The sequence below is a fragment of the Leptodactylus fuscus genome, unplaced genomic scaffold (assembly GCF_031893055.1).
Source record: "Leptodactylus fuscus isolate aLepFus1 unplaced genomic scaffold, aLepFus1.hap2 HAP2_SCAFFOLD_344, whole genome shotgun sequence".
NCBI classification, from domain to species: Eukaryota; Metazoa; Chordata; class Amphibia; order Anura; family Leptodactylidae; genus Leptodactylus; species Leptodactylus fuscus.
In genome coordinates, this window is record NW_027440367.1 from 1 (window position 1) to 121,309 (window position 121,309).

Below are 121,309 nucleotides of genomic sequence, written 5' to 3' on the forward strand. Positions count from 1 at the left end.
TGTGAGGAGCGGATTGTGGGCCAGGACAAGAGTCTGAAGAGAAAGCCGCCATCTTCACAGACACCAGCAGCGCTTATCCTTCACCCCCTGCTAAAACCAATGCACCCTACTCTACACCACCATGGAGGGCGCCCCATGTGGCGGAACACGTGATGTACAGACATAAAGGGAGTCTGTCAGTATGAAATCAATAGCAGGACCTTGTAGGGCGGCGTATACACTTCCCAAAGATGTCCTTCATGTAGTGACTGCGCCGCAGCCTAACCTGCCTGGTGTGGCCCCTGCTGTCATGGACAGTCCTGACCCCAATAATGCCCCAGTCACATAACAGCGGGGTCAATCATCGGGTAATGTGGTGCCCCCTGCTGGCGCTGCCCTGTCAGGCTGCAATATATAATAATGGCATACATTATAGGGAGTGAGACAGTAATGGCGGACTGTGAAGTGCGAATATAATCCCCCCCCCCCTCGCAGCATCGGCCACAAAGCGCTGGTCGTACAATAAAGGCGCCGCAAGTCACCTTCACCCGCTCACTCAGAACGGGAGGGAATTTATGAGGAATTACTAACCGAAAGCAAAAGAAACCTCCCTCTGGACTGGAGCAGAAGAGAAAAGAGCTTCATGAGCCAAGGTAGTAAAAGTCACCGCCAAATCATCGCCCCCGAGATTTATAACCGCACCGGCCGCCATTACAGGGAGCGCAGGAAGAAAGGACAACCACAGGGAGAGGGGGGAGTCCGCTCTGCTGCAGGGAGACCCCCACAAGGAACCTCCAGCACTTACACTGAATGACTTCACCCATAAGGAAGGGAAACTAATGTATGTACACAGTGGCAGAATAGTGAGCGCAGCTCTGGAGAATAATACAGGATCAGTAATGTAATGTATGTACACAGTGACTGTACCAGCAGAATAGTGAGTGTAGCTCTGGAGTATAATACAGGATAAGTAATGTAATGTATGTACACAGTGACTGCACCAGCAGAATAGTGAGCGCAGCTCTGGAGTATAATACAGGATAAGTAATGTAATGTATGTACACAGTGACTGTACCAGCAGAATAGTGAGCGCAGCTCTGGGGTATAATACAGGATAAGTAATGTAATGTATGTACACAGTAACTGTACCAGCAGAATAGTGAGTGCAGCTCTGGAGTATAATACAGGATAAGTAATGTAATGTGTGTACACAGTGACTGTACCAGCAGAATAGTGAGTGCAGCTCTGGAGTATAATACAGGATAAGTAATGTAATGTATGTACACAGTGACCAGCAGAATAGTGAGCGCAGCTCTGGAGTATAATACAGGATAAGTAATGTAATGTATGTACACAGTGACTGTACCAGCAGAATAGTGAGTGCAGCTCTGGAGTATAATACAGGATAAGTAATGTAATGTATGTACACAGTGACTGTACCAGCAGAATAGTGAGCGCAGCTCTGGAGTATAATACAGGATAAGTAATGTAATGTATGTACACAGTGACTGTACCAGCAGAATAGTGAGCGCAGCTCTGGGGTATAATACAGGATAAGTAATGTAATGTATGTACACAGTGACTGTACCAGCAGAATAGTGAGCGCAGCTCTGGAGTATAATACAGGATAAGTAATGTAATGTATGTACACAGTGACTGTACCAGCAGAATAGTGAGCGCAGCTCTAGAGTATAATACAGGATAAGTAATGTAATGTATGTACACAGTGACTGTACCAGCAGAATAGTGAGCGCAGCTCTGGAGTATAATACAGGATAAGTAATGTAATGTATGTACACAGTGACTGTACCAGCAGAATAGTGAGCGCAGCTCTGGAGTATAATACAGGATAAGTAATGTAATGTACACAGTGACTGCACCAGCAGAATAGTGAGCGCAGCTCTGGAGTATAATACAGGATAAGTAATGTAATGTATGTACACAGTGACTGCACCAGCAGAATAGTGAGCGCAGCTCTGGAGTATAATACAGGATAAGTAATGTAATGTATGTACACAGTGACTGTACCAGCAGAATAGTGAGCGCAGCTCTGGAGTATAATACAGTATAAGTAATGTAATGTATGTACACAGCGACTGTACCAGCAGAATAGTGAGCGCAGCTCTGGAGTATAATACAGTATAAGTAATGTAATGTATGTACACAGTGACTGCACCAGCAGAATAGTGAGCGCAGCTCTGGAGTATAATACAGGATAAGTAATGTAATGTATGTACACAGTGACTGTACCAGCAGAATAGTGAGCGCAGCTCTGGAGTATAATACAGGATAAGTAATGTAATGTATGTACACAGTGACTGTACCAGCAGAATAGTGAGCGCAGCTCTAGAGTATAATACAGGATAAGTAATGTAATGTATGTACACAGTGACCAGCAGAATAGTGAGCGCAGCTCTGGAGTATAATACAGGATAAGTAATGTAATGTATGTACACAGTGACTGTACCAGCAGTATAGTGAGCGCAGCTCTGGAGTATAATACAGGATAAGTAATGTAATGTATGTACACAGTGACTACACCAGCAGAATAGTGAGCGCAGCTCTGGAGTATAATACAGGATAAGTAATGTAATGTATGTACACAGTGACTGCACCAGCAGAATAGTGAGCGCAGCTCTGGAGTATAATACAGGATAAGTAATGTAATGTATATACACAGTGACTGTACCAGCAGAATAGTGAGCGGAGCTCTGGAGTATAATACAGGATAAGTAATGTAATGTATGTACACAGTGACCAGCAGAATAGTGAGCGCAGCTCTGGAGTATAATACAGGATAAGTAATGTAATGTATGTACACAGTGACTGTACCAGCAGAATAGTGAGCGCAGCTCTGGAGTATAATACAGGATCAGTAATGTAATGTATGTACACAGTGACTGTACCAGCAGAATAGTGAGCGCAGCTCTGGAGTATAATACAGGATAAGTAATGTAATGTATGTACACAGTGACTGTACCAGCAGAATAGTGAGCGCAGCTCTGGAGGATAATACAGGATAAGTAATGTAATGTATGTACACAGTGACTGTACCAGCAGAATAGTGAGCGCAGCTCTGGAGTATAATACAGGATCAGTAATGTAATGTATGTACACAGTGACTGTACCAGCAGAATAGTGAGCGCAGCTCTGGAGTATAATACAGGATAAGTAATGTAATGTATGTACACAGTGACTGTACCAGCAGAATAGTGAGCGCAGCTCTGGAGTATAATACAGGATAAGTAATGTAATGTATGTACACAGTGACTGTACCAGCAGAATAGTGAGCGCAGCTCTGGAGTATAATACAGGATAAGGAATGTAATGTATGTACACAGTGACCAGCAGAATAGTGAGCGCAGCTCTGGAGTATAATACAGGATAAGTAATGTAATGTATGTACACAGTGACTGCACCAGCAGAATAGTGAGTGCAGCTCTGGGGTATAATACAGGATAAGTAATGTAATGTATGTACACAGTGACTGTACCAGCAGAATAGTGAGCGCAGCTCTGGAGTATAATACAGGATAAGTAATGAATGTACACAGTGACTGTACCAGCAGAATAGTGAGCGCAGCTCTGGAGTATAATACAGGATAAGTAATGTAATGTATGTACACAGTGACTGCACCAGCAGAATAGTGAGCGCGGCTCTGGAGTATAATACAGGATAAGTAATGTAATGTATGTACACAGTGACCAGCAGAATAGTGAGCGCAGCTCTGGAGTATAATACAGGATAAGTAATGTAATGTATGTACACAGTGACTGCACCAGCAGAATAGTGAGCGCAGCTCTGGAGTATAATACAGGATAAGGAATGTAATGTATGTACACAGTGACCAGCAGAATAGTGAGCGCAGCTCTGGAGTATAATACAGGATAAGTAATGTAATGTATGTACACAGTGACTGCACCAGCAGAATAGTGAGCGCAGCTCTGGAGTATAATACAGGATAAGTAATGTAATGTATGTACACAGTGACTGCACCAGCAGAATAGTGAGCGCAGCTCTGGAGTATAATACAGGATAAGTAATGTAATGTATGTACACAGTGACTGCACCAGCAGAATAGTGAGTGCAGCTCTGGAGTATAATACAGGATAAGTAATGTAATGTATGTACACAGTGACTGTACCAGCAGAATAGTGAGCGCAGCTCTGGAGTATAATACAGGATAAGTAATGTAATGTATGTACACAGTGACTGCACCAGCAGAATAGTGAGCGCAGCTCTGGAGTATAATACAGGATAAGTAATGTAATGTATGCACACAGTGACTGTACCAGCAGAATAGTGAGCGCAGCTCTGGAGTATAATACAGGATAAGTGATGTAATGTATGTACACAGTGACTGCACCAGCAGAATAGTGAGCGCAGCTCTGGAGTATAATACAGGATAAGTAATGTAATGTATGCACACAGTGACTGTACCAGCAGAATAATGAGCGCAGCTCTGGAGTATAATACAGGATAAGTAATGTAATGTATGTACACAGTGACAGTACCAGCAGAATAGTGAGTGCAGCTCTGGAGTATAATACAGGATAAGTAATGTAATGTATGTACACAGTGACCAGCAGAATAGTGAGCGCAGCTCTGGAGTATAATACAGGATAAGTAATGTAATGTATGTACACAGTGACCAGCAGAATAGTGAGCGCAGCTCTGGAGTATAATACAGGATAAGTAATGTAATGTATGTACACAGTGACTGTACCAGCAGAATAGTGAGCGCAGCTCTGGGGTATAATACAGGATAAGTAATGTAATGTATGTACACAGAGACTGCACCAGCAGAATAGTGAGCGCAGCTCTGGAGTATAATACAGGATAAGTGATGTAATGTATGTACACAGTGACTGTACCAGCAGAATAGTGAGCGCAGCTCTGGAGTATAATACAGGATAAGTGATGTAATGTATGTACACAGTGACTGTACCAGCAGAATAGTGAGCGCAGCTCTGGAGTATAATACAGGATAAGTAATGTAATGTATGTACACAGTGACCAGCAGAATAGTGAGCGCAGCTCTGGAGTATAATACAGGATAAGTAATGTAATGTATGTACACAGTGACCAGCAGAATAGTGAGCGCAGCTCTGGAGTATAATACAGGATAAGTAATGTAATGTATGTACACAGTGACCAGCAGAATAGTGAGCGCAGCTCTGGAGTATAATACAGGATAAGTAATGTAATGTATGTACACAGTGACTGCACCAGCAGAATAGTGAGCGCAGCTCTGGAGTATAATACAGGATAAGTAATGTAATGTATGTACACAGTGACTGTACCAGCAGAATAGTGAGCGCAGCTCTGGAGTATAATACAGGATAAGTAATGTAATGTATGTACACAGTGACCAGCAGAATAGTGAGCGCAGCTCTGGAGTATAATACAGGATAAGTAATGTAATGTATGTACACAGTGACCAGCAGAATAGTGAGCGCAGCTCTGGAGTATAATACAGGATAAGTAATGTAATGTATGTACACAGTGACTGCACCAGCAGAATAGTGAGCGCAGCTCTGGAGTATAATACAGGATAAGTGATGTAATGTATGTACACAGTGACTGTACCAGCAGAATAGTGAGCGCAGCTCTGGAGTATAATACAGGATAAGTAATGTAATGTATGTACACAGTGACCAGCAGAATAGTGAGCGCAGCTCTGGAGTATAATACAGGATAAGTAATGTAATGTATGCACACAGTGACTGTACCAGCAGAATAGTGAGCGCAGCTCTGGAGTATAATACAGGATAAGTAATGTAATGTATATACACAGCGACTGTACCAGCAGAATAGTGAGCGCAGCTCTGGAGTATAATACAGGATAAGTAATGTAATGTATGTACACAGTGACTGCACCAGCAGAATAGTGAGCGCAGCTCTGGAGTATAATACAGGATAAGTAATGTAATGTATGTACACAGTGACTGCACCAGCAGAATAGTGAGCGCAGCTCTGGAGTATAATACAGGATAAGTAATGTAATGTATATACACAGTGACTGCACCAGCAGAATAGTGAGCGCAGCTCTGGAGTATAATACAGGATAAGTAATGTAATGTATGTACACAGTGACTGCACCAGCAGAATAGTGAGCACAGCTCTGGAGTATAATACAGGATAAGTAATGTAATGTATATACACAGTGACTGCACCAGCAGAATAGTGAGCGCAGCTCTGGAGTATAATACAGGATAAGTAATGTAATGTATGTACACAGTGACTGCACCAGCAGAATAGTGAGCGCAGCTCTGGAGTATAATACAGGATAAGTAATGTAATGTATATACACAGTGACTGCACCAGCAGAATAGTGAGCGCAGCTCTGGAGTATAATACAGGATAAGTAATGTAATGTATGTACACAGTGACTGCACCAGCAGAATAGTGAGCGCAGCTCTGGAGTATAATACAGGATAAGTAATGTAATGTATGTACACAGTGACCAGCAGAATAGTGAGCGCAGCTCTGGAGTATAATACAGGATAAGTAATGTAATGTATGCACACAGTGACTGCACCAGCAGAATAGTGAGCGCAGCTCTGGAGTATAATACAGGATAAGTAATGTATGTACACAGTGACTGTACCAGCAGAATAGTGAGTGCAGCTCTGGAGTATAATACAGGATAAGTAATGTAATGTATGTACACAGTGACTGTACCAGCAGAATAGTGAGCGCAGCTCTGGAGTATAATACAGGATAAGTAATGTAATGTATGTACACAGTGACTGCACCAGCAGAATAGTGAGCGCAGCTCTGGAGTATAATACAGGATAAATAATGTAATGTATGTACACAGTGACTGCACCAGCAGAATAGTGAGCGCAGCTCTGGAGTATAATACAGGATAAGTAATGTAATGTATGTACACAGTGACTGTACCAGCAGAATAGTGAGCGCAGCTCTGGAGTATAATACAGGATAAGTAATGTAATGTATGTACACAGTGACTGTACCAGCAGAATAGTGAGCGCAGCTCTGGAGTATAATACAGGATAAGTAATGTAATGTATGTACACAGTGACTGTACCAGCAGAATAGTGAGCGCAGCTCTGGAGTATAATACAGGATAAGTAATGTAATGTATGTACACAGTGACTGCACCAGCAGAATAGTGAGCGCAGCTCTGGAGTATAATACAGGATAAATAATGTAATGTATGTACACAGTGACTGCACCAGCAGAATAGTGAGCGCAGCTCTGGAGTATAATACAGGATAAGTAATGTAATGTATGTACACAGTGACCAGCAGAATAGTGAGCGCAGCTCTGGAGTATAATACAGGATAAGTAATGTAATGTATGCACACAGTGACTGCACCAGCAGAATAGTGAGCGCAGCTCTGGAGTATAATACAGGATAAGTAATGTATGTACACAGTGACTGTACCAGCAGAATAGTGAGTGCAGCTCTGGAGTATAATACAGGATAAGTAATGTAATGTATGTACACAGTGACTGCACCAGCAGAATAGTGAGCGCAGCTCTGGAGTATAATACAGGATAAGTAATGTAATGTATGTACACAGTGACTGCACCAGCAGAATAGTGAGCGCAGCTCTGGAGTATAATACAGGATAAGTAATGTAATGTATGTACACAGTGACTGTACCAGCAGAATAGTGAGCGCAGCTCTGGAGTATAATACAGGATAAGTAATGTAATGTATGTACACAGTGACTACACCAGCAGAATAGTGAGCGCAGCTCTGGAGTATAATACAGGATAAGTAATGTAATGTATGTACACAGTGACTGTACCAGCAGAATAGTGAGTGCAGCTCTGGGGTATAATACAGGATAAGTAATGTAATGTATGTACACAGTGACTGTACCAGCAGAATAGTGAGCGCAGCTCTGGAGTATAATACAGGATAAGTAATGTATGTACACAGTGACTGTACCAGCAGAATAGTGAGCGCAGCTCTGGAGTATAATACAGGATAAGTAATGTAATGTATGTGCACAGTGACTGCACCAGCAGAATAGTGAGTGCAGCTCTGGGGTATAATACAGGATAAGTAATGTAATGTATGTACACAGTGACTGTACCAGCAGAATAGTAAGCGCAGCTCTGGAGTATAATACAGGATAAGTAATGTAATGTATGTACACAGTGACTGTACCAGCAGAATAGTGAGCGCAGCTCTGGAGTATAATACAGGATAAGTAATGTAATGTATGTACACAGTGACTGCACCAGCAGAATAGTGAGCGCAGCTCTGGAGTATAATACAGGATAAGTAATGTATGTACACAGTGACTGTACCAGCAGAATAGTGAGCGCAGCTCTGGGGTATAATACAGGATAAGTAATGTAATGTATGTACACAGTGACTGTACCAGCAGAATAGTGAGCGCTGCTCTGGGGTATAATACAGGATAAGTAATGTAATGTATGTACACAGTGACTGTACCAGCAGAATAGTGAGCGCAGCTCTGGAGTATAATACAGGATAAGTAATGTAATGTATATACACAGTGACTGTACCAGCAGAATAGTGAGCGCAGCTCTGGAGTATAATACAGGATAAGTAATGTAATGTATGTACACAGTGACTGTACCAGCAGAATAGTGAGCGCAGCTCTGGAGTATAATACAGGATAAGTAATGTAATGTATGTACACAGTGACTGTACCAGCAGAATAGTGAGCACAGCTCTGGAGTATAATACAGGATAAGTAATGTAATGTATGTACACAGTGACTGCACCAGCAGAATAGTGAGCGCAGCTCTGGAGTATAATACAGGATAAGTAATGTAATGTATGTACACAGTGACTGCACCAGCAGAATAGTGAGCGCAGCTCTGGAGTATAATACAGGATATGTAATGTAATGTATGTACACAGTGACTGCACCAGCAGAATAGTGAGCGCAGCTCTGGAGTATAATACAGGATATGTAATGTAATGTATGTACACAGTGACTGCACCAGCAGAATAGTGAGCGCAGCTCTGGAGTATAATACAGGATAAGTAATGTATGTACGCAGTGACTGTACCAGCAGAATAGTGAGCGCAGCTCTGGAGTATAATACAGGATAAGTAATGTAATGTATGTACACAGTTACTGTACCAGCAGAATAGTGAGCGCAGCTCTGGAGTATAATACAGGATATGTAATGTAATGTATGTACACAGTGACTGCACCAGCAGAATAGTGAGCGCAGCTCTGGAGTATAATACAGGATAAGTAATGTATGTACGCAGTGACTGTACCAGCAGAATAGTGAGCGCAGCTCTGGAGTATAATACAGGATAAGTAATGTAATGTATGTACACAGTTACTGTACCAGCAGAATAGTGAGCGCAGCTCTGGAGTATAATACAGGATAAGTAATGTAATGTATGTACACAGTGACTGCACCAGCAGAATAGTGAGCGCAGCTCTGGAGTATAATACGGGATATATCTGTAGATGATGTGTATGATGGAGTTAGAGGTTGGGGTGTAGGGTATCTGGGTGGGATATACACTCCTTTCCAGTTTCTTCCTCATTCCCCACTTCTCTATTATAAGATTCGGTATTATTATACAGCTTCTTTTCTTGCATTGGGTTTCTCCTGCAGATTCGGACTTCACCTCTCTGTGGGTAATGATGTAAATCTGACAAGACTCGGCTTCTGATCATTTCTTCCCTTGATCTTTTCACAGATAATGGGAGGTGACAGGCTGCACATGTGAGCCTGGGGAGAATGTGACAGGAGCCGCTCGCCCCCCCACTATACGGAGGATCAGCCACCACTGCCAGGTAACATGGGCTTAGATAGACTGAAGATGACTCCGCCCCTGTACGGGGGACACAGGTAGCAGAGAGCAATCCTTCCATCCCCCACCCTCGGCCTACGCTGTATTACACCCTGTACTGCCCCCATCCTCAGTATTTTATTTCGCCATGGATTTATACGACACGCAGGACGTTGGGATATTTTCTGCAATATTTTGGGGTCACAACACAATTCCCATCTAATCCCAGATCGCGCTGCCAGTGTAACACTCACTCAGGTAATACTCCTGGACGTTGCTGATGTAGCCGTAGACTGAGGAATACCCGAAAATGACGAGCATCACCACCTCGCGGCTGTCCAGCTCCAGGATGTGCGCCGTGTGTCCCTCCACTGCGTAGTGCTGTCCGTGATTGAGGACGAGCGGCGTCCGCGTGCTCCACGACTTGCTGGAGATATCGAAGACCCAGAGCTCATTGGTGATGTTTCCCCCGCTGGTCTCAATCTTTCCCCCGTACATGTAGATTTCATCCTGGAGGAACAGAAATGGGGAGGGGGAGATTGTATTATATAAAGATGCAGGGGTCTGACAACCACCAACGTGCATATAGGAGTTGTCATCCAGGTGTCAGCTCTCTCCTGTACATGACACAAGAAGCAATGCATACACACAGCTGGAGAACCCCTAATTATACACGGGTTACAGAATTCCTATCCCCTTGTAAACCCCTCTGCCTGTTGTGTCAGTCTTCACTGCAGTTTTCTCATTCTACTCATTAACCAGGAGGCTGTGAATAAATACACATTCTCTTTAGCCATCTATACATTGTATTTGCTGTTGGGAAAGCTGGGTGCCCAGAACGTCTCCTCCTCACTGTGGTTGTCACCCAGCTTTCTAGTAATGCCGCAGTATGGGAGAGGTTTGCTATTCAGAAGCCTGGAAAAGCTGAGTGACACCCCTAGTGGGAGAGGTGATGGCGGCCATATTGATTTTCATCCAACTTTCCCAAAACTGGATATAACTAAACAGAGAACATGTAACATAGTGAGAGCGGAGAACTGAGGAGGATGTGAGGCGTAGAAGTGCGCGACGGCGCCGGGTCTGACCGCAGGGACCGCTGGCGTTTATAATCTTGTTGGTTGGGTTGAGAATAAGACGAGGTTCACATGACAGGTTATTACACATGACTTTGTATCGGACATTGTGCGGTCATTTTCGGCGCCGTCCGTGTTCCTCCGGCTCATTCTTCAGCCACCTCTTCATACTGACGTTTTCTACGTTTATTGTAACAATGTGTCGGCGGTGGCGTCTCGTCTGCGAGTGACAGCGCTGTAGTCTGAAGGCGTTGTAAGTCCGGCTAGAAGCCCCCCGCGGAGTGTAATTACAGACAGATGGCACCGCGCAGATTATCAGGTTTTCTTCCTCCATAATCTGATATTAAACATTATGTCACAGCGAGCGGCGGCTCAGGGTGAAGATTTCCCAGAGTGATGGAGGCGAGTACGAAATGAGGACGCAGAATGTTGCAGCCGTGTAATACCGCCACGCCGCAGTCCACCAAACAGAAGAATAAGGGGGCGGATGAGCGCAGCCTATAAGTTACACTGGCATAGTGAGTAATCCTAAGGAGCGTTTGGCTGCCGGCCCCTCCTACGTGGCTCTGCTTACTGTCAGTGAATGGAACAGATTACCTGTCCGGCTCAAACATTTCTTACAGCTGAGGCTTCGTTACAATTAGATTCAGACACATCAGTAACACAAAGCTTTTCATCATTTTGTTACAATGTATGAGTGCAGGTAAAATGTAACAGATTTGTCTAGACTTGATACATTGTAACAAACCATCAGCTGTGCATAAATTAGGAAATTCTCATTCACAGACAGCAAAAGGATCGTGAAATGCCAAGAAACTGAAAAAGCTGCAACACGTTCCATTAGCCAAAGCTTTGCTGGGACGGACTACAGGCCTCAGCAAGGCTAATAAGAGATGTTGCGCTCATGGCCATGTATAGTGCGGAGTTGCATCTAACCAGGAGCTTGCTGACTGTTTCCCATAGCAAGCAGCAGAATTGGGAATGCAGCTTTGGATGTGACTGGAGTATATATCAGCATGTCTCATAAAATGGGTAATGTATATATGAGGTGACTGGAGGACGCAGGCCAGAAATCAGCCGGGATTCGTATCTGTGACTGGGATAGATTCACACTTCAGCGGCAGTCAGTGACAGGGACCGTCTCGCGGGACGCCGCTCCTCCGCCAGGTAGATAACACTCGCAGGGATTGGAGACAACACAACCGTCACTTTATGGTACAATTCCTCTACAAGTACGACAAGTGCGCGCCATCGCCCACCGGTCCGCCATCGCCTGCCATAAACCACACAGATGTGAATTGTAGGGAACCCCCAGGAACCCAATAACACCTCCCTTAACCTTCCCCACCCTTCCCGTCCAGGAGCCCAAAAGATCACAGCGCCCCCACTCAGCAGCCCCATAAATCACAACCCCACCAAGGAGAACTATAGACCACAGTAACCCCTCACCCAGGCGCCCTCCATAGATGGCAGCCACAGGGTTATTATAGTCGCTGCATCTTCGCACAATCCCCTGCTCTAAGGGCTTCGCAGTATAGCCGGGACCTACAGACCTGTTCATCCTGAGCACCCTGGTTCATAAACAGACTCTTGCTATCTGCATCCTCTTCTCCTCTCAGCCCTGCACTAGTTCACTGACAACTGCCCATAGCCAGGAGTAGATCCTATACCTGGGGGTGTCAGACCCTAAAGACTCTGCTCAGATGTGGATTAATAAATGTAGACCGGGAGCAGCCGCCATAACTGCGGGGCGCCGGCGCGTTACTGCAGAGACGATCAGCGCCAGCGCCGCCGCTCTCCAGGGAAAACGCAGCTAAAGGTGACAGACATCAGCGGATTATTTATTAAACAGCAGCAGCTGCTCCGATAGATAAACCCCGAGGAAGCCGCAACATCCATAAATCATGAGCGCCAGGCGGAGGAGGCGGCGAGACGGGGACAAACCACACTCACTATCCCGGCCTGGGAAAGCTGGGTATCATCCAATACACGACACAGCTCTCCAAGTGACTACAATCTATTACTATCTGGTATCAGCCATGTCAGGAGGGGAGAGGCCGACTGTAGGACAGGAGAATACAATCTATTACTATCTGTTATCAGCCATGTCAGGAGAGGAGAGGCCGACTGTAGGACAGGAGAATACAATCTATTACTATCTGTTATCAGCCATGTCAGGAGGGGAGAGGCCGACTGTAGGACAGGGGAATACAATCTATTACTATCTGTTATCAGCCATGTCAGGAGAGGAGAGGCCGACTGTAGGACAGAGGAATACAATCTATTACTATCTGTTATCAGCCATGTCAGGAGAGGAGAGGCCGACTGTAGGACAGGGGAATACAATCTATTACTATCTGTTATCAGCCATGTCAGGAGAGGAGAGGCCGACTGTAGGACAGGAGAATACAATCTATTACTATCTGTTATCAGCCATGTCAGGAGAGGAGAGGCCGACTGTAGGACAGGGGAATACAATCTATTACTATCTGTTATCTGCCATGTCAGGAGGGGAGAGGCCGACTGTAGGACAGGGCAATACAATCTATTACTATCTGTTATCAGCCATGTCAGGAGAGGAGAGGCCGACTGTAGGACAGGGGAATACAATCTATTACTATCTGTTATCAGCCATGTCAGGAGGGGAGAGGCCGACTGTAGGACAGGGGAATACAATCTATTACTATCTGTTATCTGCCATGTCAGGAGAGGAGAGGCCGACTGTAGGACAGGGGAATACAATCTATTACTATCTGTTATCAGCCATGTCAGGAGAGGAGAGGCCGACTGTAGGACAGGGGAATACAATCTATTACTATCTGTTATCAGCCATGTCAGGAGAGGAGAGGCCGACTGTAGGACAGGAGAATACAATCTATTACTATCTGTTATCAGCCATGTCAGGAGAGGAGAGGCCGACTGTAGGACAGGAGAATACAATCTATTACTATCTGTTATCAGCCATGTCAGGAGAGGAGAGGCCGACTGTAGGACAGGGGAATACAATCTATTACTATCTGTTATCAGCCATGTCAGGAGAGGAGAGGCCGACTGTAGGACAGGAGAATACAATCTATTACTATCTGTTATCAGCCATGTCAGGAGAGGAGAGGCCGACTGTAGGACAGGAGAATACAATCTATTACTATCTGTTATCTGCCATGTCAGGAGGGGAGAGGCCGACTGTAGGACAGGGCAATACAATCTATTACTATCTGTTATCAGCCATGTCAGGAGAGGAGAGGCCGACTGTAGGACAGGAGAATACAATCTATTACTATCTGTTATCAGCCATGTCAGGAGGGGAGAGGCCGACTGTAGGACAGGGGAATACAATCTATTACTATCTGTTATCTGCCATGTCAGGAGGGGAGAGGCCGACTGTAGGACAGGAGAATACAATCTATTACTATCTGTTATCAGCCATGTCAGGAGAGGAGAGGCCGACTGTAGGACAGGGGAATACAATCTATTACTATCTGTTATCAGCCATGTCAGGAGGGGAGAGGCCGACTGTAGGACAAGGGAATACAATCTATTACTATCTGTTATCAGCCATGTCAGGAGAGGAGAGGCCGACTGTAGGACAGGGGAATACAATCTATTACTATCTGTTATCAGCCATGTCAGGAGAGGAGAGGCCGACTGTAGGACAGGAGAATACAATCTATTACTATCTGTTATCAGCCATGTCAGGAGGGGAGAGGCCGACTGTAGGACAGGGGAATACAATCTATTACTATCTGTTATCAGCCATGTCAGGAGGGGAGAGGCCGACTGTAGGACAGGGGAATACAATCTATTACTATCTGTTATCTGCCATGTCAGGAGGGGAGAGGCCGACTGTAGGACAGGAGAATACAATCTATTACTATCTGTTATCAGCCATGTCAGGAGAGGAGAGGCCGACTGTAGGACAGGGGAATACAATCTATTACTATCTGTTATCAGCCATGTCAGGAGGGGAGAGGCCGACTGTAGGACAAGGGAATACAATCTATTACTATCTGTTATCAGCCATGTCAGGAGAGGAGAGGCCGACTGTAGGACAGGGGAATACAATCTATTACTATCTGTTATCAGCCATGTCAGGAGAGGAGAGGCCGACTGTAGGACAGGGGAATACAATCTATTACTATCTGTTATCAGCCATGTCAGGAGAGGAGAGGCCGACTGTAGGACAGGGGAATACAATCTATTACTATCTGTTATCAGCCATGTCAGGAGAGGAGAGGCCGACTGTAGGACAGGGGAATACAATCTATTACTATCTGTTATCAGCCATGTCAGGAGAGGAGAGGCCGACTGTAGGACAGGAGAATACAATCTATTACTATCTGTTATCAGCCATGTCAGGAGAGGAGAGGCCGACTGTAGGACAGGAGAATACAATCTATTACTATCTGTTATCTGCCATGTCAGGAGGGGAGAGGTCGACTGTAGGACAGGGCAATACAATCTATTACTATCTGTTATCAGCCATGTCAGGAGAGGAGAGGCCGACTGTAGGACAGGAGAATACAATCTATTACTATCTGTTATCAGCCATGTCAGGAGGGGAGAGGCCGACTGTAGGACAGGGGAATACAATCTATTACTATCTGTTATCTGCCATGTCAGGAGGGGAGAGGCCGACTGTAGGACAGGAGAATACAATCTATTACTATCTGTTATCAGCCATGTCAGGAGAGGAGAGGCCGACTGTAGGACAGGGGAATACAATCTATTACTATCTGTTATCAGCCATGTCAGGAGGGGAGAGGCCGACTGTAGGACAAGGGAATACAATCTATTACTATCTGTTATCAGCCATGTCAGGAGAGGAGAGGCCGACTGTAGGACAGGGGAATACAATCTATTACTATCTGTTATCAGCCATGTCAGGAGAGGAGAGGCCGACTGTAGGACAGGGGAATACAATCTATTACTATCTGTTATCAGCCATGTCAGGAGAGGCCGACTGTAGGACAGGGGAATACAATCTATTACTATCTGTTATCAGCCATGTCAGGAGAGGAGAGGCCGACTGTAGGACAGGGGAATACAATCTATTACTATCTGTTATCAGCCATGTCAGGAGAGGCCGACTGTAGGACAGGAGAATACAATCTATTACTATCTTTTATCAGCCATGTCAGGAGAGGAGAGGCCGACTGTAGGACAGGAGAATACAATCTATTACTATCTGTTATCAGCCATGTCAGGAGAGGCCGACTGTAGGACAGGAGAATACAATCTATTACTATCTGTTATCAGCCATGTCAGGAGAGGCTGACAGTAGGACAGAGGAATACAATCTATTACTATCTGTTATCAGCCATGTCAGGAGAGGAGAGGCCGACTGTAGGACAGGAGAATACAATCTATTACTATCTGTTATCAGCCATGTCAGGAGAGGCCGACTGTAGGACAGGGGAATACAATCTATTACTATCTGTTATCAGCCATGTCAGGAGAGGAGAGGCCGACTGTAGGACAGGGGAATACAATCTATTACTATCTGTTATCTGCCATATCAGGAGAGGAGAGGCCGACTGTAGGACAGGGGAATACAATCTATTACTATCTGTTATCAGCCATGTCAGGAGGGGAGAGGCCGACTGTAGGACAGGGGAATACAATCTATTACTATCTGTTATCTGCCATGTCAGGAGAGGCCGACTGTAGGACAGGGGAATACAATCTATTACTATCTGTTATCAGCCATGTCAGGAGGGGAGAGGCCGACTGTAGGACAGGAGAATACAATCTATTACTATCTGTTATCAGCCATGTCAGGAGAGGAGAGGCCGACTGTAGGACAGGGGAATACAATCTATTACTATCTGTTATCAGCCATGTCAGGAGAGGAGAGGCCGACTGTAGGACAAGGGAATACAATCTATTACTATCTGTTATCAGCCATGTCAGGAGAGGAGAGGCCGACTGTAGGACAGGGGAATACAATCTATTACTATCTGTTATCAGCCATGTCAGGAGAGGAGAGGCCGACTGTAGGACAGGGGAATACAATCTATTACTATCTGTTATCAGCCATGTCAGGAGAGGCCGACTGTAGGACAGGGGAATACAATCTATTACTATCTGTTATCAGCCATGTCAGGAGGGGAGAGGCCGACTGTAGGACAGGGGAATACAATCTATTACTATCTGTTATCTGCCATGTCAGGAGAGGAGAGGCCGACTGTAGGACAGGGGAATACAATCTATTACTATCTGTTATCAGCCATGTCAGGAGAGGAGAGGCCGACTGTAGGACAGGGGAATACAATCTATTACTATCTGTTATCAGCCATATCAGGAGAGGAGAGGCCGACTGTAGGACAGGGGAATACAATCTATTACTATCTGTTATCAGCCATGTCAGGAGGGGAGAGGCCGACTGTAGGACAGGGGAATACAATCTATTACTATCTGTTATCAGCCATGTCAGGGGAGGAGAGGCCGACTGTAGGACAGGAGAATACAATCTATTACTATCTGTTATCAGCCATGTCAGGAGGGGAGAGGCCGACTGTAGCACAGGGGAATACAATCTATTACTTTCTGTTATCAGCCATGTCAGGAGAGGAGAGGCCGACTGTAGGACAGGGGAATACAATCTATTACTATCTGTTATCAGCCATGTCAGGAGGGGAGAGGCCGACTGTAGGACAGGGGAATACAATCTATTACTATCTGTTATCAGCCATGTCAGGAGGGGAGAGGCCGACTGTAGGACAGGGGAATACAATCTATTACTATCTGTTATCAGCCATGTCAGGAGAGGAGAGGCCGACTGTAGGACAGGGGAATACAATCTATTACTTTCTGTTATCAGCCATGTCAGGAGAGGAGAGGCCGACTGTAGGACAGGGGAATACAATCTATTACTATCTGTTATCAGCCATGTCAGGAGAGGAGAGGCCGACTGTAGGACAGGGGAATACAATCTATTACTATCTGTTATCAGCCATGTCAGGAGAGGAGAGGCCGACTGTAGGACAGGAGAATACAATCTATTACTATCTGTTATCAGCCATGTCAGGGGAGGAGAGGCCGACTGTAGGACAGGAGAATACAATCTATTACTATCTGTTATCAGCCATGTCAGGGGAGGAGAGGCCGACTGTAGGACAGGAGAATACAATCTATTACTATCTGTTATCAGCCATGTCAGGAGGGGAGAGGCCGACTGTAGCACAGGGGAATACAATCTATTACTTTCTGTTATCAGCCATGTCAGGAGAGGAGAGGCCGACTGTAGGACAGGGGAATACAATCTATTACTATCTGTTATCAGCCATGTCAGGAGAGGAGAGGCCGACTGTAGGACAGGAGAATACAATCTATTACTATCTGTTATCAGCCATGTCAGGAGAGGAGAGGCCGACTGTAGGACAGGGGAATACAATCTATTACTATCTGTTATCAGCCATGTCAGGAGAGGAGAGGCCGACTGTAGGACAGGGGAATACAATCTATTACTATCTGTTATCAGCCATGTCAGGAGGGGAGAGGCCGACTGTAGGACAGGGGAATACAATCTATTACTATCTGTTATCAGCCATGTCAGGAGAGGACAGGCCGACTGTAGGACAGGGGAATACAATCTATTACTATCTGTTATCAGCCATGTCAGGAGGGGAGAGGCCGACTGTAGGACAGGGGAATACAATCTATTACCATCTGTTATCAGCCATGTCAGGAGGGGAGAGGCCGACTGTAGGACAGGAGAATACAATCTATTACTATCTGTTATCAGCCATGTCAGGAGAGGAGAGGCCGACTGTAGGACAGGAGAATACAATCTATTACTATCTGTTATCAGCCATGTCAGGAGAGGAGAGGCCGACTGTAGGACAGGGGAATACAATCTATTACTATCTGTTATCAGCCATGTCAGGAGAGGAGAGGCCGACTGCAGGACAGGGGAATACAATCTATTACTATCTGTTATCAGCCATGTCAGGAGAGGAGACGCTGACTGTAGGACAGGAGAATACAATCTATTACTATCTGTTATCAGCCATGTCAGGAGAGGAGAGGCCGACTGTAGGACAGGAGAATACAATCTATTACTATCTGTTATCAGCCATGTCAGGAGAGGCCGACTGTAGGACAGGGGAATACAATCTATTACTATCTGTTATCAGCCATGTCAGGAGAGGAGAGGCCGACTGTAGGACAGGGGAATACAATCTATTACTATCTGTTATCAGCCATGTCAGGAGAGGACAGGCCAAGTGTAGGACAGGGGAATACAATCTATTACTATCTGTTATCAGTCATGTTAGGAGAGGAGAGGCCGACTGTAGGACAGGGGAATACAATCTATTACTATCTGTTATCAGCCATGTCAGGAGGGGAGAGGCCGACTGTAGGACAGGGGAATACAATCTATTACTATCTGTTATCAGCCACGTCAGGAGAGGCCGACTGTAGGACAGGAGAATACAATCTATTACTATCTGTTATCAGCCATGTCAGGAGAGGAGAGGCCGACTGTAGGACAGGGGAATACAATCTATTACTATCTGTTATCAGCCATGTCAGGAGAGGAGAGGCCGACTGCAGGACAGGAGAATACAATCTATTACTATCTGTTATCAGCCATGTCAGGAGAGGAGAGGCCGACTGTAGGACAGGAGAATACAATCTATTACTATCTGTTATCAGCCATGTCAGGAGAGGCCGACTGTAGGACAGGGGAATACAATCTATTACTATCTGTTATCAGCCATGTCAGGAGGGGAGAGGCCGACTGTAGGACAGGAGAATACAATCTATTACTATCTGTTATCAGCCATGTCAGGAGAGGAGAGGCCGACTGTAGGACAGGAGAATACAATCTATTACTATCTGTTATCAACCATGTCAGGAGAGGACAGGCCGACTGTAGGACAGGAGAATACAATCTATTACTATCTGTTATCAGCCATGTCAGGAGGGGAGAGGCCGACTGTAGGACAGGGGAATACAATCTATTACTATCTGTTATCAGCCATGTCAGGAGAGGAGAGGCCGACTGTAGGACAGGGGAATACAATCTATTACTATCTGTTATCAGCCATGTCAGGAGAGGAGAGGCCGACTGTAGGACAGGAGAATACAATCTATTACTATCTGTTATCAGCCATGTCAGGAGGGGAGAGGCCGACTGTAGGACAGGGGAATACAATCTATTACTATCTGTTATCAGTCATGTCAGGAGGGGAGAGGCCGACTGTAGGACAGGGGAATACAATCTATTACTTTCTGTTATCAGCCATGTCAGGAGAGGAGAGGCCGACTGTAGGACAGGGGAATACAATCTATTACTATCTGTTATCAGCCATGTCAGGAGAGGAGAGGCCGACTGTAGGACAGGAGAATACAATCTATTACTATCTGGTATCAGCCATGTCAGGAGAGGAGAGGCCGACTGTAGGACAGGGGAATACAATCTATTACTATCTGTTATCAGCCATGTCAGGAGAGGAGAGGCCGACTGTAGGACAGGGGAATACAATCTATTACTATCTGTTATCAGCCATGTCAGGAGAGGAGAGGCCGACTGTAGGACAGGAGAATACAATCTATTACTATCTGTTATCAGTCATGTCAGGAGGGGAGAGGCCGACTGTAGGACAGGGGAATACAATCTATTACTTTCTGTTATCAGCCATGTCAGGAGAGGAGAGGCCGACTGTAGGACAGGGGAATACAATCTATTACTATCTGTTATCAGCCATGTCAGGAGAGGAGAGGCCGACTGTAGGACAGGAGAATACAATCTATTACTATCTGGTATCAGTCATGTCAGGAGGGGAGAGGCCGACTGTAGGACAGGGGAATACAATCTATTACTATCTGTTATCAGCCATGTCAGGAGAGGAGAGGCCGACTGTAGGACAGGGGAATACAATCTATTACTATCTGTTATCAGTCATGTCAGGAGGGGAGAGGCCGACTGTAGGACAGGGGAATACAATCTATTACTTTCTGTTATCAGCCATGTCAGGAGAGGAGAGGCCGACTGTAGGACAGGGGAATACAATCTATTACTATCTGTTATCAGCCATGTCAGGAGAGGAGAGGCCGACTGTAGGACAGGAGAATACAATCTATTACTATCTGGTATCAGCCATGTCAGGAGAGGAGAGGCCGACTGTAGGACAGGGGAATACAATCTATTACTATCTGTTATCAGCCATGTCAGGAGAGGAGAGGCCGACTGTAGGACAGGGGAATACAATCTATTACTATCTGTTATCAGCCATGTCAGGAGAGGAGAGGCCGACTGTAGGACAGGGGAATACAATCTATTACTATCTGTTATCAGCCATGTCAGGAGAGGAGAGGCCGACTGTAGGACAGGGGAATACAATCTATTACTATCTGTTATCAGCCATGTCAGGAGAGGAGAGGCCGACTGTAGGACAGGAGAATACAATCTATTACTATCTGTTATCAGCCATGTCAGGAGAGGAGAGGCCGACTGTAGGACAGGGGAATACAATCTATTACTATCTGTTATCAGCCATGTCAGGAGAGGAGAGGCTGACTGTAGGACAGGGGAATACAATCTATTACTATCTGTTATCAGCCATTTCCTTCTTAATAGGATCTATTGCAGGACATATAGTAACCTTACTGCCCCCCATATCCACCATTTTCTGGTGTTGCAGTGACTTTGGCTGCTCCTGCTCTGATATAATCTCTGTGGTCGGAGGATATTCCGGTGCTGTGTCCTCCGCTATATGATGCACCCGCAGTCTCTTGTCCTCCTCTACCGCTGCCATTTAGCTATGAGGGTTGCTGTGTCCTGAAGGTCACTACTGCCATCTAGAGGCTGAGCTCAGGTATGACAGGTTGTACTTTGTCACTTCCCTCTTGCTACTCCATTCTCCAAGTCCAGCAATCTCTTATGACCCTAGAAATGTGTAGGGGGACGTCTGCCCTCGCAGTGATGCTCCATCGATCTGTGTCATATTTGGTAACCTGAGAAGGTCCTCACCTGGTAGAGCGCCAGTGAGTGTCCGTATCTCTGAGGGGGGGCGGTATGCACGGGGATCACAGGGACCACATTCCAGATGCTGCTCTCCACATTGTAGCTGTAAATAGAATATTCAGAGCTTATAAAGACCCAGCTTTCCCAGAATCAAAAAAAACAATGTATTACTTTTAGACAAACCTCCAATAAAATACCCCCAGATTCTCACCCAGTACTGAAGATGGGTCCTCCTCATCCATGATACACCTCTCCATCCCTACCCTGTGCCCATACAGATACAACCTGCACCCCTCACTCCAATCATTGGACCCACATCATCAGACTTAAGGGGTTCACTTACTTTAGGACCATTTGAAAGGAGCTGTAATTGAAAGCATAGCCTCCGATCACCCACATAACCTTTCCATGCATGACGGCTTTGTGGGAGGCGCGACCCACTGAGGGGCTGAACGGCTTCACATTGGGCAGGATCCAGTAAGATTCGGTGGAGGGGACACTGAGCGAACAGTCTGGACCTGGGAACAAAAAGATAATGAGACGGTCAGTGAGGTGACCTCTGCCCAAAAGATAGAGAAAGGAAGCGACCCAGACACCGGTCACTGCTGTAATGGACAGACTGGACTAGGCAACCGCCTGACACCTGACAGCAAAACACTACACAGCACCCCTACATGTCACTATAACACTATACATGACCCCTACATGTCACTATAACACTATACATGACCCCTACATGTCACTATAACACTATACATGACCAATACATGTCACTATAACACTATACATGACCACTACATGTCACTATAATACTATACATGACCAATACATGTCACTATAACACTATACATGACCACTACATGTCACTATAACACTATACATGACCAATACATGTCACTATAACACTATACATGACCACTACATGTCACTATAATACTATACATGACCAATACATGTCACTATAACACTACACACCACCCCTACATGTCACTATAACACTATACATGACCAATACATGTCACTATAACACTATACATGACCCCTACATGTCACTATAACACTATACATGACCACTACATGTCACTATAACACTATACATGACCACTACATGTCACTATAATACTATACATGACCAATACATGTCACTATAACACTATACATGACCACTACATGTCACTATAACACTATACATGACCAATACATGTCACTATAACACTATACATGACCACTACATGTCACTATAATACTATACATGACCAATACATGTCACTATAACACTATACATGACCACTACATGTCACTATAATACTATACATGACCAATACATGTCACTATAACACTATACATGACCCCTACATGTCACTATAACACTATACATGACCCCTACATGTCACTATAACACTATACATGACCACTACATGTCACTATAATACTATATATGACCCCTACATGTCACTATAACACTATACATGACCCCTACATGTCACTATAATACTATACATGACCAATACATGTCACTATAACACTATACATGACCACTACATATCACTATAACACTATACATGATCACTACATGTCACTATAACACTATACATGACCACTACATGTCACTATAACACTATACATGACCACTACATATCACTATAACACTATACATGATCACTACATGTCACTATAACACTATACATGACCACTACATGTCACTATAACACTATACATGACCACTACATGTCACTATAACACTATACATGACCACTACATGTCACTATAATACTATACATGACCACTACATGTCACTATAACACTATACATGACCCCTACATGTCACTATAACACTATACATGACCACTACATGTCACTATAACACTATACATGACCCCTAAATGTCACTATAACACTATACATGACCACTACATGTCACTATAACACTATACATGACCACTACATGTCACTATAATACTATACATGACCCCTACATGTCACTATAACACTATACATGACCCCTACATGTCACTATAACACTATACATGACCACTACATGTCACTATAACACTATACATGACCCCTAAATGTCACTATAATACTATACATGACCCCTACATGTCACTATAACACTACACACCACCCCTAGATGTCACTATAACACTATACATGACCACTACATGTCACTATAACACTATACATGACCACTACATGTCACTATAACACTATACATGACCACTACATGTCACTATAACACTATACATGACCACTACATGTCACTATAACACTATACATGACCACTACATGTCACTATAACACTATACATGACCACTACATGTCACTATAACACTATACATGACCACTACATGTCACTATAACACTATACATGACCACTACATGTCACTATAACACTATATACATGACCACTACATGTCACTATAACACTATACATGACCACTACATGTCACTATAACACTATACATGACCACTACATGTCACTATAACACTATACATGACCACTACATGTCACTATAACACTATACATGACCACTAGGTGTCACTATAACACTATACATGACCACTACGTGTCACTATAACACTATACATGACCACTAGGTGTCACTATACCACTATACATGACCAATACATGTCACTATAACACTATACATGACCAATACATGTCACTATACCACTATACATGACCAATACATGTCACTATAACATTATACATGACCACTACATGTCACTATAACACTACACATGACCAATACATGTCACTATAACACTATACATGACCACTAGGTGTCACTATAACACTATACATGACCACTACATGTCACTATAACACCATACATGACCGCTACATGTCACTATAACACCATACATGACCACTACATGTTACTATAACACTATACATGACCACTACATGTCACTATAACACTATACATGACCACTACACGTCACTATAACACTATACATGACCACTACATGTCACTATAACACTATACATGACCACTACACGTCACTATAACACTATACATGACCACTACATGTCACTATAACACTATACATGACCACTACATGTCACTATAACACTACACACCACCCCTACATGTCACTATAACACTATACATGACCACTACATGTCACTATAACACTACACAGCACCCCTACATGTCACTATAACACTATACATGACCACTACATGTCACTATAACACTATACATGACCACTACATGTCACTATAACACTATACATGACCACTACATGTCACTATAACACTATACATGACCACTACATGTCACTATACCACTATACATGACCACTACATGTCACTATAACACTACACAGCACCCCTACATGTCACTATAACACTATACATGTCACTATAACACTATACATGACCACTACATGTCACTATAACACTATACATGACCACTACATGTCACTATACCACTATACATGACCACTACATGTCACTATAACACTATACATGACCACTACATGTCACTATAACACTATACATGACCACTACATGTCACTATAACACTATACATGACCAATACATGTCACTATAACACTATACATGACCACTACATGTCACTATAACACTATACATGACCACTACATGTCACTATAACACTATACATGACCACTACACGTCACTATAACACTATACATGATCACTACATATCACTATAACACTATATACATGACCACTACATGTCACTATAACACTACACAGCACCCCTACATGTCACTATAACACTATACATGACCACTACATGTCACTATAACACTATACATGACCACTACATGTCACTATAACACTATACATGACCACTACATGTCACTATAACACTATACATGACCACTACATGTCACTATACCACTATACATGACCCCTACATGTCACTATAACACTATACATGACCACTACATGTCAATATAACACTATACATGACCACTACATGTCACTATAACACTATACATGACCACTACATGTCACTATAACACTACACACCACCCCTACATGTCACTATAACACTATACATGACCACTACATGTCACTATAACACTATACATGACCCCTACATGTCACTATAACACTATATACATGACCACTACATGTCACTATAACACTATACATGACCACTACATGTCACTATACCACTATACATGACCACTACATGTCACTATAACACTATACATGACCACTACATGTCACTATACCACTATACATGACCACTACATGTCACTATACCACTATACATGACCACTACATGTCACTATAACACTATACATGACCACTACATGTCACTATAACACTATACATGACCACTACATGTCACTATAACACTACACAGCACTCCTACATGTCACTATAACACTATACATGACCACTACATGTCACTATAACACTATATACATGACCACTACATGTCACTATAACACTATACATGACCACTACATGTCACTATAACACTATACATGACCACTACATGTCACTATAACACTACACACCACCCCTACATGTCACTATAACACTATACATGACCACTACATGTCACTATAACACTATACATGACCACTACATGTCACTATAACACTATACATGACCACTACATGTCACTATAACACTATACATGACCACTACATGTCACTATAACACTACACACCACCCCTACATGTCACTATAACACTATACATGACCACTACATGTCACTATAACACTACACATGACCACTACATGTCACTATAACACTATACATGACCAATACATGTCACTATAACACCATACATGACCACTACATGTCACTATAACACTATACATGACCACTACATGTCACTATAACACTATACATGACCACTAGGTGTCACTATAACACTATACATGACCACTACATGTCACTATAACACTATACATGACCACTACATGTCACTATAACACTATACATGACCAATACATGTCACTATAACACTATACATGACCACTACATGTCACTATAACACTACACACCACCCCTACATGTCACTATAACACTATACATGGCCACTACATGTCACTATAACACTATACATGACCACTACATGTCACTATAACACTATACATGACCACTACATGTCACTATACCACTATACATGACCACTACATGTCACTATAACACTACACACCACCCCTACATGTCACTATAACACTATACATGACCACTACATGTCACTATAACACTATACATGACCACTACATGTCACTATAACACTACACATGACCACTACATGTCACTATAACACTATACATGACCAATACATGTCACTATAACACTATACATGACCACTACATGTCACTATAACACTATATACATGACCACTACATGTCACTATAACACTATACATGACCACTACATGTCACTATAACACTATACATGACCACTACATGTCACTATAACACTACACACCACCCCTACATGTCACTATAACACTATACATGACCACTACATGTCACTATAACACTATACATGACCACTACATGTCACTATAACACTATACATGACCACTACATGTCACTATAACACTATACATGACCACTACATGTCACTATAACACTATACATGACCACTACATGTCACTATAACACTATACATGACCACTACATGTCACTATAACACTATATACATGACCACTACATGTCACTATAACACTATACATGACCACTACATGTCACTATAACACTATACATGACCACTACATGTCACTATAACACTATACATGACCACTACATGTCACTATAACACTATACATGACCACTAGGTGTCACTATAACACTATACATGACCACTACGTGTCACTATAACACTATACATGACCACTAGGTGTCACTATACCACTATACATGACCAATACATGTCACTATAACACTATACATGACCAATACATGTCACTATACCACTATACATGACCAATACATGTCACTATAACATTATACATGACCACTACATGTCACTATAACACTACACATGACCAATACATGTCACTATAACACTATACATGACCACTAGGTGTCACTATAACACTATACATGACCACTACATGTCACTATAACACCATACATGACCGCTACATGTCACTATAACACCATACATGACCACTACATGTTACTATAACACTATACATGACCACTACATGTCACTATAACACTATACATGACCACTACACGTCACTATAACACTATACATGACCACTACATGTCACTATAACACTATACATGACCACTACACGTCACTATAACACTATACATGACCACTACATGTCACTATAACACTATACATGACCACTACATGTCACTATAACACTACACACCACCCCTACATGTCACTATAACACTATACATGACCACTACATGTCACTATAACACTACACAGCACCCCTACATGTCACTATAACACTATACATGACCACTACATGTCACTATAACACTATACATGACCACTACATGTCACTATAACACTATACATGACCACTACATGTCACTATAACACTATACATGACCACTACATGTCACTATACCACTATACATGACCACTACATGTCACTATAACACTACACAGCACCCCTACATGTCACTATAACACTATACATGTCACTATAACACTATACATGACCACTACATGTCACTATAACACTATACATGACCACTACATGTCACTATACCACTATACATGACCACTACATGTCACTATAACACTATACATGACCACTACATGTCACTATAACACTATACATGACCACTACATGTCACTATAACACTATACATGACCAATACATGTCACTATAACACTATACATGACCACTACATGTCACTATAACACTATACATGACCACTACATGTCACTATAACACTATACATGACCACTACACGTCACTATAACACTATACATGATCACTACATATCACTATAACACTATATACATGACCACTACATGTCACTATAACACTACACAGCACCCCTACATGTCACTATAACACTATACATGACCACTACATGTCACTATAACACTATACATGACCACTACATGTCACTATAACACTATACATGACCACTACATGTCACTATAACACTATACATGACCACTACATGTCACTATACCACTATACATGACCCCTACATGTCACTATAACACTATACATGACCACTACATGTCAATATAACACTATACATGACCACTACATGTCACTATAACACTATACATGACCACTACATGTCACTATAACACTACACACCACCCCTACATGTCACTATAACACTATACATGACCACTACATGTCACTATAACACTATACATGACCCCTACATGTCACTATAACACTATATACATGACCACTACATGTCACTATAACACTATACATGACCACTACATGTCACTATACCACTATACATGACCACTACATGTCACTATAACACTATACATGACCACTACATGTCACTATACCACTATACATGACCACTACATGTCACTATACCACTATACATGACCACTACATGTCACTATAACACTATACATGACCACTACATGTCACTATAACACTATACATGACCACTACATGTCACTATAACACTACACAGCACTCCTACATGTCACTATAACACTATACATGACCACTACATGTCACTATAACACTATATACATGACCACTACATGTCACTATAACACTATACATGACCACTACATGTCACTATAACACTATACATGACCACTACATGTCACTATAACACTACACACCACCCCTACATGTCACTATAACACTATACATGACCACTACATGTCACTATAACACTATACATGACCACTACATGTCACTATAACACTATACATGACCACTACATGTCACTATAACACTATACATGACCACTACATGTCACTATAACACTACACACCACCCCTACATGTCACTATAACACTATACATGACCACTACATGTCACTATAACACTACACATGACCACTACATGTCACTATAACACTATACATGACCAATACATGTCACTATAACACCATACATGACCACTACATGTCACTATAACACTATACATGACCACTACATGTCACTATAACACTATACATGACCACTAGGTGTCACTATAACACTATACATGACCACTACATGTCACTATAACACTATACATGACCACTACATGTCACTATAACACTATACATGACCAATACATGTCACTATAACACTATACATGACCACTACATGTCACTATAACACTACACACCACCCCTACATGTCACTATAACACTATACATGGCCACTACATGTCACTATAACACTATACATGACCACTACATGTCACTATAACACTATACATGACCACTACATGTCACTATACCACTATACATGACCACTACATGTCACTATAACACTACACACCACCCCTACATGTCACTATAACACTATACATGACCACTACATGTCACTATAACACTATACATGACCACTACATGTCACTATAACACTACACATGACCACTACATGTCACTATAACACTATACATGACCAATACATGTCACTATAACACTATACATGACCACTACATGTCACTATAACACTATATACATGACCACTACATGTCACTATAACACTATACATGACCACTACATGTCACTATAACACTATACATGACCACTACATGTCACTATAACACTACACACCACCCCTACATGTCACTATAACACTATACATGACCACTACATGTCACTATAACACTATACATGACCACTACATGTCACTATAACACTATACATGACCACTACATGTCACTATAACACTATACATGACCACTACATGTCACTATAACACTACACACCACCCCTACATGTCACTATAACACTATACATGACCACTACATGTCACTATAACACTACACATGACCACTACATGTCACTATAACACTATACATGACCAATACATGTCACTATAACACCATACATGACCACTACATGTCACTATAACACTATACATGACCACTACATGTCACTATAACACTATACATGACCACTAGGTGTCACTATAACACTATACATGACCACTACATGTCACTATAACACTATACATGACCACTACATGTCACTATAACACTATACATGACCAATACATGTCACTATAACACTATACATGACCACTACATGTCACTATAACACTACACACCACCCCTACATGTCACTATAACACTATACATGGCCACTACATGTCACTATAACACTATACATGACCACTACATGTCACTATAACACTATACATGACCACTACATGTCACTATACCACTATACATGACCACTACATGTCACTATAACACTACACACCACCCCTACATGTCACTATAACACTATACATGACCACTACATGTCACTATAACACTATACATGACCACTACATGTCACTATAACACTACACATGACCACTACATGTCACTATAACACTATACATGACCACTACATGTCACTATAACACTATACATGACCACTACATGTCACTATAACACTATACATGACCACTACATGTCACTATAACACTATACATGACCACTACATGTCACTATAACACTATACATGACCACTAGGTGTCACTATAACACTATACATGACCACTACATGTCACTATAACACTATACATGACCACTACATGTCACTATAACACTATACATGACCACTACATGTCACTATAACACTATACATGACCACTACATGTCACTATAACACTATACATGACCACTACATGTCACTATAACACTACACAGCACCCCTACATGTCACTATAACACTATACATGACCACTACATGTCACTATAACACTATACATGACCACTACACGTCACTATAACACTATACATGACCACTACATGTCACTATAACACTATACATGACCACTACATGTCACTATAACACTATACATGATCACTACATATCACTATAATACTATATAAATTTATATGAAAAAAAAATCTACTGTAGAACAATGTAATATTTTGGTACCATTCCACCAATTCCACAGTCCGTGCAGTATCAGTTCTCATTACATCCATGATCTGGCATGCATAGACATTTCCAGGGTGCAGGACTACCCCTATGTAATAAATGCACAGTTTGCAGGATCCTGAGGTTGTCACCTTGCCAGCTGTCATTGCACACGCAGAGCTTCTCTCCGGTCAGGTCGCAGTAGCCGTGGTCAGGGCTGCCGCAGTTATTCTTGCAGTAGGGGATGTCGCAGGCTTCTCCCTTCCAGTACTTGTCACATTCACAGTAAACTCGGCCGGGGACAGAGCTGCTAGTCGTGCACTTGCCATGGCCGGAACAATTGTTTGGACAGGAATTTATTCTATGGGTGATAGAACGTAGAGTGTTATCTATCAGATGAAAACACAAACAAAACTGACACAATGTAACAAGAAGTGTAACCACAGTATCTACATATATACAGCCAAAGCACACAGAGCAAGTGGCACACTAAGGAAGACTCCAGTACAGAGAACAACCAATGACAGGCAACAGCCCCCCAATGACCACAAGGTGGCGCTATGTGATGTCATTTACATGCTGGAGCGTCACATTGTAGCGATCATCACTGATCTGATCATGTGACCTGCGTCACAATGTAACCCCCTATTATTTAGAATTGTAACCCTGCAACAATGATTCCATTACACAAAACTACAGAAGCGTGAGCAATATCCACAAGGACGCATAGAAGGATGTGAATGACCCCCGCGCCGTCTACGTACGAGTAGAAGATGTTAAAGCCGGTGAGATTATAAGCAGCATCGCTGAAAAAGTGCAAGAGGGCGTATCCTGACGTGGTGACCACCTCCGGGACCGTCTCATTGCCAGCCACTTCAGGAACGATGAGACCACTGCAAGCAGAGGAGAAGATGGCGATTACAGAGGGCGAGACCTATCACATACACAAGACTGAAACACTGTAACAAGTCATCTGCTGTGAGCAGGAACAGGTCAAGGTGGAAGGTCAGTCTCTGGATAAAGACAGCAGCAGAGATCCTGAAATACAAAGTCTGGAAGACGGGAGAAGATCCACAAAGCGAGTGTCCCTTCCCCCGCACAGTGCAGGCCGTAGCTGACCTACTTCCCAGACACCTGTGTATACTCCATTAATCAATAGTGACACCCCGCACCGAGCGCTGCTCATGTGACTCCAAAACTAGAGCATGGCAAGAGGGAAGAAAGCAGAGAGCGGATTCTGTCTAGGGGCCGCAGTGTAGCGGTGGGGGCCACAGCATAGCCATAGTCACCCAGCTTTCCCATAAACAGATCATCCCAGAAGCCAAACTCTACAGGAAACTCTAAGGCTGGGGTGAGACGTCCACCATTGTCCGCCCCCCAGGACACTGGACGGCTTGCCGGCGGTCAGCTTTAATATGAATGGGGTTTACGTCCAGTTCCCCAACTCCAAGGTGGACAGCGGCAGTAGTGTGAACGCAGCCTAAGGTGGAAAGTGCTGTAACCTCCTCCTAGACGCCGTGTCTCAGCCCCTCCATAAGAGTTCTGCTTGCTGTCAGTGACTGGGAATGTTTATAATCACAGTCTGCACAACTGACCTAATGCTTGTCACAGCAGAGGGTCTGTTCCACTTACATCCAGTCTAGACTGATACACTATAACAAGCAGGAGATACAGTTACTGCTGAGTATAAAGCAGACTTTAGGCTTCAGTCCCCATTACTAATATGCAGACAGAAAAGTAACTCTCCACAGGTAACCGCTTTAGAAGAGGGTAGTGATTTTGGTTTTTGCGTCCCCGAGCAGAACAAATAATGGAAACCTGAACACTAGTGTGAACCTGATTAAACCGATATAAACCAGCTGCCATACCCAAATGTGGCCACTAGAGGACGCCAGCTGACCACTCATCAGACCTCATCCTGGACTCACGGGGCGGCTCATGGACAATAGTGGGAAGGGGGGGGGGGGTCATTGTACCCTAATCCTGCTGACCAGATGTGGCCACTAGAGGACGCCAGCTGACCACTCATCAGACCTCATCCTGGACTCACGGGGCGGCTCATGGACAATAGTGGGAAGGGGGGGGATCATTGTACCCTAATCCTGCTGACCAGATGTGGCCACTAGAGGACGCCAGCTGACCACTCATCAGACCTCATCCTGGTCTCACGGGGCGGCTCATGGACAATAGTGGGAAGGGGGGGGATCATTGTACCCTAATCCTGCTGACCAGATGTGGCCACTAGAGGACGCCAGCTGACCACTCATCAGACCTCATCCTGGACTCACGGGGCGGCTCATGGACAATAGTGGGAAGGGGGGGGGATCATTGTACCCTAATCCTGCTGACCAGATGTGGCCACTAGAGGACGCCAGCTGACCTCTCATCAGACCTCATCCTGGACTCACGGGGCGGCTCATGGACAATAGTGGGAAGGGGGGGGGTCATTGTACCCTAATCCTGCTGACCAGATGTGGCCACTAGAGGACGCCAGCTGACCACTCATCAGACCTCATCCTGGACTCACGGGGCGGCTCATGGACAATAGTGGGAAGGGGGGGGGGGGGGGGTCATTGTACCCTAATCCTGCTGACCAGATGTGGCCACTAGAGGACGCCAGCTGACCACTCATCAGACCTCATCCTGGACTCACGGGGCGGCTCATGGACAATAGTGGGAAGGGGGGGGGGGGGGGGGGTCATTGTACCCTAATCCTGCTGACCAGATGTGGCCACTAGAGGACGCCAGCTGACCACTCATCAGACCTCATCCTGGACTCACGGGGCGGCTCATGGACAATAGTGGGAAGGGGGGGGGATCATTGTACCCTAATCCTGCTGACCAGATGTGGCCACTAGAGGACGCCAGCTGACCACTCATCAGACCTCATCCTGGTCTCACGGGGTGGCTCATGGACAATAGTGGGAAGGGGGGGGGGTCATTGTACCCTAATCCTGCTGACCAGATGTGGCCACTAGAGGACGCCAGCTGACCACTCATCAGACCTCATCCTGGACTCACGGGGCGGCTCATGGACAATAGTGGGAAGGGGGGGGGGTCATTGTACCCTAATCCTGCTGACCAGATGTGGCCACTAGAGGACGCCAGCTGACCACTCATCAGACCTCATTCTGGACTCACGGGGCGGCTCATGGACAATAGTGGGAAGGGGGGGGTCATTGTACCCTAATCCTGCTGACCAGATGTGGCCACTAGAGGACGCCAGCTGACCACTCATCAGACCTCATCCTGGTCTCACGGGGCGGCTCATGGACAATAGTGGGAAGGGGGGGGGGATCATTGTACCCTAATCCTGCTGACCAGATGTGGCCACTAGAGGACGCCAGCTGACCACTCATCAGACCTCATCCTGGTCTCACGGGGTGGCTCATGGACAATAGTGGGAAGGGGGGGGGTCATTGTACCCTAATCCTGCTGACCAGATGTGGCCACTAGAGGACGCCAGCTGACCACTCATCAGACCTCATCCTGGACTCACGGGGCGGCTCATGGACAATAGTGGGAAGGGGGGGGGGTCATTGTACCCTAATCCTGCTGACCAGATGTGGCCACTAGAGGACGCCAGCTGACCACTCATCAGACCTCATCCTGGACTCACGGGGCGGCTCATGGACAATAGTGGGAAGGGGGGGGGTCATTGTACCCTAATCCTGCTGACCAGATGTGGCCACTAGAGGACGCCAGCTGACCACTCATCAGACCTCATCCTGGTCTCACGGGGCGGCTCATGGACAATAGTGGGAAGGGGGGGGATCATTGTACCCTAATCCTGCTGACCAGATGTGGCCACTAGAGGACGCCAGCTGACCACTCATCAGACCTCATCCTGGTCTCACGGGGCGGCTCATGGACAATAGTGGGAAGGGGGGGGGATCATTGTACCCTAATCCTGCTGACCAGATGTGGCCACTAGAGGACGCCAGCTGACCACTAATCAGACCTCATCCTGGACTCACGGGCGGCTCATGGACAATAGTGGGAAGGGGGGGGGTCATTGTACCCTAATCCTGCTGACCAGATGTGGCCACTAGAGGACGCCAGCTGACCACTCATCAGACCTCATCCTGGTCTCACGGGGCGGCTCATGGACAATAGTGGGAAAGGGGGGGGGTCATTGTACCCTAATCCTGCTGACCAGATGTGGCCACTAGAGGACGCCAGCTGACCACTCATCAGACCTCATCCTGGTCTCACGGGGCGGCTCATGGACAATAGTGGGAAGGGGGGGGATCATTGTACCCTAATCCTGCTGACCAGATGTGGCCACTAGAGGACGCCAGCTGACCACTCATCAGACCTCATCCTGGACTCACGGGGCGGCTCATGGACAATAGTGGGAAGGGGGGGGGTCATTGTACCCTAATCCTGCTGACCAGATGTGGCCACTAGAGGACGCCAGCTGACCACTCATCAGACCTCATCCTGGACTCACGGGGCGGCTCATGGACAATAGTGGGAAGGGGGGGGGGTCATTGTACCCTAATCCTGCTGACCAGATGTGGCCACTAGAGGACGCCAGCTGACCACTCATCAGACCTCATCCTGGACTCACGGGGCGGCTCATGGACAATAGTGGGAAGGGGGGGGGATCATTGTACCCTAATCCTGCTGACCAGATGTGGCCACTAGAGGACGCCAGCTGACCACTCATCAGACCTCATCCTGGTCTCACGGGGCGGCTCATGGACAATAGTGGGAAGGGGGGGGGGGGGGTCATTGTACCCTAATCCTGCTGACCAGATGTGGCCACTAGAGGACGCCAGCTGACCACTCATCAGACCTCATCCTGGACTCACGGGGCGGCTCATGGACAATAGTGGGAAGGGGGGGGTCATTGTACCCTAATCCTGCTGACCAGATGTGGCCACTAGAGGACGCCAGCTGACCACTCATCAGACCTCATCCTGGTCTCACGGGGCGGCTCATGGACAATAGTGGGAAGGGGGGGGTCATTGTACCCTAATCCTGCTGACCAGATGTGGCCACTAGAGGACGCCAGCTGACCACTCATCAGACCTCATCCTGGACTCACGGGGCGGCTCATGGACAATAGTGGGAAGGGGGGGGGATCATTGTACCCTAATCCTGCTGACCAGATGTGGCCACTAGAGGACGCCAGCTGACCACTCATCAGACCTCATCCTGGTCTCACGGGGCGGCTCATGGACAATAGTGGGAAGGGGGGGGGGGTCATTGTACCCTAATCCTGCTGACCAGATGTGGCCACTAGAGGACGCCAGCTGACCACTCATCAGACCTCATCCTGGTCTCACGGGGCGGCTCATGGACAATAGTGGGAAGGGGGGGATCATTGTACCCTAATCCTGCTGACCAGATGTGGCCACTAGAGGACGCCAGCTGACCACTCATCAGACCTCATCCTGGACTCACGGGGCGGCTCATGGACAATAGTGGGAAGGGGGGGGGGATCATTGTACCCTAATCCTGCTGACCAGATGTGGCCACTAGAGGACGCCAGCTGACCACTCATCAGACCTCATCCTGGTCTCACGGGGCGGCTCATGGACAATAGTGGGAAGGGGGGGGGGTCATTGTACCCTAATCCTGCTGACCAGATGTGGCCACTAGAGGATGCCAGCTGACCACTCATCAGACCTCATCCTGGTCTCACGGGGTGGCTCATGGACAATAGTGGGAAGGGGGGGGATCATTGTACCCTAATCCTGCTGACCAGATGTGGCCACTAGAGGACGCCAGCTGACCACTCATCAGACCTCATCCTGGACTCACGGGGCGGCTCATGGACAATAGTGGGAAGGGGGGGGGGGGTCATTGTACCCTAATCCTGCTGACCAGATGTGGCCACTAGAGGACGCCAGCTGACCACTCATCAGACCTCATCCTGGACTCACGGGGCGGCTCATGGACAATAGTGGGAAGGGGGGGGATCATTGTACCCTAATCCTGCTGACCAGATGTGGCCACTAGAGGACGCCAGCTGACCACTCATCAGACCTCATCCTGGACTCACGGGGCGGCTCATGGACAATAGTGGGAAGGGGGGGGTCATTGTACCCTAATCCTGCTGACCAGATGTGGCCACTAGAGGACGCCAGCTGACCACTCATCAGACCTCATCCTGGTCTCACGGGGCGGCTCATGGACAATAGTGGGAAGGGGGGGGGGTCATTGTATCCTAATCCTGCTGACCAGATGTGGCCACTAGAGGGCGCCAGCTGACCACTCATCAGACCTCATCCTGGACTCACGGGGCGGCTCATGGACAATAGTGGGAAGGGGGGGGGTCATTGTACCCTAATCCTGCTGACCAGATGTGGCCACTAGAGGACGCCAGCTGACCACTCATCAGACCTCATCCTGGTCTCACGGGGCGGCTCATGGACAATAGTGGGAAGGGGGGGGGGGTCATTGTACCCTAATCCTGCTGACCAGATGTGGCCACTAGAGGACGCCAGCTGACCACTCATCAGACCTCATCCTGGACTCACGGGGCGGCTCATGGACAATAGTGGGAAGGGGGGGGGGGTCATTGTACCCTAATCCTGCTGACCAGATGTGGCCACTAGAGGACGCCAGCTGACCACTAATCAGACCTCATCCTGGACTCACGGGGCGGCTCATGGACAATAGTGGGAAGGGGGGGGGATCATTGTACCCTAATCCTGCTGACCAGATGTGGCCACTAGAGGACGCCAGCTGACCACTCATCAGACCTCATCCTGGACTCACGGGGCGGCTCATGGACAATAGTGGGAAGGGGGGGGGGTCATTGTACCCTAATCCTGCTGACCAGATGTGGCCACTAAGGACGCCAGCTGACCACTCATCAGACCTCATCCTGGACTCACGGGGCGGCTCATGGACAATAGTGGGAAGGGGGGGGGGGGGGGGGGGGGTCATTGTACCCTAATCCTGCTGACCAGATGTGGCCACTAGAGGACGCCAGCTGACCACTCATCAGACCTCATCCTGGACTCACGGGGCGGCTCATGGACAATAGTGGGAAGGGGGGGGGTCATTGTACCCTAATCCTGCTGACCAGATGTGGCCACTAGAGGACGCCAGCTGACCACTCATCAGACCTCATCCTGGTCTCACGGGGCGGCTCATGGACAATAGTGGGAAGGGGGGGGTCATTGTACCCTAATCCTGCTGACCAGATGTGGCCACTAGAGGACGCCAGCTGACCACTCATCAGACCTCATCCTGGTCTCACGGGGCGGCTCATGGACAATAGTGGGAAGGGGGGGGGTCATTGTACCCTAATCCTGCTGACCAGATGTGGCCACTAGAGGACGCCAGCTGACCACTCATCAAACCTCATCCTGGTCTCACGGGGCGGCTCATGGACAATAGTGGGAAGGGGGGGGGATCATTGTACCCTAATCCTGCTGACCAGATGTGGCCACTAGAGGACGCCAGCTGACCACTCATCAGACCTCATCCTGGACTCACGGGGCGGCTCATGGACAATAGTGGGAAGGGGGGGGGGGTCATTGTACCCTAATCCTGCTGACCAGATGTGGCCACTAGAGGACGCCAGCTGACCACTCATCAGACCTCATCCTGGTCTCACGGGGCGGCTCATGGACAATAGTGGGAAGGGGGGGGGGTCATTGTACCCTAATCCTGCTGACCAGATGTGGCCACTAGAGGACGCCAGCTGACCACTCATCAGACCTCATCCTGGTCTCACGGGGCGGCTCATGGACAATAGTGGGAAGGGGGGGGGGGGGATCATTGTACCCTAATCCTGCTGACCAGATGTGGCCACTAGAGGACGCCAGCTGACCACTCATCAGACCTCATCCTGGACTCACGGGGCGGCTCATGGACAATAGTGGGAAGGGGGGGGGGTCATTGTACCCTAATCCTGCTGACCAGATGTGGCCACTAGAGGACGCCAGCTGACCACTCATCAGACCTCATCCTGGTCTCACGGGGCGGCTCATGGACAATAGTGGGAAGGGGGGGGGTCATTGTACCCTAATCCTGCTGACCAGATGTGGCCACTAGAGGACGCCAGCTGACCACTCATCAGACCTCATCCTGGACTCACGGGGCGGCTCATGGACAATAGTGGGAAGGGGGGGGGGTCATTGTACCCTAATCCTGCTGACCAGATGTGGCGCTACTCACCTCAGCACGGCAATGAGTGGCGAGTATATGGAATCTCCGTCGTACACGTACATGTGGTCCCAGCTACATTCTGTGGCAAAGTGATTGAAGCGTAACCTCAGGACGGCGTTCGAGCTGCAAGAGGAAAACAACAGAGGGTTAACACTGCACAGACACCAGGGGCCACAATGACAGGGCCAGGGGCCACAATGACAGGGCCAGGGGCCACAATGACAGGGCCAGGGGCCAGGCTGAGAATAAAGCCCCATCAGTCGTCTTCCCATTCCTCACCATTTCTAAGATCTCTGCTGACTGTCAGTGACTGAGAATACACATTAGTTACCTCCCTGATCATCCATTCTAATCTAGGAAGTCTCACAGCTGAAGGTTTGCTACAATGTATTGAGTCTAGATGATCCTCTGTAAACAGGCTGGACTGGTACATTGTAACAAACTATCAGGGCAGGCAGAGATTGTCTACACTAACACACTAGCACAAACCCTCAGCTGTCAGACAAGGTCTGCGGTGTAAGAGGATCTCCATTCACTGGCAGCAAGCAGAGATCCGGAAAATGCCAAAGATTAGGCACAAAGGCTAATAACCATCGATGGCCACTTAGAGAGATGTGTCCGAGTGACTGATCACACAGCTTTCCTAGGATCAGATGTAACAGAATAATATCACTAGGCAGAGAGTAGGAAAGCTGGGTGATCAGCCCGCAGGGGGGCGGTGGAGCTTCTCTCCTGGGTGGAGGCAATGACTGCACTGGCACTAGATGGCGCCACTACTCACTAGCCCTCGATCAGCCAGGTGCACTTGGTCTTGTACTTGTAGTTGATGGGTCCGTCAGTCAGATATCCCGAGGGCTCCGTCAGCCTGAAAGACACAAAGCCATGAGTGTAATATAGGGAAAGACGGGGGGAGGGGCGTCACAGTGATATAGTCACATGTGCTATAAGGGTAGTCACCCAGCTTTACCAGAATCCTGCACTCATCTATGTGCTGGGATATGTACAAGGCTGGCTGATAACTTCTGTCACAGCCGGAATGGCGGCCATATTGGTTGTCACCGACCCCTTAACCTCTAATACACTGGAAAGTCTTCTCAGCAGAGTCCCCGGAGACCCCTATAGGGCGGCAGTCACACACTGTATATGGACCAGGCTTATAGTCACACACTGTATATGGACCAGGCTTATAGTCACACACTGTATACGGACCAGGCTTATAGTCACACACTGTATACGGATCAGGCTTATAGTCACACACTGTATACGGACCAGGCTTATAGTCACACACTGTATATGGACCAGGCTTATAGTCACACACTGTATACGGATCAGGCTTATAGTCACACACTGTATATGGACCAGGCTTATAGTCACACACTGTATACGGACCAGGCTTATAGTCACACACTGTATATGGATCAGGCTTATAGTCACACACTGTATATGGATCAGGCTTATAGTCACACACTGTATACGGATCAGGCTTATAGTCACACACTGTATATGGACCAGGCTTATAGTCACACACTGTATATGGACCAGGCTTATAGTCACACACTGTATATGGATCAGGCTTATAGTCACACACTGTATACGGACCAGGCTTATAGTCACACACTGTACATGGATCAGGCTTATAGTCACACACTGTATACGGACCAGGCTTATAGTCACACACTGTATACGGATCAGGCTTATAGTCACACACTGTATATGGATCAGGCTTATAGTCACACACTGTATACGGATCAGGCTTATAGTCACGCACTGTATATGGACCAGGCTTATAGTCACACACTGTATATGGACCAGGCTTATAGTCACACACTGTATACGGACCAGGCTTATAGTCACACACTGTATATGGATCAGGCTTATAGTCACACACTGTATACGGACCAGGCTTATAGTCACACACTGTATATGGACCAGGCTTATAGTCACACACTGTATATGGATCAGGCTTATAGTCACACACTGTATACGGACCAGGCTTATAGTCACACACTGTATATGGACCAGGCTTATAGTCACACACTGTATATGGACCAGGCTTATAGTCACACACTGTATACGGACCAGGCTTATAGTCACACACTGTATATGGATCAGGCTTATAGTCACACACTGTATATGGACCAGGCTTATAGTCACACACTGTATATGGATCAGGCTTATAGTCACACACTGTATACGGATCAGGCTTATAGTCACACACTGTATACGGATCAGGCTTATAGTCACACACTGTATATGGATCAGGCTTATAGTCACACACTGTATATGGACCAGGCTTATAGTCACACACTGTATACGGACCAGGCTTATAGTCACACACTGTATATGGATCAGGCTTATAGTCACACACTGTACATGGATCAGGCTTATAGTCACACACTGTATATGGACCAGGCTTATAGTCACACACTGTATACGGATCAGGCTTATAGTCACACACTGTATATGGACCAGGCTTATAGTCACACACTGTATATGGATCAGGCTTATAGTCACACACTGTATATGGACCAGGCTTATAGTCACACACTGTATACGGACCAGGCTTATAGTCACACACTGTATATGGATCAGGCTTATAGTCACACACTGTATATGGACCAGGCTTATAGTCACACACTGTATATGGATCAGGCTTATAGTCACACACTGTACATGGATCAGGCTTATAGTCACACACTGTATACGGATCAGGCTTATAGTCACACACTGTATACGGATCAGGCTTATAGTCACACACTGTATATGGACCAGGCTTATAGTCACACACTGTATACGGATCAGGCTTATAGTCACACACTGTATACGGACCAGGCTTATAGTCACACACTGTATACGGATCAGGCTTATAGTCACACACTGTATATGGACCAGGCTTATAGTCACACACTGTATATGGATCAGGCTTATAGTCACACACTGTATACGGACCAGGCTTATAGTCACACACTGTATACGGACCAGGCTTATAGTCACACACTGTATATGGATCAGGCTTATAGTCACACACTGTATACAGACCAGGCTTATAGTCACACACTGTATACGGATCAGGCTTATAGTCACACACTGTATACGGACCAGGCTTATAGTCACACACTGTATACGGATCAGGCTTATAGTCACACACTGTATACGGATCAGGCTTATAGTCACACACTGTATATGGATCAGGCTTATAGTCACACACTGTTTACGGACCAGGCTTATAGTCACACACTGTATACGGATCAGGCTTATAGTCACACACTGTATACGGATCAGGCTTATAGTCACACACTGTATACGGATCAGGCTTATAGTCACACACTGTATACGGATCAGGCTTATAGTCACACACTGTATACGGACCAGGCTTATAGTCACACACTGTATACGGATCAGGCTTATAGTCACACACTGTATACGGACCAGGCTTATAGTCACACACTGTATATGGATCAGGCTTATAGTCACACACTGTATATGGACCAGGCTTATAGTCACACACTGTATATGGATCAGGCTTATAGTCACACACTGTATACGGACCAGGCTTATAGTCACACACTGTATATGGATCAGGCTTATAGTCACACACTGTACATGGATCAGGCTTATAGTCACACACTGTATATGGACCAGGCTTATAGTCACACACTGTATATGACCAGGCTTATAGTCACACACTGTATACGGATCAGGCTTATAGTCACACACTGTATACGGACCAGGCTTATAGTCACACACTGTATATGGATCAGGCTTATAGTCACACACTGTATACGGATCAGGCTTATAGTCACACACTGTATATGGACCAGGCTTATAGTCACACACTGTATACGGATCAGGCTTATAGTCACACACTGTATACGGACCAGGCTTATAGTCACACACTGTATACGGATCAGGCTTATAGTCACACACTGTATACGGATCAGGCTTATAGTCACACACTGTATACGGATCAGGCTTATAGTCACACACTGTACATGGATCAGGCTTATAGTCACACACTGTATATGGACCAGGCTTATAGTCACACACTGTATATGACCAGGCTTATAGTCACACACTGTACATGGATCAGGCTTATAGTCACACACTGTATATGGACCAGGCTTATAGTCACACACTGTATATGGACCAGGCTTATAGTCACACACTGTATATGGACCAGGCTTATAGTCACACACTGTATACGGATCAGGCTTATAGTCACACACTGTATACGGACCAGGCTTATAGTCACACACTGTATACGGATCAGGCTTATAGTCACACACTGTATACGGACCAGGCTTATAGTCACACACTGTATACGGACCAGGCTTATAGTCACACACTGTATACGGATCAGGCTTATAGTCACACACTGTATACGGACCAGGCTTATAGTCACACACTGTATACGGATCAGGCTTATAGTCACACACTGTATACGGACCAGGCTTATAGTCACACACTGTATACGGATCAGGCTTATAGTCACACACTGTATACGGACCAGGCTTATAGTCACACACTGTACATGGACCAGGCTTATAGTCACACACTGTACATGGATCAGGCTTATAGTCACACACTGTATATGGACCAGGCTTATAGTCACACACTGTATATGGATCAGGCTTATAGTCACACACTGTATATGGACCAGGCTTATAGTCACACACTGTATATGGACCAGGCTTATAGTCACACACTGTATATGGACCAGGCTTATAGTCACACACTGTATATGGACCAGGCTTATAGTCACACACTGTATATGGACCAGGCTTATAGTCACACACTGTATATGGACCAGGCTTATAGTCACACACTGTATATGGATCAGGCTTATAGTCACACACTGTATACGGACCAGGCTTATAGTCACACACTGTATACGGACCAGGCTTATAGTCACACACTGTATACGGACCAGGCTTATAGTCACACACTGTATACGGACCAGGCTTATAGTCACACACTGTATACGGACCAGGCTTATAGTCACACACTGTATACGGACCAGGCTTATAGTCACACACTGTATACGGACCAGGCTTATAGTCACACACTGTATATGGATCAGGCTTATAGTCACACACTGTATATGGATCAGGCTTATAGTCACACACTGTATACGGATCAGGCTTATAGTCACACACTGTATACGGACCAGGCTTATAGTCACACACTGTATACGGACCAGGCTTATAGTCACACACTGTATACGGACCAGGCTTATAGTCACACACTGTATACGGACCAGGCTTATAGTCACACACTGTATATGGACCAGGCTTATAGTCACACACTGTATATGGATCAGGCTTATAGTCACACACTGTATATGGATCAGGCTTATAGTCACACACTGTATACGGACCAGGCTTATAGTCACACACTGTATACGGACCAGGCTTATAGTCACACACTGTATATGGACCAGACTTATAGTCACACACTGTATATGGACCAGGCTTATAGTCACACACTGTATATGGATCAGGCTTATAGTCACACACTGTATATGGATCAGGCTTATAGTCACACACTGTATACGGACCAGGCTTATAGTCACACACTGTATATGGATCAGGCTTATAGTCACACACTGTATACGGACCAGGCTTATAGTCACACACTGTACATGGATCAGGCTTATAGTCACACACTGTATATGGACCAGGCTTATAGTCACACACTGTATATGGACCAGGCTTATAGTCACACACTGTATACGGACCAGGCTTATAGTCACACACTGTACATGGATCAGGCTTATAGTCACACACTGTATACGGACCAGGCTTATAGTCACACACTGTATATGGACCAGGCTTATAGTCACACACTGTATATGGACCAGGCTTATAGTCACACACTGTATACGGACCAGGCTTATAGTCACACACTGTATATGGATCAGGCTTATAGTCACACACTGTATATGGACCAGGCTTATATTCACACATTTCTCCCAATGCCGCGGCTATCAGCCATTTCAGGTCGGGGGTGGGGCTGTGACTGGGGACACGTTTAGTAGCCATTGCGTCACAGAGATGGTCATTTTAGTGGATAATGCAGAAGCTGCGATCCTGCGGGGTCTGGGGGCATATTAATAATTCATCTCCTCACTAGCGCCCCCCTCCTCCGCACTGACAGCCTGGCTGCACTCTCTCCTGGCAGCATGTGCACATCTCCATGATAATACTGAGTGACAGGGCGGCAGCGCCCGGGGGTGGCAGCAGCAGGCGCCATCCACAGCCGACACGTCTTCGTCTTCTTCGCTGGGTCACGCAAGGAAACAAGTGAAAAGTGAAATCCAGCAGCTCGTGGTCAGAGGCGGAGCGGGCGCGGACCAGAGACAGAGCGGGCGCGGACCAGAGACAGAGCGGGCGCGGACCAGAGACAGAGCGGGCGCGGACCAGAGACAGAGCGGGCGCGGACCAGAGACAGAGCGGGCGCGGACCACCAAGACAGAGCGGGCGCGGACCACCAAGACAGAGCGGGCGCGGACCACCAAGACAGAGCGGGCGCGGACCACCAAGACAGAGCGGGGCGCGGACCACCAAGACAGAGCGGGCGCGGACCACCAAGACAGAGCGGGCGCGGACCACAGACAGAGCGGGCGCGGACCAGAGATAGAGCGGGGCGCGGACCAGAGATAGAGCGGGCGCGGACCAGAGATAGAGCGGGCGCGGACCAGAGATAGAGCGGGCGCGGACCAGAGACAGAGCGGGCGCGGACCAGAGACAGAGCGGGCGCGGACCAGAGACAGAGCGGGCGCGGACCAGAGACAGAGCGGGCGCGGACCACCAAGACAGAGCGGGCGCGGACCACCAAGACAGAGCGGGCGCGGACCACCAAGACAGAGCGGGCGCGGACCACCAAGACAGAGCGGGCGCGGACCACAGACAGAGCGGGCGCGGACCAGAGATAGAGCGGGCGCGGACCAGAGACAGAGCGGGCGCGGACCACCCAGACAGAGCGGGCGCGGACCAGAGATAGAGCGGGCGCGGACCAGAGATAGAGCGGGCGCGGACCAGAGATAGAGCGGGCGCGGACCAGAGACAGAGCGGGCGCGGACCACCCAGACAGAGCGGGCGCGGACCAGAGATAGAGCGGGCGCGGACCAGAGATAGAGCGGGCGCGGACCAGAGACAGAGCGGGCGCGGACCAGAGATAGAGCGGGCGGGGACCAGAGACAGAGCGGGCGCGGACCACCCAGACAGAGCGGGCGCGGACCAGAGATAGAGCGGGCGCGGACCAGAGATAGAGCGGGCGCGGACCAGAGATAGAGCGGGCGCGGACCAGAGACTGAGCGGGCGCGGACCAGAGACAGAGCGGGCGCGGACCAGAGATAGAGCGGGCGCGGACCAGAGATAGAGCGGGCGCGGACCAGAGATAGAGCGGGCGCGGACCAGAGACAGAGCGGGTGCGGACCACCCAGACAGAGCGGGCGCGGACCACCCAGACAGAGCGGGCGCGGACCAGAGATAGAGCGGGCGCGGACCAGAGATAGAGCGGGCGCGGACCAGAGATAGAGCGGGCGCGGACCAGAGACAGAGCGGGCGCGGACCACCCAGATAGAGCGGGCGCGGACCAGAGATAGAGCGGGCGCGGACCAGAGACAGAGCGGGCGCGGACCAGAGATAGAGCGGGCGCGGACCAGAGACAGAGCGGGCGCGGACCAGAGACAGAGCGGGCGCGGACCAGAGATAGAGCGGGCGCGGACCAGAGACAGAGCGGGCGCGGACCAGAGATAGAGCGGGCGCGGACCAGAGACAGAGCGGGCGCGGACCAGAGATAGAGAGGATGAGGAGGGTGAAGAACAACATGCAAAGCAAACTAAGGCAAGGACAGGGCGGCGGTCGCCCCTAGCAACCAGTCTATGAGGGATACACTGTAACTAATGGAGAAGCATCAGGAACCACACAGGGGCGGAGCTAGAACCTCTGGGGGCCCTCGAAGCATTATACAGGACCCCCCCCCAATATTCTGATATCTGCCACATATCATCAGCCCCTATATTATCAGTAGATGCAGAGGACCACTCCCACCCCCTGTGTACAGATATAAGATGGGGGTCTCCTGGAGGCGGCCCCTCTCCCCGTCCCCCTATATTATCAGTAGATGCAGAGGACCACTCCCACCCCCTGTGTACAGATATAAGATGGGGGTCTCCTGGAGGCGGCCCCTCTCCCCGTCCCCCTATATTATCAGTAGATGCAGAGGACCACTCCCACCCCCTGTGTACAGATATAAGATGGGGGTCTCCTGGAGGCGGCCCCTCTCCCCGTCCCCCTATATTATCAGTAGATGCAGAGGACCACTCCCACCCTCTATTTACAGATATAAGATGGGGGTCTCCTGGAGGCGGCCCCTCTCCCCGTCCCCCCCTATATTATCAGTAGATGCAGAGGACCACTCCCACCCCCTGTGTACAGATATAAGATGGGGGTCTCCTGGGGGCGGCCCCTCTCCCCGTCCCCCTATATTATCAGTAGATGCAGAGGACCACTCCCACCCTCTATTTACAGATATAAGATGGGGGTCTCCTGGAGGCGGCCCCTCTCCCCGTCCCCCCCTATATTATCAGTAGATGCAGAGGACCACTCCCACCCACTATGTACAGATATAAGATGGGGATCTCCTGGAGGCGGCCCCTCTCCCCGTCCCCCTATATTATCAGTAGATGCAGAGGACCACTCCCACCCTCTATGTACAAGTATAAGATGGGGGTCTCCTGGAGGCAGCCCCTCTCCCTGTCCCCCTAGATTATCAGTAGATGGAGAGGACCACTCCCACCCCCTGTGTACAGATATAAGATGGGGGTCTCCTGGAGGCGGCCCCTCTCCCCGTCCCCCTATATTATCAGTAGATGCAGAGGACCACTCCCACCTCCTGTGTACAGGTATAAGATGGGGGTCTCCTGGAGGCGGCCCCTCTCCCCGTCCCCCCCTATATTATCAGTAGATGCAGAGGATCACTCCCACCCCCTGTGTACAGATATAAGATGGGGGTCTCCTGGAGGCGGCCCCTCTCCCCGTCCCCCTATATTATCAGTAGATGGAGAGGACCACTCCCACCTCCTGTGTACAGATATAAGATGGGGGTCTCCTGGAGGCGGCCCCTCTCCCCGTCCCCCCCTATATTATCAGTAGATGCAGAGGACCACTCCCACCCTCTATGTACAGATATAAGATGGGGGTCTCCTGGAGGCGGCCCCTCTCCCCGTCCCCCTATATTATCAGTAGATGCAGAGGACCACTCCCACCCTCTATGTACAGATATAAGATGGGGGTCTCCTGGAGGCGGCCCCTCTCCCCGTCCCCCTATATTATCAGTAGATGCAGAGGACCACTCCCACCCTCTATGTAAAGATATAAGATGGGGGTCTCCTGGAGGCGGCCCCTCTCCCCGTCCCCCTATATTATCAGTAGATGCAGAGGACCACTCCCACCCTCTATGTACAGATATAAGATGGGGGCCTCCTGGAGGCGGCCCCTCTCCCCGTCCCCCTATATTATCAGTAGATGCAGAGGACCACTCCCACCTCCTGTGTACAGGTATAAGATGGGGGTCTCCTGGAGGCGGCCCCTCTCCCCGTCCCCCCCTATATTATCAGTAGATGCAGAGGACCACTCCCACCCCCTGTGTACAGATATAAGATGGGGGTCTCCTGGAGGCGGCCCCTCTTCCCGTCCCCCTATATTATCAGTAGATGCAGAGGACCACTCCCACCCCCTGTGTACAGATATAAGATGGGGATCTCCTGGAGGCGGCCCCTCTCCCCGTCCCCCTATATAATCAGTAGATGCAGAGGACCACTCCCACCCTCTATGTACAGATATAAGATGGGGGTCTCCTGGAGGCGGCCCCTCTCCCCGTCCCCCTATATTATCAGTAGATGCAGAGGACCACTCCCACCCCCTTTGTACAGATATAAGATGGGGGTCTCCTGGAGGCGGCCCCTCTCCCCGTCCCCCCCTATATTATCAGTAGATGCAGAGGACCACTCCCACCCACTATATACAGATATAAGATGGGGGTCTCCTGGAGGCGGCCCCTCTCCCCGTCCCCCTATATTATCAGTAGATGCAGAGGACCACTCCCACCTTCTATATACAGATATAAGATGGGGGTCTCCTGGAGGCGGCCCCTCTCCCCGTCCCCCCCTATATTATCAGTAGATGCAGAGGACCACTCCCACCCCCTGTGTACAGATATAAGATGGGGGTCTCCTGGAGGCGGCCCCTCTCCCCGTCCCCCTATATTATCAGTAGATGCAGAGGACCACTCCCACCCTCTATGTACAGATATAAGATGGGGGTCTCCTGGAGGCGGCCCCTCTCCCCGTCCCCCCCTATATTATCAGTAGATGCAGAGGACCACTCCCACCTCCTGTGTACAGATATAAGATGGGGGTCTCCTGGAGGCGGCCCCTCTCCCCGTCCCCCCCTATATTATCAGTAGATGCAGAGGACCACTCCCACCCTCTATGTACAGATATAAGATGGGGGTCTCCTGGAGGCGGCCCCTCTCCCCGTCCCCCTATATTATCAGTAGATGCAGAGGACCACTCCCACCCTCTATGTACAGATATAAGATGGGGGTCTCCTGGAGGCGGCCCCTCTCCCCGTCCCCCTATATTATCAGTAGATGCAGAGGACCACTCCCACCCTCTATGTAAAGATATAAGATGGGGGTCTCCTGGAGGCGGCCCCTCTCCCCGTCCCCCTATATTATCAGTAGATGCAGAGGACCACTCCCACCCTCTATGTACAGATATAAGATGGGGGCCTCCTGGAGGCGGCCCCTCTCCCCGTCCCCCTATATTATCAGTAGATGCAGAGGACCACTCCCACCTCCTGTGTACAGGTATAAGATGGGGGTCTCCTGGAGGCGGCCCCTCTCCCCATCCCCCCCTATATTATCAGTAGATGCAGAGGACCACTCCCACCCCCTGTGTACAGATATAAGATGGGGGTCTCCTGGAGGCGGCCCCTCTTCCCGTCCCCCTATATTATCAGTAGATGCAGAGGACCACTCCCACCCCCTGTGTACAGATATAAGATGGGGATCTCCTGGAGGCGGCCCCTCTCCCCGTCCCCCTATATAATCAGTAGATGCAGAGGACCACTCCCACCCTCTATGTACAGATATAAGATGGGGGTCTCCTGGAGGCGGCCCCTCTCCCCGTCCCCCTATATTATCAGTAGATGCAGAGGACCACTCCCACCCCCTTTGTACAGATATAAGATGGGGGTCTCCTGGAGGCGGCCCCTCTCCCCGTCCCCCCCTATATTATCAGTAGATGCAGAGGACCACTCCCACCCACTATATACAGATATAAGATGGGGGTCTCCTGGAGGCGGCCCCTCTCCCCGTCCCCCTATATTATCAGTAGATGCAGAGGACCACTCCCACCTTCTATATACAGATATAAGATGGGGGTCTCCTGGAGGCGGCCCCTCTCCCCGTCCCCCCCTATATTATCAGTAGATGCAGAGGACCACTCCCACCCCCTGTGTACAGATATAAGATGGGGGTCTCCTGGAGGCGGCCCCTCTCCCCGTCCCCCTATATTATCAGTAGATGCAGAGGACCACTCCCACCCTCTATGTACAGATATAAGATGGGGGTCTCCTGGAGGCGGCCCCTCTCCCCGTCCCCCTATATTATCAGTAGATGCAGAGGACCACTCCCACCTCCTGTGTACAGATATAAGATGGGGGTCTCCTGGAGGCGGCCCCTCTCCCCGTCCCCCTATATTATCAGTAGATGCAGAGGATCACTCCCACCCCCTGTGTACAGATATAAGATGGGGGACTCCTGGAGGCGGCCCCTCTCCCCGTCCCCCTATATTATCAGTAGATGGAGAGGACCACTCCCACCCTCTATGTACAGATATAAGATGGGGGTCTCCTGGAGGCGGCCCCTCTCCCCGTCCCCCCCTATATTATCAGTAGATGCAGAGGACCACTCCCACCCTCTATGTACAGATATAAGATGGGGGTCACCTGGAGGCGGCCCCTCTCCCCGTCCCCCTATATTATCAGTAGATGCAGAGGACCACTCCCACCCTCTATTTACAGATATAAGATGGGGGTCTCCTGGAGGCGGCCCCTCTCCCCGTCCCCCTATATTATCAGTAGATGCAGAGGACCACTCCCACCCTCTATGTACAAGTATAAGATGGGGGTCTCCTGGAGGCGGCCCCTCTCCCTGTCCCCCTAGATTATCAGTAGATGGAGAGGACCACTCCCACCCCCTGTGTACAGGTATAAGATGGGGGTCTCCTGGAGGCGGCCCCTCTCCCCGTCCCCCTATATTATCAGTAGATGCAGAGGACCACTCCCACCTCCTGTGTACAGGTATAAGATGGGGGTCTCCTGGAGGCGGCCCCTCTCCCCGTCCCCCCCTATATTATCAGTAGATGCAGAGGATCACTCCCACCCCCTGTGTACAGATATAAGATGGGGGTCTCCTGGAGGCGGCCCCTCTCCCCGTCCCCCTATATTATCAGTAGATGGAGAGGACCACTCCCACCTCCTGTGTACAGATATAAGATGGGGGTCTCCTGGAGGCGGCCCCTCTCCCCGTCCCCCCCTATATTATCAGTAGATGCAGAGGACCACTCCCACCCTCTATGTACAGATATAAGATGGGGGTCTCCTGGAGGAGGCCCCTCTCCCCGTCCCCCTATATTATCAGTAGATGCAGAGGACCACTCCCACCCTCTATGTAAAGATATAAGATGGGGGTCTCCTGGAGGCGGCCCCTCTCCCCGTCCCCCTATATTATCAGTAGATGCAGAGGACCACTCCCACCCCCTTTGTACAGATATAAGATGGGGGTCTCCTGGAGGCGGCCCCTCTCCCCGTCCCCCCCTATATTATCAGTAGATGCAGAGGACCACTCCCACCCACTATGTACAGATATAAGATGGGGGTCTCCTGGAGGCGGCCCCTCTCCCCGTCCCCCTATATAATCAGTAGATGGAGAGGACCACTCCCACCCCCTGTGTACAGATATAAGATGGGGGTCTCCTGGAGGCGGCCCCTCTCCCCGTCCCCCTATATTATCAGTAGATGCAGAGGACCACTCCCACCCTCTATGTACAGATATAAGATGGGGGCCTCCTGGAGGCGGCCCCTCTCCCCGTCCCCCTATATTATCAGTAGATGCAGAGGACCACTCCCACCTCCTGTGTACAGGTATAAGATGGGGGTCTCCTGGAGGCGGCCCCTCTCCCCGTCCCCCCCTATATTATCAGTAGATGCAGAGGATCACTCCCACCCCCTGTGTACAGATATAAGATGGGGGTCTCCTAGAGGCGGCCGCTCTCCCCGTCCCCCTATATTATCAGTAGATGCAGAGGACCACTCCCACCCCCTGTGTACAGATATAAGATGGGGGTCTCCTGGAGGCGGCCCCTCTTCCCGTCCCCCTATATTATCAGTAGATGCAGAGGACCACTCCCACCCCCTGTGTACAGATATAAGATGGGGATCTCCTGGAGGCGGCCCCTCTCCCCGTCCCCCTATATAATCAGTAGATGCAGAGGACCACTCCCACCCTCTATGTACAGATATAAGATGGGGGTCTCCTGGAGGCGGCCCCTCTCCCCGTCCCCCTATATTATCAGTAGATGCAGAGGACCACTCCCACCCCCTTTGTACAGATATAAGATGGGGGTCTCCTGGAGGCGGCCCCTCTCCCCGTCCCCCCCTATATTATCAGTAGATGCAGAGGACCACTCCCACCCACTATGTACAGATATAAGATGGGGGTCTCCTGGAGGCGGCCCCTCTCCCCGTCCCCCTATATAATCAGTAGATGGAGAGGACCACTCCCACCCCCTGTGTACAGATATAAGATGGGGGTCTCCTGGAGGCGGCCCCTCTCCCCGTCCCCCTATATAATCAGTAGATGGAGAGGACCACTCCCACCCCCTGTGTACAGATATAAGATGGGGGTCTCCTGGAGGCGGCCCCTCTCCCCGTCCCCCCCTATATTATCAGTAGATGCAGAGGACCACTCCCACCCTCTATGTACAGATATAAGATGGGGGTCTCCTGGAGGCGGCCCCTCTCCCCGTCCCCCTATATTATCAGTAGATGGAGAGGACCACTCCCACCCCCTGTGTACAGATATAAGATGGGGGTCTCCTGGAGGCGGCCCCTCTCCCCGTCCCCCTATATTATCAGTAGATGCAGAGGACCACTCCCACCTCCTGTGTACAGATATAAGATGGGGGTCTCCTGGAGGCGGCCCCTCTCCCCGTCCCCCTATATTATCAGTAGATGCAGAGGACCACTCCCACCCTCTATGTACAGATATAAGATGGGGGTCTCCTGGAGGCGGCCCCTCTCCCCGTCCCCCTATATTATCAGTAGATGCAGAGGATCACTCCCACCCTCTATGTACAGATATAAGATGGGGGTCTCCTGGAGGCGGCCCCTCTCCCCGTCCCCCTATATTATCAGTAGATGCAGAGGACCACTCCCACCCCCTGTGTACAGATATAAGATGGGGGTCTCCTGGAGGCGGCCCCTCTCCCCGTCCCCCTATATTATCAGTAGATGCAGAGGACCACTCCCACCCCCTGTGTACAGATATAAGATGGGGGTCTCCTGGAGGCGGCCCCTCTCCCCGTCCCCCTATATTATCAGTAGATGCAGAGGACCACTCCCACCTCCTGTGTACAGGTATAAGATGGGGGTCTCCTGGAGGCGGCCCCTCTCCCCGTCCCCCTATATTATCAGTAGATGCAGAGGACCACTCCCACCTCCTGTGTACAGATATAAGATGGGGGTCTCCTGGAGGCGGCCCCTCTCCCCGTCCCCCTATATTATCAGTAGATGCAGAGGACCACTCCCACCTCCTGTGTACAGGTATAAGATGGGGGTCTCCTGGAGGCGGCCCCTCTCCCCGTCCCCCTATATTATCAGTAGATGCAGAGGACCACTCCCACCTCCTGTGTACAGATATAAGATGGGGGTCTCCTGGAGGCGGCCCCTCTCCCCGTCCCCCTATATTATCAGTAGATGTAGAGGACCACTCCCACCCACTATGTACAGATATAAGATGGGGGTCTCCTGGAGGCGGCCCCTCTCCCCGTCCCCCTATATTATCAGTAGATGCAGAGGACCACTCCCACCTCCTGTGTACAGATATAAGATGGGGGTCTCCTGGAGGCGGCCCCTCTCCCCGTCCCCCTATATTATCAGTAGATGCAGAGGACCACTCCCACCCTCTATGTACAGATATAAGATGGGGGTCTCCTGGAGGCGGCCCCTCTCCCCGTCCCCCTATATTATCAGTAGATGCAGAGGACCACTCCCACCCTCTATGTACAGATATAAGATGGGGGTCTCCTGGAGGCGGCCCCTCTCCCCGTCCCCCCCTATATTATCAGTAGATGCAGAGGACCACTCCCACCCTCTATGTACAGATATAAGATGGGGGTCTCCTGGAGGCGGCCCCTCTCCCCGTCCCCCCCTATATTATCAGTAGATGCAGAGGACCACTCCCACCCACTATGTACAGATATAAGATGGGGGTCTCCTGGAGGCGGCCCCTCTCCCCGTCCCCCTATATTATCAGTAGATGCAGAGGACCACTCCCACCTCCTGTGTACAGGTATAAGATGGGGGTCTCCTGGAGGCGGCCCCTCTCCCCGTCCCCCTATATTATCAGTAGATGCAGAGGACCACTCCCACCTCCTGTGTACAGATATAAGATGGGGGTCTCCTGGAGGCGGCCCCTCTCCCCGTCCCCCTATATTATCAGTAGATGTAGAGGACCACTCCCACCCACTATGTACAGATATAAGATGGGGGTCTCCTGGAGGCGGCCCCTCTCCCCGTCCCCCTATATTATCAGTAGATGCAGAGGACCACTCCCACCTCCTGTGTACAGATATAAGATGGGGGTCTCCTGGAGGCGGCCCCTCTCCCCGTCCCCCTATATTATCAGTAGATGCAGAGGACCACTCCCACCCTCTATGTACAGATATAAGATGGGGGTCTCCTGGAGGCGGCCCCTCTCCCCGTCCCCCTATATTATCAGTAGATGCAGAGGACCACTCCCACCCTCTATGTACAGATATAAGATGGGGGTCTCCTGGAGGCGGCCCCTCTCCCCGTCCCCCCCTATATTATCAGTAGATGCAGAGGACCACTCCCACCCTCTATGTACAGATATAAGATGGGGGTCTCCTGGAGGCGGCCCCTCTCCCCGTCCCCCTATATTATCAGTAGATGCAGAGGACCACTCCCACCCTCCTTCTACCTGTTTTCCTCCCGGTCCCCGCGGACGCCATATCCTATATGTGACCCCTCGCTGCCTGGGTCTGGGGGAGATTTGGGCACAGCAGGACAGATACTCCCATCATGCTCTAGTCCCCTCCAGTCACTGTAACAAACCCTCCTGCTGTGCGCACCACCAGGTCAGGAGCGACAGATCGGGCATGGTGGCTAACGCCAATCATGTGATCACCATCACGCCGCCATGCCTAGTGATAGTAAAACAAGGCAGTGAAGGGTTAACCCCCCTCCCCCTCTGAATTGTGTCACCGCTCGGTTGGGGTACGCTATATCTTGCGCACAGTCGTGATGCTGGTTGCTAGGATACAGGACTAAGAATTGACAATAAGAAAAAAAGATGTCTCCCTGCCTCGCCCCTCCCCCACACGTGTACGAGGCCGAAGACACAAGGCCTGGGAGGACGACGCTGGAACCGTCCGATAATGGGGTCACCAGTAATGGCTCTGGTCACAGCCGCTGCAGGCGACATCACTACTTTCTATCCCCAAATACTAGGGCGACCTTATTACGGATCATCGAGTGGGGCTGAGCTCCTGTCTCATGCATTATCTTTTCCCCCATGCTTTATATTGCAGCTCTACTCCATAAGGACTCCATTAGTCGGACGTAGTCTCAGGTGTAGTCTCGGCCTCCTATGACATGGTGCAGTCAGGCTGCCCGCTCTCTGCTCCCTGCTTTACACTACAGCTCTGCTTGTCCAGATTCTCTGCTATATGTAAGACTGAGGGGAGGGGCTTATACACAGGGGAGGAGCCTGAACTACTGGGAGATCCGCCCATGTCTCTTAGCAGACCACTCCTCATTGGTGTAGGGTGTGAATAGAGGGCAGGGCTCTGTGTCTCCATGGTTACAGACTACAAACACCCCGGTGTAGTCGGCGCTGCCATCGAGTGTCTCCCGTCACGCCCTCAATCGCCCTCTTACTGCGGAGTGACTCTGCTCATCCTGAGCCAACTGTTTCATGAGTAGAATTCCAGAACCACAGTGAATAATGGCAGAAAGAAAGAGAAATACAGGGAAGAAACAGCAGAATGGATAAGCCATTCAGGGTCTGGGGAAAGCTGGGGGCGAGAATCGGGAGAACACGACACAATCCCGGCTCCTCGGAAATCATTCGCTGCGGCTGCAGAACACGAAGCCAGGGAAGACATGTGGTGAGGAGACGGAGCGCGGCTACCATAGAGACGTCCGGGCATCCTGCCAGCCTGCCGGGATTGTTGTGGCACAACGTGAATTACACATAGTAATGGCCGCCGGACCCCCCCTCACACAGGACACACCACGGGCTCCAGGGGGGCTCCAAATAGTATTCACTGGAGTTATTACAGACCCCGCAGAGGCGGCCAGTCTATCTCCAAGGATTATATAAGGCACCGATCACTCCCATCATCCTCCAGGAGCAGCTCACATATACAGTCCTATGAAAAAGTTTGGGCACCCCTATTAATCTTAATCATTTTTAGTTCTAAATATTTTGGTGTTTGCAGCAGCCATTTCAGTTTGATATATCTAATAACTGATGGACACAGTAATATTTCAGGATTGAAATGAGGTTTATTGTACTAACAGAAAATGTGCAATATGCATTAAACCAAAATTTGACCGGTGCAAAAGTATGGGCACCCTTATCATTTTATTGATGTGAATTCCCCTAACTACTTTTTACTGACTTACTGAAGCACAAAATTGGTTTTGTAACCTCAGTGAGCTTTGAACTTCATAGCCAGATGTATCCAATCATGAGAAAAGGTATTTAAGGTGGCCAATTGCAAGTTGATCTCCTATTTGAATCTCCTCTGAAGAGTGGCATCATGGGCTACTCAAAACAACTCTCAAATGATCTGAAAACAAAGATTGTTCCACATAGTTGTTCAGGGGAAGGATACAAAACGTTGTCTCAGAGATTTAACCTGTCAGTTTCCACTGTGAGGAACATAGTAAGGAAATGGAAGAGCACAGGGACAGTTCTTGTTAAGCCCAGAAGTGGCAGGCCAAGAAAAATATCAGAAAGGCAGAGAAGAAGAATGGTGAGAACAGTCAAGGACAATCCACAGACCACCTCCAAAGAGCTGCAGCATCATCTTGCTGCAGATGGTGTCACTGTGCATCGGTAACTATACAGCGCACTTTGCTCAAATAGAAGCTGTATGGGAGAGTGATGAGAAAGAAGCCGTTTCTGCACGTACGCCACAAATAGAGTTGCCTGAGGTATGAAAAAGCACATTTGGACAAGGCAGCTTCATTTTGGAAACAAAAATTGAGTTGTTTGGTTATAAAAAAAAGGCGTTATGCATGGGGTCCAAAAAGAAACAGCATTCCAAGAAAAACACATGCTACCCACTGTAAGATTTGGTGGAGGTTCCATCATGCTTTGGGGCTGTGTGGCCAATGCCGGCATCGGGAATCTTGTTAAAGTTGAGGGTCGCATGGATTCCACTCAGTATCAGCAGATTCTTGAGAATAATGTTCAAGAATCAGTGACGAAGTTGAAGTTACGCCGGGGATGGATATTTCAGCAAGACAATGATCCAAAACACCAAAGCTCCAAATCCTCAGGCATTCATGCAGAGGAACAATGACAATGTTCTGGAATGGCCATCCCAGTCCCCAGACCTGAATATCATTGAACATCTGTGGGATGATTGGAAGCGGGCTGTCCATGCTCGGCGACCATCTAACTTAACTGAACTTGAATTGTTTGTCCAAAATCCCTTCATCCAGGATCCAGGAACTGATTAAAAGCTACAGGAAGCGACTAGAGGCTGTTATCTTTGCAAAAGGAGGATCTACTAAATATTAATGTCACTTTTCTGTTGAGGTGCCCATACTTTTGCACCGGTCAAATTTTGGTTTAATGCATATTGCACATTTTCTGTTAGTACAATAAACCTCATTTCAATCCTGAAATATTACTGTGTCCATCAGTTATTAGATATATCAAACTGAAATGGCTGCTGCAAACACCAAAATATTTAGAACTAAAAATGATTAAGATTAATAGGGGTGCCCAAACTTTTTCATAGGACTGTATACCAGTCACTTGTATCAGCCTGTACTCACTGCTGCGTTACAATGTGTCAGCGACGTCATCACACCATTGTAATATCAGTAAGTGAGGAAATCTGCACAGCACTACAATAACACTAGTGGCCGTACAAGGTACTGCCACTACCACAAGAACAGCACTGTGGTGTTACATAGGACTGCCAGTGACATCTACTACATTACATAGGACTACCGGTGACATCTACTGCATTACATGGGACTGCCAGTGACATCCACCACATTACATAGGACTGCCGGTAACATCTACTACATGACATAGGACTGCCGGTGACATCTACTACATTACATAGGACTGCCAGTGACATCTAGTACATTACATAGGACTGCCGGTGACATCTACTACATTACATAGGAATGCTGGTGACATCTACTACATTAAATAGGACTGCCGGTGACACCTACTACATTAAATAGGACTGCCGGTGACATCTACCACATTACATAGGACTGCCGGTGACATCTACTACATTACCTGTATATAGAGAGTTATCACTGTGTTATCTGTGGTGTTACATAGGACTGCCGGTGACATCTACTACATTACATAGGACTGCCGGTGACCTCTACTACATTACATAGGACTGCAGGTGACATCTACTACATTACATAGGACTGCAGGTGACATCTACTACATTACATAGGACTGCCGGTGACATCTACTGCATTACATGGGACTGCCGGTGACATCTACTACATTACATGGGACTGCCGGTGACATCTACTACATTAAATGGGACTGCCGGTGACATCTACTACATTACATAGGACTGCCGGTGACATCTAGTACATTACATAGGACTGCCAGTGACACCTACTACATTACCTGTATATAGAGAGTTACCACTGTGTTATCTGTGGTGTTACATAGGACTGCCGGTGACATCTACTACATTACCTGTACTCCGAGAGTTATCACTGTGTTATCTGTGGTGTTACATAGGACTGCCGGTGATGTCTACTACATTACCTGTATATAGAGAGTTATCACTGTGTTATCTGTGGTGTTACATAGGACTGCCGGTGACATCTAGTACATTACATAGGACTGCTGGTGACATCTACTACATTACATAGGACTGCCGGTGACCTCTACTACATTACATAGGACTGCAGGTGACATCTACTACATTACATAGGACTGCAGGTGACATCTACTACATTACATAGGACTGCCTGTGACATCTATTGCATTACATGGGACTGCCAGTGACATCTACTGCATTACATGGGACTGCCGGTGACATCTACTACATTACATGGGACTGCCGGTGGCATCTACTACATTACATGGGACTGCCGGTGACATCTACTACATTACATAGGACTGCCGGTGATATCTACTACATTACATGGGACTGCCGGTGACATCTACTACATTACATAGGACTGCCGGTGATATCTACTACATTACACAGGACTGCCGGTGACATCTACTACATTACATAGGACTGCCGGTGACATCTACTACATTACATAGGACTGCCGGTGACATCTAGTACATTACATAGGACTGCCGGTGACATCTACTACATTACCTGTATATATAGAGTTATCACTGTGTTATCTGTGGTATTACATGGGACTGCCGGTGACATCTACTACATTACCTGTATATATAGAGTTATCACTGTGTTATCTGTGGTGTTACATAGGACTGCTGGTGACATCTACTACATTACCTGTATATTGAGAGTTATCACTGTGTTATCTGTGGTGTTACATAGGACTGTCGGTGACATCTACTACATTACATAGGACTGCCGGTGACATCTACTACATTACATAGGACTGCCGGTGACATCTACTACATTACATAGGACTGTCGGTGACAACTACTACATTACATAGGACTGATGAGGGGTTGGGGTGATCGGTCCTTGTTTATTTCCCCCTCCACCTCTATTCACTGGGTGAAGCATCTTCTCTGCTGCCGGGTACAATGTGGGGTGAGTACAGCAGACGTACAGACTCTCTCTCAGATCCCCACAAAGCAGCTTCTGTGTGAGGAGGGGGCGCCGCATTATGTGAATGTCAATGGCTGGAAGAAGGGAAAGGGCTGTGTACTGAAGACAATGAGGAAAGTTCATTAATGGAGAGAGAATAAGAGAGGGGCAGAGAGGTATATAGAGCACCGTCACCACTGCCCCGACTGCACCTCGCAACTCTGCAGACAGAACTGGACAGAGGTTCTCCTATGTGGCACCACCGTATACCAAGCTGCACCGTCATCCATGGGATAAAGGAGGAGATCTACAGGACTGTAGGACAGGAGAATACAATCTATTACTATCTGTTATCAGCCATGTCAGGAGAGGCCGACTGTAGGACAGGAGAATACAATCTATTACTATCTGTTATCAGCCATGTCAGGAGAGGAGAGGCCGACTGTAGGACAGGGGAATACAATCTATTACTATCTGTTATCAGCCATGTCAGGAGAGGAGAGGCCGACTGTAGGACAGGGGAATACAATCTATTAATATCTGTTATCAGCCATGTCAGGAGGGGAGAGGCCGACTGTAGGACAGGGGAATACAATCTATTACTATCTGTTATCAGCCATGTCAGCAGGGGGCGACTGTAGGACAGGGGGAATACAATCTATTACTATTTGTTATCAGCCATGTCAGCAGGGGGCGACTGTAGGACAGGGGAATACAATCTATTACTATCTGTTATCAGCCATGTCAGGAGAGGAGAGGCCGACTGTAGGACAGGAGAATACAATCTATTACTATCTGTTATCAGCCATGTCAGGAGAGGAGAGGCCGACTGTAGGACAGGGGAATACAATCTATTACTATCTGTTATCAGCCATGTCAGCAGGGGGCGACTGTAGGACAGGGGAATACAATCTATTACTATCTGTTATCAGCCATGTCAGGAGAGGAGAGGCCGACTGTAGGACAAGGGAATACAATCTATTACTATCTGTTATCAGCCATGTCAGGAGAGGAGAGGCCGACTGTAGGACAGGAGAATACAATCTATTACTATCTGTTATCAGCCATGTCAGGAGAGGAGAGGCCGACTGTAGGACAAGGGAATACAATCTATTACTATCTGTTATCAGCCATGTCAGGAGAGGCCGACTGTAGGACAGGGGAATACAATCTATTATTATCTGTTATCAGCCATGTCAGGAGAGGAGAGGCCGACTGTAGGACAAGGGAATACAATCTATTACTATCTGTTATCAGCCATGTCAGGAGAGGAGAGGCCGACTGTAGGACAAGGGAATACAATCTATTACTATCTGTTATCAGCCATGTCAGGAGAGGAGAGGCCGACTGTAGGACAAGGGAATACAATCTATTACTATCTGTTATCAGCCATGTCAGGAGAGGCCGACTGTAGGACAGGGGAATACAATCTATTATTATCTGTTATCAGCCATTTCTGGAGTTTCTCTTTGCTGCACAGATGTTATATCAGGGGGTCTCAGTATCTGCGGCCTTTACACCGTATACATCTCTTGTACAAACTCTGGATGTTTCCCCTGCGATCGCCGCGTCTCATTCTGTAGAGAAATCAGCGACTGTTTATTTTGTATCGTCTGCTAATGAGTTGTCCGGAGGGGCCGCGCTGTCAGATAATGTGATCTCATTGGGGCCATGGTTACCATGTATGCAGAGCTGTATACTCCAGGGGATACAGTGTATAGGTCGACCTGCTGACAGCACAGGGTATCAGAGAGGTGCAGGATCTATGACCCACCACCGGCCACAAGTCACTCAGCCTCTGGTGGTACACCTCACATCCACTAGGGGCGCTCTTCCTGGCCAGTATTTAGACAATCAATCAATATGATCTCGTGGACATTAGTCAGACCAGGTTCCTCTATAGAGGATGAATTAGAGGCGAGATAATCCCGTCCTCGCTGCGGTCACGGCATGGAGAGGTTCTCAGTGTAACCCGGAGTCGAGGAGGATTTAGCAGCTATTTAAAGGCTTTAATGACATGAAGGCCGCACTTGTCGGGAAGGAGGTGAGAATATGCTGGAGAGCTTGGCAAGCAACAGGAGTGTCTCAAACTGCAGGAATTTGGGGCTTTGCCCAGACATAATGCATGGCTCCCAGGACAGCTCGCCGGAGATACCAGTGCCCTGTACAAGGCACCTGCTCTGCCAGGAAGGAGGAAAAGTGGAATCTGCAGCTCCAGGGTGGGCACGACCGCAGCTTGTAAACCAGAGGAGAGCGACAAGACTCAGCACAGTCACTGCTAATAATATCTGCAATCAGGTCGCCATGGGAGGCTGATGACATCATCATCCTCCTAATATGACCTCATAGTCCACCAAGTATAAGGGGATGACACCACAACCCTTCAAGTAAAAGGAGATGACCTTATAGTCCACCAGATATGAGATGACATCACAATCTTCACCGTTTCATTGATTCATCATCCTCTAAATATAAGACAACCACATCACAATCCACAAAAAAATATAAGGAGATGATGTCACAAACATTAAAATATAAGATGACATCACAATCTACAAAATATAAGGAGATGATATCACAAGTCTTAAGGTATAAAAATAGATCATCATCATCCCGACACTGAGATGACAATCCGCACACAGGCATCACTATCCTCAGAATATACAGAAATACATCACTATCCTCACATCCGAAATATATGACATCACTATCCTCCTAATACAATGGCATGACATCACTCCGCTCACAGTATAGAGATATGACATCACTCCGCTCACAGTATAGAGATATGACATCACTCCGCTCACAGTATAGAGGTATGACATCACTCCGCTCACAGTATAGAGATATGACATCACTCCGCTCACAGTATAGAGATATGACATCACTCTGCTCACAGTATAGAGATATGACATCACTCCGCTCACAGTATAGAGATATGACATCACTCCGCTCACAGTATAGAGGTATGACATCACTCCGCTCACAGTATAGAGATATGACATCACTCCGCTCACAGTATAGCGATATGACATCACTCCGCTCGCAGTATAGAGACATGACATCACTCCGCTCACAGTATAGAGGTATGACATCACTCCGCTCACAGTATAGAGGTATGACATCACTCCGCTCACAGTACAGAGATATGACATCACTCCGCTCACAGTATAGAGGTATGACATCACTCCGCTCACAGTATAGAGGTATGACATCACTCCGCTCACAGTATAGAGATATGACATCACTCCGCTCACAGTATAGAGGTATGACATCACTCCGCTCGCAGTATAGAGACATGACATCACTCCGCTCACAGTATAGAGGTATGACATCACTCCGCTCACAGTATAGAGATATGACATCACTCCGCTCACAGTATAGAGGTATGACATCACTCCGCTCACAGTATAGAGATATGACATCACTCCGCTCGCAGTATAGAGATATGACATCACTCCGCTCGCAGTACAGAGGTATGACATCACTCTACTCACAGTACAGAGATATGACATCACTCCGCTCACAGTATAGAGGTATGACATCACTCCGCTCACAGTATAGAGGTATGAAATCACTCCGCTCACAGTATAGAGGTATGACATCACTCCGCTCACAGTATAGAAATATGACATCACTCCGCTCACAGTATAGAGATATGACATCACTCCGCTCGCAGTATAGAGGTATGACATCACTCCGCTCACAGTACAATGATATGACATCACTCCGCTCACAGTATAGAGGTATGACATCACTCCGCTCACAGTATAGAGATATGACATCACTCCGCTCACAGTATAGAGGTATGACATCACTCCGCTCACAGTATAGAGGTATGACATCACTCCACTCACAGTACAATGATATGACATCACTCCGCTCACAGTATAGAGGTATGACATCACTCCGCTCACAGTATAGAGATATGACATCACTCCGCTCACAGTATAGAGGTATGACATCACTCCGCTCACAGTATAGAGACATGACATCACTCCGCTCACAGTATAGAGATATGACATCACTCCGCTCACAGTATAGAGGTATGACATCACTCCGCTCACAGTATAGAGGTATGACATCACTCCGCTCGCAGTATAGAGGTATGACATCACTCCGCTCACAGTATAGAGATATGACATCACTCCGCTCACAGTATAGAGGTATGACATCACTCCGCTCACAGTATAGAGACATGACATCACTCCGCTCACAGTATAGAGATATGACATCACTCCGCTCACAGTATAGAGATATGACATCACTCCGCTCGCAGTTTAGAGATATGACATCACTCCGCTCGCAGTATAGAGATATGACATCACTCCGCTCGCAGTATAGAGATATGACATCACTCCGCTCGCAGTTTAGAGATATGACATCACTCCGCTCGCAGTATAGAGGTATGACATCACTCCGCTCACAGTATAGAGACATGACATCACTCCGCTCACAGTACAGAGGTATGACATCACTCCGCTCGCAGTACAGAGATATGACATCACTCCGCTCGCAGTATAGAGGTATGACATCACTCCGCTCACAGTATAGAGATATGACATCACTCCGCTCACAGTACAGAGATATGACATCACTCCGCTCACAGTACAGAGATATGACATCACTCCGCTCACAGTATAGAGGTATGACATCACTCCGCTCGCAGTATAGAGGTATGACATCACTCCGCTCACAGTATAGAGGTATGACATCACTCCGCTCACAGTATAGAGGTATGACATCACTCCGCACGCAGTATAGAGATATGACATCACTCCGCTCGCAGTATAGAGATATGACATCACTCCGCTCGCAGTATAGAGATATGACATCACTCCGCTCGCAGTATAGCGATATGACATCACTCCGCTCGCAGTATAGAGGTATGACATCACTCCGCTCGCAGTATAGAGGTATGACATCACTCCGCTCGCAGTATAGAGGTATGACATCACTCCGCTCACAGTATAGAGGTATGACATCACTCCGCTCACAGTATAGAGATATGACATCACTCCGCTCACAGTATAGAGGTATGACATCACTCCGCTCGCAGTATAGAGGTATGACATCACTCCGCTCACAGTATAGAGATATGACATCACTCCGCTCACAGTATAGAGGTATGACATCACTCCGCTCGCAGTATAGAGACATGACATCACTCCGCTCGCAGTATAGAGATATGACATCACTCCGCTCGCAGTATAGAGGTATGACATCACTCCGCTCACAGTATAGAGATATGACATCACTCCGCTCGCAGTATAGAGATATGACATCACTCCGCTCACAGTATAGAGATATGACATCACTCCGCTCACAGTATAGAGGTATAACATCACTCCGCTCACAGTATAGAGGTATGACATCACTCCGCTCGCAGTATAGAGATATGACATCACTCCGCTCGCAGTATAGAGATATGACATCACTCCGCTCGCAGTACAGAGATAAGACATCACTCCGCTCGCAGTACAGAGATATGACATCACTCCGCTCGCAGTACAGAGATATGACATCACTCCGCTCGCAGTACAGAGATATGACATCACTCCGCTCGCAGTACAGAGATATGACATCACTCCGCTCACAGTATAGAGGTATGACATCACTCCGCTCACAGTATAGAGGTATGACATCACTCCGCTCACAGTATAGAGGTATGACATCACTCCGCTCACAGTACAATGATATGACATCATTCCGCTCACAGTATAGAGATATGACATCACTCCGCTCACAGTATAGAGGTATGACATCACTCCGCTCACAGTATAATGATATGACATCACTCCGCTCACAGTACAATGATATGACATCACTCCGCTCACAGTACAATGATATGACATCACTCCGCTCACAGTATAGAGATATGACATCACTCCGCTCGCAGTATAGAGATATGACATCACTCCGCTCACAGTACAATGATATGACATCATTCCGCTCACAGTATAGAGATATGACATCACTCCGCTCACAGTATAGAGGTATGACATCACTCCGCTCACAGTATAGAGGTATGACATCACTCCGCTCACAGTATAATGATATGACATCACTCCGCTCACAGTACAATGATATGACATCACTCCGCTCACAGTACAATGATATGACATCACTCCGCTCACAGTACAATGATATGACATCACTCCGCTCACAGTATAGAGATATGACATCACTCCGCTCGCAGTATAGAGATATGACATCACTCCGCTCACAGTACAATGATATGACATCATTCCGCTCACAGTATAGAGATATGACATCACTCCGCTCACAGTATAGAGGTATGACATCACTCCGCTCACAGTATAGAGATATGACATCACTCCGCTCGCAGTATAGAGGTATGACATCACTCCGCTCGCAGTATAGAGATATGACATCACTCCGCTCACAGTACAATGATATGACATCACTCCGCTCGCAGTATAGAGATATGACATCACTCCGCTCATAGTATAGAGGTATGACATCACTCCGCTCACAGTACAATGATATGACATCACTCCGCTCGCAGTATAGAGATATGACATCACTCCGCTCACAGTATAGAGGTATGACATCACTCCGCTCACAGTATAGAGATATGACATCACTCCGCTCGCAGTATAGAGATATGACATCACTCCGCTCACAGTATAGAGATATGACATCACTCCGCTCACAGTATAGAGACATGACATCACTCCGCTCGCAGTATAGAGGTATGACATCACTCCGCTCACAGTATAGAGATATGACATCACTCCGCTCGCAGTATAGAGATATGACATCACTCCGCTCACAGTATAGAGGTATGACATCACTCCGCTCGCAGTATAGAGATATGACATCACTCCGCTCGCAGTATAGAGGTATGACATCACTCCGCTCACAGTATAGAGGTATGACATCACTCCGCTCACAGTATAGAGATATGACATCACTCCGCTCGCAGTATAGAGATATGACATCACTCCGCTCACAGTATAGAGATATGACATCACTCCGCTCACAGTATAGAGACATGACATCACTCCGCTCGCAGTATAGAGGTATGACATCACTCCGCTCGCAGTATAGAGGTATGACATCACTCCGCTCACAGTATAGAGATATGACATCACTCCGCTCACAGTATAGAGACATGACATCACTCCGCTCGCAGTATAGAGGTATGACATCACTCCGCTCACAGTATAGAGATATGACATCACTCCGCTCGCAGTATAGAGATATGACATCACTCCGCTCACAGTACAATGATATGACATCACTCCGCTCACAGTATAGAGGTATGACATCACTCCGCTCACAGTATAGAGGTATGACATCACTCCGCTCGCAGTATAGAGGTATGACATCACTCCGCTCGCAGTATAGAGGTATGACATCACTCCGCTCGCAGTATAGAGATATGACATCACTCCGCTCACAGTATAGAGATATGACATCACTCCGCTCGCAGTATAGAGATATGACATCACTCCGCTCACAGTACAATGATATGACATCACTCCGCTCGCAGTATAGAGATAAGACATCACTCCGCTCGCAGTACAGAGATATGACATCACTCCGCTCGCAGTACAGAGATATGACATCACTCCGCTCATAGTATAGAGATATGACATCACTCCGCTCACAGTATAGAGGTATGACATCACTCCGCTCACAGTATAGAGGTATGACATCACTCCGCTCACAGTATAGAGGTATGACATCACTCCGCTCACAGTATAGAGGTATGACATCACTCCGCTCGCAGTATAGAGGTATGACATCACTCCGCTTGCAGTATAGAGGTATGACATCACTCCGCTCGCAGTATAGAGGTATGACATCACTCCGCTCACAGTATAGAGATATGACATCACTCCGCTCGCAGTATAGAGGTATGACATCACTCCGCTCACAGTATAGAGGTATGACATCACTCCGCTCACAGTACAATGATATGACATCACTCCGCTCACAGTACAATGATATGACATCACTCCGCTCACAGTACAGAGATATGACATCACTCCGCTCGCAGTATAGAGGTATGACATCACTCCGCTCACAGTACAATGATATGACATCACTCCGCTCACAGTATAGAGATATGACATCACTCCGCTCGCAGTATAGAGATATGACATCACTCCGCTCACAGTACAATGATATGACATCATTCCGCTCACAGTATAGAGATATGACATCACTCCGCTCATAGTATAGAGGTATGACATCACTCCGCTCACAGTACAATGATATGACATCACTCCGCTCACAGTATAGAGGTATGACATCACTCCGCTCACAGTATAGAGGTATGACATCACTCCGCTCGCAGTATAGAGATATGACATCACTCCGCTCACAGTATAGAGATATGACATCACTCCGCTCGCAGTATAGAGATATGACATCACTCCGCTCACAGTATAGAGGTATGACATCACTCCGCTCGCAGTATAGAGGTATGACATCACTCCGCTCGCAGTATAGAGGTATGACATCACTCCGCTCGCAGTATAGAGATATGACATCACTCCGCTCACAGTATAGAGATATGACATCACTCCGCTCGCAGTATAGAGATATGACATCACTCCGCTCACAGTACAATGATATGACATCACTCCGCTCGCAGTATAGAGATAAGACATCACTCCGCTCGCAGTACAGAGATATGACATCACTCCGCTCGCAGTACAGAGATATGACATCACTCCGCTCATAGTATAGAGATATGACATCACTCCGCTCACAGTATAGAGGTATGACATCACTCCGCTCACAGTATAGAGGTATGACATCACTCCGCTCACAGTATAGAGGTATGACATCACTCCGCTCACAGTATAGAGGTATGACATCACTCCGCTCGCAGTATAGAGACATGACATCACTCCGCTCACAGTACAATGATATGACATCACTCCGCTCATAGTATAGAGATATGACATCACTCCGCTCACAGTATAGAGGTATGACATCACTCCGCTCACAGTATAGAGGTATGACATCACTCCGCTCACAGTATAGAGGTATGACATCACTCCGCTCACAGTATAGAGGTATGACATCACTCCGCTCGCAGTATAGAGGTATGACATCACTCCGCTTGCAGTATAGAGGTATGACATCACTCCGCTCGCAGTATAGAGGTATGACATCACTCCGCTCACAGTATAGAGATATGACATCACTCCGCTCGCAGTATAGAGGTATGACATCACTCCGCTCACAGTATAGAGGTATGACATCACTCCGCTCACAGTACAATGATATGACATCACTCCGCTCACAGTACAATGATATGACATCACTCCGCTCACAGTACAGAGATATGACATCACTCCGCTCGCAGTATAGAGGTATGACATCACTCCGCTCACAGTACAATGATATGACATCACTCCGCTCACAGTATAGAGATATGACATCACTCCGCTCGCAGTATAGAGATATGACATCACTCCGCTCACAGTACAATGATATGACATCATTCCGCTCACAGTATAGAGGTATGACATCACTCCGCTCACAGTATAGAGGTATGACATCACTCCGCTCACAGTATAGAGGTATGACATCACTCCGCTCACAGTACAATGATATGACATCATTCCGCTCACAGTATAGAGATATGACATCACTCCGCTCATAGTATAGAGGTATGACATCACTCCGCTCACAGTACAATGATATGACATCACTCCGCTCACAGTATAGAGGTATGACATCACTCCGCTCACAGTATAGAGGTATGACATCACTCCGCTCGCAGTATAGAGATATGACATCACTCTGCTCACAGTATAGAGATATGACATCACTCCGCTCGCAGTATAGAGATATGACATCACTCCGCTCACAGTATAGAGATATGACATCACTCCGCTCGCAGTATAGAGGTATGACATCACTCCGCTCACAGTATAGAGGTATGACATCACTCCGCTCGCAGTATAGAGATATGACATCACTCCGCTCACAGTATAGAGATATGACATCACTCCGCTCGCAGTATAGAGGTATGACATCACTTCGCTCACAGTATAGAGGTATGACATCACTCCGCTCACAGTATAGAGATATGACATCACTCCGCTCACAGTATAGAGATATGACATCACTCCGCTCGCAGTATAGAGGTATGACATCATTCCGCTCACAGTATAGAGATATGACATCACTCCGCTCATAGTATAGAGGTATGACATCACTCCGCTCACAGTACAATGATATGACATCACTCCGCTCACAGTATAGAGATATGACATCACTCCGCTCGCAGTATAGAGATATGACATCACTCCGCTCACAGTATAGAGACATGACTTCACTCCGCTCGCAGTATAGAGGTATGACATCACTCCGCTCGCAGTATAGAGACATGACATCACTCCGCTCGCAGTATAGAGACATGACATCACTCCGCTCGCAGTATAGAGGTATGACATCACTCCGCTCGCAGTATAGAGACATGACATCACTCCGCTCGCAGTATAGAGGTATGACATCACTCCGCTCGCAGTATAGAGATATGACATCACTCCGCTCGCAGTACAGAGGTATGACATCACTCCGCTCGCAGTACAGAGGTATGACATCACTCCGCTCGCAGTACAGAGGTATGACATCACTCCGCTCGCAGTATAGAGATATGACATCACTCCGCTCACAGTATAGAGATATGACATCACTCCGCTCGCAGTATAGAGGTATGACATCACTTCGCTCACAGTATAGAGATATGACATCATTCCGCTCACAGTATAGAGATATGACATCACTCCGCTCATAGTATAGAGGTATGACATCACTCCGCTCACAGTACAATGATATGACATCACTCCGCTCACAGTATAGAGATATGACATCACTCCGCTCGCAGTATAGAGATATGACATCACTCCGCTCACAGTATAGAGACATGACTTCACTCCGCTCGCAGTATAGAGGTATGACATCACTCCGCTCGCAGTATAGAGGTATGACATCACTCCGCTCGCAGTATAGAGACATGACATCACTCCGCTCGCAGTATAGAGGTATGACATCACTCCGCTCGCAGTATAGAGACATGACATCACTCCGCTCGCAGTATAGAGGTATGACATCACTCCGCTCGCAGTATAGAGATATGACATCACTCCGCTCGCAGTACAGAGGTATGACATCACTCCGCTCGCAGTACAGAGGTATGACATCACTCCGCTCGCAGTACAGAGGTATGACATCACTCCGCTCGCAGTACAGAGGTATGACATCACTCCGCTCGCAGTACAGAGGTATGACATCACTCCGCTCGCAGTACAGAGGTATGACATCACTCCGCTCACAGTACAGAGGTATGACATCACTCCGCTCACAGTATAGAGATATGACATCACTCCGCTCACAGTATAGAGATATGACATCACTCCGCTCGCAGTATAGAGATATGACATCACTCCGCTCGCAGTATAGAGGTATGACATCACTCCGCTCACAGTACAGAGGTATGACATCACTCCGCTCACAGTACAGAGGTATGACATCACTCCGCTCACAGTACAGAGATATGACATCACTCCGCTCACAGTACAGAGGTATGACATCACTCCGCTCGCAGTACAGAGGTATGACTTCACTCCGCTCACAGTACAGAGGTATGACATCACTCCGCTCGCAGTATAGAGGTATGACATCACTCCGCTCGCAGTACAGAGGTATGACATCACTCCGCTCACAGTATAGAGACATGACATCACTCCGCTCACAGTACAGAGATATGACATCACTCCGCTCGCAGTACAGAGGTATGACATCACTCCGCTCACAGTACAGAGGTATGACATCACTCCGCTCACAGTACAGAGGTATGACATCACTCCGCTCGCAGTATAGAGGTATGACATCACTCCGCTCGCAGTACAGAGGTATGACATCACTCCGCTCACAGTATAGAGGTATGACATCACTCCGCTCATAGTATAGAGGTATGACATCACTCCGCTCACAGTACAATGATATGACATCACTCCGCTCACAGTATAGAGATATGACATCACTCCGCTCGCAGTATAGAGGTATGACATCACTCCGCTCACAGTACAGAGATATGACATCACTCCGCTCGCAGTACAGAGGTATGACATCACTCCGCTCACAGTACAGAGATATGACATCACTCCGCTCACAGTATAGAGGTATGACATCACTCCGCTCATAGTATAGAGGTATGACATCACTCCGCTCACAGTACAATGATATGACATCACTCCGCTCACAGTATAGAGATATGACATCACTCCGCTCGCAGTATAGAGGTATGACATCACTCCGCTCACAGTACAGAGATATGACATCACTCCGCTCGCAGTACAGAGGTATGACATCACTCCGCTCACAGTATAGAGATATGACATCACTCCGCTCACAGTACAGAGATATGACATCACTCCGCTCGCAGTACAGAGGTATGACATCACTCCGCTCGCAGTACAGAGGTATGACATCACTCCGCTCACAGTACAGAGGTATGACATCACTCCGCTCGCAGTATAGAGGTATGACATCACTCCGCTCGCAGTACAGAGGTATGACATCACTCCGCTCACAGTATAGAGGTATGACATCACTCCGCTCATAGTATAGAGGTATGACATCACTCCGCTCACAGTACAATGATATGACATCACTCCGCTCACAGTATAGAGATATGACATCACTCCGCTCGCAGTATAGAGGTATGACATCACTCCGCTCACAGTACAGAGATATGACATCACTCCGCTCGCAGTACAGAGGTATGACATCACTCCGCTCACAGTACAGAGATATGACATCACTCCGCTCGCAGTACAGAGGTATGACATCACTCCGCTCACAGTACAGAGATATGACATCACTCCGCTCACAGTATAGAGATATGACATCACTCCGCTCGCAGTACAGAGGTATGACATCACTCCGCTCGCAGTATAGAGGTATGACATCACTCCGCTCGCAGTACAGAGGTATGACATCACTCCGCTCGCAGTACAGAGGTATGACATCACTCCGCTCGCAGTACAGAGGTATGACATCACTCCGCTCGCAGTACAGAGGTATGACATCACTCCGCTCACAGTACAGAGGTATGACATCACTCCGCTCACAGTACAGAGATATGACATCACTCCGCTCACAGTACAGAGATATGACATCACTCCGCTCGCAGTACAGAGGTATGACATCACTCCGCTCGCAGTACAGAGGTATGACATCACTCCGCTCGCAGTATAGAGATATGACATCACTCCGCTCACAGTACAGAGGTATGACATCACTCCGCTCGCAGTACAGAGGTATGACATCACTCCGCTCACAGTACAGAGGTATGACATCACTCCGCTCGCAGTACAGAGGTATGACATCACTCCGCTCACAGTACAGAGGTATGACATCACTCCGCTCACAGTATAGCGGGCTCGGCACACCCTCTGTATGAATTCTCTGTCCAGCACTTATTTCTTGGCTGTCGTTTGGAGCTGATGAAGATTTTCCTATATGTTTGTGACCCTGGATCCGCGATCAGGCGCTGGGCCCGGACACAAATCAGGAATAAGTAATTATGAGAGTGCCGAGCATTAGACAAGGGCCCCGGGCCCCCAGCAACCTATGAGAATAATCAGAGCTACAAAGTAACAGATAATCCACAATGACCCCCGCATTATAGAGGTCACTGACTGCTCTGAGGGGCGGGGCTAACACTCTGTAGGGCCCCTCCCCTGCGGAGCAGCTCCGCCCTCCACCCACATCAATCATTCACATTCTCTCGCACCTTGCGCTCTTTTCTTCCATTGATCGCCCTAAATAAACTTCACATCTCCAGCCAATTATAAGAGGCGCCTGCGGCGGTGACACGCGATACACGGCGCACATGGCGACCAGACACGTGATATACACAGCAGACAGGTTACTCACAGTAATCTCTACAAATCTCTACTCTAGGCCAAGTTGTTTGAGATTATAGGTTTGAGGCGTCCGCTGCCCCCATGACAACACTTCCTGGCTGTGCTTCCACTAGATGTATCCTGGAGATAGTGGGGCAGATGTACCCGGCGTATACAGCCCAAAATGTGGAAGACCTAGAGAATAATGCTGACAACCAGCAGAAGTGAGACTGCAGCTCTGGGGGTGACAGGAGTCAGCTGTGTCTGTCAGGTCACCCAACAACTAATGACGTCATGATAAGGGAAAGCGGAGAGTTCTGAATGCAGCTTTGGTGGTGACTGGAGTATACTGTGTATAGTGTAGTGCGGTATCTGTATACAATGTATCACTCTAGTCTGACATGGGCACTTCGCAGGAGTGAGGAGTCAATTCTACAAGCGCTCTGCTTGCTGTCAGTGAATGGGAATATTGTCGCCACCATCACAATAGCAATCTCACAGAAGTCCCTGTCACTATATGGCGCCACGCCGCAGCGAGGTCTTGGTTTCTATGGTAACCACCCATACTATGCGAGACGGACACACGTGTAAAAACACCGGCAACAGAAAGCGGAGCATGCTGGGAGTAGTAGTGCTGAAAGCAGTGATGGGCGACCGGTGAACATATGGAGGTGACTGTGGATGGTCAGCCCCTCGTCCCCGGAGACCTCGCTGACATTACTGGAATGAGATGAGTATATATATATATATATATATATCATCCCAACAAAGACTACAAAGGGGCTCTTACATCAGGCCTCACCTCCAGAGCTGCGCTCACTATTCTGCCACATTCCAGACTAGAGCAATGCATTGTGGGCAGATGACAGACCGAGCAGTGTAGAATTGTGCACGCAGCTCTGGATGTGACTGATGGAGAAGACGCAATGAATGTCTCAGCCCTGCAGGAAACGGCCCTGGAATTAGACGCCGCCATCTCTTTAATTATAAGCAGACAAGATGGCCGATAACGCCGGACGCCATAGGAGAGAGCCAGGGCGCAAAACCAAAATCACTCACATTCTCAGCCAGCTTTCCCAGACCCCTGAGAGGCCCAGCACACAAGTCATGTCAGCACTACTCTCCTGAAATACTCTGTGCTGCTGGGCACCCTGAACCTTACAAGATCAGTACACTCTTCTCCTGAAATACTCTGTGCTGCTGCCTACAATGATATTGCACCTCCTGTGACATCTGGGGCAGAGCTATTAATGGGTTAACCCTGTGGGGAGTCCAGTGGCAGACGGGTATCCACAGCCTGGCATCCATATGCTGGCACTGTGCTATAACCAAACATGACAGCCCCTACCCCGCTCTGCCAGTGATAGGTGGGGGCGCTGTCTCCTCAGACATGAGCACTGACCATCTTCCGGAGGATTGCAGGATTTCACTTTCCCTGGGCTGAGCGGGCGGCTGATGATCGCCCATCTCACCCATCACTCACTGCAGGAAGCGTCAGACCCTTCACGCCCACCATTACCACTGGATCCCAGCGCCCGCTGACCTGCCATTCTCTCCGCACCCCCAGGACGCCGCTGATCACCCCATCAGGGGCCCAGTAGTGTGCGACCACAGACAATGCAGCTAGGCTGGAGTCACTGACCAGAGCTGCAGTGTAAAGCATGGTGTGGAACTGAGCAGAAGGCGGAGCTTCATATACATATATATATATATACTGTATATCACCTCCTGTGTATACAGGACACATGTTGTGGCTGCAGTGTAAAGCATGGTGTGGAACTGAGCAGAAGGCGGAGCTTCATATACATATATATATACTGTATATCACCTCCTGTGTATACAGGACACATGTTGTGGCTGCAGTGTAAAGCATGGTGTGGAACTGAGTATAAGGCGGAGCTTCATATACATATATATATACTGTATATCACCTCCTGTGTATACAGGACACATGTTGTGGCTGCAGTGTAAAGCATGGTGTGGAACTGAGCAGAAGGCGGAGCTTCATATACATATATATATACTGTATATCACCTCCTGTGTATACAGGACACATGTTGTGGCTGCAGTGTAAAGCATGGCACCATTACTATTGGCTTCCTCCAGGAATATTCCCAGAATAAGGAGAGGCGGGATCAGCAATCTCCATGGAAACTAGCGGTGACTTATCACTGCCCCCCTTCCCCTAAATGAGTGGCGAGCAGTCGTCCCTGCGCAGTGCACCCTCCTTACAGTGCAGTGAGGATTGGGGACACCATCCCCCAGATAGATGGGGGTCCTGCAGGTTCACATGCCATACATGGGAATACATATATTGGGAGCAGTAGCCCTGTAGCACCATTGGCTCGTGTGTGCCCTGTGGCTAGGGTGGAATACCGCCACATACTTGCCACGATCCGTCTTCAGAAATAGACAGTAGATTCTTCTGAAGATAATAAAATCGGCAGCTTTGGCGCGCTCGCAGACTCCTCGCCCTCTTTACTTGCCAGCTGACAGACTCATCTAAGAAAGGTCAAATGAAAATGCCAGGCAGGGCGTGAAAGCTGCGGACGAGCGAAAGGCGACAAACCCAGAAGACAAAGGGCGCGGTGGGGCCTGCATCAGTCTATTTACACCTGAAAATGGGGCAAGGACATCCAAAAATAAGACCCTGAAGACTATATCAAAATACCGCACCAGGACCTCAGACATGTGGACCCTGAACACCAGAACTCAGGGTACTGGACACTAGGACCACGGACACCAGAACTAGACACTAGGACCACGGACACCAGACACATGGACACTAGGACCACAGACACCAGACACATGGACACTAGGACCACAGACACCAGACACATGGACACTAGGACCACAGACACCAGACACATGGACACTAGGACCACAGACACCAGACACATGGACACTAGGACCACAGACACATGGACACTAGGACCACAGACACCAGACACATGGACACTAGGACCACGGACACCAGACACATGGACACTAGGACCACAGACACCAGAACTAGACACTAGGACCACAGACACCAGACACATGGACACTAGGACCACAGACACCAGACACATGGACACTAGGACCACAGACACCAGACACATGGACACTAGGACCACAGACACCAGACACATGGACACTAGGACCACGGACACCAGACACATGGACAATAGGACCACGGACACCAGAACTAGACACTAGGACCACGGACACCAGACACATGGACACTAGGACCACAGACACCAGACACATGGACACTAGGACCACAGACACCAGACACATGGACACTAGGACCACGGACACCAGAACTAGACACTAGGACCACGGACACCAGACACATGGACACTAGGACCACAGACACCAGAACTAGACACTAGAACCATGGACACCAGACACATGGACACTAGGACCACAGACACCAGACACATGGACACTAGGACCACAGACACCAGACACATGGACACTAGGACCACAGACACCAGACACATGGACACTAGGACCACGGACACCAGAACTAGACACTAGGACCATGGACACCAGACACATGGACACTAGGACCACGGACACCAGAACTAGACACTAGGACCACGGACACCAGACACATGGACACTAGGACCACGGACACCAGAACTAGACACTAGGACCACGGACACCAGACACATGGACACTAGGACCACGGACACCAGAACTAGACACTAGAACCATGGACACCAGACACATGGACACTAGGACCACAGACACCATACACATGGACACTAGGACCACGGACACCAGAACAAGACACTAGGACCACGGACACCAGACACATGGACATTAGGACCACAGACACATGGACACTAGGACCACAGACACCAGACACATGGACACTAGGACAACGGACACCAGAACTACCGACACTAGGACCACAGACACCAGAACTAGACACTAGGACCACGGACACCAGACACATGGACACTAGGACCACAGACACCAGAACTACAGATACTAGGACCATGGACACTAGGACCACGGACACCAGAACTACAGACAGCAGAACTATAGACACTAGGACCACGGACACTAGAAGCACAGATACTAGGACCACAGACACATGGACACTAGGACCACGGTCACCAGACACATGGACACTAGGACCGCGGACACCAGAACTACAGACACTAAGACCGCGGACACCAGAACGAGACACTAGGACCACATACACCAGACACATGGACAATAGATCGCAAGAAAAAGAGGTATCGAGGATCACCTTCTGATATCAATAGATCCCAGGAACTTTCACTTCGGGGTGCACAGTTAAGGCTCCATTCACACAGAGTAACGTTGGCGTTTTTTGTGCTCATTTTGTGCTTATTTTGGCACATAGCGCCGCGTAAACGCCACGTATACGCCGCGTTTGCGCCGTTCAACGCGACAGCAAAATAGCGTGGCAAAAACGCGGCGTATACGCGGCACTATGTGCCAAAGTAAGCACAAAATAAGCACAAAAAACGCCAACGTTACTCTGTGTGAATGGAGCCTTATTACTCTGGATTTAGGAGAGTAAAGTAATCCAAAGGAAAAAAACGGGAAAAACTAGCAACTCTCCAAATGTGAATAAAATATAACTTTTACTTCAAATTATAAAAATATATAATGATACAAAGTGACAAGAAAAAATGATAAGAAAAAAAACACATAAAAACGCTACTCTTTATCAAAGCATAGTTCATCACGCATCAGTGGCTTTTTTATGCAGCTTGTGAGCCCCACATAGAGATCACAATGTACATTTTTTTTCCCTATCAGTCTGTCTTTTTGGAATATGGGATGGAAATCCATGCAAACACGGGGAGAACATACAAACTCCTTACAGATGGTTTTCTGCCCTTGGCGGGATTTGAACACCAGGACTCCAGTGCTGCAAGGCTGCAGTGCTAACCACTGAGCCACCGTGTGGCCCCCTCCTTATTAATTTTTCTTCTCACTTTGTATCATTATATATTTTTATAAATTGAAGTAAAAGTTATATTTTATTCACTTTTGGAGAGTTGCTGGTTTTTCCTTTACATGGACACTAGGCAAGGACACTGGGGTCACAGACACATAGACACTAACACCACAGACAACAGAACTACAGACACTAGGACCACGGACACCAGAAACATGGACACTACAACCACAGACACATAGACACCGTGTACATACATTACATTACTTATCCAGTATTATACTCCAGAGCTGCGCTCACTATTCTGCTGGTACAGTCACTGTGTACATACATTACATTACATTACTTATCCTGTATTATACTCCAGAGCTGCGCTCACTATTCTGCTGGTACAGTCACTGTGTACATACATTACATTACTTATCCTGTATTATACTCCAGAGCTGCGCTCACTATTCTGCTGGTACAGTCACTGTGTACATACATTACATTACTTATCCTGTATTATACTCCAGAGCTGCGCTCACTATTCTGCTGGTACAGTCACTGTGTACATACATTACATTACTTATCCTGTATTATACTCCAGAGCTGCGCTCACTATTCTGCTGGTACAGTCACTGTGTACATACATTACATTACTTATCCTGTATTATACTCCAGAGCTACGCTCACTATTCTGCTGGTCACTGTGTACATACATTACATTACTTATCCTGTATTATACTCCAGAGCTACGCTCACTATTCTGCTGGTCACTGTGTACATACATTACATTACTTATCCTGTATTATACTCCAGAGCTGCGCTCACTATTCTGCTGGTACAGTCACTGTGTACATACATTACATTACTTATCCTGTATTATACTCCAGAGCTGCGCTCACTATTCTGCTGGTACAGTCACTGTGTACATACATTACATTACTTATCCTGTATTATACCCCAGAGCTGCGCTCACTATTCTGCTGGTACAGTCACTGTGTACATACATTACATTACTTATCCTGTATTATACTCCAGAGCTGCGCTCACTATTCTGCTGGTGCAGTCACTGTGTACATACATTACATTACTTATCCTGTATTATACTCCAGAGCTGCGCTCACTATTCTGCTGGTACAGTCACTGTGTACATACATTACATTACTTATCCTGTATTATACTCCAGAGCTGCGCTCACTATTCTGCTGGTACAGTCACTGTGTACATACATTACATTACTTATCCTGTATTATACTCCAGAGCTGCACTCACTATTCTGCTGGTACAGTCACTGTGTACATACATTACATTACTTATGCTGTATTATACTCCAGAGCTGCACTCACTATTCTGCTGGTACAGTCACTGTGTACATACATTACATTACTTATCCTGTATTATACCCCAGAGCTGCGCTCACTATTCTGCTGGTACAGTCATTGTGTACATACATTACATTACTTATCCTGTATTATACTCCAGAGCTGCGCTCACTATTCTGCTGGTGCAGTCACTGTGTACATACATTACATTACTTATCCTGTATTATACTCCAGAGCTGCGCTCACTATTCTGCTGGAACAGTCACTGTGTACATACATTACATTACTTATCCTGTATTATACTCCAGAGCTGCGCTCACTATTCTGCTGGAACAGTCACTGTGTACATAAATTACATTACTTATCCTGTATTATACTCCAGAGCTGCGCTCACTATTCTGCTGGAACAGTCACTGTGTACATACATTACATTACTTATCCTGTATTATACTCCAGAGCTGCGCTCACTATTCTGCTGGTGCAGTCACTGTGTACATACATTACATTACTTATCCTGTATTATACTCCAGAGCTGCGCTCACTATTCTGCTGGTGCACTCACTGTGTACATACATTACATTACTTATCCTGTATTATACTCCAGAGCTGCGCTCACTATTCTGCTGGTACAGTCACTGTGTACATACATTACATTACTTATCCTGTATTATACTCCAGAGATGCGCTCACTATTCTGCTGGTGCAGTTACTGTGAACATACATTACATTACTTATCCTGTATTATACTCCAGAGCTGCGCTCACTATTCTGCTGGTGCAGTCGCTGTGTACATACATTACATTACTTATCCTGTATTATACTCCAGAGCTGCACTCACTATTCTGCTGGTACAGTCACGGTGTACATACATTACATTACTTATCCTGTATTATACTCCAGAGCTGCGCTCACTATTCTGCTGGTACAGTCACTGTGTACATACATTAGATTACTTATCCTGTATTATACTCCAGAGCTGCGTTCAGTATTCTGCTGGTACAGTCATTGCGTACATACATTACATTACTTATCCTGTATTATATTCCAGAGCTGTGCTCACTATTCTGCTGGTGCAGTTACTGTGTACATACATTACATTACTTATCCTGTATTATACTCCAGAGCTGCGCTCACTATTCTGCTGGTGCAGTCACTGTGTATATACATTACATTACTTATCCTGTATTATACTCCAGAGCTGCGCTCACTATTCTGCTGGTGCAGTTACTGTGTACATACATTACATTACTTATCCCGTATTATACTCCAGAGCTGCGCTCACTATTCTGCTGGTACAGTCACTGTGTACATACATTACATTACTTATCCTGTATTATACTCCAGAGCTGCGCTCACTATTCTGCTGGTCACTGTGTACATACATTACATTACTTATCCTGTATTATACTCCAGAGCTGCGCTCACTATTCTGCTGGTACAGTCACTGTGTACATACATTACATTACTTATCCTGTATTATACTCCAGAGCTGCGCTCACTATTCTGCTGGTACAGTCGCTGTGTACATACATTACATTACTTATCCTGTATTATACTCCAGAGCTGCGTTCACTATTCTGCTGGTCACTGTGTACATACATTACATTACGTATCCTGTATTATATTCCAGAGCTGCGCTCACTATTCTGCTGGTACAGTCACTCTGTACATACATTACATTACTTATCCTGTATTATACTCCAGAGCTGCGTTCACTATTCTGCTGGTCACTGTGTACATACATTACATTACTTATCCTGTATTATACTCCAGAGCTGCGCTCACTATTCTGCTGGTACAGTCACTGTGTACATACATTACATTACTTATCCTGTATTATACTCCAGAGCTGCGCTCACTATTGTGCTGATACAGTCACTGTGTACATACATTACATTACTTATCCTGTATTATACTCCAGAGCTGCGCTCACTATTCTGCTGGTACAGTCACTGTGTACATACATTACATTACTTATCCTGTATTATACTCCAGAGCTGCGCTCATTATTCTGCTGGTACAGTCACTGTGTACATACATTACATTACTTATCCCGTATTATACTCCAGAGCTGCGCTCATTATTCTGCTGGTACAGTCACTGTGTACATACATTACATTACTTATCCCGTATTATACTCCAGAGCTGCGCTCATTATTCTGCTGGTACAGTCACTGTGTACATACATTACATTACTTATCCTGTATTATACCCCAGAGCTGCGCTCACTATTCTGCTGGTACAGTCACTGTGTACATACATTACATTACTTATCCTGTATTATACTCCAGAGCTGCGCTCACTATTCTGCTGGTAGAGTCACTGTGTACATACATTACATTACTTATCCCGTATTATACTCCAGAGCTGCGCTCACTATTCTGCTGGTGCAGTCACTGTGTACATACATTACATTACTTATCCTGTATTATACTCCAGAGCTGCGCTCACTATTCTGCTGGTACAGTCATTGTGTACATACATTACATTACTTATCCTGTATTATACTCCAGAGCTGCGCTCACTATTCTGCTGGTCACTGTGTACATACATTACATTACTTATCCTGTATTATACTCCAGAGCTGCGCTCACTATTCTGCTGGTGCAGTCACTGTGTACATACATTACATTACTTATCCTGTATTATACTCCAGAGCTGCGCTCATTATTCTGCTGGTACAGTCACCGTGTACATACATTACATTACTTATCCTGTATTATACTCCAGAGCTGCGCTCACTATTCTGCTGGTGCAGTCACTGTGTACATACATTACATTACTTATCCTGTATTATACTCCAGAGCTGCGCTCACTATTCTGCTGGTACAGTCGCTGTGTACGTACATTACATTACTTATCCTGTATTATACTCCAGAGCTGCGCTCACTATTCTGCTGGTACAGTCGCTGTGTACGTACATTACATTACTTATCCTGTATTATACTCCAGAGCTGCGCTCACTATTCTGCTGGTGCAGTCACTGTGTACATACATTACATTACTTATCCTGTATTATACTCCAGAGCTGCGCTCACTATTCTGCTGGTACAGTCACTGTGTACATACATTACATTACTTATCCTGTATTATACCCCAGAGCTGCGCTCACTATTCTGCTGGTACAGTCACTGTGTACATACATTACATTACTTATCCTGTATTATATGTATGTACACAGTGACTGTACCAGCAGAATAGTGAGCGCAGCTCTGGGGTATAATACAGGATAAGTAATGTAATGTATGTACACAGTGACTGCACCAGCAGAATAGTGAGCGCAGCTCTGGAGTATAATACAGGATAAGTAATGTAATGTATGTACACAGTGACCAGCAGAATAGTGAGCGCAGCTCTGGAGTATAATACAGGATAAGTAATGTAATGTATGTACACAGTGACTGTACCAGCAGAATAGTGAGCGCAGCTCTGGGGTATAATACAGGATAAGTAATGTAATGTATGTACACAGTGACTGTACCAGCAGAATAGTAAGCGCAGCTCTGGAGTATAATACAGGATAAGTAATGTAATGTATGTACACCGTGACTGTACCAGCAGAATAGTGAGCGCAGCTCTGGAGTATAATACAGGATAAGTAATGTAATGTATGTACACAGTGACTGTACCAGCAGAATAGTGAGCGCAGCTCTGGAGTATAATACAGGATAAGTAATGTAATGTATGTACACAGTGACTGCACCAGCAGAATACTGAGCGCAGCTCTGGAGTATAATACAGGATAAGTAATGTAATGTATGTACATAGTGACTGTACCAGCAGAATAGTGAGCGCAGCTCTGGAGTATAATACAGGATAAGTAATGTATGTACACAGTGACTGTACCAGCAGAATAGTGAGCGCAGCTCTGGGGTATAATACAGGATAAGTAATGTAATGTATGTACACAGTGACTGCACCAGCAGAATAGTGAGCGCAGCTCTGGAGTATAATACAGGATAAGTAATGTAATGTATGTACACAGTGACCAGCAGAATAGTGAGCGCAGCTCTGGAGTATAATACAGGATAAGTAATGTAATGTATGTACACAGTGACTGCACCAGAAGAATAGTGAGCGCAGCTCTGGAGTATAATACAGGATAAGTAATGTAATGTATGTACATAGTGACTGTACCAGCAGAATAGTGAGCGCAGCTCTGGGGTATAATACAGGATAAGTAATGTAATGTATGTACACAGTGACTGTACCAGCAGAATAGTGAGCGCAGCTCTGGAGTATAATACAGGATAAGTAATGTAATGTATGTACACAGTGACTAGACCAGCAGAATAGTGAGCGCAGCTCTGGAGTATAATACAGGATAAGTAATGTATGTACACAGTGACTGCACCAGCAGAATACTGAGCGCAGCTCTGGAGTATAATACAGGATAAGTAATGTAATGTATGTACATAGTGACTGTACCAGCAGAATAGTGAGCGCAGCTCTGGGGTATAATACAGGATAAGTAATGTAATGTATGTACACAGTGACTGTTCCAGCAGAATAGTGAGCGCAGCTCTGGAGTATAATACAGGATAAGTAATGTAATGTATGTACACAGTGACTGTACCAGCAGAATAGTGAGCGCAGCTCTGGAGTATAATACAGGATAAGTAATGTAATGTATGTACACAGTGACTGTTCCAGCAGAATAGTGAGCGCAGCTCTGGAGTATAATACAGGATAAGTAATGTAATGTATGTACACAGTGACTGTACCAGCAGAATAGTGAGCGCAGCTCTGGAGTATAATACAGGATAAGTAATGTATGTACACAGTGACTGCACCAGCAGAATACTGAGCGCAGCTCTGGAGTATAATACAGGATAAGTAATGTAATGTATGTACATAGTGACTGTACCAGCAGAATAGTGAGCGCAGCTCTGGGGTATAATACAGGATAAGTAATGTAATGTATGTACATAGTGACTGTACCAGCAGAATAGTGAGCGCAGCTCTGGAGTATAATACAGGATAAGTAATGTAATGTATGTACACAGTGACTGTTCCAGCAGAATAGTGAGCGCAGCTCTGGAGTATAATACAGGATAAGTAATGTAATGTATGTACACAGTGACTGTACCAGCAGAATAGTGAGCGCAGCTCTGGAGTATAATACAGGATAAGTAATGTAATGTATGTACACAGTGACTGAACCAGCAGAATAGTGAGCGCAGCTCTGGGGTATAATACAGGATAAGTAATGTAATATATGTACACAGTGACTGTACCAGCAGAATAGTGAGCGCAGCTCTGAAGTATAATACAGGATAAGTAATGCAATGTATGTACACAGTAACCAGCAGAATAGTGAGCGCAGCTCTGGAGTATAATACTGGATAAGTAATGTAATATATGTACACAGTGACTGTACCAGCAGAATAGTGAGCGCAGCTCTGGAGTATAATACAGGATAAGTAATGTAATGCATGTACACAGTGACCAGCAGAATAGTGAGCACAGCTCTGGGGTATAATACAGGATAAGTAATGTAATGTATGTACACAGTGACCAGCAGAATAGTGAGCGCAGCTCTTGGGTATAATACAGGATAAGTAATGTAATGTATGTACACAGTGACTGCACCAACAGAATAGTGAGCGCAGCTCTGGAGTATAATACAGGATAAGTAATGTAATGCATGTACACAGTGACTGTACCAGCAGAATAGTGAGCGCAGCTCTGGAGTATAATACAGGATAAGTAATGTAATGTATGTACACAGTGACTGTACCAGCAGAATAGTGAGCGCAGCTCTGGAGTATAATACAGGATAAGTAATGTAATGTATGTACACAGTGACTGCACCAGCAGAATAGTGAGCGCAGCTCTGGAGTATAATACAGGATAAGTAATGTAATGTATGTACACAGCGACTGTACCAGCAGAATAGTGAGCGCAGCTCTGGAGTATAATACAGGATAAGTAATGTAATGTATGTACACAGTGACTGCACCAGCAGAATAGTGAGCGCAGCTCTGGAGTATAATACAGGATAAGTAATGTAATGTATGTACACAGCGACTGTACCAGCAGAATAGTGAGCGCAGCTCTGGAGTATAATACAGGATAAGTAATGTAATGTATGCACACAGTGACTGTACCAGCAGAATAGTGAGCGCAGCTCTGGAATATAATACAGGATAAGTAATGTAATGTATGTACACAGTGACTGTACCAGCAGAATAGTGAGCGCAGCTCTGGAATATAATACAGGATACGTAATGTAATGTATGTACACAGTGACTGAACCAGCAGAATAGTGAGCGCAGCTCTGGGGTATAATACAGGATAAGTAATGTAATATACGTATACAGTGACTGTACCAGCAGAATAGTGAGCGCAGCTCTGGAGTATAATACAGGATAAGTAATGCAATGTATGTACACAGTAACCAGCAGAATAGTGAGCGCAGCTCTGGAGTATAATACTGGATAAGTAATGTAATATATGTACACAGTGACCAGCAGAATAGTGAGCACAGCTCTGGGGTATAATACAGGATAAGTAATGTAATGTATGTACACAGTGACTGTACCAGCAGAATAGTGAGCGCAGCTCTGGAGTATAATACAGGATAAGTAATGTAATGTATGTACACAGTGACTGCACCAGCAGAATAGTGAGCGCAGCTCTGGAGTATAATACAGGATAAGTAATGTAATATATGTACACAGTGACTGTACCAGCAGAATAGTGAGCGCAGCTCTGGAGTATAATACAGGATAAGTAATGTAATGTATGTACACAGTGACTGCACCAGCAGAATAGTGAGCGCAGCTCTGGAGTATAATACAGGATAAGTAATGTAATGTATGTACACAGTGACCAGCAGAATAGTGAGCGCAGCTCTAGAGTATAATACAGGATAAGTAATGTAATGTATGTACACAGTGACTGTACCAGCAGAATAGTGAGCGCAGCTCTGGAGTATAATACAGGATAAGTAATGTAATGTATGTACACAGTGACTGTACCAGCAGAATAGTGAGTGCAGCTCTGGAGTATAATACAGGATAAGTAATGTAATGTATGTACACAGTGACTGTACCAGCAGAATAGTGAGCGCAGCTCTGGAGTATAATACAGGATAAGTAATGTAATGTATGTACACAGTGACTGTACCAGCAGAATAGTGAGCGCAGCTCTGGAGTATAATACAGGATAAGTAATGTAATGTATGTACACAGTGACTGCACCAGCAGAATAGTGAGCGCAGCTCTGGAGTATAATACAGGATAAGTAATGTAATGTATGTACACAGTGACTGTACCAGCAGAATAGTGAGCGCAGCTCTGGAGTATAATACAGGATAAGTAATGTAATGTATGTACACAGTGACTGTACCAGCAGAATAGTGAGCGCAGCTCTGGAGTATAATACAGGATAAGTAATGTATGTACAAAGTGACTGTACCAGCAGAATAGTGAGCACAGCTCTGGAGTATAATACAGGATAAGTAATGTAATGTATGTATACAGTGACCAGGAGAATAGTGAGCACAGCTCTGGAGTATAATACAGGATAAGTAATGTAATGTATGTATACAGTGGCTGTACCGGCAGAATAGTGAGCACAGCTCTGGAGTATAATACAGGATAAGTAATGTAATGTATGTATACAGTGACCAGGAGAATAGTGAGCACAGCTCTGGAGTATAATACAGGATAAGTAATGTAATGTATGCATACAGTGACCAGCAGAATAGTGAGCACAGCTCTGGAGTAATGTATGTACACAGTACGGTAGGTTGTATCTGTACATGACTTGGGGATGGGGTCAGGGTTAGGCCTGGGGTTGTGGTGCCCAGTGAGGGCAGTGACATGATAAGGGGGCACTTACTTGAATCTCCCCTGGCAGTGGTGACATTGCTCTCCTACCCAGCCGGGGTCGCACACGCAGGTAGAGTTGACACATCGTCCGGAGAAGCATGGATTCTTCTCGCAGGCCCGTCCCTGGGAGCTGTGAGCAAATAGCAGTAGGTAGAAGAGTCCAGACCTCAGAAGAGAAGTTCCTGGGCATCCTGGGCACATGATGGCGGCTTCTAGCCCCGTCCTCCCGTACAGCATAGTGGCCCTGCCAAGTCTAAGAGTTTCAGCAGCAGTCGGAGGGCCCTGACATCCAGGGCAGATATGACCGGAGCACTAGGTGCCTGTACCTACACACCGTACCACAGCTTTGTGTCAGTCGGGCACCCTACAATCGTGAGTACCACATGTATATAGCGTCAGCAGTGTATTGTCTGGGCACCTATATACAGGTACTATAGAGGAGCTCCTGTGCCACTCCACCCCCCTAGCTGCTTCTTGCCAGCTGTGAAGTGCCCATGAACCTGCAGACAGAGATGATATACCCCTGGGTCAGTATATGGAGAGAGGGTCAGGCACCTCCTTATAGAGGACAGTGCTGTGTCTATAGGTTCCAGCTGTAGGAGATAAGATATAGGCAGCAGAGAGTACAGTAAACCTGCATGTTGGCATACTATACAGATGTATACAGACATATACTAGGCTCTCCTTAGGGTGTGGGTGAAGCAATATGTCTATAGGGTCCAGATATGGCGGGCTGCTATATAGGCTCCGCTGTCATGTGACTGAATCGTCATATAGGGCTCCAGGTCAAGGTATAAGCCCCATATACACAGGCAGGAGGGACCTATAGGCTCCTGGACAGGTCCTGTACTTATTTATAGGGATTGCAGCCACGGCTGTCTGTATCTCCTCTATATGGCTCCTTTATGTCACGACTATATCCAGGCTCCTTCTATAGGCTCCTCCATAGGGTTTGCTTGTATCAGGTTGTGTCAGGGCTGGATATAGGCTCCTTCTATAGGGTTTGGATATAGCAGCTCCTTGTATAGGGCTTAGATACCCCAGGCTGTCTGTACCTCCTCTATATGACTCCTCTATGTCACGACTGTATCCAGTCTGCTTCTCTGGGCTCCTCCATAGGTCCCGGCGGTGTCAGCACACTATACAGGATTCTCTACAGGCTTCTGATATGTCGGGATAGTGCAGGCTCGGGCATGCGACTCCGGTTATGTCGTGATACCAGGCTCCATCCTCCACAGGCTCCGGGTGTCGGCTCCAGTTATGTCGCGATGTCACTGAGTCTCCGGGCTGACTCCTTCCCTCTCCCGATAGCCGACAGTCTGCAGAGCGGTCAGTACGGCAGGGCCCCGGGGGTCAGATGATGATGGGGGCCCGGAGAATGGCGACTCGGCCCCCGGTACCGGCTGAGGATGATGAGGGGCTGAGGGAGCTGCTGGTCCGGCCTCCGCCTCCTCCTCCTCCCGACACAAAGAGCCCAGGAGCATGTGCAGAGGCCGGGGGAGGAGGAGGAGGCGGAGGCCGGACCACAGCACCGACCCCGGCCCAGGGAGAAGCCACAGCACCGGCCGCTGCACCACCGGGACTACACTGGGACCACCTGATTCTACACCACCGAGAGTGCACTGGGACCACCGGACACTGCACTACCGAGACTACACTGGGACCACCGGACACTGCAATACTGAGACTGCACTGGGACCACCGGACACTGCAATACCGAGACTGCACTGGGACCACCGGACACTGCAATACTGAGACTGCACTGGGACCACCGGACACTGCAATACCGAGACTGCACTGGGACCACCGGACACTGCACTACCGAGACTACACTGGGACCACCGGACACTGCAATACTGAGACTGCACTGGGACCACCGGACACTGCACCACCGAGACTGCACTGGGACCACCGGACACTGCAATACTGAGACTGCACTGGGACCACCGGACACTGCAATACTGAGACTGCACTGGGACCACCGGACACTGCAATACTGAGACTGCACTGAGACCACCGGACACTGCAATACTGAGACTGCACTGGGACCACCGGACACTGCACCACCGAGACTGCACTGGGACCACCGGACACTGCAATACTGAGACTGCACTGGGACCACCGGACACTGCACCACCGGGACTACACTGGGACCACCGGACACTGCAATACTGAGACTGCACTGGGACCAACGAGCACTGCAATACTGAGACTGCACTGGGACCAACGAGCACTGCAATACTGAGACTGCACAGGGACCACCGGACACTGTAATACTGAGACTGCACTGGGACCACCGCACTGCAATACTGAGACTGCACTGGGACCACCGGACACTGCAATACTGAGACTGCACTGGGACCAACGAGCACTGCAATACTGAGACTGCACTGGGACCAACGAGCACTGCAATACTGAGACTGCACTGGGACCACCGGACACTGTAATACTGAGACTGCACTGGGACCACCGCACTGCAATACTGAGACTGCACTGGGACCACCGGACACTGCAATACTGAGACTGCACTGGAACCACCGGACACTGCACCACTGAGACCGCACTGGGACCAACGGGCACTGCAATACTGAGACTGCACTGGGACCACCGGACACTGCAATACTGAGACTGCACTGAGACCACCGGGCACTGCAATACTGAGACTGCACTGGGACCACTGGACACTGCAATACTGAGACTGCACTGGGACCACTGGACACTGCAATACTGAGACTGCACTGGGACCACCGGACACTGCAATACTGAGATTGCACTGGGACCACCGGACACTACAATACTGAGACTGCACTGGGACCACCGGACACTGTAATACTGAGACTGCACTGGGACCAACGAGCACTGCAATACTGAGACTGCACTGGGACCACCGGACACTGTGATACTGAGACTGCACTGGGACCACCGGACACTGCAATACTGAGACTGCACTGGGACCACCGGACACTGCAATACTGAGACTGCACTGGGACCAACGGGCACTGCAATACTGAGACTGCACTGGGACCACCGGACACTGCAATACTGAGACTGCACTGAGACCACCGGGCACTGCAATACTGAGACTGCACTGGGACCACCGGACATTGCACCACCAAGACTGCACTGAGACCACCGGACACTGCAATACTGAGACTGCACTGGGACCACCGGACACTGCAATACTGAGACTGCACTGGGACCACCGGACACTGCAATACTGAGACTGCACTGGGACCACCGGGCACTGCAATACTGAGACTGCACTGGGACCACCGGACACTGCAATACTGAGACTGCACTGGGACCACCGGGCACTGCAATACTGACACTGCACAGGGACCACTGGGCACTGCAATACTGAGACTGCACTGGGACCACCGGACACTGCAATACTGAGACTGCACTGGGACCACCGGACACTGCAATACTGAGACTGCACTGGGACCACCGGACACTGCACCACTGAGACTGCACTGGGACCACCGGACACTGCAATACTGAGACTGCACTGGGACCACCGGACACTGCACCACTGAGACTGCACTGGGACCACCGAACACTGCAATACTGAGACTGCACTGGGACCACCGGACACTGCAATACTGAGACTGCACAGGGACCACTGGACACTGTAATACTGAGACTGCACTGGGACCACCGGACACTGCTATATTGAGACTGCACTGGGACCACCGGACACTGCAATACTGAGACTGCACTGGGACCACCGGACACTGCACCACCGAGACTGCACTGGGACCACCGGACACTGCAATACTGAGACTGCACTGGGACCACCGGACACTGCACCACTGAGACTGCACTGGGACCACCGAACACTGCAATACTGATACTGCACTGGGACCACCGAAAACTGCAATACTGAGACTGCACTGGGACCAACGGACACTGCAATACTGAGACTGCACTGGGACCACCGGACACTGCAATACTGACACTGCACAGGGACCACTGGACACTGTAATACTGAGACTGCACTGGGACCACCGGACACTGCTATATTGAGACTGCACTGGGACCACCGGACACTGCAATACTGAGACTGCACTGGGACCACCGGACACTGCACCACCGAGACTGCACTGGGACCACCGGACACTGCAATACTGAGACTGCACTGGGACCACCGGACACTGCAATACTGAGACTGCACTGGGACCACCGGACACTACAATACTGAGACTGCACTGGGACCACCGGACACTGTAATACTGAGACTGCACTGGGACCAACGAGCACTGCAATACTGAGACTGCACTGGGACCACCGGACACTGTAATACTGAGACTGCACTGGGACCACCGGACACTGCAATACTGAGACTGCACTGGGACCACCGGACACTGCAATACTGAGACTGCACTGGGACCACCGGACACTGCAATACTGAGACTGCACTGGGACCACTGGGCACTGCACCAGTGAGACTGCACTGGGACCACCGTGCACTGATCCACAGAGACTGTACTGGGACCACCGGACCCTGCACCACTGAGACTGCACTGGGACCACCGAACACTGCAATACTGAGACTGCACTGGGACCACCGAAAACTGCAATACTGAGACTGCACTGGGACCAACGGACACTGCAATACTGAGACTGCACTGGGACCACCGGACACTGCACCACTGAGACTGCACTGGGACCACCGCACAATGCTATATTGAGACTGCACTGGGACCACCGGACACTGCAATACTGAGACTGCACTGGGACCACCGGACACTGCACCACTGAGACTGCACTGGGACCACCGGACACTGCAATACTGAGACTGCACTGGGACCACCGGACACTGCACCACTGAGACTGCACTGGGACCACCGGACACTGCAATACTGAGACTGCACTGGGACCACCGGACACTGCACCACTGAGACTGCACTGGGACCACCGGGCACTGCAATACTAACACTGCACAGGGACCACTGGACACTGTAATACTGAGACTGCACTGGGACCACCGGACACTGCACCACTGAGACTGCACTGAGACCACTGGACACTGCAATACTGAGACTGCACTGGGACCACCGGACACTGCAATACTGAGACTGCACTGGGACCACCGGACACTGCAATACTGAGACTGCACTGAGACCACCAGACACTGCAATACTGAGACTGCACTGGGACCACCGGACACTGCACCTGCACTACTGAGACTGCACTGGGACCACCGGACACTGCACCACTGAGACTGCACTGGGACCACCGGCCACTGCAATACTGACACTGCACTGGGACCACCGGGCACTGCAATACTGACACTGCACAGGGACCACTGGACACTGTAATACTGAGACTGCACTGGGACCACCGCACAATGCTATATTGAGACTGCACTGGGACCACCGGACACTGCAATACTGAGACTGCACTGGGACCACCGGACACTGCACCACCGAGACTGCACTGGGACCACCGGACACTGCAATACTGAGACTGCACTGGGACCACCAGACACTGCACCACTGAGACTGCACTGGGACCACCGGACACTGCAATACTGAGACTGCACTGGGACCACCGGACACTGCACCACTGAGACTGCACTGGGACCACCGGGCACTGCAATACTAACACTGCACAGGGACCACTGGACACTGTAATACTGAGACTGCACTGGGACCACCGGACACTGCACCACTGAGACTGCACTGGGATCACCGGACACTGCAATACTGTGACTGCACTGGGACCACCTTACAGTACAATAATGAGATTGCACTGAGACCACCGGACACTGCAATACTGAGATTGCACTGAGACCACCGGACACTGCAATACTGAGACTGCACTGGGACCACCGGACACTGCAATACTGAGACTGCACTGGGACCACCGGACACTGCAATACTGAGACTGCACTGGGACCACCGGACACTGCAATACTGAGACTGCACTGAGACCACCAGACACTGCAATACTGAGACTGCACTGGGACCACCGGACACTGCACCTGCACTACTGAGACTGCACTGGGACCACCGGACACTGCAATTCTGTGACTGCACTGGGACCACTGGACACTACAATACTGAGACTGCACTGGGACCACCAGGCCCTGCACCACTGAGACTGTACTGGGACCACCGGACACTGCAATACTGAGACTGCACTGGGACCACCGGACACTGCAATTCTGTGACTGCACTGGGACCACTGGACACTACAATACTGAGACTGCACTGGGACCACCAGGCCCTGCACCACTGAGACTGTACTGGGACCACCGGACACTGCAATACTGAGACTGCACTGGGACCACCGGGCACTGCACCACTGAAACTGTACTGGGAACACCGGACACTGCAATACTGAGACTGCACTGGGACCACCGGACACTGCAATACTGAGACTGCACTGGGAACACTGGACACTGCAATACTGACACTGCACAGGGACCACTGGACACTGCTATATTGAGACTGCACTGGGTCCACCGGACACTGCAATACTGTGACTGCACTGAGACCACCGGACACTACAATACTGAGACTGCACTGGGACCACCGAACACTGCAATACTGAGATTGCACTGGGACCACCGGACACTGCACCACTGAGACTGCACTGGGACCACCGGACACTGCAATACTGAGACTGCACTGGGACCACCGGACACTGCACCACTGAGACTGCACTGGGACCACCGGACACTGCAATACTGACACTGCACAGGGACCACTGGACACTGTAATACTGAGACTGCACTGGGACCACCGGACACTGCTATATTGAGACTGCACTGGGACCACTGGACACTGTAATACTGAGACTGCACAGGGAACACTGGACACTGTAATACTGAGACTGCACTGGGACCACCGGACACTGCTATATTGAGACTGCACTGGGACCACCAGACACTGCAATACTGAGACTGCACTGGGACCACCGGACACTGAAATACTGAGACTGCACTGGGACCACCGGACACTGCACCACTGAGACTGCACTGGGACCACCGGACACTGCAATACTGAGACTGCACTGGGACCACCGGACACTGCACCACCGAGACTGCACTGGGACCACCGGAAACTGCAATACTGAGATTGCACTGGGACCACCGGACACTGCACCACTGAGACTGCACTGGGACCACCGGACACTGCACCACTGAGACTGCACTGGGACCACCGGACACTGCAATACTGACACTGCACAGGGACCACTGGACACTGTAATACTGAGACTGCACTGGGACCACCGGACACTGCTATATTGAGACTGCACTGGGACCACCGGACACTGCAATACTGTGACTGCACTGGGACCACCTTACAGTACAATACTGAGATTGCACTGAGACCACCGGACACTGCAATACTGAGATTGCACTGAGACCACCGGACACTGCAATACTGAGACTGCACTGGGACCACCGGACACTGCAATACTGAGACTGCACTGGGACCACCAGACACTGCAATACTGAGACTGCACTGGGACCACCGGACACTGCAATACTGAGACTGCACTGGGACCACCGAAAACTGCAATACTGAGACTGCACTGGGACCAACGGACACTGCAATACTGAGAATGCACTGGGACCACCGGACACTGCACCACTGAGACTGCACTGGGACCACCGGGCACTGCAATACTGACACTGCACTGGGACCACCGGGCACTGCAATACTGACACTGCACAGGGACCACTGGACACTGTAATACTGAGACTGCACTGGGACCACCGGACACTGCTATATTGAGACTGCACTGGGACCACCGGACACTGCAATACTGAGACTGCACTGGGACCACCGGACACTGCACCACCGAGACTGCACTGGGACCACCGGACACTGCAATACTGAGACTGCACTGGGACCACCGGACACTGCACCACTGAGACTGCACTGGGACCACCGGACACTGCAATACTGAGACTGCACTGGGACCACCGGACACTGCACCACTGAGACTGCACTGGGACCACCGGGCACTGTAATACTGACACTGCACAGGGACCACTGGACACTGTAATACTGAGACTGCACTGGGACCACCGGACACTGCACCACTGAGACTGCACTGGGACCACCGGACACTGTAATACTGAGACTGCACTGGGACCACCGAACACTGCACCACTGAGACTGCACTGGGACCACCGGACACTGCAATACTGAGACTGCACTGGGACCACCGGACACTGCACCACTGAGACTGCACTGGGACCACCGGACACTGCACCACTGAGACTGCACTGGGACCACCGGACACTGTAATACTGAGACTGCACTGGGACCACCGGACACTGCACCACTGAGACTGCACTGGGACCACCGGACACTGTAATACTGAGACTGCACTGGGACCACCGGACACTGCACCACTGAGACTGCACTGGGACCACCGGACACTGCAATACTGAGACTGCACTGGGACTACTGGACACTGCAATACTGAGACTGCACTGAGACCACCAGACACTGCAATACTGAGACTGCACTGGGACCACCAGACACTGCAATACTGAGACTGCACTGGGACTACTGGACACTGCAATACTGAGACTGCACTGAGACCACCAGACACTGCAATACTGAGACTGCACTGGGACCACCGGACACTGAAATTCTGTGACTGCACTGGGACCACTGGACACTACAATACTGAGACTGCACTGGGACCACCAGGCCCTGCACCACTGAGACTGTACTGGGACCACCGGACACTGCAATACTGAGACTGCACTGGGACCACCTGGCACTGCAATACTGACACTGCACTGGGACCACCGGGCACTGCAATACTGACACTGCACAGGGACCACTGGACACTGTAATACTGAGACTGCACTGGGACCACCGCACAATGCTATATTGAGACTGCACTGGGACCACCGGACACTGCAATACTGAGACTGCACTGGGACCACCGGACACTGCACCACCGAGACTGCACTGGGACCACCGGACACTGCAATACTGAGACTGCACTGGGACCACCAGACACTGCACCACTGAGACTGCACTGGGACCACCGGACACTGCAATACTGAGACTGCACTGGGACCACCGGACACTGCACCACTGAGACTGCACTGGGACCACCGGGCACTGCAATACTAACACTGCACAGGGACCACTGGACACTGTAATACTGAGACTGCACTGGGACCACCGGACACTGCACCACTGAGACTGCACTGGGATCACCGGACACTGCAATACTGTGACTGCACTGGGACCACCTTACAGTACAATAATGAGATTGCACTGAGACCACCGGACACTGCAATACTGAGATTGCACTGAGACCACCGGACACTGCAATACTGAGACTGCACTGGGACCACCGGACACTGCAATACTGAGACTGCACTGGGACCACCGGACACTGCAATACTGAGACTGCACTGAGACCACCAGACACTGCAATACTGAGACTGCACTGGGACCACCGGACACTGCACCTGCACTACTGAGACTGCACTGGGACCACCGGACACTGCAATTCTGTGACTGCACTGGGACCACTGGACACTACAATACTGAGACTGCACTGGGACCACCAGGCCCTGCACCACTGAGACTGTACTGGGACCACCGGACACTGCAATACTGAGACTGCACTGGGACCACCGGACACTGCAATTCTGTGACTGCACTGGGACCACTGGACACTACAATACTGAGACTGCACTGGGACCACCAGGCCCTGCACCACTGAGACTGTACTGGGACCACCGGACACTGCAATACTGAGACTGCACTGGGACCACCGGGCACTGCACCACTGAAACTGTACTGGGAACACCGGACACTGCAATACTGAGACTGCACTGGGACCACCGGACACTGCAATACTGAGACTGCACTGGGAACACTGGACACTGCAATACTGACACTGCACAGGGACCACTGGACACTGCTATATTGAGACTGCACTGGGTCCACCGGACACTGCAATACTGTGACTGCACTGAGACCACCGGACACTACAATACTGAGACTGCACTGGGACCACCGAACACTGCAATACTGAGACTGCACTGGGACCACCGGACACTACAATACTGAGACTGCACTGGGACCACCGGACAATGCAATACTGAGACTGCACTGGGACCAAAGGACACTGCAATACTGAGATTGCACTGGGACCACCGGACACTGCACCACCGAGACTACACTGGGACCACCGGACACTGCAATACTGAGACTGCACTGGGACCACCGGACACTGCACCACCGAGACTGAACTGGGACCACCGGACACTGCACCACTGAGACTGTACTGGGACCACCGGACACTGCAATACTGAGACTGCACTGGGACCACCGGGCACTGCACCACTGAAACTGTACTGGGAACACCGGACACTGCAATACTGAGACTGCACTGGGACCACCGGACACTGCAATACTGAGACTGCACTGGGAACACTGGACACTGCAATACTGACACTGCACAGGGACCACTGGACACTGCTATATTGAGACTGCACTGGGTCCACCGGACACTGCAATACTGTGACTGCACTGAGACCACCGGACACTACAATACTGAGACTGCACTGGGACCACCGAACACTGCAATACTGAGACTGCACTGGGACCACCGGACACTGCAATACTGAGACTGCACTGGGACCACCGGACAATGCAATACTGAGACTGCACTGGGACCAAAGGACACTGCAATACTGAGATTGCACTGGGACCACCGGACACTGCACCACCGAGACTACACTGGGACCACCGGACACTGCAATACTGAGACTGCACTGGGACCACCGGACACTGCACCACCGAGACTGAACTGGGACCACCGGACACTGCAATACTGAGACTGCACTGGGACCACCGGACAATGCAATACTGAGACTGCACTGGGACCAAAGGACACTGCAATACTGAGATTGCACTGGGACCACCGGACACTGCACCACTGTGACTGCACTGAGACCACCGGACACTACAATACTGAGACTGCACTGGGACCACCGAACACTGCAATACTGAGACTGCACTGGGACCACCGGACAATGCAATACTGAGACTGCACTGGGACCAAAGGACACTGCAATACTGAGATTGCACTGGGACCACCGGACACTGCACCACCGAGACTACACTGGGACCACCGGACACTGCAATACTGAGACTGCACTGGGACCACCGGACACTGCACCACCGAGACTGAACTGGGACCACCGGACACTGCATTACTGAGACTGCACTGGGACCACCGGACACTGCACCACTGAGACTGCACTGGGACCACCGGACACTGCACCACTGAGACTGCACTGGGACCACCGGGCACTGCAATACTGACACTGCACTGGGACCACCGGGCACTGCAATACTGACACTGCACAGGGACCACTGGACACTGTAATACTGAGACTGCACAGGGAACACTGGACACTGTAATACTGAGACTGCACTGGGACCACCGGACACTGCTATATTGAGACTGCACTGGGACCACCGGACACTGAAATACTGAGACTGCACTGGGACCACCGGACACTGCACCACTGAGACTGCACTGGGACCACCGGACACTGCAATACTGAGACTGCACTGGGACCACCGGACACTGCACCACCGGAAACTGCAATACTGAGATTGCACTGGGACCACCGGACACTGCACCACTGAGACTGCACTGGGACCACCGGACACTGCAATACTGAGACTGCACTGGGACCACCGGACACTGCACCACTGAGACTGCACTGGGACCACCGGACACTGCAATACTGACACTGCACAGGGACCACTGGACACTGTAATACTGAGACTGCACTGGGACCACCGGACACTGCTATATTGAGACTGCACTGGGACCACCGGACACTGTAATACTGTGACTGCACTGGGACCACCTTACAGTACAATACTGAGATTGCACTGAGACCACTGGACACTGTAATACTGAGACTGCACAGGGAACACTGGACACTGTAATACTGAGACTGCACTGGGACCACCGGACACTGCTATATTGAGACTGCACTGGGACCACCAGACACTGCAATACTGAGACTGCACTGGGACCACCGGACACTGAAATACTGAGACTGCACTGGGACCACCGGACACTGCACCACTGAGACTGCACTGGGACCACCGGACACTGCAATACTGAGACTGCACTGGGACCACCGGACACTGCACCACCGAGACTGCACTAGGACCACCGGAAACTGCAATACTGAGATTGCACTGGGACCACCGGACACTGCACCACTGAGACTGCACTGGGACCACCGGACACTGCACCACTGAGACTGCACTGGGACCACCGGACACTGCAATACTGACACTGCACAGGGACCACTGGACACTGTAATACTGAGACTGCACTGGGACCACCGGACACTGCTATATTGAGACTGCACTGGGACCACCGGACACTGCAATACTGTGACTGCACTGGGACCACCTTACAGTACAATACTGAGATTGCACTGAGACCACCGGACACTGCAATACTGAGATTGCACTGAGACCACCGGACACTGCAATACTGAGACTGCACTGGGACCACCGGACACTGCAATACTGAGACTGCACTGGGACCACCAGACACTGCAATACTGAGACTGCACTGGGACCACCGGACACTGCAATACTGAGACTGCACTGGGACCACCGAAAACTGCAATACTGAGACTGCACTGGGACCAACGGACACTGCAATACTGAGAATGCACTGGGACCACCGGACACTGCACCACTGAGACTGCACTGGGACCACCGGGCACTGCAATACTGACACTGCACTGGGACCACCGGGCACTGCAATACTGACACTGCACAGGGACCACTGGACACTGTAATACTGAGACTGCACTGGGACCACCGGACACTGCTATATTGAGACTGCACTGGGACCACCGGACACTGCAATACTGAGACTGCAGTGGGACCACCGGACACTGCACCACCGAGACTGCACTGGGACCACCGGACACTGCAATACTGAGACTGCACTGGGACCACCGGACACTGCACCACAGAGACTGCACTGGGACCACCCGACACTGCAATACTGAGACTGCACTGGGACCACCGGACACTGCACCACTGAGACTGCACTGGGACCACCGGGCACTGTAATACTGACACTGCACAGGGACCACTGGACACTGTAATACTGAGACTGCACTGGGACCACCGGACACTGCACCACTGAGACTGCACTGGGACCACCGGACACTGTAATACTGAGACTGCACTGGGACCACCGGACACTGCACCACTGAGACTGCACTGGGACCACCGGACACTGCAATACTGAGACTGCACTGGGACCACCGGACACTGCACCACTGAGACTGCACTGGGACCACCGGACACTGCACCACTGAGACTGCACTGGGACCACCGGACACTGTAATACTGAGACTGCACTGGGACCACCGGACACTGCACCACTGAGACTGCACTGGGACCACCGGACACTGTAATACTGAGACTGCACTGGGACCACCGGACACTGCACCACTGAGACTGCACTGGGACCACCGGACACTGTAATACTGAGACTGCACTGGGACCACCAGACACTGCAATACTGAGACTGCACTGGGACTACTGGACACTGCAATACTGAGACTGCACTGAGACCACCAGACACTGCAATACTGAGACTGCACTGGGACCACCGGACACTGAAATTCTGTGACTGCACTGGGACCACTGGACACTACAATACTGAGACTGCACTGGGACCACCAGGCCCTGCACCACTGAGACTGTACTGGGACCACCGGACACTGCAATACTGAGACTGCACTGGGACCACCTGGCACTGCACCACTGAAACTGTACTGGGAACACTGGACACTGCAATACTGAGACTGCACAGGGACCACCGGACACTGCAATACTGAGACTGCACTGGGACCACCGAACACTGCAATACTGACACTGCACAGGGACCACTGGACACTGCAATACTGAGATTGCACTGGGACCACCGGACACTGCACCACCGAGACTACACTGGGACCACCGGACACTGCACCACCGAGACTGCACTGGGACCACCGGACACTGCATTACTGAGACTGCACTGGGACCACCGGACACTGCACCACTGAGACTGCACTGGGACCACCGAACACTGCAATACTGACACTGCACAGGGACCACTGGACACTGTAATACTGAGACTGCACTGGGACCACCGGACACTGCTATATTGAGACTGCACTGGGACCACCGGACACTGCAATACTGTGACTGCACTGGGACCACCTTACAGTACAATTCTGAGATTGCACTGAGACCACCGGACACTGCAATACTGAGATTGCACTGAGACCACCGGACATTGCAATACTGAGACTGCACTGGGACCACCAGACACTGCAATACTGAGACTGCACTGGGACCACCGGACACTGCAATACTGAGACTGCACTGAGACCACCAGACACTGCAATACTGAGACTGCACTGGGACCACCGGGCACTGCAATTCTGTGACTGCACTGGGACCACTGGACACTACAATACTGAGACTGCACTGGGACCACCAGGCCCTGCACCACTGAGACTGTACTGGGACCACCGGACACTGCAATACTGAGACTGCACTGGGACCACCGGACACTGCAATACTGAGACTGCACTGGGAACACTGGACACTGCAATACTGACACTGCACTGGGTCCACCGGACACTGCAATACTGTGACTGCACTGAGACCACCGGACACTACAATACTGAGACTGCACTGGGACCACCGAACACTGCAATACTGAGACTGCACTGGGACCACCGGACAATGCAATACTGACACTGCACTGGGACCAAAGGACACTGCAATACTGAGATTGCACTGGGACCACCGGACACTGCACCACCGAGACTACACTGGGACCACCGGACACTGCACCACCGAGACTGCACTGGGACCACCGGACACTGCATTACTGAGACTGCACTGGGACCACCGGACACTGCACCACCGAGACTGCACTGGGACCACCGGACACTGCAATACTGAGATTGCACTGGGACCACCAGACACTGCAATACTGAGACTGCACTGGGACCACCGGACACTGCACCTGCAATACTGAGATTGCACTGGGACCACCAGACACTGCAATACTGAGATTGCACTGTGACCACCGGACACTGCAATACTGAGACTGCACTGGGACCACCGAAAACTGCAATACTGAGACTGCGCTGGGACCACCGGACACTGCAATACTGAGACTGCACTGGGACCACTGGGCATTGCACCACTGAGACTGTACTGGGAACACTGGACACTGCAATACTGAGACTGCACTGGGAACACTGGACACTGCAATACTGACACTGCACTGGAACCACTGGACACTGCAATACTGAGACTGCACTGGGACCACCGGACACTGCACCTGCACTACTGAGACTGCACTGGGACCACCGAACACTGCAATACTGAGACTGCACTGGGACCACCGAAAACTGCAATACTGAGACTGCACTGGGACCACTGGACACTGCAATACTGACACTGCACAGGGACCACTGAACACTGTAATACTGAGACTGCACTGGGACCACCGGACACTGCTATATTGAGTCTGCACTGGGACCACCGGACACTGCTATATTGAGACTGCACTGGGACCACCGGACACTGCTATACTGAGACTGCACTGGGAACACTGGACACTGCAATACTGACACTGCACAGGGACCACCGGACACTGCAATACTGAGACTGCACTGGGACCACCGGACACTGCACCACTGAGACTGTACTGGGACCACCAGGCACTGCAATACTAAGAATGCACTGGGACCACCGGACACTGCAATACTGAGACTGCACTGGGACTACCGGACACTGCAATACTGAGACTGCACTGGGACCACCGGACACTGCACCACTGAGACTGCACTGGGACCACCAGGCACTTCACTACTGAGATTGCCCTTGTACTGTGACCGCTGTGACTACTCCGTCTAATCCCTTTTGTGAGTATATATTCTGGTACGGGCGCTATATTGATGATGCCCTGGTGATTTGGAGAGGCTCTATAGCGCCCGTGCCAGAATGGATTGAATATCTCAATTCAAACCCTATAGGATTGTTCTTTACTTTTTCTCAACACAATACAGATATTCCGTTTTTGGATGTGTTTTTGAAAGGTGATGATGTGACTGGAGCAATTAATACTCAAATTTATAGAAAGGATACTGCAGGCAACACATTGTTGCGAGCTAACAGTCATCATCCAAGTCACACTATTAAATCCATTCCGGTTGGGGAGCTTATGCGCACCCGACGTAATTGTTCAACTGATGATATTTATAAGGAACAAAGTTATATAACCTTACAAAGACTTCGGGACAGGGGTTATCCCGAATGGGCATTAAGGAGAGCCACTAATATTGTAAATAGGATACCCAGACAGGAGTTACTTAAAGAAAATACTAAAAAAACTTCTAATAAAAATTGCAGCAAGAAGGCTGATCACAACATCGTGTTTTCTACCCCTTATAGTAACCAATTTAAACTTATTAAAAATATTTTACATCGTAATCTACCTATTTTATATCAGGATATGGTTACTAAAAATATTTTACAGGATGGTATCCATGTAGTAGCAAAGAGAGGATGTACCATAGGTAACAAAATATCCCCTAGTCTATATGTTCGAACAAAACCCAGTACAGATACTTGGCTGTCTGTGAAAGGATGTTATAACTGTGGCTTACCACGGTGTAACTCATGTAAGTTTATTAAAAAAACAAAAGAATTCCATGACTCTGATAATAGAAAGGTATACAATGTAGACAGTTTTATGAACTGTAATAGTCAGTATGTAGTATATGTAGGAGAGTGTACAGCATGCAATAAGTTATATGTAGGATGTACTAAACGTAAATTTAAGATCCGAATTTCGGAACATGTTAATGACAGTGCCAAACAATTGGAGAATATGTCCAACTTATCCCGTCATTTCTCTACTGTACATCAAGGCAAAGTGGATACTTTAAAATTCTATGCTATCGAACAGGTTACTAGACCTATTAGAGGTGGAGATTGGCGTAGAAAATTATTACGCAGAGAAGCTTTCTGGATTATGAAGCTTAATACCAGATTTCCAACAGGTCTTAATATACGCTCGGATGTGTCTTATATATTAAACATCAAAGATGTAGATGATAAAACTAGTGGTAAATAAACATATGTATCCATCATAGCTTTAAAGAAATAGTTTAATTAAGTAATATATTAACTAAACAACAAAGATATATATGCTGAGGTTTATGGATCATTATATCTTGTATACTTACTCTGAGTTGGGATGAATTCTTTATTTTTTTGTTTTTTGTTTCAGTTTTTTTCTTCCTTTTCTTTGGGTGTTTCAATAGATGATCGCTGAATTCTGGTGTCTTGCTAGATACCTGATGATGCGCAGACATAAATCTCGCGATAGCAGATAGCCTGGCTATAGTAAGTGTAGGGCCCATGTGATGTGGTATCATGTGTTTTAGTATCACATGACTAGGGAATTACCCAGGCCGGGATAATATATATCTATAACTGAATTAGAGGAGGATCTGTGAAAGGAGACATGGGTATTTTACATCTATTACTGATATGTACATATATTCCTTTTTTGATCATGGATACGAAGTTATTAGGTTATTTAAAATATGTTAAAAAGTGTTCTTCTATATGAATGTTATAATTTGACAAACAAATATAAGGAGCAGGTTGTGTTTTGCAGTCATTATGAATTGTATATGATTGGATTAAAATGTTGATTTATTATAAAATGGTAAAGAGTGTATACCTAAAGAGGTTGCTGTACGGCAGGTATAGTAGTATCGTGGTTTTTAGGAGGTTAATTAGGGGTTAAATTAGAATGGGACACACCCTTGAGAAATGTTTTTAACCAAGGTTTCAGTAGTTTTGTTTCATGCCATGAGGAAGGGACTATGTCCTGAAACGCGTAGCAATTATCAGTAACGATATGCTGGATCTGCCGATACAGCACCTCTAGGACTATGAAATGAATTGTTTTATATGAAGAAATAAAGAAAGAGATTTTATATTATCTTCTTGTCCGTGAATGCTGGAATTTTGTTCTTACTATCAAAGTCTACATTGACCGAGGGAGTCCATCGGTGTCCGTGCATCTCGGCTAGAGGTATTTGGAAATTATTCACAAGCTGTTGGGTGAGCTGGAGTTATTTTTCTATATTTTACTACACCATTGCGACTGCACTGGGACCACCGGCAATGCACCACTGAGACTGTCCCTGTACTGGGACCACTGGGTACTTCACAACTAACACCTCTGGGCACTGCAGGACAACCAAGCACTGCACTATTGACACCACTATCCCCTGTACAGGACCACTGAGCACTGCACTATTGACACCATCAGCCACTGCACTACTTAGTGCCAGGAGCATTTGGCACTGCACTGCTGAGACTACTCCTCTACCAGGAGCAACAGCCACTGCACCACTGACACTACCCCATTGCAGGACCACTGGCCACTGCTCCACTGAGACTACCCCATTGCAGGACCACTGGCCACTGCACCACTGAGACTACCCCATTGCAGGACCACTGGCCACTGCACCACTGAGACTACCCCACTGCAGGACCACTGGCCACTGCACCACTGAGACCATCCTTGTACCTGGACCATTGTACCACTGAGACTACTCCCTTTACAGGACCACCAGGCACTGCACCACTGTGAATACCGCTGTACAAGGAGCCACTGCACTACTGACAACACCAAAGTACCAAGTTCAGCAGGAACTGCACTATAGAGACCACCTCATGTACCAGGACCACTGGGTTCTGTACCATTGAGACTACCCCTGTACCAGGACCACCTGGCACTGCAATACTGAGACCACCCCTTTTCAAGAGCTCTGCTTGCTATCAGTGAGTGGGAACATTCATTGTTTGCATCCAGTGGCTGGGAACGAGGTAGCTGAAGTGAATGAAGTTACACGGGGACCATAAAACCTGATACATGGCGTCCTGTAGAGTTACTCAGATTGGCGGGACGGAAGAGAAGCTGTCAATGGAGATGCCTGGAAACATCAGGAGAAGACTGGAAACACTGGAAGGAGGAGGTGAATTTTATCCGGTGACAGACGCGAGTAGTATGGGATGGCTGTACTGCCCTCTATAGAGACCAGTGAGGGGAAGGTGCAAGTATAGTGACGGAAATGAAGGGTAACAACAAGTAGCTGACAGCAAACCCAAGGAGTGAGAGAGAAGCAGGAACAAAGGTCAGGGGGTGAGGTTGGAGCCCCTATCTGCATAAACTACCAGAACTCACATCAGTGCCATTGTCCTGGCATCCTGCAATGGAGGAGAGCAATAGCCATGGCCAAAATAAGCCTGATGCTGAACTAGCACTTGGGTCAGCAGAAGGTCGAAGGAATTACTGGGTTGGGTCTGTGTCAATGGCGTCTCCACTGCTATGGGCACACCAATAATTCCACATAGAAAGCTAATCCACAGCTGGAGTCATGGTGGAATTTGGCCAAAATATATCTGTACTTGTGTTCTTGATCTGGTATATAAGATCAAATAAGGTTGTGTGAACCCAAAAGTCCAGACTGAAACAAAACCGACCTTTGATATCCATAGAAGATGCACATGTACTCATGATGTGATACAGCGCCACCACCAGTACAGCGGCGTCTGCTCCTGCAATTTGTATTTTGACAGTAGTTGCAGTTCTCTGGTGTCGTAACCTGTAGGGGGCAATGGACCTTCAGCATGGTGGGTGATATGTGGTCTACAGATGGAGTGTCCCATTGCCAAGCCAACATTCTCCTTATTATACTGTATATGGCTCCAGCCATCATACTGCAGATGGTGTCACCTTTCTGGGACCTCAAAGAAGAACCCCTCTAGTATGAGCCCTGGTGGTGAATGTCCTGCTATTGCTTAGTTATATCTTCTCAGGGTTGTCAGTGTTTGCCACAGCTTCTCTGACTCTTCTATGAGAATATCTGTGTACTTACTGTGGCGTAACCTTGTCTTCTTCTGCTGGTTGTGGACCAGAAGCTTCACACTAGTTATGGATCCTGAATCTGTTGTATCTCTAAATAGCCCCTTACCATCTATGCCACCATGCATTGCGGACTGTCCTAAGAGTGTTCACGTAGTAAAGTCTGCATACTTTTAGGGGAGTAGGGCATAAAGAACGGGAGGGTGAAGGAAGATCAGCATGTCAGGCTAGCTTGTGCCAACCCAGGCTTTGGGAACTGGTCTCTGCGCTGCGGGCTGGCTTATTGTAGGCCATGACCTAAGGACTCAGCTGAAAGATCATACAATCCGCTGTAGAAGAGATGGACTGGTCCTATAGCCACATGTGATGCAAAGTCCTTATATATCTGATAAACCATAAGTAACATATCAAAGTGGAGAAGTCTACACAAAACTCCTGTCACTGAGAAGAAAGGGACTCCTTGACTATACATCCATGTCCCTAAAGTCTATGGTGGGGCTGTTCTTGGGGTCATAACAATGTAGAAGTCCCTGGGAGTTTCCTTTCTCTTACTCTTGAAAAAAATTGGTTAGCTTTCCTTACTGTACAAGAATATAACTACTATAATACTACCTCCTATGTACAAGAATATAACTACTATAATACTACTCCTATGTACAAGAATATAACTACTATAATACTGCCCCTATGTACAAGAATATAACTACTATAATACTGCCCCCTATGTACAAGAATATAACTACTATAATACTACCTCCTATATACAAGAATATAACTACTATAATACTACTCCTATGTACAAGAATATAACTACTATAATACTGCTCCTATGTACAAGAATATAACTACTATAATACTACTCCTATGTACAAGAATATAACTACTATAATACTACTCCTATGTACAAGAATATAACTACTATAATACTACCTCCTATGTACAAGAATATAACTACTATAATACTACTCCTATGTACAAGAATATAACTACTATAATACTACCTCCTATGTACAAGAATATAACTACTATAATACTGCTCCTATGTACAAGAATATAACTACTATAATACTACTCCTATGTACAAGAATATAACTACTATAATACTACTCCTATGTACAAGAATATAACTACTATAATACTATTCCCTATGTACAAGAATATAACTACTATAATACTACTCCTATGTACAAGAATATAACTACTATAATACTACTCCTATGTACAAGAATATAACTACTATAATACTACCTCCTATGTACAAGAATATAACTACTATAATACTGCTCCTATGTACAAGAATATAACTACTATAATACTATTCCCTATGTACAAGAATATAACTACTATAATACTACTCCTATGTACAAGAATATAACTACTATAATACTACTCCTATGTACAAGAATATAACTACTATAATACTATTCCCTATGTACAAGAATATAACTACTATAATACTACTCCTATGTACAAGAATATAACTACTATAATACTACCTCCTATGTACAAGAATATAACTACTATAATACTACCTCCAATGTACAAGAATATAACTACTATAATACTACTCCTATGTACAAGAATATAACTACTATTATACTACTCCTATGTACAAGTATATAACTACTATAATACTACCTCCTATGTACAAGAATATAACTACTATAATACTACCTCCTATGTACAAGAATATAACTACTATAATACTGCCCCCTATGTACAAGAATATAACTACTATAATACTACCTCCTATGTACAAGAATATAACTACTATAATACTGCTCCTATGTACAAGAATATAACTACTATAATACTACCTCCTATGTACAAGAATATAACTACTATAATACTACTCCTATGTACAAGAATATAACTACTATAATACTACTCCTATGTACAAGAATATAACTACTATAATACTACCTCCTATGTACAAGAATATAACTACTATAATACTACTCCTATGTACAAGAATATAACTACTATAATACTACTCCTATGTACAAGAATATAACTACTATAATACTACCTCCTATGTACAAGAATATAACTACTATAATACTACCTCCTATGTACAAGAATATAACTACTATAATACTACCTCCTATGTACAAGAATATAACTACTATAATACTGCTCCTATGTACAAGAATATAACTACTATAATACTACCTCCTATGTACAAGAATATAACTACTATAATACTACTCCTATGTACAAGAATATAACTACTATAATACTACTCCTATGTACAAGAATATAACTACTATAATACTACCTCCTATGTACAAGAATATAACTACTATAATACTACCTCCTATGTACAAGAATATAACTACTATAATACTACCTCCTATGTACAAGAATATAACTACTATAATACTACTCCTATGTACAGGAATATAACTACTATAATACTACTCCTATGTACAAGAATATAACTACTATAATACTACTCCTATGTACAAGAATATAACTACTATAATACTACCTCCTATGTACAAGAATATAACTACTATAATACTACTCCTATGTACAAGAATATAACTACTATAATACTACTCCTATGTACAAGAATATAACTACTATAATACTACTCCTATGTACAAGAATATAACTACTATAATACTACCTCCTATGTACAAGAATATAACTACTATAATACTACTCCTATGTACAAGAATATAACTACTATAATACTACTCCTATGTACAAGAATATAACTACTATAATACTACCTCCTATGTACAAGAATATAACTACTATAATACTACTCCTATGTACAAGAATATAACTACTATAATACTGCTCCTATGTACAAGAATATAACTACTATAATACTACTCCTATGTACAAGAATATAACTACTATAATACTGCTCCTATGTACAAGAATATAACTACTATAATACTAACTCCTATGTACAAGAATATAACTACTATAATACTACTCCGATGTACAAGAATTTAACTACTATAATACTGCTCCTATGTACAAGAATATAACTACTATAATACTACTCCTATGTACAAGGATATAACTACTATAATACTACTCCTATGTACAAGAATATAACTACTATAATACTGCCTCTTATGTACAAGAATATAACTACTATAATACTACCTCCTATGTACAAGGATATAACTACTATAATACTACTCCTATATACAAGAATATAACTACTATAATACTACTCCTATGTACAAGAATATAACTACTATAATACTACCTCCTATGTACAAGGATATAACTACTATAATACTACCTCCTATGTACAAGGATATAACTACTATAATACTGCCTCTTATGTACAAGAATATAACTACTATAATACTACCTCCTATGTACAAGGATATAACTACTATAATACTGCCTCTTATGTACAAGAATATAACTACTATAATACTACTCCTATGTACAAGAATATAACTACTATAATACTACTCCTATGTACAAGAATATAACTACTATAATACTACTCCTATGTACAAGAATATAACTACTATAATACTACTCCTATGTACAAGGATATAACTACTATAATACTGCCTCTTATGTACAAGAATATAACTACTATAATACTACTCCTATGTACAAGAATATAACTACTATAATACTAACTCCTATGTACAAGAATATAACTACTATAATACTACTCCGATGTACAAGAATTTAACTACTATAATACTGCTCCTATGTACAAGAATATAACTACTATAATACTAACTCCTATGTACAAGAATATAACTACTATAATACTACTCCGATGTACAAGAATTTAACTACTATAATACTGCTCCTATGTACAAGAATATAACTACTATAATACTACTCCTATGTACAAGGATATAACTACTATAATACTACTCCTATGTACAAGAATATAACTACTATAATACTGCCTCTTATGTACAAGAATATAACTACTATAATACTACCTCCTATGTACAAGGATATAACTACTATAATACTACTCCTATGTACAAGAATATAACTACTATAATACTACTCCTATGTACAAGAATATAACTACTATAATACTACCTCCTATGTACAAGGATATAACTACTATAATACTACCTCCTATGTACAAGGATATAACTACTATAATACTGCCTCTTATGTACAAGAATATAACTACTATAATACTACCTCCTATGTACAAGGATATAACTACTATAATACTGCCTCTTATGTACAAGAATATAACTACTATAATACTACTCCTATGTACAAGAATATAACTACTATAATACTACTCCTATGTACAAGAATATAACTACTATAATACTACTCCTATGTACAAGAATATAACTACTATAATACTACTCCTATGTACAAGGATATAACTACTATAATACTGCCTCTTATGTACAAGAATATAACTACTATAATACTACTCCTATGTACAAGAATATAACTACTATAATACTACTCCTATGTACAAGTATATAACTACTATAATACTACTCCTATGTACAAGAATATAACTACTATAATACTACTCCTATGTACAAGAATATAACTACTATAATACTACTCCTATGTACAAGAATATAACTACTATAATACTACCTCCTATGTACAAGAATATAACTACTATAATACTACTCCTATGTACAAGAATATAACTACTATAATACTACTCCTATGTACAAGAATATAACTACTATAATACTACCTCCTATGTACAAGAATATAACTACTATAATACTGCTCCTATGTACAAGAATATAACTACTATAATACTACTTCCTATGTACAAGAATATAACTACTATAATACTACTCCTATGTACAAGAATATAACTACTATAATACTACTCCTATGTACAAGAATATAACTACTATAATACTGCCTCTTATGTACAAGAATATAACTACTATAATACTACCTCCTATGTACAAGAATATAACTACTATAATACTACTCCTATATACAAGAATATAACTACTATAATACTACTATGTACAAGAATATAACTACTATAATACTACTCCTATGTACAAGAATATAACTGCTATAATACTACCTCCTATGTACAAGAATATAACTACTATAATACTACTCCTATGTACAAGAATATAACTACTATAATACTACTCCTATGTACAAGTATATAACTACTATAATACTACTCCTATGTACAAGAATATAACTACTATAATACTACTCCTATGTACAAGAATATAACTACTATAATACTACTCCTATGTACAAGAATATAACTACCATAATACTACCTCCTATGTACAAGAATATAACTACTATAATACTGCTCCTATGTACAAGAATATAACTACTATAATACTACTCCTATGTACAAGAATATAACTACTATAATACTGCTCCTATGTACAAGAATATAACTACTATAATACTAACTCCTATGTACAAGAATATAACTACTATAATACTACTCCTATGTACAAGAATATAACTACTATAATACTACTCCTATGTACAAGAATATAACTACTATAATACTGCTCCTATGTACAAGAATATAACTACTATAATACTACTCCTATGTACAAGAATATAACTACTATAATACTACCTCCTATATACAAGAATATAACTACTATAATACTACTCCTATGTACAAGGATATAACTACTATAATACTGCCTCTTATGTACAAGAATATAACTACTATAATACTACCTCCTATGTACAAGAATATAACTACTATAATACTACTCCTATATACAAGAATATAACTACTATAATACTACTATGTACAAGAATATAACTACTATAATACTACTCCTATGTACAAGAATATAACTACTATAATACTACTCCTATGTACAAGAATATAACTACTATAATACTACTCCTATGTACAAGAATATAACTACTATAATACTACCTCCTATGTACAAGAATATAACTACTATAATACTGCTCCTATGTACAAGAATATAACTACTATAATACTACTCCTATGTACAAGAATATAACTACTATAATACTGCTCCTATGTACAAGAATATAACTACTATAATACTAACTCCTATGTACAAGAATATAACTACTATAATACTACCTCCTATGTACAAGAATATAACTACTATAATACTACCTCCTATGTACAAGAATATAACTACTATAATACTACTCCTATATACAAGAATATAACTACTATAATACTACTCCTATGTACAAGAATATAAGTACTATAATACTACTCCTATGTACAAGAATATAACTACTATAATACTACTCCTATATACAAGAATATAACTACTATAATACTACTCCTATGTACAAGAATATAACTACTATAATACTACTCCTATGTACAAGAATATAACTACTATAATACTACTCCTATATACAAGAATATAACTACTATAATACTGCCCCCTATGTACAGGAATATAACTACTATAATACTACTCCTATATACAAGAATATATAACTATTATAATACTACCTCCTATGTACAAGAATATAACTACTATAATACTACTCCTATGTACAAGAATATAACTACTATAATACTACCTCCTATGTACAAGAATATAACTACTATAATACTACCTCCTATATACAAGAATATAACTACTATAATACTACTCCTATGTACAAGAATATAACTACTATAATACTACTCCTATGTACAAGAATATAACTACTATAATACTACTCCTATATACAAGAATATAACTACTATAATACTGCCCCCTATGTACAGGAATATAACTACTATAATACTACTCCTATATACAAGAATATAACTACTATAATACTACCTCCTATGTACAAGAATATAACTACTATAATACTACCTCCTATGTACAAGAATATAACTACTATAATACTACCTCCTATGTACAAGAATATAACTACTATAATACTACCTCCTATGTACAAGAATATAACTACTATAATACTACCTCCTATGTACAAGAATATAACTACTATAATACTACCTCCTATGTACAAGAATATAACTACTATAATACTACTCCTATATACAAGAATATAACTACTATAATACTACTCCTATGTACAAGAATATAAGTACTATAATACTACTCCTATGTACAAGAATATAACTACTATAATACTACTCCTATATACAAGAATATAACTACTATAATACTGCCCCCTATGTACAGGAATATAACTACTATAATACTACCTCCCTATGTACAAGAATATAACTACTATAATACTGCCCCCTATGTACAGGAATATAACTACTATAATACGACTCCTTTTTCCAGTATAACCGCTAGATTTGGTGTCTCAGGTTCCACGTTCTCCTTCCTTTGGATTCTGTTTGGTGTTGGACAGATTTGATTTCTTATTTATATTTCTGGGGTTATTATGGGGCAGTAATATTTTGGATGGGGCGACATTCAGCCCTCTGTATGGCAGCTTTCCTGGATTGAGGCTTCTCCTGGTAGCCGCTGCGATTGTTACTGATGGGAATGTTGTCAGACCAGTTCCTGTTTCCACATTTTATAAATATTTCCCTCTATATAGTGCTGCGGATCCTCAGGGATAATAACCTCCTTGTTATACAGACATCTCCTCTTTGTGCACAGGAGAGAATGTGTAATCCATGCTAGCAGAAAATATCTACACGGACATGATACTGCCGAGCCACTGTATCTAATCTTGTCCTTTGTGATACTGTTGTGATGCTGTATCTAAGCCTGTCTTGCACTATGGTGTCACTGGTTCTGTGATCACATCTCACTATGCAAAATCTATCAGAACATCTGTAGACAGAAGTCTCTGTGGCGAAGAGTCAAAGCTTTACCCAAAAAACAGATGAGAACGTTGTTTAATGGTAGCCAAAAACGCAAAGCTACAGCCGGCAAATAAACCAGGGCCTCATCTGTACCGACCCATCAAATATTGTTGCATAAAAAAGTGCTGCAACTCCAAGTGTTCCATTCAAGCTTTGACTTTGGACCACAGCAGTGTCCTCTGCAGGTGTTTTGCTGGTCTTTGCATACTGAAATGTGATGATGGAACTGGGAGACCTGACACAGCCGTCAGATTGGGTCTCTGGCGCCCCTACCAGGCAGACACCAGCCAAGTCCTCTCCGGAGCTCTCCCAGGTCTGACATATCTCACCCCTAAAACAGACAGATTGTTAGAACAAGACAACTAATATAGTTTATAGAGTATAGGAGGGTTACACTGTATACAGAAAGAGGGTTACACTGTATACAGCAGGAGGGTTACACTGTATACAGCAGGAGAGTTACACTGTATAGAGGAGGAGGATTACACTGTATAGAGCAGAAGGGTTACACTGTATACAGCAGGAGGGTTACACTGTATACAGCAGGAGGGTTTACACTGTATACAGCAGGAGGGTTACACTGTATAGAGCAGGACGGTTACACTGTATACAGCAGGAGGGTTACACTGTATAGAGCAGGAGGGTTACACTGTATACAGCAGGAGAGTTACACTGTATACAGAAAGAGGGTTACACTGTATACAGCAGGAGGGTTACACTGTATACAGAAGGAGGGTTACACTGTATACAGCAGGAGAGTTACACTGTATACAGCAGGAGGGTTACACTGTATACAGTAGGGGGGTTACACTGTATAGAGCAGGAGGGTTACACTGTATAGAACAGGAGGGTTACACTGTATACAGCAGGAGGGTTACACTGTATACAGCAGGAGAGTTACACTGTATAGAGCAGGAGGGTTACACTGTATACAGAAGGAGATTTGCACTGTATACAGCTGGAGGATTACACTGTATACAGAAGGAGGGTTACACTGTATAGAGCAGAAGGGTTACACTGTATAGAGCAGGAGGGTTACACTGTATACAGTAGGAGGGTTACACTGTATACAGAAAGAGGGTCACACTGTATACAGAAGGAGGGTCACACTGTATACAGAAAGAGGATTACACTGCATACAGCAGGGGGGTTACACTGTATACAGCAGGAGGGTTACACTGTATACAGCAGGATGGTTACACTGTATACAGAAGGAGGGTTATACTGTATACAGAAGGAGGGTTACACTGTATACAGCAGGAGGGTTACACTGTATACAGCAGGAGGGGTTACACTGTATACAGCAGGAGGGTTACACTGTATACAGCAGAAGGGTTACACTGTATACAGCAGGAGGGTTACACTGTATAGAGCAGGAGGGTTAGACTGTATACAGCAGGAGAGTTACACTGTATACAGCAGGGGGGGGTTACACTGTATACAGCAGGGTTACACTGTATACAGAAGGAGGGTTACACTGTATACAGCAGGGGAGGGGTTACACTGTATACAGCAGGAGGGTTACACTGTATACACCAGGAGGGTTACACTGTATACACCAGGAGGGTTACACTGTATACAGCAGGAGGGGTTACACTGTATACAGAAAGAGGGTTACACTGTATTACAGAAGGAAGGTTACACTGTATAGAGCAGGAGGGTTACACTGTATAGAGCAGGAGGGTTACACTGTATACAGCAGGAGGGTTACACTGTATACAGCAGGAGGGTTACACTGTATAGAGCAGGAGGATTACACTGTATACAGCAGGAGGGTTACACTGTATACAGAAGAGGGTTACACTGTATACAGCAGGAGGGTTACACTGTATAGAGCAGGAGGGTTACACTGTATAGAGCAGGAGGGTTACACTGTATACAGCAGGATAGTTACACTGTATACTGCAGGGGGGGGTTACACTGTATACAGCAGGGGGGGGGTTACACTGTATACAGGAGGGGGGGTTACACTGTATACAGCAGGGGGGGGGTTACACTGTATACAGGAGGGGGGGTTACACTGTATACAGGAGGGGGGGGTTACACTGTATACAGGAGGGGGGGTTACACTGTATACAGGAGGGGGGGTTACACTGTATACAGCAGGGGGGGTTACACTGTATAGAGCAGGAGTGGTTACACTGTATACAGCAGGATAGTTACACTGTATACTGCAGGGGGGTTACACTGTATACAGCAGGGGGGGGGGGTTACACTGTATACAGCAGGGGGGGGGGTTACACTGTATACAGCAGGGGGGGGGGTTACACTGTATACAGGAGGGGGGGTTACACTGTATACAGCAGGATAGTTACACTGTATACAGCAGGGGGGGGTTACACTGTATACAGCGGGGGGGAGGGGTTACACTGTATACAGGAGGGGGGGGAGTTACACTGTATACAGCAGGGGGGGTTACACTGTATACAGCAGGGTGGGGGGGGTTACACTGTATACAGGAGGGGGGGTTACACTGTATACAGCAGGGGGGGTTACACTGTATACAGGAGGGGGGGGGGGGTACACTGTATACAGCAGGGGGGGGGGTTACACTGTATACAGGAGGGGGGGGGGTTACACTGTATACAGCACGGGGGGGGGGTACACTGTATACAGCAGGGGGGGGTTACATTGTATACAGGAGGGGGGGGTTACACTGTATACAGCAGGGGGGGGTTACACTGTATACAGGAGGGGGGGGGGTTACACTGTATACAGGAGGGGGGGTTACACTGTATACAGCAGGGGGGGGGGTTACACTGTATACAGGAGGGGGGGGGGGTTACACTGTATACAGCAGGGGGGGGGGTTACGCTGTATACAGGAGGGGGGGGTTACACTGTATACAGGGGGGGGGGGTTACACTGTATACAGCAGGGGGGGGGTTACACTGTATACAGGAGGGGGGGTTACACTGTATACAGGAGGGGGGGGTTACACTGTATACAGGAGGGGGGGGTTACACTGTATACAGGAGGGGGGGTTACACTGTATACAGGAGGGGGGGGTTACACTGTATACAGCATGGGGGGGGGTTACACTGTATACAGCAGGGGGGGGGTTACACTGTATACAGGAGGGGGGGTTACACTGTATACAGGGGGGGGGGGTTACACTGTATACAGGGGGGGTAATACACTGTATACAGCAGGGGGGGGTTACACTGTATACAGGGGGGGGTTACACTGTATACAGCAGGGGGGGTTACACTGTATACAGGAGTGGGGGTTACACTGTATACAGGAGGGGGGGTTACACTGTATACAGGAGGGGGGTTACACTGTATACAGCAGGGGGGGTTACACTGTATAGAGCAGGAGGGTTACACTGTATACAGCAGGATAGTTACACTGTATACTGCAGGGGGGTTACACTGTATACAGCAGGGGGGGGGGTTACACTGTATACAGCAGGGGGGGGGTTACACTGTATACAGCAGGGGGGGGGTTACACTGTATACAGGAGGGGGGGTTACACTGTATACAGCAGGATAGTTACACTGTATACAGCAGGGGGGGGTTACACTGTATACAGCGGGGGGGGAGGGGTTACACTGTATACAGGAGGGGGGGAGTTACACTGTATACAGCAGGGGGGGTTACACTGTATACAGCAGGGTGGGGGGGGTTACAATGTATACAGGAGGGGGGGGGGTTACACTGTATACAGCAGGGGGGGGTTACACTGTATACAGGAGGGGGGGGGGGTACACTGTATACAGCAGGGGGGGGTTACACTGTATACAGGAGGGGGGGGTTACACTGTATACAGCACGGGGGGGGTACACTGTATACAGCAGGGGGGGGGTTTACACTGTATACAGGAGGGGGGGGTTACACTGTATACAGCAGGGGGGGGTTACACTGTATACAGGAGGGGGGGGTTACACTGTATACAGGAGGGGGGGTTACACTGTATACAGCAGGGGGGGGGTTACACTGTATACAGGAGGGGGGGGGTTACACTGTATACAGCAGGGGGGGGGTTACGCTGTATACAGGAGGGGGGGTTACACTGTATACAGGGGGGGGGGGTTACACTGTATACAGCAGGGGGGGGGGGTTACACTGTATACAGGAGGGGGGGGTTACACTGTATACAGGAGGGGGGGGGTTACACTGTATACAGGAGGGGGGGTTACACTGTATACAGGAGGGGGGGTTACACTGTATACAGGAGGGGGGGGTTACACTGTATACAGCAGGGGGGGGTTACACTGTATACAGCAGGGGGGGGTTACACTGTATACAGGAGGGGGGGTTACACTGTATACAGGTAGGGGGGGGTTA

The 121,309-nt window shown here is 47.1% G+C and overlaps 1 protein-coding gene across 1 annotated transcript; it reads right to left on the reverse strand.

Moving 5' to 3' along the window:
* Positions 1–9,970: 9,970 nt before the first annotated feature.
* LOC142187952 (attractin-like protein 1) lies at positions 9,971–90,689 on the reverse strand. The gene is made up of 8 exons (XM_075261743.1): positions 89,247–90,689; positions 40,705–40,788; positions 39,933–40,046; positions 32,555–32,683; positions 31,943–32,151; positions 22,140–22,314; positions 21,803–21,899; positions 9,971–10,261 (listed from the first exon to the last, which is right to left on the reverse strand). The coding sequence occupies exons 1-8, from the start codon at positions 89,471–89,473 to the stop codon at positions 9,971–9,973; spliced, it is 1,326 nt and encodes a 441-aa protein (XP_075117844.1). The 5' UTR covers positions 89,474–90,689.
* Between the last annotated feature and the right edge of the window lie 30,620 nt (positions 90,690–121,309).

What these genes read in the sequence shown, in the direction of transcription:
- LOC142187952 (XM_075261743.1), bottom strand. Translation starts at nt 89,473, where the DNA reads ATGCTGTACGGGAGGACGGGGCTAGAAGCCGCCATCATGTGCCCAGGA. An exon ending in CACTGCCAGGGGAGATTCAA is followed by an intron (nt 40,789 to 89,246) that starts GTAAGTGCCCCC and finishes TGTGTCTTTCAG; the next exon opens with GCTGACGGAGCCCTCGGGAT. An exon ending in TCCTTTCAAATGGTCCTAAA is followed by an intron (nt 21,900 to 22,139) that starts GTAAGTGAACCC and finishes TTCTATTTACAG; the next exon opens with CTACAATGTGGAGAGCAGCA.